This window comes from Brienomyrus brachyistius, chromosome 15, assembly GCF_023856365.1.
Source record: "Brienomyrus brachyistius isolate T26 chromosome 15, BBRACH_0.4, whole genome shotgun sequence".
NCBI classification, from domain to species: Eukaryota; Metazoa; Chordata; class Actinopteri; order Osteoglossiformes; family Mormyridae; genus Brienomyrus; species Brienomyrus brachyistius.
In genome coordinates, this window is record NC_064547.1 from 13,881,457 (window position 1) to 14,025,635 (window position 144,179).

The window sequence follows — 144,179 nt, forward strand, 5'->3', positions numbered from 1 at the left end:
GATGCACTGGACTCGAAGAACCTGTCACCAGCCTGTTTTTACTTTAGGGTAATTTGCATATTGTGCAACAGCACAGAAATTATTTGTACATCTGCTATGCTATCAGCAATAAATGTTAAATATTAAGCTTCTATGCAAATTTTTCGGGTGGTGAGTGGTCAATGATTTATATCCTCTATATAATTATGTGAGTCATTCATCACGATCAGACAGGCCAGTAATTTTATCAAATCTATGAAAGAAAGTCTGGAACATTTGACGGTTTTGTTCGAAGGCTTTGACCTTTGGAAGGTTGATCTTTACTGCTGCAAAAGAAACAATGAAATACCTGGGGTGTTTCTGCCGAGTGACTGGTGGTATTGGAACTATGGCTGAACAGCTGCAGGACTTTGCTTAAGTTCTGGGGTGACAGCCACACTTTTACAGGTACCATACTACCGGTAGAAGTGTGCAGTACACTGTGCGCCAATTAGCCTTTATAGGAGGTAATTTTGTTCCATCAAAATCCATCCATCCATTTTCCAAACCACTTATCCTACTGGGTCGCGGGGGGTCCGGAGCCTATCCCGGAAGCAATGGGCACGAGGCAGGAAACAACCCAGGATGGGGGGCCAGCCCATCGCAGGGCTCCATCAAAATCAAGAGAATTTTTTTTTCATTGTAACGCACTTACAGGACCTGTTTGTCCTTACGCTTGCATATTACCTTATACAGACATCTCTGGGAAAATAAACCTGAATTTAAATATAAATGCAAAAAAAGAGAAAGGTATAGTACACAAGTGTTTTCCATTTTTATTTTGTCATGACATCAATTTTAAATTTACATATTATGGATATTGTTCTATTAAATCAGTGTATTATACAGTTATTTACGTTTAGAACATATCCAAAAAATAAAATACAATAAACCCAAATATAAACACCCACTTTCAGGAAGAAAATATATATTTATATATGTGTGTGTTATTGTGAGTGTGTGTGTGTGTGTTTGTGTGTGTGAGCAAACACTGCAACACAGAGCAGGAACAATACGAGGGAATTTTAGGTTTCGTTCGTCAAGTGATAGTACGGCTACAGAAACAAAAGCATAAAAACGCTAAAACGTAATTAAGACGAGATGAAAAAAACACTCAAGTGCAAATTTCTTTGGAGGCTGGAATAAAGATAAGAGGAAACACATAAATCAGCAAGGACACTTAACGAAACGAAACAAAAAAAACGAAAACGACAATTAAAACTAAATTAAGGTGGAAATCGAGTTCAAGTAAGAGGTCCCAGGCAATGGAGGATCATGGATCAAGCTGCAGCAGATTACTTCTTTCTCTGGAACACATTGGCCAACATGGCGCCCGAGGTGGTCAGCTGACCCATCTTGCTCAGGAATTTCGTCCTGGTGTCTTCACCTACGAGACTTGCTGCTATCGACGCTGAACTGAGAGGGGAAAAAAAAATCAAAAGTTACAAACTGGGCTGGACAATTCAACTCCAGTCCTGAAGTGCGTCCAGTGACGACCAGAGGTGCCTTGACAACTGTTGCTAGACAATCAGACTTTTTGGGTTATGATGCAAATGTGAAGACCCACTAAAGATGAATTCCTTCACCCCACAATCTAAGGAAATTATAACGTTATACACTACTATCGTTTTGCCGTTTTCAGGTTGGGGTCTAAATGTTTAGTGCGGCTTGGTAATAAATGAATGATGCATGAAGGCCAAGTTTTGTTCTGTTGTCATTTCTAAGTGACTTAATTGGAGACAATAAAAAGTCATTATTTAAAAAGGTAGCTTCCTCTTTCCCAGTGTTGCCCCAGGACTCTTCATTATTACTGCAATCCAAGTAAATCCTGGCCAATCCATTTACAAAATACCTAGACAAGTAGCTGTGTTTTTTTTTCCCAAAAAAAAGTGAAGTGCATATTCCAGACATCCAAACAAATGATTCATATAAGCTTGAGAGCATATGAACAAGAATCAAAGGTTCGTTCTTATGCGATTTACATCACAAGTACGTGAAACGTCTACTGACAAGATACAAGTACTTACACGGTAAACGCGTTAAAGTTGGGCCTCTTGCTAATACCGAGGCCTGACCAGTGTTGACTTGTTTTACGTTTCATTTTCTTTTTCCATACTTGGCTGCTTCCAAGCTCTTGCTGGAAGTAACGCCGGAGGGGCAGAGAGCTACACAGTGTCGCCGCCGGACCATCTTTCAGAAAAGGGCGCCCACACAAACCCCGATGACTCAAAATCTAGTCACAAATACGGATAAAACAATCTTTCCAGCATTCCCCGTTTAGGAATGTGGGCAGTGTGACAGAGATATTCGGCACCGTAAGGAACGGTAAAGCTACGTGCCATCGAATCTCAATTCTCAATGTTCGTACAGTGACCCGCGAATTTCATATATGAGGTTGTCATGGTGACGGGGAGCGCGTCACTCGGTCCTGTCCGCATTGTGAGCGAGCCAGCCTGGGGTAAGGGCTGTGGCGTGACAGACCGACTGGAGTAGCAGCGGTTTGCAAATCTGACGAAAGGAATCAAGCAACACGAGGTGGGGAAACAGGAAGGGGGCGGAAATGAGGGAGGGAAACAAAAGACAGCCATTTCAGCATCAGCTGGGGGGTGGGATAAAAACAAAACATCGAATCAAGTTGCTAGGGACAGACGTCATGGTCTGGGTCGTTTTCTTGGGCCAGAGAAAACAAACTTAATCTATTACAAATGTACATGTTATAATAAAGGCTCTTAATGAGCAGGATTATCACCTGACTTCCTTCTGTCCACAGCATGTTCATGTCCTGTGTTACGACCGGTTGCATCCTTTCCAAAAACTGCCAAACCCATAGGCCAACCTCAGGGACCGGCGGATAATTTAAGGCTTGTGGCCTGACGAGGTTTGCCGTAAAAAATACCAAATTTGCGCCAGTGGCTCTTAGTCATACTCTGCACACGTCACGGGTTGTGGGGACGACAGCCAGGACGGCCTCAGCAAGTGAACTTTGGGTTTCAAAGTTAATGAATGCGCAAAGGAGCTGGTTGTTGATGGAGAACACAAAAAAATATGTAAGGGAGGGAACTCACCCTTGTGGCTCCTGCACACTCTTGTTTTCCACCTTCTGCTCGCATTCTTTAATCATAGAGCTCAAAATAACCTGCGAGAAGAAATACACCAAAGATCAGGGGGTTTAAATAAAGTGGTTTGCCTGGGATCAGTCTCCTACTTATAGTTCCTCTTGGGATGGACCACGTGCACGCTAGCTGGCCTCGAGCAGCAGATCAGCAGCTTCTTAGTAGGCGTTAAAAAGGTAAAACAAACAAATAATAATAATAAAAAAACAATCACTGCTCTGGAAAATAAAATGTTATGTGCAACAAGAACGACAGAAATATACCAGCGTAAGAAACATCTTAACTGTAATTTGATCAAAATTGCATTATGACCGAAATCGGATCTCTTACGCTGTTTTATCGTGCTACAAAACATGAGATACTTCATAAATACACATTTAATACACTATCACTCACCTACCTGCTACACGGTATAACGGTGGTGATTAAGAACTGCATTTAACAGATTACACCTGTGCAGGAAGTCAGTTTTTAAGAGTAGTTTCCATGGAGTATGACAAAACACATGCAAGCGGCCACCTGCAAAGCAACCAACCTCGTGTTCGGGGGAGAGTTGCTCCATGTCGGATCTCAGACACCTCAGGCCGGGAATGAAGTGGTGAACCATCAGTTCGTCTGAAATGACTGGAGGCAGCAGCTAAAGGAAATTCCAAACTGGCTCTCTTGGCCTCACTTTCTTATTAGTATCAAAGCCCTGGAGGTGGACATTTCAGGTCCAGAAAGTAAAAATTCAGGCCAAGATTTTGTTCACCTGAAATGTCCACCTCTGCAAAGTCCCATGAATATGAAGACCACTCCTTTTCACTGGGCAAGATAAACCATTTCAAATGTGGGCAGGGGACGTATGCTTGCCCTGAAACTGGCTCTAGCTAATTTAAATCTCTTTAAAAGTGGCATGTGTGTGTGGAGGGGGGGGGTATTGCTTCCTTAAAAAGCTTGAGGAATGGAACACCCCCCCCCCCTTCCCCACGGTGGACCACACCAAAAGGCTGCCGTCAATGTGCAGCCAACCCCTCCCCCCCCTGCGGCTCCACGTCCTCTTCACACTCAGCTCTCCGAGCCTCTGTGACGTGGGACTTCCAGGAGGCCCCCCCAAAAAAATTCAAGAAAATAAATTAAAAAGTCATCAGAACGCAAACCTCACCCAGCTGCGTGGGGAGCAGCAGACTGCCATCGCAGGAGGTCACCGGAGGGGCACCCAGGGCTCTGATCTGCTGCGGGCAGCCCACACGGGCCCCGGTGCTGGGAACTGTGACCAGAGGCAGACTTTTCCGGCCTGGGAACAGGCTCTCCCTCATTATGGGGGAGCCACACTTAGTGGTCAGCTGTACGTTTTAGCGTCTGCCCTGCAACTTGGTGCACATAAATGCACAGCGTTTATTTTCTTTTTTCCCTCCTTCCTGTCAGGGAATGTTCATCCAATGGTAAATGGCACTGACAAGGGAGGAGGGATAAAAAAAAAGTGATGAAAAAAGAAAATCCTGCAGTTTTTTCAGCCAAAACACTCAAATTAAAAATATGCGCAACTTTGATGATACGCATATGGGTACAGGTGGTCTGGTGGTTTTAGTAGCACTGTGGCTCAAATGCTTCAAATTCCAGGAAGGTATACACTTTGACTAAAATAACGAAATGATAAACAAATATCAACCTGCACACAAAGTTCACTTGGATAAATAAAATTTTAAAAAGAAGAAAAAAAGAAAGAAAGAAAGAAGGGAAATATTTTCACTCAAAAACAAATAAAAGAGTCCATTTCTGTTGAGGCATGTAGTCTATGGTTTGGTATCATCAATGTTATGGTATGTTATACAGCCAAATGTCAGCACAGGACAGCCATAACGAGGACCACGAGGCAGGCGATCCATTGACCAGTGCCATACCAAAACACACACACACAAATGACGTATCCCGGACCGTGCTCACTTTGGAGTCTTCAGAATTTCACCTATTGTGTATGTATTATTATGCACTGTTAGATTGCGAGTTGATCTTTGTACTGGTTGCGGCTGAATGAGTGAGTATCCCAATGCACTTGGAGTGCAAGGCCAACAAAAACACAAGAAAGTGAAACATAAGAAAAAGGAAACTAAGAAAAAAACAAGCCGTACTTGCTATAATATTGTAAAATAGCTAGTCGTAAAACAGATTACTTTAAGTAGAATATATTTGCTTGATTTATCTAAGTACACATACAATCCATACGATACGCCTTCCATTATTTTTCTCTTATTTTAAATATGCTAGCAATACCGTTGTTGAGCCACCTCCCCAACCCTTGAATTCTTGACCCTTGGAGGATACAACAACAGGACAGGGCACTGTAGGCCTCAAAGAGCTGGGTGGCGATGTCCAATCGCTTCGCCTCCACCGTTTGCATGTTGTTGACCAAAGCCAACTTGTGCAAATGAGGAAGGACAACTGAGAAATAAAACAGAGGAGTGTCAGAGGGACCGGGGTGGCCACTATGCATGACTTCATAAATACAAGCAGCAGGTTCAAATCGCAGGACCGCAGCAACTCGCCAATGCGAATGTGATGCCACAATATTTCCGCAAGAAAATTCCCACCCCCTAGACTTATCGTCTTATCAATCCACAGACAAATTCTCTAGTATCTTCCATCACAAGTTTGGATCTAATCCCCTTAGATATCATCCCCTACTCCCAGGACTGGATTCGGGCCTAACGTTGTAATCTTAACCAAGAGACCCCGTTATGACATGACATTGAAACTGCATGATTCTAGGTGAAACTGCAGTTAAGGCACAAGATACGTGACCCTGAGGCTTATGCTTTGCAAAAGGAACTTTGCTAATAATCTGGCAATAGTTAATTATGCTGAATATTTGTTTTCACAGAGTGACTTTCCAAATCTCCGCTAACCCTGAGGGTTTAACAGAGTCTGTAGCAACAAAGAGATTGGAAATACTGAAGAAGTGAGAAACGTGAACAACATGGGCAGTTTTTGCTGGTAATTCAACTCAAAAGCATCAGTTATGAAAGATATACCGTGTCATAGAATAATAATGATAATAGGTAGATACTGCTGGAACGACAACAATGTATTTCCAGCTCTTTTATAGTTCCACCCCCTCCCCACTTAATCCCTACTCCTACCACACCACCCACCTACCAACTTTGTGTCACTGGTCTCAGTGTAATCATGTTCACTAGATCTGCGTGAGGCTGCCCTTCTCTTTGTGCTGCTTCAGTTTTGGAGAGATTTTTCTCAAAATTTGATAAGCCCCAGATCTTCACCCATATAATGTGTCTTAATAAGATCCATCAAGTATTTTTTTGAGTTATCACATTAAGGAGAAAGTGTCTGTTGCAGTGGTGGGCCAGTCCCAAAACCATATGTATTCTCCATACTATCACTTACAAGAATTGTGGATGTGAGGGTGAAAAATGGTTAGATAAAAGCAACGTCTGAAAGCTCAAACTGTAACCCAATGAAAACCCTGGAGCAAAATACAAAGAGAGAAGCTCTTACAGTCGTCCCTGAACCTCGGCTCCGCATTGGGTCCCACCCTGCCGAGTGTCCTGATGATCTCCATGTGCAGGGAATGCTGGTCTTGGTACTGGGGGTCTTCCAGAAAGGAAGCCAGCTGCATTTTGACCCTCTCAAGCAGCTACGGCAGGAAACACATGTAAACCCCTCCCCTTCAGATATATAGAAATGGTTGGACATGTAGAATTTGCTTCATGCTGAATAGTAGCCTTGGGTGAATTTAACGCACCTCTCTTTGAGTTACTGTCTCCATAATTGTCCCAAATGCAGGAATGGTTGCTATCCTTACAGAACTGAAATGAGAAAATCATATCATTTTCTACATGTCTACAAACATACTGTAAATATGTTAAGACATTTTTTTCTATTCATGCATAGCATTTACTGCAAGTTTCTCAAAGTAAGTAGCAGGCTAGGATAGATTACTTAAGGAATTAATGCCAGTAAACACCCCCAGGAGAAATGCTGAAGAAACAGGCTGTTGTTAAGATCCATGTCTGCGTTAACTCACAATTCGGGACCACTGCACAAGGCAATAAGGGCTGGTGCTACCCGCTTGTCAATTAAGGTCTCGCTCATGCCTCGAAGAATCAGCTGCAACCAGTCAAAATGCAAGAGAGATACGGGTAGGTAAACACAAAAAAAAACGCTCCGGGGGCAAAACGGGGCAGAGGTCCTTTGCATGGGGGAAGCAGCCACTGGGGGACAGAGAGAGCAGAGAGCGGACCATGGTAGCTAGTCGTACCCCAGAAAGGGTGGCCGACACCTCACTGCGTAGCTATTCAAGCAAGACAACTAGCAGAGACCTTACTCAGAAGGACTGCAACGAGACACGCATGTCGCACAATTAGCGCGTTCAGCTGGGGGGTCGCGGCAGTCTGTTGTACCCCGGGAAGGGTATCCAATGCCTAACCACGTGGCTGCTTGAACAAGATGGCTAGCAGAGATCTTTCTTAGAAGGACCATGATAAGACACGCATGTTGCACAGTTAGCGTGCTGAGTCACTCATCTTGGCTTTGCAAAACGGCAGCGTGTCTACACTGTTTTGCTTGGAAAAAATTAAACGGTAAACCACCAATCGTTTTCGTGAGAGTGAAACATCACTGAAAATTACTTTATAGTGACTTATAGAAATCTCACTCCGTAATGGAAACTGAAAAACCGAAAAGCCGATTGCCGATATTGTGAGTGTGACAATCCAAATGTGTAGCACGCTGGGACTACAACGTATTTTAAAGTACAGGTATTTTGCTCAGTTTCATTTGCATTAGTAGCTAATATTTATAAATGCCTCCATCATGGATCACGAGAAAGTGATTTATATAAGCCTCATATTCCCAGTGGAGATAAACTTTGAATGGTTATTTTTGTTTTTAGACCCTTGTACGTAAGCAGAAGTCTGAATTTGGTAGGCCATCGTCATCCAATTAAGTTCTTCGTGTCTGTCCCAAGAAGCAAAGTGATATACTTCCTGTGACACTGAGGTAGGGGCAGGACTGGACGAGTTAGGAAGTCAACTTACATTTCAGGGTCGCTGGAGAGTGTGATAAGTGCAGGCACGACTCTCTGAGCTACTAGGGTTTCGTTCACCCCCTTCACCAACAGCTGATTGGCCAGAGCAGGGTGACATCACACGCGATGCGTGGAAACAGCAAGCACAGCGTCGTGACGAGGCGCAGAGAGAGGAGGACAAAACAAACAATGATAAACGAGAAACGAACACACACAAACGAAAAAATATATAACTGAACGTGTAACAAGCGAAAGAGTGCACAAAAACAATAAGGCTAAGCAGATATCTAAAACAAAAGAGAAGATGATACCTTTGACATTGCACAGTAGGGGGCAGACAGCGGGGGGAGGGGCTAAAATATTGCTTGAACGAAAGTAGCAAGCAGGCGTTGCAGTTAAGGCGTGGGGTGGACATCATGATCATAAATCATAGCAGTGGCACTTCACTAAACCAGCAGTTCACAGCCCAGTTCAAAGGCCCCTAGATCCAGTTCACATTTTGTCCACAACCTTTAGACCTGAGCCAGACAATCAAGTCACTGACAGGGAAAAGCCGGTGTGTACGAGGTGAAACAGAGCAAAAACGTGGTCTGGATCCATTGGCCCGAGGATTGGAGACAGAACCACTGCACTAAACATGCTTTGCGGTTAAATGTACGTTTGACGAAGTACACGTTCTTGTCCATACTTGTCCTCCAGGTTTCATGTGTCACATTGACATTAAGACCTGACATCACACGTCAGGGACAGGGATAACCCCAGTGACACCATAATTCTTACATGCATTTTCGTGAATACTGCATAATACATAAATGCATTCCCAACGTCAACATTGATTCTTCGATACTACACGCTTAGTTATCCATCGTGCATTTCAGACGGACCGCCTTACCTCGAACATCCGAGCGGCGGTGCAGCGCACGAGCGCCGAGGTGTGGACCACGCCGTACCAGAGGACTGTCAGAAGCAGCTCGTGGAACGCCGGATTGGCACTGAAAACACAGAGGCATCTCAGGATCTCCCACAAAAACTTCAAAAAGCCCGGTCGCCAAGTACGCCCACAGCACATATGCGGTGTATAAACACGGGATCGGCAATTCTGGTTCTGCACACAGTAGCAAAGATCTTGTTCCAGCATGCCTACATCTATAGCACTTATTTATGACAATTCTGGTTTTTCTTGGATTCCACCCTCAGAGGAGTCTCTGATATCACTGGAGCTTACCCCAGCTCCACAAAAGATGCCTTCAAGCTCTCCAGAGTAGCATGTGACAATGACAAGGTGGTCATGACATCTTCCAAGAATCCAACCAGGAGCTTGCGGTCTTCTTCCTGTGGGAGGGAAGAAAAAGCAAACAGAACCAGATATTAAACAAATCTGAACCTGACTTGTATGTGAATTTAGAAACTGAATCGGCACCCTATTCACCTGATTGTAGCATGTCAGCACCCCTGTTGCATAGATTGGCACAGTTGCCTTGGTCAGAATCCCATTCCCGGTCGTTGTGTCTGCAAACAAATAAAGACCACCGTGAGTAAAATTTCTTGTGCCGATTACAGACGTGGACGTTCTGTCAATGAAAGAGAAGCAGAATGGAAACAATGGAAACAGCTTCAATGAACCGAACAGAAACTAATGCGAGACAATGGGTAAGGATCTACACACTTCATTGTCTTGTCATTCCTACCATACAAACATCAGTTCTACTCCGATTATGGCTTTACTAGGAATTACAGCATTAGAACCAGAAATCACAGCTTCTCCTTATTCTTTGAGACTAGACAAAGAATTTAGCTTCATTAGCACATTTGGAAATAGAAGGTTTTATAATTTTGATCGCTGATATGTCCTGATGACTGTGACGTGATAATTAAAGTACTCGAGATCTGCCCCCTGTCCTTGTAGTCGTTTGAGTACCATAGGACTCCGAGTGACAGGACACTCACCCACATTCTCCTCAGAAAGACGAAGGATCTCCTGAAACTGTGGCTTGACCTGAGGCAAGGAAGAGCACAGAACAGTCATCTAAAGCCTTTAGTTACTTACAGAAGGATGACCTGACATTTTACCCTGGGGGCTCCGCATACCTTGGTGTTGGTGAAAATCTTCCCAAATGTCCGACATAACCTCCAGAAGAACCTGGAAAACTCATGGACAGAGGTGCCCGATGTGATGTTTATCCGGCTGACGATGTCAATGAGCTGGGGTAGCCTGGGGGGACAGAGTGCTGGAGGTCAGACCCCCTCCTGTCATCAGAGACCATCGAGACAGCAAGCTATAGCCCGGAGAGCGTCTGATGAGGAACCAGGATGCTGGCCGCGATGACGAGTCACACGTTCAACACACGTGTCATTTTGTGATCCCCACAAATTAGTAATTATAACTAACTAAACATATACCACTTGCAGAGCTACACCTCCCAAAAAAAAGAGGCAATCCTTGACTAGCTAACTGCTAATGGGCCTGTCTGGGTCTTATATAAATATTACTGTTTATCGTACAGAAAGATACCCAGAAAATGTAGGGGGTGCATCAATATGACACAAGTATCGGTTTAGTCTCCGATGCAGTGCTGATGTACTCGTGACAAATGCACTGATTACTAAAACTGATACCACATGAGTACATATCATCGATATTGTTAACTAGCAAAATAAACAGGACCATAAAATGTCTGCGGTGTGGAACTATTTTGAAATCACTGCGGAAAAACCAGTGCACAGCGAACTGCAAACTGCGCTCTCCTAAACTATCAAAAGAAGGTATGAAATAAGTTCACGCAGCAAAAGAAATTTAATTAAGCATATAAAAAGTAAACACGCAGAGGGCGGAAGCCCTGCTGGGAGACTCACATTTGGTTGACCACCCAGAGGAGGCTGTCCCAGCCCGTGGTGCCCTCGTGGCCCAGTTGGTGGTCATAGAGCTGCAGGAGGATGGCCAGCTGCTCCCGGCTGCCGACGATGGTGGCCAGGTCCTGCAGCGGCGACGCTGGCCGGGGGAACCGAGTCACTGGAGGACAACCGCGAAAGTCGGAGGAGGGGGAGATGACCGGCCACAGAACTTCAGCTACCGAAAGTTTAGGCTACCTTCCAGAAACATCATCCAAAGCTGCAGATAATGTCCAACTACAGACACCACGGTACAAAAATCCCTTTCAAATCTGTCCATAAACCGAGAGGCCTAATTACAGGCCCCCCTCCGCAAACTCCCCAAGGGGCCGCCTTGAATCACAGGGCCAGATCAGACGCTGTGAACAATGAGGCGAGGAGGTTTCCCGTCAGACCCCAAAACATCATGGCTAAAGTTGGCGTGGGAAAAGACAAGGGTCTCCACTGACCCTCTATAGGAGGCGCTTCACCCTGCAGTCGGGCTCGGTCCGCAAAGGGGCCGTTCTGGAGCACGGCGGCGAACAGGGCTGGGATGAGGGACTGCAGGGCCGACAGGAATGTGTGGAGCCTGTGCTCGTCCAGCGTGTGCTCGCCATCCTGGGCCGAAAAACACACACACACACACACGTGTGCGCGCGTGATCGATGACATAGCTGCACATATATACAGAAGACTAAGGCCAAACCACCAAGACACAAACAGGTTCAGATTTAATAAGCAAACATAAAAAAAACACAAGGAAATAGTTCTGGTATTTACCAGATCTTTGCCACAATGTTAACAAAATGAACAATGACTGTAGCAAAGATGCTTTTAATGGTTTTAATTTAGCTACATTTTTTTAAACCACAGAGTTCATTACTGTGTAACAAAGGTCTGTAATGAATAACAATGACAGGGGGATGTCATAAGGAGGAATGGGGCATGACCCAATGAATGATGACCCGTAACCCATAGTTACGGGGGGTTATTTTCTGAAAAACATTTTGAAACTGATTCCAGAACAGATTCTAGCTAGCAGTCCTGCTCCCTGCCTCTAGATTGGGAACAGACCCAAGGAGCATCTAGACCCCGTTGGAATTCTATTATACCGCGGCGATGTTCCGGAGCATTCTGCACTTTGGTGGGACGGGCACCTTGAGCAGCTTTTCGATGCGGCTGAGCAGCGTGGGGATGAGCTGCGACTGCAGAGTCCCCAGCTCTGTGGCCCAGGCCGCGAAGGCCGGGATGAACACCTGGTGGGTGGCATTCACCACTCTCTCCGACGGGTCTCCCAGGGAGAGGAGCATGAGCTCCAAGCCCTGGCCAAGCCGAAGGGTGGAGGGGAAGTGAGAGAGGGACAGAGAGAGGGAGGGAGGGAGAGAGAGAAAGAGACAGACAGATAGGAGAGGGGGTGTTTAGTACGTGGCATTCAGGCCTTATAGTATACATGACCCAGGCTCTCCCTTTAAAAACACAGCAGAAAGGCAGTTTATCATGTATATTACATTAAACGTTTAATGAACATTTACGTTACATTAATCACATCTTTTTTGAGAAAACAGGGTCAGACAGTACCTGATGGAAAATGATAGTTAAGGGTCTTGTACAAGTGCCCAACAGTGAAATCAGTCTGCTGACCCAGGGATTTGAACCAGCGACCTTCTGATCACAGACACAGTGTGCTAACCCACTGAGCTACACTCTGCCCCATATTAACACAGCTGGCACCTTTAGCCAGGGTTCGTTTTTCTTGGTTATTGTATCAGAGCCTGGACTTCTTCCTGGTGTAGCCTCAGGCTGGGGCAGTGGGCCTCACCTGGGAATACTTATCCGGATCGTCGATGTATCCCATGATGATTCCCAGGCTCTTGACCACGGCCTCCCTCACCATGTCGGCCTTGTCCTCAGCCAGCATCTGCTGCAGCATGGACAGCACCAGGGAGCTGCGGATCTCCTTCTGAAAGAGCAGCAGGCGGGTTGAGGTCCTGCCCGTCCGAAAGCGGTCGGATGACCGGGTCACCCGACCAGAACTACTACCAGAACTACAAAAAAAAAACCTTAGAGAAGCATCTCCCTGAGAATAGGGAGAGCGAGAGGGGGGTCAGTTACAGAGAGGGAGGATAAAGCCAGGCGGAGAGCGGAGAGTCCGGGGAAAAACGGCCAGTGGGCTGGGCTCCGGACCTGAGCGGTTCTTACGGGCAGATAGGGGGCCAAAGCTCCGCAGGACTCCGCCACCAGCAGCCTGCGCTCCGGGTACTTGTGGTTGATCTGTGGGGCGAAGGACAGACACAACAGTGCATTCTCCGCCCGGAAGAAACCACACGTCTGCATTCCTTCTTGTTTTTGGGGGGCGTCCCTGGTCATGTGATCGCTGCCATCGGAATAGCGTAGTGTTACTATGTTCTAGCTGAAAGAATTCGATTTACTGCAAACTGCTATCAAAACATCTATGCCCCTACACAAGAAACACACGTTACTACACAAAACACACACTACTACACAAAAAGTACATGCTGCTACTACTACTACTACTACACACACACACAAACACACACAAAACTACGCAACACAGCTACTACACAAGAAACACATATTGCTTCACAAGAAACACACTCTACTACACACAAAACACGTATAAAAAAGTGAATGTCTCTATTATAATTCTATGAACATGTGACAGTAATACATTTTTTTTAAATTACAGTCATGTATAATCAGTGAAATGGAATTACATTTTGGGTCACTCAGTGTTGCAAGTTTGGCTGGTATAGCGAAGCATCCTGCATTGTTTAATCTGTACAAATCAAACTCATTTCCACAAAAGTCTCTACTTATCTTTAAAAGGTCTAGTGAGCGTTAACGTTACTCTACTGTTAGTCATGCGACTTGTGCATAAAACAATAACTGTCAACAAGTGGTGCTCACGCTACAACACTGCGCCCCCTGGCTGCAGGAGCGGCACTTAAGACTTACAGGAAATCTGTCCCCCCGGGTTCATAACCGTAAATATACCACGTCTGATTCACGTTCAGACAAAACACAAAAATACTACTTTAGAGAATTCCTGCCTTTTATATTTATTTTCCTAGTGAAAATCTTCATACCTCAAAAATAATTTTAGCAACTTGATTACAAAGATAACTTTTCATTGACATATGGATAATATTCAAACTTGCATTGGAATACAGCTGCTTTTTACTCTTTCTGACTATTTTAAAGGCACCTACAAAAATAAAGTCTGTCTACTGTTTTTATCGGTAATACTGGAGTAAATATTAAAGACAGAGAAATGCTTAGGAGAGCAACTGACCTGCTCCCAGCACTGCGGCAGCAGTTCTGCCTCCACCCGGGTCGGACCCACATGCCGTGCGAAGGCTACGCACCCTGTCAGGATCATCTGCCTATGGACACAGGGACGTGAGTCAGACAAGGCATCTGAAGATCGAGAGCTAACATATTTTACCCATACCCATAGTTTTACATAACATATTTTTAACATATTTTATATGTTAAATACTGTCAAGGTATAATATGTGTCTATGGCACAAAGGTGCTTTTCAGTGACTCAAGTAGTTTGGCTTGGACCCTACAGTGATTCCAGCTGCTTGGTTTAGAGCCTGCACCAACTTGGCACTGTGTCTAGCCACTGGAAGATTGTAATGACTCGGCAGTGACTCTAGCCATTTGGAGATTGTAATGACCTGGCAGTGCCTCTGCAGTTACTTGAGCAGCTTGGCTTGAAACTTGCAATGACTATGCCGTGAGGCGAGTCACTTGGCCTAGAGACTGTATTGACTCGACAGTGACTCTGCAGTTACTTAAGCTGCTCATCTTTGTAGACTGAAGTGACAGCAGTGACTTGCAGTGAGTCAAGTCGCTTGGTTGGGAGTCTGCAGTAACCTGGCTGTGACTTCACAGTCACTCACGCCGCTTAGAGCTGCAGGCACCCGGCAGTGACTCCCCCGTTTCGGCGGTAAAGCTATCAGGTGACGTGATCACACCTCTGGTCGTCGTCAGGCCTCTTGATGAGGTTGAAGAGGATATGCAGGAGCTGGTCACGCTCCTTGGGTTCCGGGTGAAGGCAGGCGGTACACAGAATGAGGGGAATCAGCTCCTGGGGGGAGGGAGAGAGTCAGGGGTCATAAACAGGAGGGGCCACACCTGCACCATCTTATTCTCTGAGGTGGGAAATAGCATACAAGGTGCACCTCTGCAGGGCAGAACTTCCACCAGAGACAGTTGGGCTGTTTATCTTAACATTTACCTTAATTACCCACAGTTCAAGTGAAACCATTTTCACGACTCATCGAACGTCATGGAGACGACACATACTGCCGTCTTACCAGGATGAACTAGAGGACTGGGCGAGCCTTGAGCCTTTTCTCCCCCCCCAGTAATAATGAACGCAGAATTTAAAAAAAAAAAAAAAAAAAAAGTAAAAATAACACAAAGGATTTTCTATGCAGGTCAACAGAAAGTCATATCAACTTCTGAGTTCTGACTAAGTGTTTAAGGGAAAGGCAAACATCTGCACACTCGATTTTTGATAAGGATAACGATGTTAGGGGTGGGGTGTCAAGTACTGTGGTGAGTACGTGTGCGAAAGCCCCAGCTCTCCCAAAGCTGTGAAAGCACACGCTCACTGTCCCTGCACCTGCCTTCCACATCTGCCCTATCAGGAACTGACTCCCCTCATAAAGATTAACGTGCCTTTGAAGAAGCCTCCCCTGCCTCAACTGTCTATGTAGCCCCACTCGTAGCTCCTTATCGGCTTTTTATTATATTTTTTATTTAGTCGGGGGGTAGGGGGGCGACCTCTCTCGCAGCCAGCTCTGCGCGTGCCACCACACGAGGCCCACCTGTGCCTGGAAGACAACTCCAAGACAACGGCGGTGATTAAACTGAGCCGCCAGGACCTCTTTGTTCCGCCGATCCCGCGGGGCGTCTGTCGCCCACAGGAGGATAATCCCAGGGGACTGATGCATTTCAAAGCGGCTGCTTCCGTACCGAAGTCCGCGCTTAAAACACACGGCCCTTTGTGGAGTGTGGCCCAGCTGCGAGAAGCCATTATGATGCCTCCTAACAATAACAATGACGACGATCGCTATGATAGGAACAAAAAATAAATATACAAAAACTCCAACAAATTAGAAAATGCAAAAAAATAAATAAAAATGCTATATAGGATGTGCACATACATCTGGGTGCTATTTAAATTTAAATATATTATTACTCATTATTACTATTATTATCTTCTATCTGCAATATCTGCATTATTGATGTGTGGGTGTGTACTTTGCAAGAGACTGCAAGAGTACTTTGCATTCCGTATTAAGAGATATTTTTTTTCTCCCGTATGACATTTTCTCCCAAATAAACCATTCAAATAACGGCTAAAGTGTGCAAAAACAATTAATGACAATACTCAGCAATTCACGATATCTTATTACACTCACAAAATATCAGATTACACACCAGCAAACGCTCATTCCGGTTACACAGCCTCCCCAACACTCGGATAGGATTTGCACAATTCTGCCTTATTCCTTCTGAGCGATAGATTGGTATCAGACGACAGGACTGATCAGGGCCAAAACAAACAGGGACATAGGGAAGCTCCTGTAGAGCAGTTGGTGTTTCGTAACCCGTCGCGTTTTTTTTGGCTGTGCCCTTCGAAGAGCTACAATTAGGGATCGGGTGCCCCCTGCCTGTGAACAATGTGGCTGTGTTGGGGCGCTTGTGGAGGCAGGGGAGGATTGCGCCGAAGCTCGTGTGATTTCTCTACGACTATCGTAAGAGTGAGTGGAGGCCGGAGTAGAAAAAAATAAACATGACCCCTCCAGCTGGGCGAAACAGGAAGAGCGACATCCCGTTTCGAACAGTCGGTGACCTTTGTCCAATCTCACTTCCCAGAATGTCTGAATGAAGCGTCTCTAAAGATTCTGCGGCGATAAACCTGCAGCAGCCTTAAACACGCAAATATGGGTGGCATGTTAGGCTGTGAGTGCCTGCGAAACATCACACCTGCCCTGTCGATGGTCAGGGAGACGAATCTATCCCTGGAAGCCAAGGACTGCTGCAATCTGAAGCTTCGCTTTGTTGCAGGTTATGTTACAATCAACTGATGTTTTACCACCAATCATTCTAGCCAGCTTACATGTCACATCAAGATGGGACATCACACTTTACATCTGACACACACACACACACACACACACACACACACACACACACACAAGCAGACAGACAATGGTCAGATACTAAAATTACTGCATTTTCTACTTTGCTGATGCAACGTCACCATACAGTGGATCGGCGCTCCTGTGAACTGCGTTAGTGTTACAGTGAATAACTACACCAAAAAAAAAAAAACAACACAGGAGTTTGTTCCGATGGATCCCAAAGCAGGCGCCGGGAGCCACAGAGACCCCAACCCATTCCACTGCACAGACTGCGGAAGCTTATCCACGCCAAGCCTGTTTTCCCAACGCCCTGGAGTTGTTCCAGGTCCTTCTAAACTGTCATTTAGGCTGCAAAAAAATAACTGTGATATGCAAATGTGTGCAGCTGCTGGGGGTGGCGCTGGTGCTATGTTCCCTTGTCGGGGGGGGGGGGGGGGGGGGGGGGGGGGGGGGGGACAGGGGCTCCTTCAACACGCCCACGCCCGGAGGCACTTAAAGGGGCAGGTGCATGTGTGAATTGTTACCCCCAGAATCGTTTTATGATTTCAACAATCAGTGGGAAAAAAAAACAACAAAAAAGGTATAAGTCGTCAGATGTACTCAGTAGGGTCTGTAATGTTACCGTTAGCTAAAATTTTATTATTATTAAAATTATTACAAGATAGAGGTAAGATTATGGTGCATTACTGCACCCGCCACACAAAAAACCACCTCAGGGATGAGAACCTGAGGGCAGCCAGGGGCAGGTGATACCTCAGCATCACACTAGTCTGAATGGACTTCCAGTGGTTGAAGTGCCAATCCTGCCACCAACCCTCAAATCCCCCAGTAAGTTGGAGGACCTCTTTGCAGAGCTGGATGTAGATTGAAATCATACCCAGGACGATGCAATTGCAGCTTAAGGGCCTTGCTCAAGGCACAATGGAGTAAGATCTTTCCTGGTAATCATGGGATTCGAACCAGCAACCTTCCAGTTGCTGGCACAGATCCCTATCCTCAGAGCCACCACATCATCCATAATTGCAAGATAAATTGAACAAAATCAAATTTAGCAGATGACGTAACTAAAAAGCTGGAATCTCCCAGATTCACAATGTAAAACATGTCATCTAAACATGTCATCCGAGCGACAAATCTGCCTTTTTCACATGCAGTGTGTATTTCACTGTTCTGCAAACCCCGTCTTGGGTCATTGAGCCCAGATCAGACCGTTTTCTTATGCTGCAGCACAGAATCACAGATCACATTCAGCTCCAGGTGCTGATCTCATATTGTATGAAACATGATCTCAGCCACTAGATTGGACACACTGTGCAAACTCGTATGATTACATGAAAAAATGGGGGAGGGGGGGGCAATGACGTGCTATATCTTTCCACTACAGACTATGAAAACCATAATTAAGTGACAGAAGTGATTTAAAAAGCTATATGATTTTACTCCATATGTTAGTTTACAATCTATGCAAGTTCATAGTTAAACTCCATTCAGTGTTGTACAAAATACACCCAGGGGGCACATTGTTATTCACACCTAGCTAGTACTGCGTACCTTTACCTTACTTCAAGGGTTGATGAGTTGTGTGTTCAGGGACGCCTTTCTGCACACTACTGCGGTACTGAGCTGTTGTTTTTACTACATGTGGCCTTTCTGTTAGTCTGGCATTTCTCCTCTCATTAACAATGTGTCTTTGCCTAAAGAACTGCCACTAACTGGGTGGTTTTGTTTATTGCCTTTTTCTTGATAATTCGGCAGCATGTAAGCGACGCTATTTTAGAGATTCTGGAAGCTTTGCGCCTGGCACCGACAATCGCACCACGTTCAAAATCGATTAGATCATGCATCTTAGCTGTTCTGATGCTTAAGTGTAACTGAAATACTTAACCCGGTCTCCATGCCATTTATATTCGGCTGCAGACATATAGTTTCCATTTGAAGGACAAAGCTCTTTGTATTAACAAGCAGGGGTACCTAATAAATTAAGCACAGAGTATTTGAGGATCGATGTATTTCTGTTTTTGTAAGTTTCAATGGCAGTTGTTAGTATTGGTAATAAAACACAAGCTTAAAGCACTCAGAAGCTGTTAAGCAGAGCCAAAGGGCTAAATCACAGATGGACAGGCTTCCCGCCGAGGGTGTCCACTGCCTCAGAACCCGTTGCATCCTGGGAGAGGCTCTAGTCCCCTCCCCCTCATCTTGTAGCCTTTTCTTCTTGAGCTCCAGGCTCGCCGTGACCTCACGCTGAACTTCTCACCTCACAAACTTCTACAGAGGCACCAGGTAAATGGCGGACCCTGAATGTTGAGCCGAGGCTTTGCGGCACCCTGAATAAGTGGGTTTGTACGTCTCATATACGAGCAAGACGGAATATGCAAAAATAAAAAAGCACCCTAATCATACTTGTAAAACAGAGAATAAAAATGATCTTATCCAATCCATTAAAACGTCCATCCATCCATTTTCCAAACCGCTTATCCTACTGGGTCGCGGTGGGTCCGGAGCCTATCCCGGAGGCAATGGGCACGAGGCAGGGAACAACCCAGGATGGGGGGCCAGCCCATCGCAGGGCACACTCACACACCATTCACTCACACATACACACCTATGGGCAATTTAGGAACTCCAAGTAGCCTCAGCATGTTTTTGGACTGTGGGGGGAAACCGGAGTCCATTAAAATGTAAACACAATTTTAAAAACATATCAAAACTCACTTTAATGACAGGGGGATAAAGGTGATTTACTGGTAAGAAAGATAAAAAATGTATTATAATACTGAAAGCTCTGTGAGTTCTTGCTCTGTCGTCCAGACACAAAGTCTGCAGCATCTTTTGTTTTGTTCGAAATCGGTCATCTCATGAAATCATGCAATTCGGTTCACTTAACACTCATCACTTCAGATTCAGTTTTACAGCTAAATATAATGATAAACACAAAAAAAACTTTTTTACTGAATAAATAAGAGTGTTTATTGTTTCAAACAACCAACGATTAACATACTTAATAATAATAATTAACCTATTAACTTTTGAATGTATAAATGGAGAGTCTTTTGAAGTATTAAATTATTCAGTAGTAGCAAGTGTTTATGAACCTGTATGTTTTTGTGACCCACTTGGAAAGAAGTTTTATGTGAATAGAGGCGGTTAAGATGTGGACTTTGGATCTCAAGTCGATCAGGGTTAATGAAACGAGTAGCAAAAGGGGAAGTCAGCCAGATGAGGGTAAGCAAACTGGGAAGACAAGGGAAGAGGGTGTGGAATTCACCTGGCACAGGTGCACAACCATTCTTGGGGGGGGGGGGCAGAGATGCATGCATAGAAAGAAGACCGACTGAACATGAAAGACGAGACACAGAGAAGGAGGGGGGGATTCGAGAATGGTTACATCAACGCAGGTTTACAGACGTGAATAGAGCAGACCAACATTGGAACAGAGACAATGGTGACAGTGTGTGTGTGTGTGTGTGTGTGTGTGTGTGTGTGTATGTGTGTGTGTGTGTGTGTGGGGGGAGAGCAAGGAGACAGGGGGACTTACCTCCCGCTTAGCTAGCAGCACATTGGGGACAATGTGGGGTAAGCAGCGGCCCAGCATGAGGGTGACGCTCTCAGCGCTGTCCGCAATGCGGGACACCTTGTTGGGGGGTGGGATTGGGGAGAGGGGGTGACACAATGACATCCCCGTAAGAATATGAATGATACCTGCCAGGGTCTGGATGCTGTCTGCCTATCAGGGTCTACTACCCTGTCGCACACGTCTGTATAAACACACCCCCATCATGACCCATTTGTTGGACTATCGCATTTCATTTAGTGCGTTTGGGAAATAAAAAATAAATCTAGAGTCAGGGCATACACATCATTTGAGTGGCAGAAATTGTCCCTCACTGAAATATAAGAGTTTCAAATATGGGCACTTTTCAAGTTTATAAGAAATAAAATCTTCTTAAAGCTCAGGGCACTGGGCCACTCCAGAGGCATGGCAGACAAGGTACGGTGCATTCTACATATTCTGGCTTAGATCCTGACTCAGCTGCTTGAGTCATCTGACCTGCAGAGGCCTACAGACCTGTGCTTTGTCAGTTTCACAGCTGGCTTCCTTGCATTGATATTGCATTGACGATCACTGGTTTGTTAGAACCCCGCAGGCTATTTCATTCAAAGGTTGCAGCTATACAACTGTGAGGAAGTCATCCTTAAGCTATCTCACCTCGGAGCCAAGACGACTATCGGCAGACATTGGGCAGAAGGACAAAAGTGCTTGGTGAAATGCAGCAGACAGCTTTCTGGAGACAAGGACAGATTAATGTTCAGTGTGCAAATTCGTGATGTGAAATTAGATATAACTGGTTACCAAAAAATTAGCACCTTATTACTTAAAGATCCCTCTGTATCCACCTGTCCTGACAAGACACTTGCCCATATTAATTCTTTTCTATTAAAAAATGTTTTTTTTTCCTTGAGCTTGTGGCGCCATCTAGTGGTAAGTATATTAAAACACACAGTTTAATATTACTGTATTTGCTTGAGCTACAACCAGTCTGTATTAACACCTAGACAAAGGGCAATGAACTACATCAAAATGCTAATTAACAAAAAAAACATTGCATGCAGAGAAAATCTATATAAATGACATTTTCATGATTCATATCCTCTCCTGCCATAAATCAGTTTTGAGACAAAATCATTCTCGTATTGTAGGGTGGAACCGGAAGGTAAATCTACAGGATACCGTGCGTCTGACATGTAAGCGAGGATGACTATCAAAGGGAGGTTTCACAGTCTCACCTGTTTGGCTGATCAAACTCGACAGGCGCCTTGCTTTGCGAGGTCTGACATTTTAATTTTGTGTGGGGTGAAGTCTGAGGCGTGGTCAGGTGGGTAGCTTGCGGACGGACGGCCGGCGCCTCCTGCAGGTCAGGGTCAGGGCTAATATCCCCAGCTGGGCCATCTGGCACGTCATCCTGATCCGTGGAGCGCCGGATGTCCAGGTACTGTCCGTTATCCTGGGGCCCGGGGTCGGGCAGCCGACCCGATTTTGCTGCCGTGACGAGCGGTGGGACGGAGATGCTCTCCTTCAGGAAGCGCATGTCACTGAAAAAGATGGCGTTTCGCCTTTGCTTACACCGGGGCATCAGAAGGCAGTTTGTGTAAAGGAGAAAGGATGCCTCTGGTGGGGTAACAGGAGTGCATCTGAGAGCCACAAAGGGAAATTCAGACACTCAGCCAACCCTCATCAGCCCTCACCAGCCCACGTTTCTTCTCCACAGATAGGGGCAGCCCATGGCTTAGTAGGTTAGGCCTCGGTGCCTGTGATCGGTAGGTTGCCGGTTCAAATCCCTTTCACAGCAGAACAGTCATGTCTTGCTTGGGCCGTATCACTTATGATTAAAAGGTACGCCTAGCTAGCGCCGGGCAAGACTCAGTTTATTATGTACACCTAGCTAAAACTGGGTAGGACCCACTTTATTAACCTCTGAAAAGACTCAAATGATGCTGGATAAACAGCCTAACCCAATACTCAGAGCCCAAGCTTTGTTCTCAACTGTTTCTTAAAGGAGCACAAGATCGTGAATAGAACCATTCTGAAATACTTAATAAAGCATCATTTAATGTCATACCTCTCCAACTTCTTGATTTTCTCTAGCAGGCTCTTCTTCTCACTGTTCAGGAGGCTGATCTGGTACTCCAGCTCTTGGACCACAGCCGCTTGCTGAAACGTGAAGCAAACAGTCGGTCACTTTCACTCAATAAGAGTCATGCAAAGCGTCACTACAGGGGGCAGTGGCGGTGACAAGTTTAATAAGGTTCCTTCGCTGTCGCCGTGGCTACCAACCTGTGGCCGCTTATCTTCATGTGACGGATACATCTCTTAATCTGCAGATAATAACATCTCAAGGGTTTTATGTGGATCTAAAACATGCAACCAATCCATCCAATTTATCCAGTGTTGGGGCCCAATTTCAAGAAGCACAGGGCACACTTGAGGGAATGGAGTGTATAAGGTACCAGCAGCGGGTGACACGCACGCACGCACACACACCTACTTGTGTGTCTTTGTGGGGACCGTCCATTCATTTCTGTGGGGAAAAATGCTAATGCTAACTAGGACAACTTTAACTGCTACTCAGCCCTAATCTTAACCATTAGCAACCAAACAAAATACATTTGGCATACTTGTCATTTTTAGCTTTTTTTGATTGCATTCACAGATTTTTTGAAAATCGGGTTTTCCCTTAAGATGGGTATTAACTACATTGGGGGGACATTTGGTCCCCACAAGGTAAGGTATACCTGGACCGACCACACACACACACACACACACACACACACGACAAATGTAACTTAGAGGCATCAATTTAACAAGCTGGGAGTCTGTTGACTGCAGAACCTGCAGGAAACCTAAACGCGGAGAACATGCAAAACGCTGGTGTGTGAGGCCACTGCACTGAGTGCTACCCACAATGCAGCTGTGCATGTGCCAAAGTGAAACAGGGCGGGTCGCTCGATGCTGACACACCTGCGGGAGCTCGGTGTTCATCGATGGCTGCGGCGTGCCTGGGCTGGACGGCAGCTCGCCGGCCTCAACACCCACACCGACGTCCACCGTATCCCGGGGCGATGGTGGGCTGGCACCACAGTTCCGGTAAAGGTGGAGGAGGTCAGGGGGTTTTGGGATGTTCAAGCCCACGTCATCCCATAGCTCAAAGTCCTGCGGAGGGCACACAACAACGAATCAACATGCTTCCCTATCAATAAGCAGCCTGGAGATTTACTGCTTAAAAAACAAAAAAGAAAGATTTCAGTACGTCATTAAAAAAAAATTACAAGTGGTTTTGATAAAACTTAATTTAGGTCTTACTAATGTATTAATATTTATGTACACATCAAAATATGAAAAATCTAAACATTTAATCCTTAAATTACACTTTCAAAATTCAATTATTTATTGGAAAAAGCACGTATAGCCTATCAAGGACACTTACTTATGTCTGCTTACTAGCAAAAATATATTGCAGTCATTCAGAAGTTACCTGATCATCATTTTCATCTGAGAATGTGATGGACGAAAGCTTGTAATTGTTTTTCAATAAATACTCGTTGACTAGAAAATTTAATGCTCTTTTCTCAAGAGGGCGGATGGGTTCCTGCAGGAAGAGGGGACGTTTAGCGTCAAGACACGAAAACATCGATACGCATGTGACACCTCCAAGATGGGCTGGGATTGCTATCCCTACCTGAATTTCAGGGCTGGATTTGAAGTTCTTCCTCTCCTGCATACGAACATCACTCTCTGTAAGAGAAAAAGAGCAGCCGTCGGTCGGCCTGCGCACTGCGCCACCGGCCCAAGGAGCTTGAGCGGCTCTCGAAGCAGAAAGACTTGAAGTAGTAAAAGTATAAAGTACGCCACCTGCTGCCTGAGTCAAGTTGGCCCGCAGAGCCTGTATGGTCTCCTTGGCTTTCCGTAGTTCAAACTCCAGGACTGGACAGGGAGTGGATTAAACACACACAGGCATCCAGCCAAGAAAAGGGAACAAAGAAATAAAATAAAAAAAGAAAACACAAAAAAGGGAATGACCATGAAAAACAAAACCGAACAAAAAATGATACACTCTCTAAGAAGCTGAATAAAAAACAAAGAAGGAAAAGAAAATAGAAACAAACAGAAGGGCATGCAAATTATGGTGGAGAAGCAGAATGGTGACCACTTTCCATACTTTTTCTGAGATCTTTGAGCTTTGCCTTTAACAAAAATACTCCTGCTGTCTGACCAGGGCTCTTAGCCTTAGCTTAAGCATTATAATGGAATGAGATTTTTATTTATGTTTGTTTTAAACCATTTTAGTAATATGTTACCTTTCAAATGAACAGCTGTTATTTAGATTTGTAGGTACACTGAGGACCAAACACTAATAAATGGGGAATCAGACAAGTTTCTTTCGACACACAAAATGGATCCATACACTTAGTGTGTCTGAACGAAAAATAAATTGAAATACACTGGAGGTTAAACAGGGCACAACTGCTCCAAATATGCCACGAATGTTACTTAATCTTCCACACTGTTTGTCAGGTTAAGATATGAGAGGACCATTCTACGTCGATACTAGTAAGGCCTGAAATAAGACTGAAAAGCGTAGGTTGTCTGTAAATCAGTCTAGTGCTTAAAAAAAGGCGGGAAAAAATCAGCAAAAAATTAAAACAGAATAAAATTTAAAACAGCTTTCAATGTGGAGGTAAACACAGAGAGCAGTCAAACTACAACTGGGCAAAACGGGACAGGATGTCACTGGGCTGAAGGTAACAGAGGTCCACAGAACCCCAAAGGTGGGTACAGCAGACAGGCATGGAGAACAGAGGACGCTTTGCATGACTGTGCACTGACGATCTGCGCCCCCTAATGGTCCACCAGGCGGGCTTTTGGGTTCCTCTCCCCTAAGCACATTACGAAGGCCAGGCCCACCTTGTCTGTCCCAACCTGGACCCATTCCTGTATATCTGGACCCATGTCTTTGCGGTTGTCAAAAACAAGAAGGAGGTAAGGGACCTTGTCTCAAGGTTAGCTTGGGCCAAGTAGCGGAAAAAGTTGTCGTTGAGGCCAGTCGTCATGGAAACGTACAAATCAATACACATATAAATGACGCAGATCAGGAATGCACAAAATGCAAATACAGATGCAACAAATGGAACAACTCAAAAAAAATAAAAAATTAAAAAAAAAGAAACTGAAAGACAGGTGGGATTCAGTAGAAGGGCTGCTAACTCGGATGGTAGCTGGTCCAGTATTGGAAAGAGAAAAGCTACGTTTAAATTCTTTAAAACCAGAAAGCCAGATCTCCCGGAGTCAGACAGCAGGGGTGGAAAAAGAGAGGACAGGATGCATCCCTCTTTCACACCCCCCCCACCCCAAAGAAAGGCCAAGTTCAAAAGGTATGGAGGCACCACACTGCTTTCAGCGACTAAAGCTGAACATCTACTGCATGGACCCCGAAGCCCCCTTAAACGGCACCCCAGACTTCTAATTTTACTGCCATGATTTGCCAATCTAGCTAACGGGACGCATATAGCATCGCTGTTTTCGGAACATGCCGTTATAAAGTACATGCCGAAATCTAATTCTGCTACGGGGTGAAAAATAAATAACGAAAATAACTGACAAAACAACCAAAGACACAGCAAGAACAATACACATTTCTACATGAAATATCATGGTAGTATTAATGCATTAATACGGTTAGAAATAAAGGGTCGTTTGGGTCAATTTTCATCAGAAATAAATGTGCTTTTTCAAAAATTGCTAAGACGAAAATCTATCACTATCATTAATAGTATTGATTTAAATTTTTTATTAGTTTGTGGGCAGCTCAGCAGTTCAGGGATCTCACATTGACATAGTTTATAAATTACAAATTATTGTACTGATAGTTCCTACTCGAACCCAAACAAACGCTTTGGAGTCTGCGAGTAGTCCCCGTGTGAAATTCTACATACCTGAGGTTTGGTCAGACTGCCGTTTATAAATTGCCCTTAATCTGTGTGTGCCCTATATGGATAGTAAATCCTGCCTTGTGCCCTATACTTCCTGGGGCAGACTCTAGGCTTGCCCTGACACCAAACTAGCCGTTCTAGAAACAGACAGGCCGTTGATAAAATATTAACGGCACTTCACTCCTATCTGAAGGCTTTCGCGAAACCTCCGAACAAACGCATCAGTCTGTAAAAAACACGCACAGGGCTAACGCCTGGATCTGTCCGTGGCTCGAGTCTCCATAAAGGACACTGTGACATGTGATATGCACCTCGAGAAGATGACCCGAGTAAAACCATGACATCTAACATCATCGAGCTTATTAGGAGGAAAAAAATAAGTAAACTACCAAGACTAAAAAGAAAAACATGTGACTAATTCTCATGATCCGCAAGAATTTAGAAAAGGTCCCCCTCCGCCCCGTCACTTGTGCTACATCGGTCTTTCAAATTCCTGACAAGGATCCATATAGGGCAGTAAATACTCTATGCTCCCCTGGCACATGCACGGACATAGTGATTGTGATGCTCACTTCTCCGAATCACTAAGTGATGCTTTTCCTGTTCCCACGTCCCCACCATCTCGCCTCTGCCGGCACTTCCTCCCACAAAGTTCCCTTTACCTGCCACACGCTCGTCCGATTCCCTGTTCCCGTCGTCAGAGTAGCGGGCAAAATCCAGGGAGTCCAGGGTGCTTATGCTTCCGGTTCGATCTGAAATGGAAACGAGTAATGAGTTTCCCCACAGCCACTGGTTGACTGGCACATTAAACAACGAGGTCACCACAATCACTCTGACTCTCACCTTTCTTTAAGCATTGTAGGTGACTTGGCTGTGGGGCCACCCTTTCAGGGGCCCCATGTGTGCGTGAGCATGGATAATGATAGCTTTGGTGTTGAGAAGGTCAGGGGCCTCATTCAGTAAAAATATTCAGGGGCCCAACTCTGCTTTTATGTGGCCCTGTTTGTCTCGTGCTCAAGTTTTCCTTTGCAGGAAATAAGGTCTGGACACATACCAAAGAGGGGCCAGGATTACTGAGGGATTCACTGCACAAAAGATGGTCTGTGATGGAGTGATAATCATCCTCCAGCATCTCCCATGCAGGTGGCAGGTGGAGATCCCTTCATGACAGCCATCCTACAACATCCACCTGCAAAAGCACCCACTGCTTCCCATTTCCATCTCCGTCGGCTGCTTCCCAGCATGAGGTTTAGGCCCAGCAAAGGGAGACAGTCCCGCCCCTTGATTGAGGTATTCATCTGTTCCGAACTGGGTTACCGGTGGCCTGCATGGTGCTGATTACCCCCGGAGCAGTGCATGGCGGCTTCCCAACAAGTTGTCGCATTACACATTAAACAAAGTCTGGATGCCAAAAGGTCCAAATGCCTAAAGCTTGATAAGTTGTGTACAGTATATGATCACTTCAAAATGAGGCTATGGATCTTGGGGGCGTGAATTTGATCACGTTTACTGGTGGAATGCATGGATAGTAGCATGAAAAATGGATGAACGTGCATCAGAACACAAAGAAGTAATCACTCTCAGAGGTGCTAATGGTGATGAAACGTTTTATGCAATAACCACTAACAATACCGTGCTAGGGGATGCATAGTGTTCCTCAAGAGCAACGCGTTCCACACATGGTGATACCGATGTTCCATTACGATGGTTTGACTGACAATATTCCGATTTTACGATGATGCGTTGGCAATGTAATTTCAGCGGTCACACTTTACAATTTGATCTGTTCCCAGGCTAGTGACATGTCGTATGATGGCAGGATCCATCCAGCCACGCATTCCAGTCTCTGTAGTGATCATGAACGTAAACATCTCATGCAGTGTTTAACAACGTGTCGCACGGTTTCTTCTATGTTTAACCAGATTTATTTACTTATTCAGTGACAGTAGCTATTTATTTACTTAGTTATCATATCATATTGACATTTGAAGTGTTTTCAACTTATGCTGGATTCATCATCATGTAACCCCATCGGAAGTCGGTGAGCATCTGAGTTATCCTCTGTGGCTCCACCTCTGAACGTGATTGGCCAAGAAATACAATGAGTGCTGTTAAAAATGACAGGAGGTCGGGGCACGTTAAAATAATATATGACACTATGTCCCACAGCAGAGTTGAGTCAGCATATTTCTGCAAAGTCAAGGGAGGCTGGTGCGAGTGATAACTCTCACTACCACCTTTGCATGATTCTAGCAAAGCTTGAAAGACGGAAAGTGGACTGATGAGTCATAACATCTGGCCTGACTGATGTTTTTCAGAAAAAGGGAAAGTGCGTGAAAAAATGCAAAGATGTATTTGACTTAGACAAAAAATAAATTGGACAAATACAAATCTTACAGCACATTACTTGGTCAAAAAAAAAGTGGCAGATTTAGTTACGCAAAAATATTCTGGGGGCAGAAAGAACAAAGATTGGTTCAGAAAGAGAACCAATCAGATTGTAGAGGAGGTGGGTCCAAGGAACTTGAGGGGCGGGACCACGACATTTGATTGGTTGATCCCATCTCCGCTAGTTGCTTGGATCAGAATGTTTTTATAACCTCATTTACAAATGAGCCTAAACTGAGTGCCTGTCATAATGAGTCTAAAATTTTATCTCAAAGTAATCCAAGACAATTGTTTATTTGATACTTAAATTCTTTTCCTGCAAATCAACAACAAACACCTAACTTGTCGGCAAATCCTGGGCTAAATTATGCTTTAGCTTGGTGTGACTGGCACCGGCTGAAGAATAATCTGGTGTGAAGGGCAGGAATCAGGATTCACCAAGGCGTGAGGGCAGCCGGCCCCGCCGCGCCCCCCGCTGCCGGCCCCGCCGCGCCCCCGCTGCCGGCCCCGCCGCGCCCCCGCTGCCTGACCCGCCGCGCCCCCCGCTGCCTGACCCGCCGCGCCCCCGCTGCCGGCCCCGCCGCGCCCCCCGCTGCCTGACCCGCCGCGCCCCCCGCTGCCGGCCCCGCCGCGCCCCCCGCTGCGCCCCCCGCTGCCGGCCCCGCCGCGCCCCCCGCTGCCGGGCCCGCCGCGCCCCCCGCTGCCTGACCCGCCGCGCCCCCCGCTGCCTGACCCGCCGCGCCCCCGCTGCCTGACCCGCCGCGCCCCCCGCTGCCGGCGGCTGTCCCAGAGAGGTCCGAGGAGCATCCCATCTGTCATTCCAGCAGGAAGTCAGACACAAGCGTGTCCTTGTCATCAATGGGATATGAGGATCAGCTCTGCAGCTCAGGTGCTTCTCCAGAGAAGGTCCATGCTTGGCAAGAGCCATGGAGTCATTTTCCCACATTCCCACATTTTTCTAATGCTCGCGATGCTCACCGCCAAATTTCACAGCCTGATTTGATATCTATAGCAAACTGGTTCTGAATCTGGTCCTCAGCCACACCCGGCCAGACTTTTGTCCTCGTCCACCACCTGCATGCCTGAGGCATAATTAGTCCAAAAGTAAAATCTGGTGTGTAGGTGGTGGAACAGGATATAAATGTCGCCCGGTTGAGCACCTCTGGGGCTTTGAAAGAGCTGAGGCTGAAACCCAACCGGCACTGTCAACTCGGAAGGCGGCGCGAGGTCTGGGGAGACACAGCGATGCTCTCTCTGCACCCTCATCGGCACGGCAGAACTGGCAGGCAGGCTGTTGTTTTTATGATTAACTGCACTAACTGAGGAAATAGCTAGAGCACAGACCTACCGTTGCTGTCATCAGCAGCAGAGATAACCTTGCCAAATCACCCGGTAAGAAAACTATATTTTATTCTGTTTTTAGTACACAATACATATTAATAATATTCAGATTTTTTTTTAACAATGGTAATAGTATTTCAATTCCATTAAAGTCCCCACAGTAGAGTGATCAATAGCTTCCATTTTAATTAACAGTTTTTTAAAATATTTAATAATTGGTAAAAACAACTATATTTCATCCTGCCAATATATGTTGGCTAACACACACTGTGTGTCTGGGAAAGAGAAATATGCCGGAAGATATTTTGGAATTACTCCATCTTCTGCTGAAGCAACATACTGAAATTCAGCATCCTGAATTTTAATCCACAGATGAGTCAATTAGGCCTAGTTTCAGCCGGGTGAAGAAGATCCATATTGGACTGGACATACGTCGACAGCTCTCTGGGCTGCATTTTGATTGGATTTCCTTCGCAGCATGCAAATGAGTATGCAAATGTGCCAGCTCTGCATCCTAACAGGTCAGCCCGTGAGAGGTGTGTCGCTTCAGGCTGCTGCTACGGCCTAAAGCTATGGGCTGACAGGGATATTGTAGCGGACAGTGGAAATACAGACGTTTAATCTGCTGTTATGGCCCTCGGGAGGTACGCTTACTTGAGGGATGATGCCAAGATTTGAACAGGAGAAAGACGACACCACACAGCCATTATTTCTGGCTCCTCAGGTTCTTCAGCAGCTCCCAAAGAAATATTAGAAGGCTCTTACTCGCAACCAATTCACATGATAATTATTTATAATTAATAACATTATTATCAGGTCCTTTTATTTTTATTTTGCACTGGTCTTGTCCAGAATTGAACTATAGTTCATCCTATCCCCCATGCTTGAAATACTGCAGAGAAATTAAAATTCAAATCGTGACTATTAATTGCTGCTATTAAAACACAGAAACCCAATTAGCCGTACACTCGTAAAATCCCAGGGAAATCATTTTCAGTCCAAGAAACAACATTCCAGCTACAAAACTATTAATTGTTTGCCTCAGATTGCATTTGCAATTTACCAGGATGGCAACCAGCCAGAACAGAAAAAAAATAAAATCAGAGAAAAGGGTCACATAAAGATTTTACTGTATGCCAAAGTATGATAAAAAATACTTTACATTCCTTGAAGGTATCACCAAGGTAAACTTGCGAAAAGGACTTTAATTCTGATGGAGAAATTACTGACTTGGCAGAAGTTTGCCATTTAACAAATTCTCTTGGAATTATTTTGTTCTGCCCTGTGCTTGTTTAATTATAAAGAATACTTTCCCTTAACCAGTTCTAAGACTTCTAAAGTTTTATTCTTCTTTGTTGGGATTAGTCCCAAGAGATTGCAGAAAATGGCTGGCGTCCGCATGCTAATTTCAAACCCTGTTACAGCTCACACCGGAAAAGGCCTCACTACGCGGTGGATTGACGAATGCTTGTCGTTTCCTTGGCAACCCCAGGTAGGCCAATCCGCAGCGTGATTCAGGCCTGCGTCTCCGATTACAGCACACAGGGCCTGTCATCATCGACCGGCAGGTGCCTGGGGGGGGGCAGCCATGGAGAACGTTCAACAGGGTGTCGCTAACTGCTCTCTCGCCCTCTGCTTTTGTGGCCAACAGTTTGGTAAGAATAAAATCCCTTAAGACCCCAGCTCTCCTGTGTGATTTGCTCTACTCATATTCCAGAGGCCGGCTTATTGGCTGCAAAATTTGCCACGCATTTTAACAAATAGTTCTCCGTTTCTCTGAGTTTTCCTAACACGTTTATTTAGCATTTCCCAAATTTAAAATAATTATTTAGTGGCCTGGAGTTCTGTTGTTTAAAACGGGCCAATACACATTAACAACCATAAAATACACAACCTGCACAATCTTCCTTGATCTTTACTTCATTAAACCCTTGAATTGCCACTTATTTTTTATTTTACCAGCTCCAAAGCGCTCCTGGCATATTTAAATCACTATCTGAAGCTGACACTCCCAACTCATCATGCCTCTTACTGTTCACCCTGCCAGGGGGGAGGGGGACTGAGCCCAGTGATGACAGGCTGAATTAAACAAGCAGACTCTGACACTGGGCTTCTTTAAAGCCAAATATCAAACCCTGATTATGAATAACCTCCTTTAAGGATTGATCTTGATTCCTTTCCATTCTGGGGTGGAAGCGACTGGTCAAACTTGTGAATTTCATAACATAGTATTTGCAAAACTGTCTGAATACTTTTTTTTCTTCTTACATTGTTTTAAGAATTTTTACAACAAAGATGATACTACAAAAACCGACAGGATAAACATTTCCTGGAGTGGGATGTTTTCTTTATCCTTTGGCTTGATGTGTTTTCTATGACAGTGGACCAAAATAGGCAAACTCAAACACACTGCCTCACTTTTATGACAATATCACTCAAAAATGAAACAATCAGAAGTGAAGCACCAAAAACACATATTAACTCTGCATCTAACCACTTCTTACAGCCAATGAACTGAGATCTCAATATGCTGTTAATATACAATGGGCTACTGTTATACATTAACTAGAAAATAAACACATTTTTTGATAAGGGGAGCACAAACAATTCAATTGTTTTTTCGACTAGGTGAAAATACAAATGTATATCATCTGAGATCGTGGTATACAGGGCAAAGATGATTTTATTTACTATCAAATCAAAGGTTTGAGTTGTCAACAATATTTTGGTTTTAGTTTGGCTTTTAACAGAAAGGAAACCATCTTCAAAGAAACTGGGCTGAGTAATTAAACATAAAGAGAAACCAGTAAACTGCAATCCTGTGAAGACACCGTCTCTGACGGCAAACTGAGGCCGACGTAAAGCAGTCGCCAGGCGGCCTTGTGACCCATAAAGCTTTATATTTTATCTGAGGCAGAGAATCTACGCTCCATTTCCTGGTGCTGGAGGAAAAGATTTTTGACTGTATGTTATGCTATATCATGTAGTGAAGGTCCTCTCAAAGTTGGCAGACAACGTTCTTACTATACGTTAATGGAACATTATTTCTGTGTAACAAAGGTTCTGTCAATGTCAGCACAGTAAAATGATGTTCAGGTAATGTTAATGCAGTTTGTGTTGACAAATATTGTTGTATAATAAAACATAATTTTATAAAAGAGCTATATGTGTCTACTGCCAATGAACCAACCGGCCTGCAAGCCATGACCTTTGATCTGTAAAGTGGCAGAGTTACTTGCTGCCCTACCACACCCTTTGTTCACTGTTATATTATTAGTCTTAGTTGCAGGTGGATAACGTCCTGGGAACATTAGGAAAACTATACACTTTGAAAGTTTCCATACCTTGACTGTAACATTAAGTATCTAGAACGAAAAACTGTCAGTGGGGACATACTTGCTAATTTAGTTAATGCTTTATTTTCTATTTTTTCTTCAATTCTACCTGAAATCTATAAGTGAAATAATGACGCATCCTGAAGGGACCGTAACAAGCAGGTATTCAAGGGAAAAAGACAGATGGAAGAGAGAGAAGCGAGAAAACAAACGAGAAGGGAGGCACTTTCAGCGACAGAGAGTATGGCTGCCTTTTTGCCCTCTGCAGCACTGCAGTAAATAATAACGTATAAGATGGTTATGTGTCATCAAACAGTCCCAGTGAGGCACGAACTCTAGAGCTGCTCCCATTGTAATATTTGCCCTGTTTCGTGGCGGCCGACCAACGCCACAGAGCTCAATACAATATCGTGCCTAAACAGGCACTTAATCAGCCAAAACATGCTGCTCCAGAACGTGTCAGGATGAAAAAACCCTTTGGCAGAGAGAGACAGGGGAGCCAGCGAGCCCGCCTTCCTCATCTGAAGAGGTGCTCCCCCTCCCCTTGGCTCAGACATATAGCATGCATGGAAAGCTACAAGCATGCTGAGAGGCATTGAGTTCATCTAGAAATCGTCAGAACACAAACCCAGATTTTCATTCATACAAAACTGAACTGCAGAAAACCAGGGCTGCTAACAGCTTTCTTCACCTAGAGCAGCACTTGATTTTTTTTACTGTTTAAATATGTGTGTTGTGTTACTGTAAACCTGCAATCTGATCTATCGATCCATCCCTCCATCTACCCATCCATCCATCCATCTATCTATCCATCATTAATGCATTTAATTTCACACCAATATTCACGACTGCATAAGCTGCTGGAAGATTAACGAGCGGACAGACCTTTGTTTACGTATTTACACTGTACTGAATAATTGCACACATGCGCGCGGACATCATAACACCAGAACCGAAGGGGCGTTTGCTGCTTTTGTCTTCTTGGCACTACGCCAGGTCCAGTCTGACGTCAAGCCAAGGTGTGCTCTCTCATGCCCAGTGTTAAACAAGCTGAATGTCATTTAAAAGCCAAGCACTTCGGCTGGCCAGGTCCTCCATTTAGAAGGTCAACTCGACTTCTACAGAGTCTACAGGAGCAGGACCCGATTCATCTTCGGATCCTTTATTTAATAAGAACACTGAGTGGAGAGGCAACCACGGAGAATGACCTACAAGTCCTGCATATCCAGACTAAAGGTTCTGCACACCTGGATCAAGAACAAGAAATGGTCTTTTTTTTTTTTTTTTGCGTTTTGAGCAGCATGCCAAAGGGGTTCATGGAGGGAGAGGCATTCATTCCATTTGTGTTGACAGATTTCGGACTTCTTCCTTTGTGCTGTGCTGTCAGTTCGCGACCATAATATAAAATGGTATTTCCCAATCTGGTCCTTGGGGACACTCAGACAGTTCATGCTTTCGGTTCCTTCCAGCTCCTGGTAGGGAGCAAAAATGTGGATTGTTTGGCAGGGATCTGGGAGGGAGCATAAATGTGGACCGTCCATGGGTCCCAGAGGACCAGGTTGGTAAACACTAGTATAGAGGTAATGTAAGGAAAAGTACCAATGACTAGAGGGAATAGAGAGTTTTTAGGATGGCAATATCAATTTAAGTCTTCATGTTCATGGACGTCTAAAACACGGCATAAGGATTCCATGAGTCCGAGAGAGCCGAGGACATCGGCCATCTCGGAAAAGCGGCCCCTGAAGTCTGTCACCCTTACTGTTGACCGCGGGTAGCCTTGAGATGAAAAGAACGTGGCTGACATCATAGAGGTGTCACGTTACAGCCACCGGTAAGTTTCACGCTGATCGGCTGGGCAGCAGCTGGAGGTACAAGCGTGATACGGGTGGCTGCCCCAACATGGCGTCCATGGAGGCCCTGCACCGTGCCGCGCGGACTCAAACGATCACAGGACTGGGGCCAGATCCTGCCATGATGGGGACCTGAGGTGTCCATGAAGCACTGGACAAATTTAAGTCCATTCATGCTCCTTGACTGGTCTGGTACTAAGATGTTCCCCGTTGGCCCAAACCACTCAGATGGAGAATTACCTGGTTATACCACAACCTAAACCAAACTTACTAGGATAATTAACGGCAAGTGGAAGCCTGAGGGCTCCCGCATATTTAACTATTTCATTATAAGAAACCTTTTGAAAGGAATCTTGGGACATGAGCCAAATGCACTGTATTACCCGTCACATGCCACATTGCATCACCTGTCACCGAATCCAGGGACTCTTATAAGCCAGTTTCAATGAACCTCCATCAGATGGTTCACCTTCTGACACTGGGCTGTACTGACAACTCTTCATTAATGCATGAAAACTCCAAGTTAAAACATACAAGACTATTCCATCCCAGCCTCTGCTGCTTAATGAGGTTTTAGGGCAGGTTGGCTGGGGAGATAAAGACAGGAAGTGTGGCGAAGTGACGGAAATGTGACCCGGGGCTTTGATATCTCATTTAAACTTCGCCAACTTTAAGAAACATCATAAGCACAGCACTTTCACTTTCATTTTCAGAGCGACTACATATGTCACATGATGGCCATGCAGTGGGTAGTACTGTTACCTCACATCTCCAAGTTTTGCATGTTTGTGGTGGTCCTCTAGAAAACTCCCACAGTTCAAGAAAATGCAAGATAAATGGCACTTCTAAATTGCCCATGGTTTGCGACTGTCTGCATTTATGTGTCTTACGATGGACTGGCACCCTGTACCCTATCCTGTAGTCCCCTTTGCTGCCTGGGTTAAGCTCCACACCAGCAACTTGCATGGATGGATGGATAAAGTACGAGTGTCTGGTTTACATCTAGATCATCTGTCTTTATGCAGAGACACAGGTCAACGTGGTTGACCGCAGGCAGCTGGTATGATCAATTTCCCCTTCCAGGTCTTAGGATACCATCTTATCCCTTGCAAACGTGAGTGGCTTACAGAAACATGGAAAACCGTCATTGTGTGCTAAAAGGACCAGAGTGAGAGCCAAACTCCTTCACGTGATTGGTTAGGCTGCTACGAACCATGCTAGGTGATTGTACCCGATTTGATATCTGAGATGTAAAACAGAGACGCTTTTTTCAGGCTCCAAATTTGCAACACTTCTCATTGTTAACACATCACTCATAACACCAGTTCCCCAGTTACATTCCTAATAATTTGAATATACAATTTCTTTCCATATTCAAAGTATGCCATAGGAACAGAATACTCATAGAATAACCTTATCTGATGACCTGTTTTCAAACAATGCTTTTCCAGTTAGAGCTATTGTAGTTTGGAGATGGCCCCTTGAAATATATAGCAGAGCAAGCACTGAACAAGGGTATGAAACCATGCCTATCAGTAAACTTATCTTTATACTTACAAGGTGAAGGATATTAGAGAGCATAGGGCTTTACCACAATACTACCTGAGTATCAATCTTATTTCAGTAGCATACATTTCTTCCAGATTGTTTTTGTGTAGCATCCATTGGCTAATAACGCACATCTGCAACGATTCTTTTCTGATTTTCTAAGTGTGTATTAAAATGTGACTTTCACACAGTGGGTACTGGCCTCAGGAGCAGCCATTTGGCAGTTTGAATTATGAGTTGCACACTTAAGCAAAGCATTTTGAGAGATGTCAGCTGTGCACAGTCTAATGTGGTGCTTATTTGAAGGGGGGGGGGGGCATACAGGGATGAGTGTTTGCTTAGAAACGAAATAAATGCAAACATGGGAAAAAATGAGTAAGGAGCAGTCACGATTATAGTCAATGGCAACAAGTGAACCGCCAACAGCCTTATTAATATTGTAAAGACTTACAAATATTATAATTGTTCGTATGATCATAACTGGTAATATTAGTTATATGCTATTTATGACTGGTCCGGGACTTGTGTATTATTGAGGAAAATTAAGTTTAACACCCACCCAGCACCTTGCTCCAGTATCACCTTTTTGGTGACCTGAAATAATAACCGCCGGCGGGAGGTGGCGCAGTGGTTAAGACTCAAAATCCTTAAAAACCGTTAGCAAACATCCAGCAACCGACAGGTGTAACCTGTTCAAGACGCATTGTGTAACGCCTGTCTAGTGAGATGAAACCCAAGCACTGCATGACAATATTAAGAAATTATAACCTACGGTGGAAATGCATGTTAATGCTGCACAACAATTACGTAACACTACGGAGTGCTTGTACCACCTTTGCAGTAACGGTATGATTGCCTATCCAAAAGTACATTTTTATGAAGGATCAGTTACAAATTCCCCGTTTCCATGTTAGTTCCCGCAGACACCAAGACAGCCCTTGGGTAAATGGTGACAGATCTGCCATCTGAAATCCAGATACTGGTGCTCCAACCCACCCACTACCTTCCAGATGAAAGGATCCAGCATAAATATAAATCGTTATTTTTTGTCAGCGCCCGGTACTTACTAAGCTGTCCGGCAGGACCGAGTACTGGCTCTTTGCAAGCCGGCGGAGTGCCACTCTGCCTTTCGAAGTTGCCAGGGTTGGAGAAGTAATCCCGCAGCCGAGGAAGCTCCCTGCCCGCTTCCAGCAGCTCCGTGTGCAGCTCCAGGGCCGTCAGGATGTACTGATCCCGCAGCAGCTGAGCCGCTATCGCATCCACAGACAGCCGAGTCTCCCCGCTCCCTCCCGCAGACACAGCCGCAGCAGCAGCACCCGGGACAGAAACACTTTCCACCCCGGGGCTCGTCCTACTGCTGGATAGCAGCGACGCCCCTGGCTCTGAATCCGTGTGCGGGGAAAGGGCTCCGATGCCCAGGCCCGGTGCGACATCGCCCGGGCTGCGTCGTTTGTCGGGCCCATCCGTCCTCCGCTCAGCCTCCTCATCGGAGTCACTGAGAAAAGGGTTTACGCTGCCCGCCGCCATCTTCCTACGTTGAGACACGGCAAGCCAGCCGCCTAGCCCGCTAATGGTATTTCCAAACGGCTTCCTGAACGGCTGACTACCTCCGCTAGTTCGGCGAGAAGGAGAGATCTGATTGGGCCAGGGCACAACTCCGCCTCTATGAAACGCCCACTGCCCCCATCATGGAGACATAGGATTGGATAAGGACAAGTCACAACTCAAGAAATGGGCGGGGTGAATTGACAGCTACTCTCTGAATGCCAACACGGGGAAAAAGACCGGGGATACTACCCTTATCAATTTTTAAATACCGTTATATGTAACAAACATTTTATTATCCTTATTGCACGTTAAAAAAATGTAAATATATATTTTTAAATAGAATGTTTATTTGCTACTCGTGAACTTGAATATATTTGTATATATTTCAAGAATTTGAATTGATATACAGGCACCTCCTGCTGTATACGATGTAAATAATAAAGTGCTCTCCATACATGCAGTTCAAGACTAAATTACCAAGCGAACGCATCGGATTTTGTACACAGTAGAACTACAATTCCCATGGTTCATTACAACTGCAGTTCAAAGGTCAAGGAATAGGGAAGTTGACAGTCAACATGCTATGAGTTATCAATCGTAGGATTAATCGTTTCTCAAAAAAACTGTATTTATTCAAATTGTATTTTAATTGCTTTTTGGATCATAGTCTTCTGACAGTTAGATGTGAATTAAGTACGCGGGCTTCGAAATTTCATTCATTCTTCAATGAGTATTGTTACAAGTGACAACCTACTGTCTTGTCTGGAGTTGCAGCTTAAGTTTGAAAGGAGGCACCGCACATCTCTGAACAGGTAAGCCTTTTATTCTTTTCATAGCAAGCCACACCATTGGACAGCCACTTTATTTTATACATGATACAACTTTCAGGAAATTGTCCTTATTGCATGTGCTAAAGACAGATTGCATTTATTGCCTTTGTGATTGGTGTTTTTGGTGTGATTTCTTTTTCGGTCATCGTGTTAACGATCTTATTTGTTCTTTTAATAAGATCAGAGACTTGCGCAGAGTGACAGTTGTGCTTTATCATGAGTTGTACCTATCTACACATATATGTACGTTTCTTTCCAGGAACTGTCGCTGCTATGAACGTGGGAGCGTTTTTCATTCTGGGGCTCGTTGTTCACGTCGTATTCTTCATCTCTATATTTGACATATACTTTACATCTCCTCTGGTCCATGGGATGACACCGCAACACGTTCCCCTTCCTCCTCCTGCCAAGCGCCTTGTCCTGTTTGTGGCGGACGGTCTAAAAGCAGACACCCTGTTTAAGACCGATGACACCAAAATAGACAAGGCACCTTTTATACGGTATTTGGACTCTTTGCTTTTTTGCTGTGTAATGACAGATAATTTCTAACCTGATTCATAATACTTTAATAGTTTCCCCTCTATCTGTACAGAAATCCCAGTAATTTTGTGATGTAATATTTTTATAATTCTTGTGGCTTTAAGTGCCTTTTATATGAATTTTGACTTCAGCTAAATAACTCACTGGAATATCTTTTGTTTTAAGTGAGTAATTGTACTGAGCTGGTACATATACCGGTCAGCAATGCAAACCAGTTCTACTGCCTAAAAACGTGTTTGAAGCCCAACTGTTAAGTAAATGTTGAAATATGCACTCTCGATGGCTGCTGTACAAGTTTTTGTTCTCAAGAAATAAACCCGCTTTTAGGTGAAGCTTAAACTGTAGGACAGATGACATCATGACTTTTGTGGCAAGAAGCTTGAAGCCTTTGCGTTGCTTTTGATAATCCTTCACATTCTGCTGCCCATTAAAACCCCAGAAGCATAATGGAGGAGAGCGGGAGCTGGGGTGTGTCCCACACCCGGGTCCCCACAGAGTCACGCCCGGGTCACGTGGCGCTGATTGCGGGGTTTTACGAAGATGTTAGCGCAGTCGCTAAAGGTTAGTAAAATGACTGACAGGAGAATTTTGTTTCCTTGGGTCGAATGAAATCCGTCCAGACTGGGTTAAATGCCTGTATCAGTTTTAAATTAAGACACCCGAGAGTGTAAGTAACACGTGGGAGGCAGATTCTTCAAACATGTACTGAACATGCCCCATGCGTTTTCAGATTCCAACAAAAAATGTCATACTTCCTCCTTCCTGTTTGGCACCCCTTTTTATCCAATCAGCATTCTCTAAACTGCAATGGTAAACATTATCGTAAGTCTCAATCAGCAAATTCTGGACAGCATTAAGATTCAAATAAGAAGATAACATAACTGCATACATTCGGCAATTTCTGATAGAAAAAAGTTACGGTAGTATAGTCAATGCGGAGGTGGAAAGTTACAAATCCAGACCAAGGTTTTGTTTCAACCAACCAGTTGAGCATAAATAGTCACATTTCACAGAGAACACATTTAACTGGTTGGTAGAAACAAAATCTTGGTCAAGATTTGTACTCTCTCAACGTGAACATTGCACCCCTGAGTCAATGATTCAATGAATTATGAAAAACAACTAGTAACCTTTTGACCTCGGATAAATTGCATAGTTACTTTATATTTATTTAGCATTTTTATCTAAAATGACATACAATTGAGAAGATGGAACCAGACAGTCCCTGAGCAATGTTGGGGCCTTGTTTAGGGGCTCAACAGTGAAATCACTCTACTAACCATGGGATCTGAACCAGCAACCTTCCGACTACAGGCAGTGTCCTAACCCAGTGACGCACAGACCAGCCCACAGCAGGAGATTCTTTTCCCGCACACTCTTGTCATGTCTGTTTTCCTCCAGGCTGGAAGGAGAACCCCGTAGAGTTTGACTCTGTGTTTAATGAAAGCCGACACACATGGTGCTGGGGAAGCCCAGACATCCTGCCCATGTTTGCTAAAGGTAAAGGCTTTTTAACAGATGTGGATTTTTTTTTTCTCTTGTTGTTCTTATTTATAACCTGTTGACAGCAGCGAGTGCATGTATGTCTCAGGTGCTAGTGGGGACCATGTCTACACGCACACATATTCCGCTGAGATGGAGGACTTTGCGTCCACAGATGCCTCGAAACTGGACACGTGGGTATTTGATGAAGTGAAGGTGCGTATCTTCGATAATCGACATCCCTTTAGTTTGCTATTGTGATTTTCATTGAAAGATCATTTGGAGCTGTCGTAAAAAGAGCTTTCATCTTCGCCCGAAGCATATGAACCTCCTGAACCAGGATATGACACAAATACTTAACCCCCTGTGCCCAGTGAGTGAGGGTCTCCTGTAAACTACATCGATTCTTTTTGCTGTAGGCATTTTTCAACTCTGCAAAAGCGAACGACACCTTGCTGTCTCAGTTACGAGAGGAACGCAGTGTTTTCTTCTTGCATTTGCTTGGAATAGACACGAACGGTCACGCCCATCGGCCGATGTCCAGGTTAGTGCTGCGATGGTGCACTTTTGTGTACGGCATGCGTGCTTTGCTTGTGACAATATCAGTTTGTTGCAGTGAGCCCCATTTAGATAGAGGGCTGTTGCATACTGACTCACCTTTTCTGTTGTTTTTAAATAGGGAATATGCCGAAAATATCAGAATTGTTGACGCCGGCGTTGCAGAGATAGTCTCTGTGATGGAAGACTTCTTTGGAAATGACAAAGGCACAGCTTATATTTTAACCTCTGACCACGGAATGACAAACTGGGGTGAGGTCGTCTTTATGTACTTATAGTCATTTAATTTGAACTGTTGTACACTCCTGAACATTCAAGGACAGAGCCCCCACAAGAGAACAGATGTTATTTCTCCCCCCGCCCCCCCCGTTAGGGATGGGCCGAGCCTCATTTTTTCAGTTCCAATCCTATTTCGATATACAACTGCCGATACCGATTCCAATACAAGAGCTGTTTTTACTCAAATATTAGAATGTGATATATATTATATATGATATATATATTATTAATATGATATATTTATATATTATTAATAGGGGCGGCATGGTGGTGCAGTGGTTAGCACTGTTGCCTCACACCTCTGGGACCCGGGTTCGAGTCTCCGCCTGGGTTACATGTGTGTGGAGTTTGCATGTTCTCCCCACGTTGTCGTTGGGTTTCCTCCGGGTACTCCGGTTTCCCCCCGCAGTCCAAAAACATGCTGAGGCTAATTGAAGTTACTAAATAGCCGTAGGTGTGCATGCGTGGGTGAATGGTGTGTGAGTGTGCCCTGAGATGGGCTGGCCCCCCATCCTGGGTTGTTCCCTGCCTCGTGCCCATTGCTTCCGGGATAGGCTCCGGACTCCCCGCGACCCAGTAGGATAAGCGGCTTGGAAAATGGATGGATGGATGGATGTTTTCTTAGTTACCATGAATATGCTATCTTTGTTTGCAAAATTAGGTTCTCATGGAGCTGGACACCCGTCTGAGACTCTCACCCCCTTGGTCGCCTGGGGGGCGGGGATTCGTACAGCTGAGAGGACAACCACTCAACATTTCAATGACCACTACCTGCAAGGTAACTTGTTGTTATGAAATTACAGACCAGCAGGTGGCGCTATGATTAAGGAATTGCCTGTTTAGGCTTTTCATTTATTTTGCAGACATCAGGGGTGTTGTTAGGTATATATTGGGGGGGGGTTAGCTTTTATTTTGTATTTTTTTATTATTATTTTGTTATTTGTTTATTTTTTGAGGGGGAGCGGTTTAGCTTTTATTAATTAGCTTTTATCATTAATTATTCATAAATTTTTATTAAGTCATGAATAGCCTAAGTCATGAATAGCTTTTTATATTACGTATTAATGTGCTATTGCCAGATTTGTTAGCTTGTTTCATAATGTATAATATTTAACTCAATCTGCTGCAATAAATATGTAAAACAAATCGTTTAAATAGTGTATACCATTTGCGTTGGATAAAGGTTAAATGAATAGGCTTATTAAAGGTAATAAGGCTGATAATTTGAGTAACTATGAGTCCCCTAGTATCTGTTATCCAGAAATTTTACTCTGGGGTAATCTAGATGCAAGCCTGGGTGGTAGTCATTTTACGTTATTGCGCCAATCCCGCTGCTTTTGTTGCTATGAATTCATGGCAGTGGAGTGTGATTAACAGCAGGTTAAACCAGCAAAACCCAACAGGTTTTGCAGGCCACTGCAAAACAGCCCACAGGTGAACAACTCAGCAGATTTTGTAGATTATTCTACATAGCTGGACTGACAGGCCATTTTGGTGCGAGGAAAAAATAGGAGAGGTTTGCATCTTATGTGACATGAATACTTTGCATTTCATAGATTGTCAGTCTTGTTTAATGATTTTTTATAAGTAATTTCTCAGTACTTTGCCTTTATTAGTAATGTGTTTAGAACTATGGTAATAATAACATGCAATTTGACTTTCTTTCAGAGTGGGGACTTGAATACTTAAGGAGGATAGATGTCAACCAGGTCAATCTAAGATTTTTCTTTAAAAATCTTATTTGTATAAGTATACACACACAATCGTTTCGATGGGCAAAACTCTAATCTGAACAATTTTTATAACTTTGAATTTCCCCTTGCGAGGACTGAATAAAACGGCCCCCACAATGTGAAAATAGCTGGATTTCATCACATTGTGGGGACCATATGTCACTACAATGTAATGTATGTCTAACACACATACACACCTACACTCACTCACTCACTCACTCACTCACTCAGTCACTCACTCACTCAGTCACAGACGTTATTATTATGTGTTCTACCATACTTCAAGGAAGTGTTAAAAATAGATGTAAGATTTCCAAAGTTTATTTTATCTCACAATGGTATAAATGAGGGGTATTCAGCCAGAGCTCTGTGACCCCCCTGGTAGTTTGTAGTCAAATCAAGTTTATTTATACAGCAGATTTTCATACGCAAAGGTCATTCAAAGTGCATCCCAGAAAATGAGACAAGAAATAAAATGCATGAAGTAAAATTCAACATAAGTAAATGCATATGAATAAATATTGAAAATAAAAGAACATATAACACTAAAGAACAAGATATTAAAAGTGAGAAAGTGTACAGCAATTGCAGAACGTCCACAGAAGCCTGAATGATGGCATTATGATTTGGTTTGTGCTACGATATTCTCTTGAATGTCATTGCCATAAATGCATTATTATAATTACATTATAATTATAATGTAATGCAAGAGGATTTCATTTTATGACACCTATGTACTTGGGCTCTGCAATTTCTGCAACATTGAAGTACTTCACTGAAAAAACCTGCAACTCTTCATCTGGATCAAATCACCATACAATCTGAACTCCTATCTGATCTGTCAGAGAAATGGATGTAAACTGCCCGGATATGCAGAATTTGTGCATTTGTGTAATATTTTGTGCTATCTTGTCTGTATTTTTTTTTATGGCACAATTAAATTGAAGCTAAAATGAATTTATCTTTGCAGTCAGAATATCAAACCATTGTCACTTATATACTTGCTATATTATTTGAGTAATTCATTACTATAGTGATTTTAAACTCACTACGATACCTTTTGCCTCTTTGCTTTCAGGCAGACATAGCTCCATTGATGTCTTCCCTAATTGGAGTGCCTATTCCTTTAAATTCTGTGGTAAGAAATTCACCAAAGAAGTGAAATATCGTGTAATAATCCTGAAAAATCTGTCAATAAGGAAGTGTTAATATAGTAATTATTTGATTGATAACAGTGATTCAAGCACTTAGTTAAAAATGTGCCTATTTGTCTTTCTAATGATTTTTATGGCTAATTTTCAGGGTGTTTTGCCGTTGGGTTACTTGGATAACAGTGGACTTTTTAAAGCAGAGAGCATGTATGCAAATTCCATTCAGATTATGGAGCAGTTCAAGGTATGGGCAATACTGTAACCTCTACGTGTGTTTGGAGTAAATGTTTTACGTGAAAATACAACACGCATTGCGATTGCCGATATACATGCACATTATTCCTATAGGTTAAGATGGCCCAGAAAAAGGAAACTACATTATCCATTCTGTTCACTCCATACCAGTAAGTTTTAAATGCAATTGTGTTGTGATAATTTTACTTGTGTTCTCCAAAATTTGTTTCCTTTAATTTTCCTCAGTAATTTTGACAGTTGCATTTCATAAATACAGTTAAAATAAATTGATTGTTTCTGATAGGGACCAATACGGAGGGGAGCACTTAAAAAGACAGGACTGTTTTCCTTGAATGGTTGATAAAACGTCTCTTTTTATACAGCCTTTCTTACTGTATTTGTATAGTACTTTTCCCGAAATAGTTACTCCAAGCATTATGAACGATATGAAAGATGGACATAATACTTCATAAAGTTAATTTTCTTCAAAGTCAGGTGAGGTGGTAGAGGGAACTCACTGCAGCACATATAGGCGATGACACCAAAAGCCTTCACTCAGGAAGCCAGCTAGCTGCCCAGCTCTCCCGCACCCCGTGTGAACGTCAAGAGACAAGCAAGAAAATGATCTTGTCAGTCCTCAGCTTTTTCGTTGATTTTCGTTTGTTTTCCTTTTCTTCTCACCTCTTTTGCCAGACAGCTGACTGAGTCCAAGCAGCTGGATTTTGTGCGACATGTCAGGTCCCTCATCCAGAAAAGAAAATACGATGACGCTGTACGTATCGTGACTCAAGTAGTGTAATACGTTACTTTTGACTTATTAATAATTACGCAATAACATATGAGAAGGAGTGCGGTTGTACTCAGTATATCACGGCTGTGATTATCTTTGGCACTCCGCTTGCGGCCTCGTGCCTATGGCCGAAACATAGTCCTGATAGATTGGTGTACAACCACATGATTGTGAGTATGCTATTGGTTTTATACACCAGTTCATCGAGTATAACTTATAAGGTAACAGTAATAAGATACAGCATGTTTTGTTTGTTTAAAAATTTATGGGCCTCCGCAAAAAAAAAAGAAAAAATAGTTCCTGAAATGGCAACGGAATTGGGATAGACTATCGCAGGAACAGGATGAGCACTGCCAGAGCTCCATAAAATGACCTCCAGCAGGCTACTGGTGTGAATGTCTCTGACAAAACAATCAGAAACAAACTTCAGGGGGGTGGCTTGAGGGCCCGACGTCCTCTAGTCGGCTCTGTGCTCACTATCCGTCATACCGGTATTGGCAGGTCCTCCATTTCACAGATGAGAGCAGGTTCACCCTGAGCACATGTGACAGACGTGAAAAGGGTCTGGAGAAGCCATGGAGAATGTTATGCTGCCTGTAACATTGTTCAGCATGACCGGTTTGGTGGTGGGTCAGCGATTAGTCTGGGGAGGCATATTCATGGAGGGACGCACAGACCTCTACAGGCTAGACAACGGCACCTTGACTGCCATTAGGTATCAGGATGAAAGCCATTTGGACCCATTGTCAGACTCTTCGCTGTCGCAGTGCGTCCAGGGTTCATTCCAGTACAAAACAATGTGGTGAGAGTATGCAGGCAGTTCCTGGAGGATGAAGGAATGGATACCATTGACTGGCCCCCAAGCTCGCCTGACCTATATCCAATAGAACACCTCTGGGACATCTTTCAGTCTACCCGACGCTGCCAGGTTGGACCTCAGACTGTCCAGGAGCTCAGTAATGCCCTGGTCCAGATCCGAGAGGAGATACCCCAGGATACGATCCGAAATCTCATTAGGACCATGCCCCAATGATGTCAGGCATGCATACAAGCATGTGGGGGCCATACAAACTACTGAGTAAGATTTTGAGTTGCTGCAATGAAATTTCGGCAAAATGGACTAATCTACTGCATCATCTTTTCACTTTGATTTTTCGGGTGTCTTTGAATTCAGCCCCTTATAGGTTGATAATTTTCATTTCCATCTAACACATTATCCAGTCCATATCACTACAGAAATCCAGAATGAGTTTTTTCCCATTGAGATCTGATGCGTTTTCAAAGTGTTCCTTTAATGTTTTTGAGCAGTGTACTTATTCTAATATTGCCAGTGCCAGCGATGACACAACTAGCCAGCTTATTAGCAGAATAACTTTGCATAGTAAATTAAAACCATGCTGCAGGTCTAGTAAATAAAATATTGTTGTATTCCAGTGGCGAAGAAATCATGAGGCAGACAGCAAAGTTCAGTTATTAGCAGGCTCTTCTATTGCGCGGTCCTTAAAAGGACAGCTGTTAAACAACAAGCGAGAATAAAGAATAAACTCTCACACACACATAGACGGAGAGCCTTTAAAGAGATAAAACTGGATACTGGCAGTAGGGACAGAGTGCAACGAGTCATAGTCTGAAAACTATTTTTCGGATCGGCAGCTTATAAAAACTTTAAAATCTGAAACAGATCAAAATAAATCCAACAAAATGCAATATGTATGAACCTTTACATTCCTGTCACTTCTGAGTACGTTCATTTTTGAAACTGGTGGATATGCGGGCAGGATCTCAAAAAGCATCAAAGCGAGAAGCAGCCCAGTACCAGCTCCGTGTTGGTGGAAATTAGGCAGATGTAACCCTACGATCACACTACGGGTGGCAAGAGCATCAAAGCAACCGGAACACTTTCATTCTGTATGGGAGGGCGCATTGATGGGCAGCGAGGGCAGTTCAAATCTAGTCAACTTTATGGTAATGAGCCACAGAGGTGGAAATTTCTGCTCCAGAAAGTACAAAGGTAGACCAGGATTTTTTTTCAACCAATCAGTTAAGCATGAAGAGTCACAGTTACAGAGTACTCAACTGGTTGGTTAAAAAAAAATCCTGGTCTGCATTTGTACTTTCTGGAGCGGAAATTTCCACCTCTGTGGCTCATTACCATAAAGTTGACTAGGTTTCAACTGCCCTCGCTGGCCATCAATGCGCCCTCCCATACAAGCCATGATGCGGTTTCGCAGCAACCAACTGGAATGTAGAGATGTTCTGCTACAGAGCGTGTAAACTTTTGTTTACAAGCATTTAAACTTTTGTTTCGCCCAAACAGTTCCCAAGCACTGTTGGGTTATAAACAAAAGTATAAACATATTATTTTTTTGTGGAAAAAAAGAAGGAAATCGCATACTACTTTTGGCACCATAGAATGCAAAATAATGCGAATTGTCGGTAACTTTAACGTTTACTTATTTACTTATCACCAGCTGCCCACAGTATTTCCAAGATGTGGTCTTGTACCGCAGATCGCTCTGTGCAAGGAGATGATCTCCCAGGCTCTGGATGGGCTAACGTACTACCACACCTACGACCGGGTCTTCCTGGGCAGCAGTGTGGTGTTTGGCTTTGTGGGCTGGACCTCCTACGTCGTCCTGGTCATCCTGAAGACCCACGCAGCCTTGCGAAGGCCTCGCCCCCTGAGCGACCTGGTGAGAAAGACCGCGCGCTGGATGCAGTGCGCTTGAAGTCATCTGCTGTTGTGTTCCTTTGACAGAAGAACGTCTCTCTGCAATGTGTGTAGTTTTATCAGTCTTTGCAGTGGTGCTTTGACTGCACTGTCTGCTTTGAAGGTATCTGGCAGTGTGGTTTGGAAGACATTTGCCTGTCTAGCCCTCGGGATTACCATGTTCCTGCTGATCCAAGCCAGTCCTTGGACTTACTACATATACTGCCTGCTTCCAGTGTACATCTGGTACTCAGTGTTCAAAGAGTGAGTAGGAAAAATATACTACAGCTATTACTATTACTCAACCCTGCTGTTCTTGTAGTAGCAACAGCAGTCGTAGTAATGAGTCGATTGATTTGTGAAACGTCAGCATGATTTTAAAGTATTTTACTTTTACATTATATTTTTGTGGTCCTCTGAAGCAAACCCACAGTCCTTGTCAATGTCAGGAGTTTTTAGAGTCCTGTTTCATCTCCTCCCCCTTTGATGTTTGTGCAGAAACAAATGTCCACTTTGGCAGCTTGAATGGGTTTGAAGAGCTGCAGTACTGACCTGAAATAAATACACAACCAATAACTAAATAAATAAAACATCATTATCAAGGAAAAAACAGCCAGATAGATGAAAAACAACTAGATGCTTAGAAGTCCCTGAAGAGTAGCCATTGATGATAAGGATGATGATGATGGCACAGGAAAAGAAGGAAAACACTTTTATGTGAGACAGTGGTTTGATGGTGGCGAATGTTGTTATATTAATGCACCCCCTCTGTCTTCAGATGGGGTCAGAAGCTGTATGGGGGAGGGTCCTTTGTTGCCATCATCTACCGATCTTCCAACTGTTTTCTCATCATCTGAGTTGTGGGCAGGCTTGGAGCCTTGCCTGGGCAGCACAGGGCACAAGACAGGGGTACAGCCTGGATGGCATGCCGGGCTGTACCCACTGAGCCACCATGCAGCCTGTTGTCCTTGTTCTTGTTACGTGAACATAGATGTCAGGCAGGTTGTATTTTGTTCAGCAGTTTTCCAACATACATGTTCTGAGGTCTATTTCCTGGACACTTAAATGTGAAAACATGCATTTGCACTGTATGCCTTAGAGCTGGGCAAAATGCTTTATCACAACATTTTTTTCACATAGGTCAATATCAACAATTTTCATTATATACTTTATTATTTCTTTACTTCAGTGATCAGTGCATTTTTGCTTAAAATTCCCTCAGAATTAGCAATGTTCCCTGTTGACAGTTTATCAAACTTTCTTATTTTTTATCGTTTAAATTTTATACGTCGATATATTTGTTTATATCGGCCAGCCCTAACACATATCCGTGACTGATGTGCTCTGCTCCAGGTTCAGGACGCTCGCTGACTTGATGAGCTCGCTTCCCTCACTGCCCTGGGCCAAATATATGGGCTATTTTGCGCTGGTGGCTTTCGGGATTGAGCTGTTGGTGAGCAATCGTAAATGTGCATATCTGTCGTAAATGTGCATATCTGTCGTAAATGTGCATATCTGTCTACTAGCATTAGCCTCATTCACATCTAGGATGGTGATCCATCGTTACTTGTCTTACTTTTCAGGTGGTTAGCTTTTTCTATCGGGTGGTGCTAACATTCGGACTGCTGCTGTTGTCAGGGTGGCCCATTGTATGCCGCTTACACACTCGAGCAAAGGTAAGCCTTTACCGATTGACGCATCAAGTCAAAGTCAAAGTAAACTTTATTGTCATCTCTGCTATATACTGTACAGGTACATAGAGAGACGAGATGACGTGGCTCCAGTTTTTTTCAGTGCAGACGAGAGAAAGACATGTAACAAATAATATATACTTGTTATATATATATAATATATAATGTAACATATGTACTTGTTACATACCCTGCCTCTGGTAAACTTTCCTAATACCCCTTTCTTTTTTGGCTGAAAAAAAGTAGCCCTGAGGTCACAACATTGCCAGCATTGTTTGTTTGTTTGTCCTCTAGGCCAAGTCACTGGGCTGGATGATGGGCTGCCTGTCATTGACAGCCTTCCCCCTGATGCCTGTGGTGGAAAGAGAACTGAATGTGGGGCTCGTGTAAGATCATCAGTGCTCAGACCCCCCCCACCCCCCAACCATCACACCTACTTAAGCATCCAGCCCCACTCAGTACCACCTAATCCCTCCCCTACAATTCTTCAGAGACTCTGTCCTGTTTATGGAGAACTTTCCTCCACTGAAACAAAGCGCCTGTCATTTTGATCACTGACGCGTGACTCTCCCCCCCCCTCCCCAGGGTTTGTGCTGCGGCCCTCATCCTGCTCACCTCCGCTTGCTTCCTTTGGCTGTCGTGGAGGCTCAGTCCACCACGCTGGGGGGGCAGTTTCCTCTACATCTCTCAGGTCATTTAGTATTGGCTGTTTATTGTTTCATATGTACTCCCCAGTATCTCACCCTCAAGCACCTGGAGTTTCAGTTCATTTTCTGGTGGGTGCTGCCTTTAAGATATAAAAGTAGCCCCCCAAGTAGGTTCTGTGAATGTATAATCTTAGAAACAGCCATAAAAATAGCTGTGGTGTTTGCTGATATGGTTGCAGATGGTCCACTTGGCCCTGTGCGCCTACGTTGTGTTCAGCACGCATTCCAGCCTCCGGCAGAAACAAGGTCTCCCGGTGATCAGCCAGGTGTTCAGCTGGGTCACGTTAGGTGGGAACCCTCATCTGCCCAGCCCTGCCCCCCCGCGCGTGTCCGTATGCGTGTATCTGCATGCGTGCATGACCGCTGTGCTTCTGTCTGATGAAAGCCGGCTCATGGTCCTATCTTTGTATGTCACTGAGATGTAATAGGTGAAGAACCACAGAACGAGCAAAGATGTATTGGTCAAGTTTGTGTCCCTGATTATTCAGAAAGTACTTTTTATTTCCGTTTAAGATTATGATCAGTGAAGCTGAGTTATTTAACACATTGCAGCAGTCGCTGTATTGCGGCCTATAAAACAGCATGCCCCTGACATGACAGGTATCTTTATTTTTAGAAGTTGTGGTTTGACATCTCTTGGAGAATAACCCTTTGTGCTAACTAAATTTTTGACACCCCTATTTAAAAGTACAGTCACAGGTCGCTGTAATTACGTACCTCTTGATAATTGCATTCAGTAGTTCAGTGTTCCTCACATGGAAGCCTTACTTTATTGCTTTAGTCCAGTGCCATGGATGCTTTTAACTCTTCCCCTCCTCCCTCCGACTCCTCATAGGCCGCTAACCAATCCAGCTCTGTCTTTCCAGCCTCCTCATTCGTGGTGCCCCTCCTAAGCTCCACCTGCATCTTCCAGCGGCTCCTCAGTATCTCCTTGTCCCTGGCGTCAACGTACCTCCTCCTCAGCACGGGGTGAGTTCCTGCTCCCTGTCACCCACATGTGACTGGGTGGCTCACCTACCACACTTCCAAACAATTACTTCAACCTGCACCCCAACTGTCATACATTCAAACTGATGTCTCTGAGATGGGGGTATCTCAGTTCAGCTGTGTGAGGGTCCTGAGCTAAGTGTGAATATAAGATCCCTCTGCCATGTGTTTAATTTGCAGTTGTAATTTCCCAAGGAACATCTTTGATGACTAGTGTTGGGCACACTGAATATTGCATATGCGTCTTGTAAATGCGTGAGGAGCTGCTGTTCACAGGTTATTTTGGGAGAAAAGGCTCATGGGAGCCTTCAGAGAAGTTCAGTACCAGAAGTGGCACTTGGTTTTTGTGGAACAAAAGCATACATTAGGTATATATAGTACTGTGCAAAAGGCTCCACCAATCAAAGAAAATGTTAAGGCTATGTATGTGGGTAGTAAGTGTATATTTGCTCAGAAGAAAATGCAATTTAACATTAGAACATATGTAAATTAATAGTAACATAAAGTAACAATAAATAAGAATTTATGCGCATTGATGTATAAGGGGAGCAAAGGCTAGCTGGTCTACTGTAGCACAAATTGCTGAAAAAAGTTAATGCTGGTTATGATACAATGGTGTCAGAACTCATAGTGCATCGCAGCTTGGAGCACATGGGGCTGCATAGCCAGAGACCGACCAGAGTATCTATTCTGACCCCTGCCCACAATGAGCATCAGAACTGGACCATGGAACAAAGGAAGAAGGTGGCCTGGTCTGATGAGTCATATTTTCTGTTACACCATGTGGACGACCAGGTGCGTGCGTATGGTTAACTTGGGGAAGAGATGGCACCAGGATGCACTATGAGAAGAAGGCAAGCTGGCGGAGTCAGTGTGATGCTCTTGGCAATGTTCTGCTGGGAAACCTTGGGCCCTGGCATTCATGTGGATGTTACTCTGACATGTACCACCTACCTAAGCATTGTTGGAAACCAAGTACACTCCATCATGGCGATGGTATTCCCTGATGCCAGTGGCCTCTTCTAGCAGGACAATGCACCCTGCCACACTACAAAAATTGTTCAGGAATGGTTTGAGGAACATGAAAAGGAGCTAAAGGTTTGACTTGGCCTCCAAATAACCCAGATCTCAATCTGATTAAGTATCTGTGGGATGTGCTGGACAAACAAGTCCAATCCATACTTAACAAACTTAATGGATCTGCTCCTAATGATTTCGTGCCCAATACCACAAGACCTTCAGAGGTCTTGTGGAGTCCATGCACGAGGCATGAGGGAGACCTACACAATATTAGGCAGGTGGTTTTAATGTTATGGCTGATTGGTGTATTTATATTTTAATCACCAGCACTTCAGAATGACCTTTAAGGTGAAACATGGTGGTGCAAGATGGTCATTGTCTGGTTTGATACTCCTAGTTGCCTTTTCCAGAACTTTTACTGGATGAAGGAAAATGAGAACCAAAATTGATTTCACTAAAGTACATAATTTTCAGTTAATATACATTTTCTGGAAACATTTATTACTGTGGTTTGGTCACAACAGATCTATCTTGGAGACTTCCCCTGATAGATTTGTTTTATTTTTTCTCTACTGACTGACCTCTGGGAAGTGGAACTACTATTAAATTTGTCTTTAAGCAACTTTTCGGGTGTATGTCCTTTTTATCAGACAGACAAGCTGTGTTAATAGTTCAGCAATTAAAGACTGATCTGATTCATTTGCATTCATTTGGATGACAATTAATAGTTTAATAACTGGTATAACTGCAGTTGGTGTACTTGTTAAAAATGTACGTTGTACACATTGTATTTTTTTTATTCTGTTGACAGGTTAATGATCACATTTATCTTGTTTTATTCTGAATTGCATTTTTTTTTAAAGATTTTACCTTTGCTGTGTATTTATTAAGCTACTATTAAGCTAGCATACAAAATCAGCATGCTGAGGCATTGAACAATGCCTTGATGTCAAGAATATTGAATCTCTGTATTGTACACAGCTAAAAGGATGAGTAAATGTCAGAGTGGAATGTTCAGGTCCAGAAAGTAAAAATCAAGACCAAGATTTTGTTTCAACCAACCAGTTGAGTTCTCTGTTACTGTTCCCCTTTAGATTCACCTAGTTGGTTGAAACTAAATCAAGGTCTGGATACTTACTTTCTGGACCTGAACTTTCCACTCTGGCAATTGATCATTTAGATTTGTGTCCCTCTTGCTTTGGGGCGGATTTAACTGATGATTGATTGATGCTGTTTCAACAGGCATGAGGCCTTCTTCCCGCCAGCGCTGTCCTCACTAATGTTGGTGTGGATTAACATGGAGCAGGAGGCCTTACGTGCACAGGGTGCCTCCCCAAAGCTGGAAGTAAGTGCACACTGCACTGTTATGCGGGTACCGTTTATTATTCCTGGCAGTTGTAGTAATTCATGCAGTCTTGGTTGCAGCTCTCCAGCATTGACTTTTCTGCCAATATTGATATAACCAAGATCCGGCAACTGAAGCTTGATGACATAAGAAGATCATACTTTTTTGTATCCTTTCTTGTTATGCAAAGAATCACAAAAAAAAGAATCACCGATATGACATCATGGCATAGGGTTGTCTTTTTATTGTTTTGGCCAAGAGGTCATTAATTTAAGAACGGTGAAATCTGCCCAGGTTTTGTCCCTTAACATTTTTGTAGGTATTTTTCATTATAACAGCATTTTTTGGAACAGGGAATATAGCCTCTATTAACAGGTAAAATTGAAGGTGAAATTTCTAGAATCGGACCCTGTGGAGTTGTACATATGATGATTAGCATTTTTGTAACCTGCGAACACTCCTTTGTATTTTTGCCATCCTAGTTTTGATCCAGCATCTGTGTACTGCTTTGTGACTGTGTTCAACCCCTTCGTTATGGGAGCCTTGATGATGTGGAAGGTATAGTGTGTATAAAGATGGCCACTATAAATCTGATTGGCCAATTTCTTTTGAATCTCCTCCACTTTTGTAAATGTAATCTTGCAGGAATATTTTACATTTTGATACAGAGTAAATCTTTTGGCAATATATGCTATGTTAATAGTTTATATCAGAAGCATTTTCACATTGAGATGCTGCTTCCTTTACTAAAATATTAGATGTAAATGCATTATTTATTTTTTGTTATTTGTGTGTTTTCAAATTGGCATTTATTTCCCTCCAGGTGTTGATACCGTTTATCATTGTCATGTGTACATTTGAGACAATCCAGGTCTCAACACAGCTCTCCTCTAGAAGGTATTCCAGTTCCTTTAAATTACTTATGCTTATTAAACCTTTAGAACACAATTATACAACTGAGGTTGAGGCCCCATAACTGTCTTCTTCCTCACAATATTATTCACAAATTAGATACTTGTCATTCAGACCTTGTTTTACAGTTGTGTTAATTGTGCTGTCTTTGATTTCCAGCCTGTTCCTAATCGTACTAGTTATCTCTGACTTGATGGCTTTGGTAAGTTCCAGAGGAAATTGCTGGATTTGATGTGGGCACTTGGTCTGTTAGAACTCATTGTGTTGAAAAATGCACTTATTTCGTTGTTGCAGCACTTCTTCTTTCTGGTTAAAGATTACGGGAGCTGGCTGGACATCGGCACCAGGTTAGTGGTCAGTGAAAATCTGTTACAGGCTACTTGTATCACTTCCCTCCCATGGTACCGAATTTTCCTTTGGCAAAATGTCATTCGCACTGTATATCCTGCAGACTTGTGACTAATGAGTACAATACAGTGTATTTCACATTAAGTTAAAGTTTTTAAAACTTTACTGTGTTTATAAAACTAAGCTTGCTGTGACACAGTTCTTTCTTGTCTCTATCTTTGCAGCATTAGCCATTACGTCATTGTGATGTCTATGACCATCTTCCTGATGTTACTGAACATTTTCTCGCGTGTCTTGACCTCCAAAAGAATCCACGTGGGCTGGGGGGTGAAAATGCACTCCACGTGAAGGTCTCAGAGCAAATTTGTGCAAGTGTTAGAAATGGGGCTATAGCTGCCTAAGGATGCTGTGCATTCATTACTGTGTGTTGGGTTTACTGGGATACGGAAATGCTCATTTTGGTTGGTTATTGTGACATGTAGAGCCACATCTTTTTTCTGGTTAATTTCACAGTTAATACTATACGAAACAGGAAGCAATGTTTGTGTTGTGCCTTTCATATTAAGTTTACACCTCATCAAACAAACATGAATAAGTATAAAGATCATGATTTTGTATGTTACAAGTTAAGTTGGTACATTTGATCCAGTGTCATACTGGAATCCAAAGTGTTTACTTTTAAACAGATTTCACGTAAGTATTACGGTATGTGTTTATAGTATGGACAATAGTCTACAGAGCATATTTTAAATTGTATTCCGGAAAAAATGTTATTCCTACCATGTTAGATACAAAACATGCTCTAATTCTTTACATTTTCATGGCAACTCCTCGACTAAGCGCTACTTTCAGTTTTAAGTAGGCCTAATAACTTTGATAAATGTTATATATAGATACGGCAGTGAATGTATTTGTTAATGAATAAATAAATTTAAAGAAGAAAAAAATACAAAAGATGACGCCTATGCAGGAAAGGCGTATTTAAATTATATGCGTGTTTGCGAGTTATTTTTTTTTCCTCGTCTCGTATCTTATCTTTGTCCAAAACGTATAGTAGTTACTATGAACCACACAAAATGAGTCTCTCAGTTTCATATGAAAGCACATGGCCTGTCGCGGTTTCCGTGCGTCTGACGGGGAACTTTCCACAGAAATGCTAGTCACTCTTGTGCTACTGCAAGCATTCTGCAATCAGATAGTGCTGCAGTAGACCTTGGTCTGTGCAGTCGGGGGGAGAAGGTAGGTCGTGTCATTTCTCTTTTTGTGAATTTATAACGATGTAACGGCGTCGTTAATTAAGCATACAAATATGTGTGGTTTTATTTGATTAACTGAAAACAGAGAAAGTTCATAAAAACAGAGCAGATTTCATTTTGGCATGCATGCTAATATATTATCAACATACATTATGGGAAAAATTTGTGAAATAGCCTGTCAGATCTGGCTCACATACAGTACGCAAATGTGCATAAACCTGTGGATGTCAAAGTGCATTTTCTTGAAAATGGTGCAGCAGAAATTGACCAGGTTTTTCCTGAAAATATCTGTGAACATTGTCTTTCAGTATAAAAGGTATAAAACTTGTTTATACCTTATGGGACAATTCTGAGAAATGGTCTATCAAACATGGCTCATAACACAAAATAATGGATTTCAAAATGCCTTGGAAATGGTACAGTAAAAGTTGAATGCATTTTGTCTGGAAATAATCTTCGACGTTGCCTTTCTGATGCTATATGACTTGTTTATACATTATGGGAAAGTAAGAAATTAATTGTATTTAAGTTATCCAAGGTTTCCCAGAAGGTCGGATACTCTGAACTGCTGTTCGGTGTAAATGCAGAGACAACAGTCAGAGCCCACCCCCCGACTCAGAGTCAAAGGGACTGTCACCCTGGTGAACTCCAACTCACTGGCATTGAACTGGGCGACTATAAGTAGACCTACCTCCACCTGGCGCCTCGCACCATGGGCAACTCCAGGGTGGAATCCAGCCCCTTTCCAAAGTTTGGTTCCAGAGCCTGAGCCCGAGTCAATATCTCTCTACCTCCCGCATGAGTTCAGGCAGGTGCTGAATTGCACTTAGTATGGCTGGTTACATAGGACCAATTCGCCTTTGGAGACCTTACCTGGGGCAACTGCTCCCAACAACATAGCTCTTAGGATCATAGGGGCACCCAGACCCACGATAAGTTGGTAATTCATGGAGGGTTATATTAAAATTATATAATGAGCCTGGCTGAACACAAATTCTGTGCAAATACACATCAAATGAAGTGTCAAATTTTACTGTTTGTGTATTGCAATTGCATTCTCCGTCACACCCTACCTATCTGCCCCTCCTGTTCCTGCCTAGTGTGGCTATAACAGGCTACCTTTGTATAATGCACTCCAGCTGCCTCTCGTTCTACTCCCCTGCTAGTCTTTGTATAATGGTATCTCCCAGTCCTGTGTTCCTCAGTCTTGTCATTGATGTTATTAGTCCTTTTAGTCTTGTTGTGCATCCCAGTGTTGAGCTCTACTGCGATTCCTTCGTTTTCCTGCCTTTGTGAGTGGAATAAATCCATCTTGCTTTGCCCTGATTCCTGCTCCCGTGTCCTTTGTCTCACACCCTCACAACATTCTCTCCACTGGATCTGATGTCTTATCAGTTCCTTGCCCAATTGTAGTAACTGCAAAAAAACCCTATGCTGGCTACTTGCACAACTGCTCAACATCTTGGACGTCTCCACTTATAATGCATTTGTCATCTGGATGGCACTGAATCAATATTGGAACAAAGGAAAGCTACAGAGATAGCCCTCTTCAAAAACTGGGCAAGGAATTGACAAGACGTCAAATCCAAAGTGCCATTTTGTGAAAATGGTTTAAGTTGAACAAATTTTGTCTGGAAATAGATCGGGACCTTGCCATTCAGAAAGTATAAAACTTGTTTATACCTTATGGGACAATTCTGAGAAATGACCTGTCATGCTTGGCTCATAGTACAAAATAACGAATTCCAAAGTACCATTTCTTGGAAATGGTACAGTAAAAGTTGAACGCATTTTGTGTGGAAATAACCCTGGAGGTTGCCTTTCTGATTCTATATGACTTGTTTATACATTATGGGAAAGTAAGAAATTAATTGTATTTAAGTACATATGAGTATTCAACCTGTCAGGGTAGTTTGCATACCACATCCACAAATTGCGAATTTAAAATGTCACTCCAGCCAGGTGTTCAAAGTTGGTGGATGTGATATCTCATGCAAAAAGGACACACAGATAGTCAAGCAACCTTTTCCGTTCACTAAGCACCACACACCGCTAACATGACAGGATCATGTTCTCCCAAACTCCTACATTGCTGCCCCTCTTACTGCACACAGTTAACCACTCTAAATTAACAAAGCCTATATTGCCATCTACAGGGCAATCCCTAGCATTACACTCCATTTACTAAGATCTTTTACTCAGATGAATTTGTAAGTTGGAAAAAATAACAGTAAATAATAATAAGAAAACAATAATAATAAAGCAATACAGAAGCTGTGAGCCATATGTAGTCAATATAGTTAAAACCAGTGTCCTATATAGCGTGGAAAGAGTATCTAACAGTGCATGTCTGACATCCTGTGACAACTAGTTGTGTGGTGACGGTATGGTCAAATTCTAGACACTGCTAGTAAACTTTGATTTCCTTTGAGGTGCTATTATTTGTAAAACACACAACAGAACAGCATACAGCAGGCAATGAAATCTAGCTTGATGGTTGTCTCTCAGTTCATATAAGTATTTCCTGACTACTCTGACACAACACTGCAAAATAAGCCATCCCCTATTATACAGTATAATAAAGCAATACAGCAAGATGCAAGATGATGTTTGAAGGATGTGGGTTTACCACAACAGTTACAGGCACATTAGCACTGCGCAGCAAGTTGTTTCTTTCCCTTTGTCTTAAGATCCGAACACATCTTTTTTATTTTTAGTATTATGCCATTTGTACAGCTGATGGAATTTACTGCAGTGACGATTTGTTGCTGTTAAACACACTTTTTTAGGTTCAACTTTACCATAACTGCAAAAAAAGCACAAGTACTCAGACAACAAATGCAGTCTGGCATCTAATCCAACAGGGCAAATCAGTGCAGAATTGCTAGAAAAAGCAGTACATTACAGAGCAGAGATGGCCAGTCTTATCCGCAAAGGTCCAGGACAAAAGTACTGGGACACCTGGCCATTACACCTACAGGAACGTTTATGACATCCCATTCTAAATCCATAGGCATCATTATGGAGATGGTCCCCCCTTTGCAGCTAAAACAGCTGTTGTTCTTTCACAAGGCTTTCCACAAGACTTTGGTGTGTGTCTGTGGGAATTTTTGCCTATTCATCCTGAAGAGGACTTGTGAGGTCAGGCACTGATGTTGGATTGGAAGGTTTGGCTTGGAGTCTCTGTTCCAGTTCATCCTAAAGGTGTTTGATTGGGTTGAGGTCAGGACTCTGTGCAGACCAATCAAGTTTTCCTCCACCAAACTCACCAAACTATGTCTTTATGGACCTTGCCTAGTCTTTATGGACCACACTGTTTTTATGTGGGGGTTAATGCCAGAGGAAATTTGCAGAACATTGGTGACTATGTGCCTCAGCACTCCGTAACCCTGCTCTGTTACTTTATGATGTCTGCCACTTTGTGGCAAGTTTAAGTCCAAATTTTTATTTTGTACGAGAGTAGATTTTAGAACCCACAACAAACAAGGGGGTCTGGGTGATAGCTGGCTGTTTACCCCGTTAAGCCACATGGTGGTCCGTGGAGCAGGGAAGCACACTAGGGGCTAAGGGGCTACAGAGGGGAGAACAGGATGGCAAGAGACGCCAAATGGGGACAGGACACATGGGACAGGGTCAGAAGGGCACTGATCCTGACAATTCTTCTATATCTGACAAATAGCCGCACAAAGTTTCATCCAATTCTACAGTAGAATTTAGGGGTTAGGCTGAGGACCAGCTTTGTCCCCACAGTTGACAGTGTGATAAATAATACCTTACAGTGTTTACCCTTCACCCTGCCTCCCTCAACGCTGTTCTTCTTTGCATTGTCTGCTCATTTGTTTGCACAAACTGTTTCTTTCGCACAATGAATATCTCCGGTTTGCATGTATATCATTGCATCTTGTCAATCTACCTCATATTCATTTTGCACAGAACCATCCACTACACTTACATTCATATTTATTATATTTATTATTATCAATTTAATTTATATATATTTAGTTTGCACCTAGTTAAAAATAACTGCATTTCACTTGCTCTGTACCTGTACTTAGCACACTGACAATAAAGTTTAATCTAATGTAATTATGGTCATTCAGATTTATTTACTGTAAAAAATATATGTTTATACCATTGAGTCGCAATGAAAGTCTCGTTATAACAAAAAACTGGGCAGATTTTATTTTATCATACTGGCAGCAATACGCTGCCATAGTTTTGGCCAATAACTGGAAGGATGAAACCAGATTATCTGAACTCTGCTTTCCCAGTCACGGGGCTCTATTTTGACGATCTAACGCAGTGTAAAGCACAATGCTGTACACCCCCAGTGTTGATGCTAAGAATAACAGATGTGGATTGGCTCTCAGAGAATCGTTTGCGCTTCACGTTTTCTAACTGGACTGCTAGACACTGTGATGAGAATTCTGACGTTTTGCTTCCTGGTTGTGTTGTTTAAGTTCACAGCATTTATTATTTGTTTAGATAAACATTACACATGCAGTGAATGAAGCTGGCTTAATGTCTTGGCGTGATGATTGAAGAAGAATACTGAAACAGCCTTGTTCAGATGACAAATGTTTAATTTAAAGGTTGATAGACTGGTCAGCAAAGCTGCCTCTAGCATGTGGAGTATGTTCATCTCTGTCATCGCATTTCTCTCTCCTCCGTGTTTCTGTTCAGTTCAGCCTGGTGTATTTTCATTTTCAATTCATCTTCCTCCTTTAGACATTTAAGCTTGTGTTCATGAAATTCTGTGGCTAGCTTTTTGTGTGTGGTCTTATTTTTTGGTATTATTATTTGTTTTTACTCTAGAGACAACTTCCCCCAGCAGATGTGGATGGTCGACTGTCCTGTGTCTCTTCAGACCTGTTACTTCCCTCTAAGTTCTTCATTTTCCCTGACAGAAAGTCATTTAACTTGCCAGGCTCTCCGATTTAACCCTCTCCCTTCAGGCCACTGCAAGGTTCTTTTTAAGGTTTATTTTCATATTTTTATGTACTACTAATAGTATGAGTAATTTTTTACTGTACTACTAATAGTATGAGTAATTGATGCTTGTTTTTCAATGTGTAATGTTACCTATCATGTTAACTTTGTTTTTTTATGTCTTCTTTGTAGGTGCCATGGAATGAAGATGTCTTTGGAAAACTTTGTAATGAATTCAACCAAAGCATTATCCGAGGAGCCTTACAGGATTGCTTTAGTGACTATATACACCATAGCGCTTTTAGGAGGCAGTGTGGGGATCTGTCTCATGATCAGTGTACTAAAATCCAACTTGCAAACCATTACCACCATAGCGGTCGCCAACCTATTAGTAGTGCATTCGATTTTCCTCCTTGTGGTGCCGTTCCGAATCTATTATTATGTGAGCGACACATGGGACTTGGGTCAGGGTTTCTGCAAGATGGTCAGTCTTTTGATTCATGGCCATTTTTACATCGCCTTCCTTTTCTACGCAATCGTTCTAGGGGTCCGTTATCATACCTTCTACGCAATGGTGGACGAGGTGCAGTTCTACAGGAAGCTGCATGTGGTGCTGGCCAGTCTCACTGTGTGGGCTATCGGAATACTCATAGGCTTCCCCATGATCAGTGTCATATTTGAGTCGAGCAGAAGTTTCACAGGAATAAAGTGCTTCAATTCTGACATGAAACTTAAGCAAAGCTCTAAATCTGCGGTAGTGAGATACTTAAGCAGTGTGCTCATCATCGGCACCGTCTTCGCTCTCACCTGCTGCCAGGGGCAGATTCTGTGGCGCATCTTTCGGCAATACGGAGCTGACACACACACTCGGCAGGAGTTTGGAGTGCAGAAAAGAAACCTGTGTTTCCTGCTGGTCATGATACTCTGCTTCCTCCCGTACCACTTGTTTCGCTTCTACTACATTAGCCACTCTGCTGGTTTTGAAAATACGAATGAAGTGTTGCTGGGCTTGACGGCACTCAGTTGTTTAGATACCTTGATTTTCCTAGGGAGGAACAGGTTATGTATATAGTCTGAATTTCCATAAGGGAAAACTGGGGTTTTGCGTTTTTGCTGGATGTTTTTCCCTACAGTTGACTGGGCCAATTCAAAATGGGAATGAGTCAGCACTGTCAAATATTCGAGAATGTGTATAAAATCAAAAAACAATTGTACATATTATTTAGCAGCAATATAATTAGTTGTGATTCATCCATTCTTTAGTAAGTTTGATGTCTATTCATCTTGAAGTTTACCCTTGCTGTTTTTTGTGAGCCAATAATAATCATTTTTTATTTTTGCTCATTCATAGTGTAGAGCGTTTGTGAGAGATTTAACCAAAATGGGTGAGGTGAACAAGAACTGAAGAAAATACTCTTTCACTGTATGGAAATATTTTTTGATTTCATACCCAACATGTCGGTGATCTATCAGCCCTGCTTTGTGTTTGTTGGCACAACTCGCGGCATCAAGTGTAAGAAAATGTGCTCATGGTTACTGTAAATTTGTACTGTGTGAGCTTAACCCAGATATTTACTGTTTGTTTATGCCTGTTCCCATTCTTTAGTTAATGTGCCTTCCTATAAATATTCTTTCCACATCTAATGGACAATCCACCAAGAGATTATAAAATATATGTATGATGCATTTTCCATTGCAGTCTTTTGATATTTAAGTTTCCAGTCTATCTTAAGAAGGAATGGGTAACAAATAATTCCAAAATATTCTAATTAATTTCCTCACTTGTAGATATATATTTTTTAATTGCCTATGATGTCATCCCCGTCAGCAAGCTCATCAAATAACATTAGAATGTCATTATCTAAATTGGCCAGTTCTATCATTTTTTTTTTAAAAAAAACCTTGTTCAGCTCTGTCATGACCTGCTCGTCGGCTCCTCATGTGTGCCACGCCCCCTGCTTACCCACGTGTGTTTCCCGGATCGTACCCAGCTGTGTCCGTTTACTTTCAATCAGTCCTGTGTATTTCAGTCCGTGTCTTACCTGAGTCCTTTGTCCGTCATTGATGTCAGTCAGTGTTTGATGTTTCCTGGACCGTGTCCTGAGAGTAAATCCCCGTTTGCCCCGAATTTCCCTGTCTTGCCTGCTTCCTTGACTGCCTGCCCGCACGATCGCCGCTCTGCCCGCGAGCGCCCGTGACAAGCTCATTCACTCAGTCTAAAGTTTACTGCCACTGCTTTTGCATAAGCTCTGCAAGCACACTCAGAGCCAGACGTAATCATTTTTGTTCCTGCTATTGGACTCCCTCATGGACAACACGGCACATTTGTGAGAACTTTAACAAAAATGAGGGAGGAGAAAAAGCAAGTAATCATTAATTTAATGCATCATTAAATAAATTCCAATTGGTGCGGATTGCTGTCCCCCCCCCAATTCTCTAGGCAGGTGCCAATGGCCCATGGAGCAAGTCTGTCTTCCGAACCCCTCAGGGTCTGTTCCAGTTTACTGTGATGCCCATAGAGTGTTACAGTGGTTGGGGAGAATGAAAGACTCCAACGCTTATGTGACAAGTTGGTTTTTGTCCATGTAGCTGTTCCCGTTTCAGGTGAAGTACAGGGTGGGGAAGCGGAACCCCATCGCCGACTTCTCTGTCTTGCCACCCTAGTGACGAGCCTTCAGAGGGGGGAGGAAATGTAAAAATTGGAGTCACTTTTTAATTTGGGTTGCCTGTGGTGTCTTAATGTGAATGTGTTTTGAACTATGTTTGTCTGGTGGTAATGGTGGCATATGAATAGTAGCACATTACATTTGCATGGACTACATTTCCCATCACCCCCTGCCAACACGCACTCACAAAACAGCAAATTTCGAACAGTGAGATACCCACTGCTTCAGCTTCATCCACCATCCATAGAACCACACAAACATGCACACCACTCTCACAAACTCACTGTTTGCTGCATTCTCTGAACCGGTATATAAGAGGAGGGAGCTAGAGTAAGGGGGTATTTTTTTTTACTTTGGTGGCCTGGACTCCTTGAATGCCAGTCTTGGTGAAGTTGGCTGAAGTGATTTTTTTGTGTATCTTTGCGTGGTTTGGCCTGCAACTGAGTAAAGCAGATAAAGCTACATGTTCTTTTTGGCACCGACGACTGGAGCTGCGCCTTGTTTCTACCCATCTGCACGTCTGGGTGTTCACATGCCCTTACTGAGGTGGGGGCTTGTCAAGCCCCCCGCCTCCTATTTCCATAGGACCGAACCCAGGACCTTCTTGCTGTGAGGCAGCATGCCCCTGTTGTGAAAATATAAATGCGATGCATAAATAAAATTGAACTGAATTGAATTTACTGGAATTGTTTTGTGTCTGTAAAACCAGGGGGGGTGTTCTGTGAAGCAGGATTTCTTGCTTAGCTGGACAACTTGTCAGAATTAAGGTAGTCTGGGCTAAATCTAAGTGAATGATAATGAAGCCCATTTAGCCCAGACTACCTTAAAGCCCACAAGTTATCCGGCTAAGTAAGAAATCCTGTTTTGTCGAACACCACCCAGATTTTCTGCCCAACACTGTCTTCACAGATGTTATTTTGGATTAACATGGAGCCGGAGGCCATGTATGCATGAGATGCCTCCTCAAAGCTGGAAATAAGCATGACTAGGATAGTTCTGCAGGGATCATTTATTACTCCTGACAATCGCAGTAATTCATGCAGTCTTGGCTGCAGCTCTGCAGAACTGACTTCTCTGCTAATATTGATATAACCAAGATCTGGCAATTGAAGCATGAAGAAGATCATGTTTTTGTGTCCTTACCTTTTGATTATACCAAGAATCACACAGAGCCACTAGATGTCACCATTTGACCCAAATAACAGTTTCTGAGTTTACATAATGCCACGTGCGTATTTTGATTCTTTCGGCCATAAACTTAACAGTGGTAAAATTTATGGGGGCAAGAAATATATGGAGTCAAACTGTGGCAGCATAGTGCTGCAAACAAATGTGTGTGCCGTGAATCACATATATACTGCAAACAAATGTGTGTGCCGTGAATCACATATATACTGCAAACAAATGTGTGTGCCGTGAATCACATATATACTGCAAACAAATGTGTGTGCCGTGAATCACATATATACTGCAAACAAATGTGTGTGCCGTGAATCACATACATATGTGGTGCTTACATTATTAAAATGTTAGATGTCAATGTGTTATTTTGCGTGTGTTCAAATAGGTATTTATTTCCCTCCAGATGTTGATATAGTTGTGTTAATTGTGCTGTGTGTTTGATATCCAGCCTGTTCCTAATCGTACTAGTTATCTCCGATTTGATAGCTTTGGTAAGTACGAGAGGAAATTGCTGGCTTTGATGTGAGCACTAGGTCTTTTACACCTCATTGCCAAGAAAAATGCACTTATTTCGTTGTTGCAGCATTTCTTCTTCCTGATTAAAGATTAAGGGAGCTGCCTGGATCTCGGCACCAGGTTAATGGTTGGTGAAAATCTGTTACAAGCTTCCTGTAGCGTCCCCTTTCTCTAGGATTTTTTTCTCCTGAAGTACAGAGTCTTCCTTTAGCAAAATATCCCTCACATTCTTTATCCTGCTGTATCCACTGAGTTTAATTTCTGAGTGGCAACCAAGAGGCTTCTGTCAATGCCACACCTAGAGCTTTGCGGGGTGGTCAGCAGTGCTCAACTGGCTCAGCTTCCAGAGAAAGGACTGACCAGTTCAGCACACAGTATTTTGGACCAACTCCACTACTACCATCCAACTCCTGTTATTTCCAGGTCTTTGTCAGTACTAGAATGGCAATAGAAATTCATGAGCTAACAGAGTGCTCTTCCTGGAGTTACGTTGATTTGGTATGAAACCCTGCCAATGATATCAACAGAGGGGTCTTCCTTTCTCTTTCAGAGCCCAGATGAGTAGCCTGTGAAGTCAAAAATTGACATTGAGATGGATACCACTGAACTCCATAAGACAGCCTTCTGAGGAATGGTGACTAATGGAGCAGCACCTATGTCAGTGGATGACCAACATTCCACTTGGCAGGAGCTCATGGATATCACTGCTCATAAACTCCATGGGCCAACCGCCCAAATGAGTCCCCCATCTTCAGATATCTATAAAGCAACTGAAGCTCACCTTGGAAGTCAGCTATACTCATCTTAGCACCTGAGTATGATGAGTCCGATGGGCTCAGAGCTGGCAGACTTAGGCAAGCAGAGGGTCTAGCACCAGCTGCAAAGCTTCAAGTTGTGGTGGATCAAAGATACTCTTCTGTAAAGCTACACTGCCAAGAATGTGCTTGCCTTCAACATCAGATATCTGTAGAGAACTCGGAGGTGTAGGCAAGGTTGTCGCTGCTGCCTGGCAGATGATAGCGCTGAGACTTTGTATATCACCAGAACCAGGGGCTTGCGGTCAACAAACACAACAGATGGTCGCCTCTCTACTATGCAGCATAAATGTCAGATGGCCAGGTACAGGCCGTAGAGCTTGCAATCGAAGGTACTGTATTTGTACTTGCTGTGGCATAGCTGTCGATTGAAGAATGCAAGTAACTGCCAGGCACCACCACCCACTGCTCCAAATGTATGTTCGATACATCCATTGTAAGGCCTACGGGAACATCCAGCATGGTTGCCTCAGTAAGAGTCTGTTTTGCATCCAGGAATGCCTTATCCTTTTCCTGGGACCACATGACGGGGTGCTTTGGGGATTGGCCTTGCAGTGCGTCATATAAAGGGTGCCTGATCACAGTTGTTTGAAGAACAAACCAAATGATAAAGATTCCCCATCCCCAGGAATTTCTGGAGTGCTTGAATTGTGCAGGGCCATGGAAAGTTAGTCATGGCAGACACCTTGAATGGCAGAAGAATCTTGCTATGCATGGTAATGTGGTCCTAGAAAATCTATCTCGACACCATGAACAGGGACTAGGCCAGATTGATGATCAGCTCAAACAGATCTCAGACGTAGTTGAGATGTTTGGCCCTGGAGGAGTATGTCATTGAGGTAGACAATAAGGAAGTCCAAACCACCAAGGATAATGTCCATCAGCCGTTAGAATGTCTGCACTGTGAGTCTGCACTGGAGACACATTACGTTGTCTCAAAGCACTTTCTATCATTCCCACCAAAGCCCCAGTGAGCAAGCCAGAGGTGACAGTGGCAATAAAAACTCCCTAGAAGTAAGAAACATTGGAAGGGACCAGACTCAAAGGGGGAGCCCATCCTCCAGGGGCCAGCAGAGGACATCAAATTAACAAGATGGAAAAATCCTAATGAACACAAGTCCAAATTTTAAGATTTGAGTATCAATGCAGGAAAGTGATGGTAGGCAGGTGCTAGTGCTGCTTCTGACAGCAGGATGAACAGTAGTAGAGCAGCAGGAGAGACATTACTGTCACACCCTGCCTTCCTGCCCTTCCCCTTTTCTTCCAAGTGTGGTGTGGCTCTAATGAGCCAGGCTGTTCTGTGTCAGTCCTACCTATTGTTCCTGCCCTTCTGTGATTCGCTTCAGCTGCCTCTTGTTGTGCTCCCAACAAGTCCTTTGTATTTAAGTGCTTCTGATTTTGTGCTCCCAAGTCCTGTCATTAAAGTCATCCCCTTGGTGTGCCTGATATCTTCCCTGTGTTAGCTTTTCCCATTTTGACCCTTCACAATCAGTTTTTGTTTTCCCTGCCCTAGTTTTGGTTTAATAAAGCCCCTTTTGTTTGATTCCCCACACCTGCCCTTGCCTTCTTCAATGCCTGAATGTGAGTTTCAGGCAGAAGGATGGGCAGGCCAGAAGGATGTCACAGTAACACCCTGTTACTTTATGCGCTTCACTAATAATTACTGTGATATCTAAATTCTTGCTTCCTTTGTATATGGCCACACACAACTTCCTCTAACAAAGCTAAATATGGCATGATGGTTTTGTGTGGGGTGGTATGGCGGTGCCGTGGTTAGCAATGTTGCCTCATGCCTCTGTCATCCTGCCATGGCTACACGTGTGGGGTTTGCATGTTCTCCCCTTGTTGTCGTGGGGTTTCCTCCAGGTATTCTGGTTTCCCCCCAAAGTCCAAAACAATGCAGAGGCTAATTGGAGTTACCAAATTACCCATAGGTGTATGTGTATGTGTATGTGTGTGTGTGTGTGTATGTGTGTGTGTGTGTGTGTGTGTGTGTGTGTGTGTGTGTGTGTGTGTGTGTGTGTGATGGGTTGGCACCCCATCCTTGTGCCTCTGGATCCCCTGCTACTACAGTATGCAGTACCTACCTGCCTTAAATCAGCCACGATCATCACAGTACCAAAGGAAAAGTACTGCGAACTGCTTCAATAGCTACTGCCCAGTTGTTCTCCCATTATCACCAAATATTTCAAGAGACTTATCCTCTCTCATATTACGTTTGCCATCCCTTGGCATACCTTGATCAATAGCAGTTTGCATATCGTGCAAAGAGATTGACAGAAGATGCAGTTATCACAGCTCTCCACACAGCCCTCACACAGGGACACCTATGTAAGAATGCTGTCTGTGGACTCAGCTTTTAATACAGTCATCCCCCACAAACTAGTTCAAAAGCTGAGTAATCTGGGCTGACAGTACACTGTGCATATCGTTACTGGACTTCCTGAGTAACAGACCCCAGAATGTCAGGTGTCACATCATCCACTCTCATCCTGAACACTGGTACACTCCAGGAATGTGTCCTCAGTCCCGTTTTCTACTACCTATTTAGGCATGACTGCTTCCCCATCCATGCTACCAACACTATAGAAAGGTCTGTTGATGACACCACCATAGTAGGACTAATAATGGACAATAATGAGAGGAGGGAGGAGGTTCAGTGTCTGGCAGGACGGTGCAGCCACAGTATCTTGGACTTAAACATTACAGAAACAAGAAATCCTCAGGAAATCAAAGCGCACAGAGCACTCTGCCCTTTGCATAGATGGGGAGGAGGTAGAGAGTGTCAAGTTTCTTGGTGTGCACATCTCAGATGACCTCACTTGGACACAAATGAGTTATTAGAGGCACAATGTCACGGTGGGCCTGCGGTCACAGTGGGCTACCATAGGGTTCAATTGTAGGACCACTATTGTTTCTAATTTACATTAATAATATTGACACCAATACATACAGTAAACTGGTTACATTTGCAGATGACACCAAGGTGGGTGGTGTAGCAGATACTGAACTAGCAGCACAGATTTTACAACAGGATGTTGATTTAATTAGTGACTGGGCTGATACCTGGCAGATGAAATTTAATGTAGATAAATGTAAGGTGATCCAGGCAGGGAGCAGAAATATAAAGTACAGATATTTTAGGTATCCATTTTCCAAACCACTTATCCTACTGGGTTGTGGGGGGTCCAGAGTCTATCCTGGAAGCAATGGGCATGAGGCAAGGAACAACCCAGGATGGGGGGCCAGCCCATCGCAGGGCACACTCACACACCATTCACACTTACGGGAAATTTAGCAACTCCAATTAGCCTCAGCATGTTTTTGGACTGTGGGGAAACCGAAGTACCTGGAGGAAACCCCATGACGACATGGGGAGAACATGCAAACTCCGCACACATGTGACCCAGGCGGAGACTCGAACCCGGGTCCCAGAGGTGTGAGGCAACAGTGCTAACCACTGCACCACCATGCCCCCCCCCCCTGGATTTGATATATTCCACTGAAATGAAATGTAGCTGATCATGAGAAAAGACCTCCGTGTGTATGTTGATGCTTCCATGACCCACTCTTGCCAGTGTATAGGGAAGCAATTAAAAAGGCCAATAGGAGGTTGGGTTACATCTCTAGATGTGTAGAGTTTATGTCAAGGGAGGAGATGCTAAGATTATACTATTCCTTGGTATGACCCCACCTAGAATATTGTGTGCAGGTTTGGTCACCTTACCTTAAAAAGGACATTGCAACTTTGGAAAGGGTTCAATGTAGGGCTACAAGAATGATTTAAGATATCACAGTTTAAATGGACTTCATATTCGTTCACTTACATTTTCCCAGACTACCTTAAATCTGACAAGTTACCCCGATAAGCCAGTAACCCCGCTTCGTAGTACAGGCCACTGGTCTTACAGCAATGTCTCATGAGGAGAGATAGCTGAACTGAATATGTTCAGCCTTGAGCAATAGAGCCTAAGAGGGGACATGATACAAGTATATAAGATTCTAACCGGTCTGGATTCTGTTCAACCAAATACTAAAACTTGTGGCCATAGGTGGAAATTAGCGGGAGAACGTTTTAAAATGGATTTGAAAAAGCACTTCTTTACACAGCGTGTAGTTAGAGTATGGAATAGTCTTCCTGTTAGTGTAGTACAAGTTAAAACCTCGGGTTCCTTTAAATCAGAGCTAGATAAGATTTTACCAACTCTGAACTATTAGTTAAGTTCTCCCCAAACGAGCCTAACATAATGAATGGCCTCCTCTTGTTTGTAAACGTCTTATGTTCGCTCACATTTCCCGTGAGGTGGGGAAGGCCCAACAGAGGGTTTACTTTCTAAGGAAGGTAAGGCACGCTCACCTCCCTTATCACCTGCGGATCAACTTACACTACCCTCTCTCAGAGACATTTATACCGGCTTAACTCAAAAGAAAGCAAGATGCATTTCAAAGGATCTCACCCACACTGGACATTATCTGTTCTCTACACTGTCCTCTGGAAAAAGATATGGAACATTTAAGACCAAACCTAACAGATTAAAAAGCAGCTTCTTTCCACAGGCAGTCAAATGCATAAGTCCTCCTTCAGACTGATATGTAATGATCCCCCACCCCAACAACTGGAAGCTTTTTAAATCCCTGTCACTCTTATTTTTCATGTGAACTCTGTTATCATTTTGTACCAATAGCTCAGTATACTACTTCTTTGTGTTATGTTATTTATGTTCATAGTTATTTTTAAATTTTTTATGTCATTTTCTAGGCTGAAAATTCTACAGCTGCTAAAAAGTTTTTTGTTGTTTTTTAAAAACAATGACAATAAAGATCTATTCTATTGTAGTAGTTCATGTACTGCTCTCTGTAATAATATAAATGTTTCAATTACCAGGTTAAAATAATCAACGTTTTTTTACATTAGGATAGATTCTCAAAATGAAATATTCAATATTGAAAGATATTTCAGTATCGATCTGTACCGACGAGTTGGAGCAGGGACCGTAGTTGCTAAATTATTTACCAAAAAGTGTCCCGCGTTTTCATAGTTCACCCTATACGGATGCCGGTATACACGTTCATCTAAAAAAAAAAAAAACAGAAATGTCTCTTTTCCGGTTGTGCTGCAGGGTAAAGTATACACGAGAGTGAGTTAGTCTGTTAATAAATAAACTTAACAGGAAAAGAGAAAAAAAACACTTGCGAAATAGCTCACGAAAAGATGACGCTGAGGAAGATAGGGTGTTTTTCTCCCTGTTTGAGCGTCTTTTCTGCCTTCGTTTAATTTCCATCCATCCATCTCGTCTTGTAATTTCGTTTTTGTCAGAAACATTTACCCTGTTTTATGAACTTCACAAAATTAGACTTTCAGTTTCATCTTGAAAGTCTCAGACACATGCGTGGTTTCTGTGCCTTTGCTTGAAGAGAAAGTTGCAAGCAAATTGGTAGATATACCCGTGTGACGAAATGCAATAGCCTACCTTAAACACGGAACAGCGGTACGGTGGGTTTTAGTCCACACAATCTGGGAAAAAGGTATGTTGCTATATTTCATCCTCACGATTTTATAGCGATGTAACTTTTGTGATGTTTTTTTGTATGCAAATATATGTATGGTTTTACTTAAATAACAGAGCAGATTTTAGATAAAGTAAACACCTGTTGGCCTGTTTTTTTTTTTCTTTTTAATCATTTTTTAATTTGGTAAACTTATAGACCATGACAATGGGGGATGCTAAATTGGTAGCTTATGAGTGAATTTTTTATTGGATGACATTTAAAATCAAGTTTAAATTACAACATCAACCTCCACCAGTTTTTTAAACTGGCCAGTTGATTGCTATCTGTTATCGTGAAATTCACCACTAAAAAAATAAAACTTATCAGCATTTTGAGATCACTTTGAAGTATCGAAAATAGAGAACATTTTGAAGTGCACTTTAGCCTTACAAAATCACGTAGTCTTGAAAGGGAACTAAATGTCAGCAGAAAATTTAATAATATTGTAGAGCCGGCGAGATGGAACCGAGCAGCAGAGCCCAGTAAGTGCGCTGAGCATGCCGGGAGCGCTTGTAAATAGCCCCTGTCTGTAATTGCTGTAAATGTTGATACTTGTGCTGTGTACCCTTACTTGTGTGTGTACTCCGTCCATACTTGATCCTCGCGTGTCTCAGCCATTGTGTTATTACCCTACCGTGTGTGAGCCTTATTGTTTATTGTGTTACCTCTTCGCGTTTATGTATTGTTTTTCCCTTTGTGTATTGCTACTTACTGCGGGGCTCTTTTGAGGACTGCTGGTGCGTTTGAGCAACTTCGTGAAAAACCGTTTCCGCTCGTCCATCGCCGTCGTTGCCATAATGCCTCGGTCGGCCAAGCGTCACAGTATCTAGTTTTGAGACCCTTTATGACATGACATGTTGCTATTATAATGATGATATATACTCTTATCAAAAATAAAATACTGGTGGCATGGTGGTGTAGTGGAGAGTACTGTTGCCTTACACCTCTGGGATCTGGGTTCAAATGTCTGCCAGGGCCCCATGCTTGTGGACTTTGCATGTTCTCGCCATGTCGTCGTGGGGTGTCCTCCAGGCAATACAGTTTCCCCCCACAGTCCAAAAACATGCTGAGGCTAATCTTAGTTACCTGTAGGCGTGAATTTCTCAGCGAATGGTGTGTGTGTGTGCCCTGCAACAGGTCAGTGTCCCCCCCCCCCCCATTTGAGAAATGGATGGATAATATATTCACAATGAGCTGATATCCCAGTGTCAGGACCAGAAAAATAATCTGATGGCTGAGGGTGGGGTGGCAATGGTAAAAGTTGTTGACTAGGAGTGGAGGGTTGGTGGGCCGATAATCCATAGTCATGCCCATAGTCAAATTGAAAAGCAAATCTTTTTATCATCTTTGGATGACTGTTGCTGCTGTTTAGTTGCAGTCTCAAAACTCCTTGCATCAGCATGTTCTTTTGGTTGACGGACAGATATTTTTATTGAATAATGTATTTATTGTGATGGATGATAACAGACTATCAGTCTGATAGGTAGCTCAGAGTATTTTACTTTGCTTTGGATTTCAGAGTACTGTGGGAGTAGAAGTACATCAAAGTTTACTATTTTATGCTTTCCAAATGATTTAGCCAATAAGCTGTCCGCAAATAACTTCTTTAGAGTTTGTTGTAATTGTATGTTTTCCTACTTGAAGTCAAATGAAAAAAATAACGTTTTGTTTATGGCTGGAACAAAGGTAGAGGGGATGTGATCATGAACTGAGGCCTTGACTGGAGTAATGGGAAACGCAAGTTATCATTTAATAACATGCTTCCATCCATCCATTTTCCATACCGCTTATCCTACTGGGTCGCCGGGGGTCCGGAGCCTTTCCCGGAATCAATGGGCACGAGGCAGGGAACAACCCAGGATGGGGGGCCAGCCCATCGCAGGGCACACTCACACACCATTCACTCACACATGCAAACCTACGGGCAATTTAGCAACTCCAGTTAGCCTCAGCATATTTTTGGACTGTGGGGGGAAACCGGAGTACCCGGAGGAAACCCCACGAGGACATGGGGAGAACATGCAAACTCCACACACATGTAACCCAGGCGGAGACTCGAACACGGGTCCCAGGGGTGTGAGGCAACAGTGCTAACCACCAGTGCTAACCATTTAATAACATTACTGCTTCAAATAAACTTTGGAATGAGGAACTTATTTGACGTTGGTTCTTCTTTATAGGTGCCCCGGAATGAAGGAAGTCTTTGGAGTAATGAATTCAACTAACAATTCAACTAAAGCATTATCCGAGGAGCCTTACAGGATTACTTTAGTGACTATATACACCATAGCGCTTTTAGGAGGCAGTGTGGGGATCTGTCTCTTGTTCAGTGTACTAAAATCCAACTTGCAAACCATTACCACCATAGCGGTCACCAACCTATTAGTAGTGCATTCGATTTTCCTCCTGACGGTGCCGTTCCGAATCTATTACTATGTGACTAACATATGGAACTTGCATCAGGGTTTCTGCAAGATGGTCAGCGGTATGATTCACGGCCATATGTACATTGCCTTCCTTTTCTACACGATCATCCTGGGGATCCGCTACCATACCTTCTGCTCAATGGGGGATGAGGTGCAGTTTTACAGGAAGCTGCATGTGGTGCTTGCAAGTCTTATTGTCTGGGCCTTGGGATTACTCATAGGCTTCCCCGTGATCGATCTGATGTATGGGTCAAACACGAACTCCGCAGAAAAAAAGTGCTTCAATTTTGGCAAGGAGTTGCAGGCAAGCACTGCAGCAGCAGTATTGAATTATCTAGGCAGTGTGGTCATCATCGCCACCATCTTCGCTCTCACCTGCTGCCAGGGGCAGATTCTGTGGCGCATCTTTCGGCAGTACGGAGCTGACACACACACTCGGCAGGAGTTTGGAGTGCAGAAAAAAAACCTGTGTTTCCTGCTGGTCATGATACTCTGCTTCCTCCCGTACCACTTGTTTCGCTTCTACTACATTAGCCACTCTGCTGATTTTGAAAATGAGAATGAAGTGTTGCTGGCCTTCACGGCACTCAGTTGCTTCGATTCACTGATTTTTCTGGAAAGGAACAGTTTATGTGCATAGTCTGAATTGATTATGTAAAGTGGCATTTTTTTAACTATCTGTGGGTCCCTGAGGACTGGGTTGAAAATCACTAATATAAGAGAAAACTGGTTGTTTTTTTTCTGGCTTTTTTATCCTTGTGGTTGACGTCATTAAATGGCTTAGTGTGTGTGTTTCCTTAGGCAGAATATGACATCTAGTGGTCATTTTATTTATCACACGTTCAGAATGGTTATTTATATGTAATGTTTAACTAATCATTTAATTTTTTCTGACAGTTCAATACTAATTTTCAGCTTAATATAATAGATGAAAAAATATATATTTGCAAAGTTAAACTGACCCCTTGCCGGAATACTATGCTTTAGTTCGGGCGATTTTTTTGACGCTGATAGATATTAAAATAACAAGGCACGCTGTGTATTATGATGTCTCAGGTGATACTTTGAATGGCAGACACGAATTTGCCACCTCATTTAGCCAAGTATTACAAAAAGATTGCATTTAACTTTCTAACAGAGGCACGTGTACGCCTAGTTGTTGGTGCCCATGATCAAATGATAATATGCAACTCCTAAAATAAGTAGGTCAGCAAACCGCATCAGCCCTTGCTGCACGGTGGATGACACGAGACAAGTATTCAGAAGCAATTCGGAAATGAAAGTGACGTGGCAGCTCGTGCAGTGGACTTTCCCATCCCCTCTCCCCTCCCAGCTACCGCACATAAAACGTGGAAGCCTAATTCGGAAATATTTGCATTTACTAAGCGCAAATCAATGTTCCAGATAGCGCTTTGATGTCGCGAAGTGCAAGTTGTATTTTTTATTTTAATGTCTGACAAAGTCGTAAATGATATAACTTGCCGAAATTATTTTAATGAGAGCTGCGATCGGTAAAACTCAAAGTGTTTAATGTGTGTTGATTTGCATAAGCATTCGTCTGCCATGTCATTAAAATTTCTCATCACCCGCTTGTCTCCCGCATGGGTTTATTTGGAGAGCGTGGAGGAGATAAGGGCCTGTGAGATAATGAATGCCTTCTTTCTGATTTCCATCCCTCTCCTACGGATACCATTTCCGTGTCTTGTGTCCTTCTCATCCGCGATGGGCAAATAGTAAAAAAATCTCATTTATGCTGCGAAATTCGGACAGTTGAAGTCTTTTTATTCCTCTGCCATTTGCTTACGCACACTCAGTTGTTTTACCAGAACTTGGCATTTTTAAAAATATATAAATAATCTTTCGAGGACATATATGTTTTGCGAAAATTTACTTTACTTGAACATTTGTTCAACACATTCTACAGTATTGTTATTTCCCAAGACAGTTTTTTCAAACTATGGGACATGTTCTCCAGTAAGTGTATTAAGTGACAAAGCATCCTTATAAGATTAGCATCCCAATGTAGGTCAGTCTTATCAAAAGCCATATTTATATCAAACGACATTTATTTTGTCAAGGTACTCAGATGTGCTGATAGGCTTTGAGAAAAAAAAGTCCCAAACTGGTGCTTAACACTGCTCCTGCTGCTCATTAATATGTCCATAGAAATGAGCGCAGGTCTAGCATGATATTGATTATCTTGATCGCAGTCGTGTGCCCGCTAGTTCAGATGGTAGGGGGGACATTATACTCTAACACCTGGAGGATGAGCCGGTGACCATGTTAATGCAAAACTACAAAAACACCTTCTGCAGTTCATTACCGATGTAATCTGTGTTACTTTGGGGTAGTTCTCTATGGACTGCCAGACATCGTACACTGACTGCTGTGCTCTCTCCTCCGTAACCCAACTGTTAGATGACTGTTAGGCATCTTGGACCCACACGGTGCAAACCTGGGAGGAGTTAGCTGTAGTATAGCTGCACTCGAGACTAGTACAACAGCTCACTGCTGCCCCGGCCGTTGCTGCACCTATCTAGGCCCCTAGGCTGTCATTCAGGAGATGGCTACACAGCAGCATTTTATCAAGCACTTTCCCTCTTATGGAGGAGATGGCACTGAATGAGCCTGCCAGTTTTATGCAGTGTCCATGTATTTTTGGGTGCTTCTAGTCTTATTTTTAACAATGACTTCTGGGTCAGTTTCCATGTGTCGTGACGCTGATCCTGCTACATGGGTGATATAACGTCACGTCACGCCCCTCATGTCACGACAGGAATTTTAACTGCTTGTACCCGTTTTCTTCATTAAGCATCATTGAGCTGTTGATTGAATTAATCATGTGATTAACATCATGTTAATCTGAATTCTTTGATTGAACTGTCATATCATTATCCAGTTGCTATTAATTTCAAGATGCAAATAATAAGTGCCATAGTGAAAAAAATAAGGCTTCTAAACATTTTTGATCTTGAGTATTAGTTTTTAAATTGTCTTTCCATTTATAGATTTTAAACAATCAAGTAAAAACCTGTTGAATTTATATTCGCTTAATTGCAGTTCATACAGATTGTCTGACATTCTTTACAACATAATTAAACATAGTCTCAGTCTTCGCAGCAATTTCATAATTCCATTATTGCCATTATACTTATAACTTTATGTCTTTTCACTCTCATGGTTTAATTTGTATTCTTTATTTTTACGGATATTACATTAGATGTGTGGGGCAGCATGGTGGTGCAGTGGTTAGCACTGTTGCCTCACACTTCTGGGACCTGGGTTTGAGTCTCCGCCTGGGTCACATGTGTGTGGAGTTTGCATGTTCTCCCCATGTCGTCGTGGGGTTTCCTCCGGGTACTCCGGTTTCCCCCTACAGTCCAAAAACATGGTGAGACTAATTGGACTTGCTAAATTGCCCGTAGGTGTGCATGTGTGAGTGAATGGTGTGTGAGTGTGCCCTGCGATGGGCTGACCCCCCATCCTGGGTCGTTCCTTCCCTCGTGCCCATTGCATAGGCTCTGGACCCCCCGCGGCCCAGTAGGGTAAGCAGTTTGAAAAATGGATGGATGGACATTAAATGTATTACAATATGTTGTGCATGTGTTTGGGAGGGGGGGGGGTTGTTGTGCATGTTTGATTTTACATTTTCGTAGTGTATACACGAAAGCGTTTTTGTCATCCTTCCTCTGAGCAGATTGCTGGAGCAGTCAAACCTTGCAAATCCATTTAAAATCGTTTATTTCTGGCGAACCATTTACAGCACTCAGTAGGTCATTTGTAGATCTGAATGATGTGCTTTTTGCCACACATCAAGTTAATCTGAATTTGCAGATTCTTCGGTGAGGCTGTAACAAAATGTCAACATGCAGGATGGTGGTTTATTTGCAGTTATTCTGTTTAATTCAGTTTAATATTAGTGACTGGTGATAATTCACAGGGCCCCGGCTGTTAACCTTGGCTGTCATTCAGAAGGCAGCACCAAATGAACAGTGGCTGATCACAGATTAAGCATGAGATCACAGATGAATGAATGCATCAACCTTGTTGCTGGTCAACCCCTTCCTGTTTTACTTCAACTTTTCCAAGCATTTAATCTTTTACTATGGACCTGATCTCATTACTGTTACGTGTCATCAAGTCGGGCTCGACTCCCGGTGACCGCAAGGCTGGCGTACTGCCTGGGTCCCGATGACATGTATGTTGTTGTCATGATACTGTAGCAGGTCTTATAAAATACTCATGTGTAAATTTGGTATTTTCTGCTTGATAATGCAGGTTTAATTTGTTTAAGAATCAATGCTTGTTTACCATGTGGTCCGTGATATTCTTGGAGATCTCTGTCGATCCAAAAGGTATCGGTAGTGTCTTCATGTCCTGCCCCTTCTTTGGCAGCTTTTGCATTCAACAAAGAAAATACTGAATAATTTGCACATTGTCCATTTGCACAACCTTTACCACTAAATCAGATATTTAACTGATACAGCAATGTGCAGTGCTACGATGGCGCTAGGCGACAAGAATTTTTCAGTTCCATTATAATCTTGTGGGGCCACCGTTGTATATGTGGTCCGTTGGTGACCGAAATGTTGTTATGCGGTGCATGACTGTATATTTTTTTATTTATATCTTATGTATTTATATCTACCCCATATTTACTATCTTATGTCTTGGTATGTCTTTTATTTTTATGTCATACATATGTATTTTTTATGTTTTTTTTTTTTTTTGCTCAATGACCAAAGATATTTCATCTCATTGTATGGTGCATGCGTCACGAAAATACTTTGACTTGACTTTGACTTTATTGTCTTACATGCACTCAATTTGATCAGTTCTACCAAATCATTTAAAATGTTTAAAATGAACGTTATATGTTATTTAGAGTTTTAAGACATTTTTTTTTTAATGCAAGTATTTTTTTGCAATATGAAATATATCAGTATGTTGCTTCAATTCATGACAATGGCCTGAGGAGGACATTTGAGGTCGAGAAAGTAAAGTTCCAGGCCAAGATTTTGCTTTAACCAACTACTTATGTCCTCTGTGACTGTGACTCTTTACACTGAACTGGTTGGTTGAAACAAAATCTTGGACTGGATTTTTACTTTCTGGAACAGAAATGTCAGCTTCTGCAGATGTCAAAAAAAAATCTGAGTTCAGGTTTTAACATGCCATACCACCATGTCATCTGTGATGTAAAACTTCATTTATATACATATATGTATGTGTGTATAGATAAACTGCAGACTAGATCTTCTCTTTTTCTCATTAATGAAGATTGAAGATAATTAATGGTAGTGATTTATGGGACTTCAGTCCTGCTTGTAGAAGCCTGTTACAGGCTGTCCTAGCAGTGTACTTCACACCTGCACTTAATGTTAACGGCCGTCTCTGGCATTTTGCCCTTTACCTGGCTGGTTTCTGGTCATTCCCAGTGTCTCCTGCTTCACCTTATTCTTGTGTACTGCTGTCTTAGAGATTTTGAGCCTGGAAGCAACCTGCTGCTCAGCCTAGCCTTCTGTCTGCAGAACCAGGATTAAACCAGAAAATGCAAACTAAAAAACTACATGGAGTGGTCTCTTAATGTTTTCCAGAGCTGTATGTAACCATCTGAAGAGGTCATGGGTTCAGGGCCATAGCCTTCAGGATTTTTTTTTCAATGGAAATCAAATTTATATGCAGGTAATGAGATGCATTATATGCAAGTCACACTGCTGAACTGTAGTCTAACTCTTATATCTAAATAATAGCACAAGATTGTTCACTGTGTTCTAACAGGAAGTTCAAAATGCCTGTATTTTCTCACCAGGGACATACCCGAAGACAAATAGCAGCTATATCTCTGAGCCAAACATCAATACTACCCTTCTGTATATGACCTAGGTCACAACAATATGTTAAACGGTTTTCCTTTAAACATTCACAAATTCAATCCCACCTGAAGTTCAGCTTATATTATAGTATACAAAATATTTCAGTTATTTTGTAGAAATATACATCCCTAAAATCATTATTTTGGTCCTTCAATTACAATCAGACACTCAATGCAGGGTTATAACTTGTTTGTTTTTATGTAGGATCAAGTGAACTTCAGGTTGTTATACGTACAAACCGTTAATTAAAATCAAGATGATGGAAATATCATTTAGGTTAATGAGGCACTTATATTCCCATAATTTTGTAGGGTGATCTCTGGAACTACTTCAGAAAAAAATCAGAGTGAAATACTGCAGTTGTGTAAACGACCACATTAAGCAAGTTAAGTGGGGGGAGGTGAAGTTATTTTGAGCTCTTGGGGACCCGTTTTGTCATCAGTAAGTACATTCCAGCAAAATCGATTGCATTCTGTTGTATTATATTATTTATATAAAAAGAGAGAATGGAAAATAATCTTAAGTAGAGTTTGCCGTAGGTCAAAACAAAGCATTTTGTTCTTTTTTTGTTTGCTCTATAGAGACCTTTTTTATACCAAAAATCAATTGCTGCAAACACAGTTTCAATTGCTGCAGTTAATACATTCCAAGTATGTAATATCTTTTTCTTGAACAGGGCAATGTATCTCCACCACATTTAGCTGTGTTTAATTCACCCATTCTCTCTCCACAATAGGCAAATACATTTCCCTTTTGTTCTTTCAGTAATAGATTTCTTTAATGCGGCTTATGTGTAATTTAACAAAAACGATCACACTTGTATGAATTAAAAAAACCATTTGGTTGGTGTATTCTGAACATTGCACTCTGAATACATGAATAGTAATATAATTACAATATGCAATAAAGGTTAACTAATTTTTCTGAAAATCTTCTTTTTGAAAGAGACATTCACCAGAAAAGGTTCTGAATGAGACATTCACACCTGTATTAATGCATAAAAGAAGGTTTATGAATTCTGTGTTTTATTCAAATGTATAGGCTTTGTTTGGGTACTCTGAGTCAGTCAGGATTTGTTTGTTTTTATATATTTTATGCAGTTTTGTTAAACTTTACATTGACAGAGCTTATGTCCCCACGCCCTCGCCGTGACAATGTTATTAACTTGAAATGGCAAAACGGACAATACAACTTTAGGACTCAGCCTTAATATGTGTGAATCTTTTTCGAAACTTGAAAAAGTTATGATCTTTCCATGAACGTTGCTTTGAGAGTCACAGAAGTCCATGTTGCACTCTGTAAATGCTTCTCTGAAGTTTGAACAACAGCAAACTTTAGGAAAGAAACAGTTTGCTGCAAAGACCTCCACTGCTGATTTGTATCCCGTCAGCCAGCGCTGCACAAGGAGATGGATGGCATGACAACCTGACAAACTGCAAAGCTATAACTAAGACATTTACCTTCACACATCGGTGGTATCTCATGTATATTATGCTATTTGCATGAAGCTTTATCCTGTTTGTTTCCATAGTCGATCAATTAATTTTTTTACCAGCCAAGATAATCGTAAAGACATCCTGCCAAGTGCTGATGACAGGCGATGAGTGTGAGTAATACTGAACTTCCTTTACACGGAATGTCATTAGTTCGACTAAGAATATTAACAGTTAAGTGGACTGGGAGATACTTGATTGGGAATTGGGATCTGACATTTTCATTGCCTGGAACACGTTCTTTTGACATAATCAGCACAGCACCCAGAACAAACATACCAGTGTCTTGTTTCAGGAGGTTGTGTTGAAGAAGGCGTGTTTCTGAAAGGGAAGAGAGAACGGATTATGTAAGTCTATGAGAAGGATTTGTCCGTGCTTGCAGTGAGCGTGGATTGAGCATGACGTGGGATGTATTTTTCACCCTCCTATAGGTGCAATAATAAAGTAGCTGCTTAAACCAGGTTCAACTGGAAACGCGTGATGTGGGGCAGGTGGTGCATTCAAGGGGTGCTTAATGAACAGGTTTGTATCGTGGCCTGGTGCTTATTTGTGTATAAACTATCGCTTTAACATTCCAGATACACACCTTATTTCCAGCACTCAGCTTCATGTGACAGGCCAGTATTAAGCACTGACAGGCTGACACTGTGCTCGGTAGGGTGGGAAGAATAATTGTTTCCTTTTTTTTTCCTTTGTGCTGGAAGAAAGGACACCGCTGTCCAGAATGCCAATGACAGTGAGAGTGTTTAAAGCGTCCTGCTTCTAGAGTAATCTGCCGCGATTGTGTAGCAGTTAGGGGGCATTGTCTCTTTTGCCAAGTTCTGTAGCCTTTTGTTCAGCCTGGCTTCTTTGCCTTGGCATTGCACATGATCCCGAATAGTGACATCTCACCATGCAATGAGTTGATTTTTATTTTCTGCCCATCCATCCATCCATCCATCCATCCATCCATCCATCCATCCATGGTTTGTTTTCAAAGTGGTCTGTCGTGCAGATATCTGTTTTGTAGTTTAATGTGTCAGTGGTCTCCTGTTGTCACCCCCAGCCCTACTCAAGACTGAGTGGTCATGCTAGAACTAACCAGCAGATGTCACCAAAATCCTGTGATACGTGAGTTTTTTTTTTTGCTATGATCCCATTAGAACATGATTTAAGAACAAACCTCGGAATACTTCCTGTTGCTTCCACTTATGTGCATCCTGTCCCTGTACCATCCTACTTTATGTACCGAAGACTTTCAAGCCTCCATAAATATGCATTTTTTAATGTTCCTTAAGATATCCCATGACCGTTCACAATTTCACTTAGATGCGGAGAGGTTTTTTTCCAATATTAAAGTTTTTTTAATAGTTAGAAGGATCTTAGTTGTAGAACACAAAAGCAACATAATTAATTATTATATCTTACATGTGGCCTAACTTAAATCTCAACAATTAATTTTAAACTTCTTGTCCTTGAATTCCCAGTGATATATCTGCAAATAAAATCCCCCAGCCTCAGGCTGTATGTAGGATTCATACAGTTTTTGTTTGCAAAAAAGGTTACATCTTTTCTCTTTATTTTGATTTGAGAAATCGCATGCTGGCAGTGTAAGTGCAGTTTATGCTTAATGCCATTATGTCAGGCCATGAACCAATTCACCATTTAGCAAGGAGCTTGAGGAGAAAGAGTGTTCCCCATAATATTTCTCACATGCATTTACCCATAATCCCCCAATCTGCAGCAGATCAGTTACATATTTTTTCTTTTTTATAGTCCCCAATTCCAGATGCTATTCAAGCCTAGATTAACTTACACTTCCTCCCATCACTTTATGGCCCCACATCAAGCAAGATTTAAGGATGAGAGAAAAACAACTAAACAAACAAATAAGAAACTGACCAACAATTTCAGCTATTTCTTGCACACGACACACCATCCTCCTTTGAGACTTTTTCCCCCGATCATGCACCAGACCAAAGCTGTGTGTTCTGCTCAAACTGGTCCTCAGCGGCAGCGACTTTCCCCATAATTTTGTGCACCGGAGAAAACATTTGTGAAATATGCTCAGTTAAAATTAAAGTGATTCAGTGCAGTGATCTTTCTCTACTAAATGTGTCACTTTTTTCAGTTGTTCCCTAATATCCTTTACAGTTTCAATATAAGATTAGTGTTTTCTATGCTGCCACAGTTTCAGTAACCTACTGAATTATTCACTGTGGCATAACCTTGAGATATCAAGTTAGAAAGACCTTGATTAAAACAGGAAGTCAAAGTTCCTTTAGTCTCCTTCAGAAGGCATATTTCTTTATATAGAAAGTTGAAGGATAATTATGAAATACACACAAACTTAGAATGAATAAGAGTGTGCAGTGCCTCCCTTATGCATGCAAGAAATGCTCCTCTAATTTATATATAAAATAATTATATTTTGGGCAAAAAGCTGCTTTGTGATGGTGAGGTAAATAAAGTCCAAGGGCATTTATTTGAATATGTGCTCAAAAGAGAAAAAAATGTGAGAAATGTGATGCATTGTGATGCAAATGATTCCAGACATACCAAGGTGTTGTGGACTCTGTTCGTTTAGGCAGAGAAGAAAAAGTAAAAGAAATGGCTGTGATACATGTGGCCCTTGGTTTTGATAGCAAGCTAACACCTCTGTTTCGATGTGCTATCAGTAACTCTCTGCTAAATTCCCATAGAAATCTGGTGCCGGTGTGCTTCTTCTCATAGTTTAAAGTATTATTCAGTCCCATAAGCGCAGAGGTCCGTGCCATAATCGAGCTCCCCAGTTTGTCCCAGAATCTTCCTCTTGGGTTAAATCTGGGGCTCCATGTTCTGATGTTCTGCTAAGCTCTTCTTATAGAAGTACTACAAACTTCCCTTGTCTTCTGTGTTTTTATGTCTGGAATAATCTTATTACACTGCAGATGAAGCCTGGTAGAAATATATAAATGTTTAAATGATCGTTGGACACATTCATAGCTTGCTAGGGTCTACTGGTTTATCTAACAGAGGAATCTGTTCTTCTGTATTCTTTACAGACGCGCCATCCATCTTTTCTGTAGATCCATCCATTTTCTACTTCCCCTCTTTGCCTGAGCTTTGGGGTGAGATCCAGCTTTTCAGTTCCATTAGTTTGCGGGAGTTTCCACAGTGTCCATTGAAACTGTTGATGTCGTCCAGCCGAAACTTCATCACCAAAGTCAAATTGTGATAATATTTTAATCACTTGGGGTTTTGAAACTGCAGTCAGAAAATCCATTAAAACACCTGAAAATAGTTAATTGAAATGATACAGCGCAGGCAGTGATAATATTCCTTACATTTGTTTATAAAAAAAAAATCACAATGGTAAATTACAGATTACATCAGATATATTTCATCTGCGAAATTGCTGCAGACGATTGGAAATGCGGCGGCACTCTCCGGGCGCTTTTTGAAAAGTTCTCGATACACCAGCGTTAACTTCCTGTAACACCCCACCCCCACTCACCGAAGATTGAAAGGGGTGGTCCGTCGCCTTAGCAAGCTCGGAATGACATAAGGCCGCATGGCCATTGTTGTCCAGTTGTTCAGCTTAGTCACCTCCACAAAATCTCGAGTGCAAGGAAGGCGCTTTCGTTATATTCCAGCCACCGGTGGCCTTATGTATTTATTTTATTTATTTATTTTTTTAAGTGTTCACCCCAGAACTCTGATCAGCATCTTCGCTTTCATCAGCCTAATGCACCCATAACCCCCCTGCTTTTAATCTCGCGTGGCTTTCGCTCTCTTACATAATTTCATTTCCTTAATCGTTTTTAATAATGGTTCCTTCTTGGTGGCCTGTTGCAATGATCTTTTTAATATTGTAAATCTTCTGCTCTTGCCTTTCAGATGCCCTGCTGCACCCACCCTCCCCCCCCCCTTTTAAGACATGACAAGGGAGTTTGAGATCAACGCCCTTTGTCCAGTTGGACGTCTCGGCCTGTCTTGCGTGTACGGACAGGTGAGGTACGAACACTCATCAGAAAAGTAGTGGAACATCTTGTCCCACTAAAGGGTTTTTGTGTTATATAAACATGTATGTCTCTCACTGGCTTGATTAAATTGCAAGGTACAATGCAAAATTAATGGTTTTATTTTCAGTAAAAGAATACTTTAATCATGCAATTACAATAAGAGCCTTGTTAATATTCAGAACTTCTCCACAATCTTCCACTCAGGTGAATTAAGTCACTCAAGTAAACTCGACTGATCCGTCGCCCATTGTGCTGTGAAACTTCTCCACAATGCTTCTTTCAATTTCGTTTCTGTGCACCTTTGATGGGCACCATCCAGTTAAGCGGCCTCCATGATCACCCGTGCCGATATTTTGCCTTCAAAAATATGTACGTACGGAATTGTCTTCTCTCAAACTGTGAATTACCTCCCCTCATCAGCATAAACTATTAATGCTGATTTTCTGCTTTGGATGTGGTTATTTTCACATGCCTTGCTACAGCCGGGATTGTTGAATCTTTAATACCAGCCAGTGCTGTTGTTGATACCAAATGGATTCTCTGTGAAGTCTTCTCTGTGACTCCATAATCTCTATTTGGATACCACCAGATCATTATTTTTTTTCCCTTTTCCAGCCGATATATTCCATAAAATCTTCCATGGTAGGGTCTCACTGGCAATTAGTAATGCAGGTGTGATATAAGTAGAGACATTGAGCTTATGACCAGAAGGTTGCATGTTCTAGCCTAGTTGTCCTCATGGGAAGAATACTTAGCTTCACTTGCCTTGCAGGATATCAAACTAGTTGCAAGCAACTTTAATTATTTTTGATATAAGATTTTGATAATGCATAGAAATTCAAGATGTTAAATGCACACATTGTTGTCCAGTGAGACTTAAGCACACAACATCTGGCAACCCAACAGTAGCAGTGCTTTATACAACTGGCATTCAACTGTTCAATTTAACTGGCATTTAGCTGATAAATATTAATATTATTCAGATTTTTACAGTATTTGTGCCAATTGCCATTTTAAATAAACCTCAAATTATGACAATTTAAACAATTGGATGCACAGATGCAATATTGTGTTTGTTAACTATGAACATTTTTAACTGTTTACTGTCTTCCCCAGCTTAGTCAAGACACACCCCAGGCCTCTGAATACAGGATTGCTGGTATAAATGAATTCCACAGCTAGTCTGTGAATAATGAACAATACCTCAGTGATGTGCGATTAATTATTAGGGAATGTTTTCACAACAAGCACTAAATATGTGAAAGATGTCTGATGGACGCCACTCAGGCCTTTGGTACTTTTAAGGACAAGTGAAGGAATTCTATGCTCTGAAGTAATAGAAGTGCATATTACCTAATTTTGTAAATACATTATTCACTTTTCATTTAGGGCACAATACATTTTCCTGTCCATTTTGTTATAGTGAAGCATATATTGAGCATAGCAATTGTTTCTGAATTTAAATTTTGATAGTACACTCCATTATTATTTGAATATCATCCATCCATCCATCCATCCATCCATCCATCCATCCATCCATCCATCCATCCATCCGTTTTACATATGACTTATCCAGTCAGGTCTGAGCTTTCCCCAGGAGGCAGTGGGACACCCTGCACTGGATGTTGCCATATTGTTTATATTGTTGATTTGTCTCACAGACTTGGAAAAAGTTTTATGAAGTATTCAGAGAAGTGTCTTGTCTCTTCACGTCAGTACGACGGTGTCTCCTTTCATGGATTTCAATGTCTGTAAACTATACACTCAGCAGAATTATAAATGTAATAAAACTTGGATTCCGTTATACAAAAAAAAAAAAAAAAGACTTAGACTTGACAAAATCATGCACCGCAACAGCCATTTGTGATGAGGTCTGACTTGAGATAAAATTGCTGATGGCATTTTTTAAATCTCCAATAGTGATGCTGCGTTTTGCTGTAGCACTCTATTCACCGACCAGCCATATTGTACAATAACATTTGCAAAGTTCATTTGGTCACGAAGCTACAGTGCGCACTCTTTTGACCTTTATAAAAATACGCACTGTCAGTCTTGGGCTAACAGACTCTGATAGCCTTGGTCAATTCTGTTGCTCTGATGTGTACTCAAAGGGTCCCCCAGCTCTTTAAAATCTCTCCTTAGACGGGAGGTTTCCAGTTTCCAGCCGAGGGTCTCAAATTAAAATACGTAGTGAGGGCGGCCGGTGTCTGCGACAGCGATTTGTTGGGCCGGGTAGAAAATTACACGACGTCTGTCACCACGGCCTCCGTATGGAACTGCAGCGATTCTGGGTGATGCTGCACTTAAGAAGAAATTAATGGCAGGTACAGGGAATCTGAAAATGATAAAGAAAAACAGAATATAAACGAAAGTCAAATGAACAGCACTCACCCCTGCCCCCGTTAGCTCACTTCCTATGGAATTTTATGTTTATATTTCAATTCAGATTTGGTGTTTAAACATTGGGTTGGGGGGGATACGACTTCATTAAGACATTTTTGCTTAGAGGAGCATGTAGAAATATTTGTTAAGCAACATTTCAGCCTGACTGCCGGTCGGTTTTAACAGAATGGTAATTTCAGGGGAAAAAAGGCAGCACAAAGGGAATAGGTTAAAGGTTGATGCAGGTTAAAATGATTTGCATAACTGTTCCGCCAGTTAAATTACAGCTTGTTGTGGCGCCGGGCGCAGTCCCCTCCTCATTTGGGTTTAAATTATGGGCAGACGCCCGCAATAGCAGGGGCTTCCTGCATTTTGGAGGCCGGCTCCCAGGCTTCATCGCGGCGAGCTGTCCAATGGGATTAGCGTAAGCCTCCGCAGCCTGCCTGCCGGCAGCTGATCAGAAATTCATATCCCTGGATGTTAGATTGCTCTCTTCATTCTGTCCTTGTGACTGCCGGGATTGTTGTCATGGTGTTGGGCGAGGAAAAAAAAAGAGAGAGAGAGAGAGAGAGAGAGAAAAATGAATTTTGCAGTCCAAATTTCACTGTCCAGCACATAATCAGAAAAGAAGGTGGATGAATGGTAATTCGGCCTGTCAAAAATTAAAAATTGCTGTGCCAGGGCCGTGCATTCATTGGGGATGCCTTGGTCAGGGCAGCAGGAAAATATATTGTAATGTCTGCAGTGGCTGAATTGCTCTCACTCTATCATTTCATTTCTTCTTCATCCTCACTGATAAAGTGCAATTCTGCAAATTTTCTTTCCATTTTTTTATGCAGAAAGGTAATGACTCCCAGACTCTCCTCTGTGATCTGAGGTAAGGTTCTAGAAGCTTGGGAGTCGCCACCAAATCTCAAGGATATCTGGGAGATCGTTTCAAGGGCACGTTGAATTAATCACAGGGGGCTTGGCAGGCAGGAGGTCATCAGGCGGCCTCTGAGCATCATTCTGGGTCACGCGTTTCAAGGCGACGCCGGCGAGGGTCCCCTACTGTAATATCTCCTTTCCGGCTTGCCTGTCCGAGTCCGAAAGGATGCACACGCTCACGCACACACTCACACACATGCACACGCAAACACACACAGACACAGACACACACACACACAGTGAATAAGGCGGTTGAAAGGAAGGATTCTCTCTGGTAAATATATCCAAGCCTTTGCTGTGTTTCCTCTTTAATGTCCTGTCACGTCTCTGATTATGCTCCGTCGCGAGATGCATGCCACATCTTTGTTTTTCTCGTTTCGTCATCAAAACATCCATCATTTTTTCTCAGCCATCACAAAAGCCATCTTGGCGGGGTGCAGTCAGTTATCAGGGATGTTCTTTGTGTTTTAAACTGGTTTTTACCGGTTAAGGTGAATTTTTGTAATGTCATGCTTGGCCTGTTTTATCACAAAGGGGATGATTACCCTGTAAAGATGCCTTGTTATACACCTCAGGCTAATCCGGGCTGGCTAATTCTCCCTTTTTTGAGCAGTTAACATGTTCGGGGGGTGGGGGGGGGGGGCATTTTGACATTCAGGGTGTGCAGACTTAATAGTCGCAACCTCAGGTTTCTTCTCCTTGGGTCGTCCATCATCTTTAATCATGCAAAGGGAATTTCCCGATCAACGCCTCCTATTGGAGGGAAAGAGATTTACATAATATGAGTGACGCAGAGGAAATGTTCATCAAGCGATGTAGCCTGCAAATATGGGGAACAGGAACGTGGTAGAAAAGGAATGATTTTTTTTAATTGTCATTCTCAGCTTGTCTCTTAATGGCTGTCCTGTCTTAATAACCTAGTCACTTTTCAGTCATACAGGCATTTTCTGCATTTCCCTTGGTCTAAGATTTTTGGTTTTTGACGACGTATCTTATCACGCTAATATAATTCAAATAGCTAAAAGAGAAAAATGATTCACGTACGACTGTTTTCCTTTTGCACAATGGTGGAGATTCTAATGCTATGTGCATGCTGAATGATACAAAGGATTGTCATGAATATTGTATGAGAAAGGGGAATGATATCTGGAATTGCTATTCAGTGTTCTCCGTAAAAAAAAAAAAAAACTGTGTATTGTCAGTGCACAATTATTTTACTGAAATCAGCACGTGGGATTTCTGAAATGTGTTTCCATTGTTTTATTTTGATAGCTCTTGAGAAATACTTTCATTTCCTAAAATTGTTTCTGCTGGAGATGTTGCAGGCATTTTAGCAACAGAGAATAGTGTGCTTCCATCTGCCAGTGTCTTTTCAGGGCTTCAAGTGGGTGTCGATATTACACTGAATTAATTTTATGTATACGCAGACTGTTCATATAGGGGTGGAAAAATATCCAATATTTTGCAAATAGGCAAAGTTATATGACCAGGGTTCCTTTTCTGAGGAGCCCACAAGGCAAAATTATACAAACCTTTCAAATATGTAAATATTTTCCTGACTCCACATCTTCCTTAATAACATCTGCTTTTGTTTTTGATAGGACACAACCATACGAGGTTGTCTTTTTTTTATCCTTTTTGAAGCCCATTTGGAAATATTTTAACTGAAAACACATGGCAGAAAAATATAGGAATCCAACATAACAGTTAATTGTGGACAACTGCTCATATCAAATTTGGCAAAATAATGTATTTGCTCTGAAATTACATTATGGGCTACATATGTGAAGCATGTAAAGACATTTGTTCATGTGTGTAACATGTGTATGTAAACAAAAACATACATGATTCAGGAAGGAATCCGTACTAAATTCACTTAGTAAAAAAATCTGTAATGTAATTAACATGAATGGTATGTTCTAGTATACTTTGAAATTGGTTTCTAAGGTCAATGATTTCTGTTGGGTTTTTTTCCCTACTAGGAAAATTGTCAGTATTTTTTTTTTAACGTAACTTGTGTTTGGTCACCAGCTGTACACTGTAATTTAAAACGCAAAGGTAGAAGAAAAAATGAAAAACACGTTTCTTCTTCTGCGGGCAGCTGACGCGAAGCTAATGAAACCAGGGTGTGGGACTTCGCCGTGCACTTTCGTACACTTTAATAACAGCATGGTGTGCGTTTTGGCTAACACCCCCCACCCCCACCCCCCTACACACATACCCGTGTCTTGCACACACCCCCTATACTCAGTTTACACCCAGCCCTGGGGTCTCCCCATGTGCGATTGTGGAAACTCAAAACGGGAACGTAGCCATGCGGAGTTAAATGCCGAAAATGCTGCAGATGACCGCTGATTATTGAAAACCCTCCTGTGATCCCGGCAAATGTTTCCGGTGCCTTCCCTAACACGCCTTTGAATGTTATTTTCATTCCAAGACACTTTTACACTTTACGTTTTTTTTTTTCAGTAGCTAACCCTTTCATTTCTATTGAATCGTGACTGAAATACATCATGAAATCACATTACGTCTTAATATAAGAAAATGTGACAGCAGTGTGCTTTTTATATATTATTCCATTACATCAGGGCAGAAACCCCATAGGTTCATTAGCTGGCTATTGTAGTGCTCTCACTCTCCATTGTCAGCCACTGTTTATGGTCATAAACATAAACCTTTTTGCCATTTTCGATAGTACTTTTTTAATTCCATAGTTTTATAGCATAGGTATTATATGTGGATTTATGAAAAAATATGCTAGTGCTTGGTCAACACTGTGTAATTTCTACATATGCAGGGAGGATCAAATGTGTAATAATGCGTTCAATATAGGGCACAAGGTAGGGGTACATTTATACCTTCTGCTACCTGGCATAGACTGTAGCCTCCCTGGTGACTGTCTAGGATAAGTGGTTGGAAGATGGATAGATGCTTGAAATGCACACAGTATACACTGATGCTTATGAAGCGTAAGGTTGATTGACTTATTTCTTCATACCTCCAATAGGTGTCAGTATTTCCTTTATCATATGGGTCATTCCGCATATATTCTTCCCAAGAAATTAGTTAGGATGAGCATTGGAATTATTATGTACAATCCAGGAACATTATTATAAAAGAACATATTGTAGGCAGAATGTTTTTAGGTGCATTTACAGAGAGTTGAAGTGACAACCTGACGTGCTGCTTAAAAAATGTGCATTATTGTCGAATGCATTTCTGACTTCATAGCATAAATATTCATTGCACTGAACGTCCACCAAGTTCAGTCACCCCTCTCCACAGTAAGGGCTAAGAATGAAAGCAAGGCAGTCAGAAAATTATCCTTTCTGCGGCCAATCTGCTTATTGCATTATATCAGCAAAATATCAAGAAGCCGCAAAATAATTAAAATTTTCCAAGAAAAAAAATACTCAAAAAGATAACATTTGATTACAATCATTCAGCACGCACTCTGCACTACGAAATCCATTCCTAATTTTATGAGTTTTAGCTGTAACAAGACTGACCCCTCACTTTGATATATAATATTCTTAATATCCAGATTAAAAATTCTTTAATCTGTTCTGCGACATGTGAAATTATTTTTTGCAATCAAGTGAAATGTCCTGATTCGAGGCTGATCACTGTTTAGTTTCTGAATCCTGAGCCACACAGATGCCCCGCTTTCATGATCGACATGCAATTAGGGAGTGAAATGCAAGAAAAGGGTCCCTTTATATGGTCATAGCACTTACTGAAGCTGGGAGATTAAACGAGGACCATATTAGAATGGATTTAAAGCGAACATGCTGGGACAAAAGATTTGAAAAGTCCTCAACATGCAGTGTATTAATACAAATACACATGTCACCATTTGCATAATAAAATATATTACAATGTATGGATGATGAATGCAGTTACTTAGACTCCTGGAATGGCCATATTGCTCTAGGTACAGTTTTTAGGAAGACTGGAGAAAAAAAATGTCAATCCTCCAGTCTCATTTATTTTTCTGTTTTTTGCTTGTTTCAAGAGCTGAACATGTGATTCTGGGTTGTCTTATTTTGAAAGCAGGCAGCTTGTTCTAGGACCGGAAGAGGTGTTTTTGCAGGCCTCTCTGGGTGTGTTTGTAATTGTGTTTGTAACTGTGTTTGTAACTGTGTGCTTGTAACTATCTTGCCGACGTGCGGTTAACACAAGCAAACGCAGCACAAAAAAATTAAAGCTCATTTAACAAAATGTTTCACATAGGAACACGTGCGCTGAAACATAGTTGCTTTTCAAAGGATCATTTTAAATATCATTATTATTTATCTATAGTAGTTTTTCTGTATACATATATACAGGTGTTTTACTAAAGAAATAAACAACCTCTCTGAATGGCCGCGCAGCAGTAATCTTCTGGGAATTAGAGTCAATAAGTTTCAGATTTAGAAGTCTTATTCTATATATGTGTGTGTGTATGTATGTATATATAAACATATATAAACATATATATATATAAACATATATATATATATATATATATATATATATATATATATACAAACATGCATACATGCATACATATTCTATATATAAACACACATAAATATAAAACAATCACTATATATGAGAGAGAGGGAGAGAGCTTACACATACAGAATGTTTTCTTTCATGGGGAATGCAAACATGCCATGTTATGTATATGAAGCTGTTGTCCCTCTGTTAGCAGTGCTGCTAGTTAGTTACAAAAGTGAAGTCAAAATCTATTGCAGCCCCCTGCTTCTGAGGAATCAAGCAAATAAGGTCAATAGGGCTATTATGCTGATGCAGGTAATAGTAGACATGCCTGGCATTGTGTTTCTTTAAGTAAACTGATAAGAAGTACCTTGATGTCGTACATAGCAAATTGGAACTGAAGATTGCTTTCTTGCAGACTTTATCTTAAAGCAGTAAAACAAGTAGCTACGACTACAACTACGGCTATTGATTTTGTAATTTCAGCAAATTAAGAACAAGACAGGAAACCTATTAAACCTTCTTGTGATTGCCACCGGTACGTTTTTTGGTGATGTTGGGGTTGACATTTAAATTAGACCCCTGGCCTTGTTAAGACCACTGACTGCATCTCAGAAAGAACATTCTTATTTATTCAGGTGAATTAAAGCAATATATTTTCACTGATACTGGGATATTGCTCACTGTGAGCAAAAAAATAATTCATCATACATGATATATATCCTGGTTGTATGTTTCTCCATTGAAATGTAATAAATGACACATTCTTTTTTGCCTGCCTCAAAATTTGGTAATAAAGGAACGAAAGCCAGCTGTACAGCAATAATATCTGTCGCAATATTAAGAGTAATGATAAAATAAGCATTTCTATAACAAGGATTAGTAGGTTGTATGATTAAATTATGTTTTGTAATATGGAGTAAAATAAAGCCAATATGCGATTACATGGGGGCTGAAAAGCCTAAGACATTTTAGGATTATTCGTACTAATTTACTAAATGAAATAAAACATTAAATAAAACAACCAAGAATCATTTTCCCTTATTTCCTGTGCTCTTTTAAAAATTTACAAAGGCAAACAAATGACAATAATGGTCCACTGAAATAAGTTTAAGGGCATCGTCATTAAAAAATACATATATTCTCCAATAAGGTACATTACCAAAAACATATTTGTAAGGAATTGCTTGCATTGTACAATCTACAGTTCTGTAAAAATACATTTTTCTTCGTAAATATTTGTAGCTAATATTTGTAACCATTTGATTTTTTTGTTCCGATGGGATTCTATATCAACCATCATATTTGTGACTTATTTATAAAGAGTTATACTCAAACACATACACTACAACATAAGAAATCACACAACATAACAAAACAGCAGAACAAATAGTGAAAAGAAGGCAATATTTCGTGTAAAATTGTCCTGCTACACCAAATTTCTACAAAGACTTGATGTGGAAATGGCTTTAATGTAACACCAAGCAATACCGCAGTTTATCTGTAGAAGTGGAAATGAATTATTATTTTATGCATAGAAGTGCAATTCTGAATTGCAGGTTTAATGTGAGCATGGTGCATTTTGTAGAGAGGCATTTAATGTGTGGGAAAATCTCAAGCTAATTCATTGATAGCCCCTTGGAAATTACGGCTGCTAATTGTTAGGTAATTAACACGGTTCTGCAATTATGTTGGCCTTAGGGGGTGATTAATGTTTCAACATGTCATATTAGCAGAAAATTGGCCCCAAAAGCTTGTCCTTTACGAAGGATTTAGTGACAGATGGCCAATTGTCAACAGCTGAAATGTTTTGTTTTCCTGCAGTGCAGAATGTGCCAGGAGAATTCCTTTCTGAATCAGCGTAATTAATGAAATGCTAATACACCGTAATTATTTACGTTACATGCTGAATGGAGACATCAAGTGTCTCTGTTAAGATCCCTCTTTCATTCAAAAATTGCTTGGCATAAAAGGTTCTTTTTTTTTAGCTGAATCTTGCCTTTATTACAACATTAGTGCATTTAATAAAAATCCATATTTTTTTAGCCTTTAAGAAATTATCAAATGATTTCATCCAGTGTATACTGTTACACGCATTCTTTAAACTAGCTTGTTTTCTTTTTTTTTTTAAATAAAGTGTCTGAATCATAAAATGATGGCAAAAGACTGAGTGACAGATGCACATTGTGGCTGGACCTTCATTTCAGATCCTCTGCCTTCAATATACCCGCATTGTTAATATTAATGCCAACAGGTTCGCAGAATCAAATGGGTAATATTGCCTTACCTTTGGTAAATATATTTAGCTTTTATTTATTATGCCTTTGATTGTTGGCTTCCTTTGTTCTTTTAAAGGTCAGCAATGACTGAAAACAGTTAAGAAGCCTGAGTCTTTTTGTAGTTTCCTATTTCCTTTTTTCCAGCCATGGAACTTGTCAATATATTTATGAAACCCTTCTGTGGCCTGTTTCTACCAAAGCCTGGTCTGACATTGATCAGATAGGAAGTGAACTGGATTCGGCAGTATCCCCAACATTAACACCTCCAGCTAATCGACATGACAGAATTCTGACCTGACCTAGAAAGTCTGATAGCTTCTTGATTGACAAAGCCACCGTGTTTTAAGGTCACTGGAAATATGAAGTGGAAATGTATGGTGTTGGTGTAATTTACATTTTTTTTAAGGCAGCTATGATGAAAACACAAAGGAATCTATTTCTGTCTCTAATCGTGTATTAAAAGTATATGTCTTTATGCTGCAAACACATCTAAAACAGTAACATAAATAATAATAACAGAAATCAAGAATTATCATCAAACACATACTGTATTTATAAAGCAAGTGAAAATGCTATATCAAGGTAAATATTTTTTATATATATTGTGGGCACAGTTAGATTCATTTGCTATGGTACTTTAATTTGTTGAAGCTGAAATATTACAAAAATATGTAAACGGCAATGTCAGAAAGCACAGATGACACTAATTATTGTAGACTGTAAATGATATTTTATCTGAAGTGTTTCAGTTTAATTTCGGAACATTTTGCCTTATAACATTTTTAATTATTATAATTAGGTTTGTTTCTTACACACCAGTATAATTTAACTAAAATCTTTGTGTGACAACTTTATTAATCCCACAATTAAAGTACAAACACACTGCTTTGAATACTGATATTATCAAATCGCTCCTATTGCTGATTTTAATAGAATCAGTTTTACTGTCACATTTTAGATGTTCTCCATTCAAACACCTGCATGGACTATTCAGCCTTTTGAGGAAAGTGGAGGCCTTGGCACCTTCTGTGTAGAAGCACAAAACCCAGAAATCAAGGGGAAAAAAACGAGTTCATTCTACTCTAAGCTTCAACTAAAGCTTGAAGCAGTCATTTGGATTTTGTTGATTTGTACGTATATTCATTTAAATTCATGTATTTAGCCTTACTTGTGTTGAAATGGTTTTGAAAACTCCGTTTCCTGTCACAAGGAATCACAATGTGAAGGGAAATATTAGTGTCTTCCAAGAAACAGCTTGAAGCAAACACACTTGTCGGTTAATGTAACTTTGAAGACTCATTTGATAATGGCAATGAAAAGAAAAAAAAAAACACTGTTTCTGTACAAACTGAAGACTGCAACCCACTCCCTTTTGTTTACAAGTGCAGTGCTTTGCTTTTGCTCTGACAATCTGTTAAAGTGATGAATTACTACATGCAGCACGGAGAGCGAGAGGTCGCTGTGTATTTAAATGCCCAAACAAAGTAAGTGCTGGAAAATGCTGTAACTTCTCCCATTTGTAGATCGTCAGCTGTAAAATCATGCTGCGGCCATTTTGTCTGAGAAGATGTGTTATCTTAATTTGGCTGTGAATTTAGCAGATTAAAAAAAAAAAAAAAACAGCCCACTGACCTGCAGTGGGTTTTAAAAGGGTGGAAAAGCAGACCACAGGCTTCTCGGGGTGAAACCAGCAGTTTCTGTTCTTACACAATGTGTCAAACTCATAACTCCAAACAGATAGCCAGCAATGTAGCATCTGTAGCCTTTATCTCATTGCCCTTGTTTAAAATGCCAAGAAAAAGTTTATAAAAAGATATATAACACTATATGAAAAGGCAACTGGGTTCTTACAATGTTGATGTATTTAGGGTAGTATGGTAGAATTGCTGTAAAATCCAAGTAGAATGACTGTAAAGAATGTGTTATTTAGAATGTGTTTTTTACATTAAGAGATTTTTACTACTAATGTCTAGCTTTACTAACGTTCTATCTTTATTTGTAGCTGGCTATTGACCAGCACTTTGATATAATGAGTTACAAAGTCATTTTTAAATTATTTTGTAAAATTAATTTGTTGTTTTTTAAGCAAGATTTGCAAACTGGAATAGAAGATGTCCCCCTTGGAATGTTAAAATCACCAAGTTATTAAAATATGGCAGAGATTAAAGGGAACATTCCCCTTGATGTCAAAAGATTGCAGATGGGTCACAATAGTTGATACATTTTAATCAGACAAAAAAAATGAAGAAAATAATTTATGGATTAATGCAAGTTATTATTGTGAGGTTTGTTCGGAAGTCTCATATTTTGGCTGTCTAAGAAGCTTTAAATATGGCTGTTTATATAGTCAAAAGCATGAGGATGTTTTCGGTAATGTTACGCCCTGCATTATGATGTAGTAATGACCTTCATAAATGGCTGTATTTAAACAGGATAGCCAGGAAAAATGAGGCCTATCAGTTTAATCTCTGTGCTACAGGATACAGTAATGATGCCTTTGGCCTTCAGCCACTCTGCCTGTACCATGGTGCACCGTAGCATTTCGGTGCCGCATTTGTATTGAGGAGATTTCATCCAGCCCCATTCGCCTATAAGGTGCAATTTATGCCTCAGCTTTTTTTATTTCCCCCCCCGCATCTTTCCTTCACCCTCGTGGTTCGCAAACTACATGGACGGGCAAGGAAAAAAAAAGAAAAAGATGGAGTGCGTTATTTCTGTCCTTGCTGCCGGCTTACTGGGGGTCTCTCTCTCGCCCTGCCGGTGCTTTCGAGGCTCCGTTCTGCAGGGACACAGCGGGAAGCGGCAGATGAGCAGAAAACGGGGTCAATAATCTACCTGAGCAGCTTCACGACGGGAGACGGGGATGAAGCATCTCGCCAAAATTATTACAATAAGCACTCATGCAGAGCGGATGCATGTCAAAATGGGGAGGGAAGGGAGCAGGCATTTACGCCACCCCTATTTTCTGGACAGAAGATGCCTCTGTAAAAATAAGTCACAGGTACCCTCCTCAGCAGGGAATCTTATTAATCATTTTACAAGTGACACTGGTTTTTGGTCCCTCCCCAGCAATACCACAGAAATAATCGGTCTGTGAGTATCAAAATACAGATTACCTTTCAGAACTATATAATCTATGCAGATTAAAACAATGTTTTATTCAACACATGATTCTTTACTGCTATTGGGTCAAATTGTTTCATGTTGCAAGTTGTATTTCAAAAGTGTACTGGGCTATGAATGATACATTTGCTGCTATTAACTGCTATTTGATTGCATTAAGTGGAAAAAAGATGCAAAATGGTCTGGTTTCAGGACTATATGTACACCTCGAAGTGGATATCTGGAGCACTAAGCAATTAATAATGTCAATCTTCCTCATAAAACATTTTTAAACACCTTTGAAGCTCAGCTGAGGCATCACAAAACTCCAGTTCTCATGTCTGAAGACTGGTTTTCACTATTTGGCTTCTTCCTGCCTGTTTGTTCAGGCAAATTTCGCGATGACATATCAGTATCGTAACTTTCGGAGGAAATCTATAGGATCAATATGTTTGTAGGCTAACTGCTATTGGGATTGCTTACATGCTGAGCCGCGTGTTATATCACGAGTCAAGTGCATTGAGCCACTGGCAGTCGCAGTCTAGCCTGTAGTAGCTGTTTCGTGCTTCTATTTTCGATCAGCGAGATGTGAGGTGACCATTTTCAATGGCCTTTACCCATAATGGGGGGAGAGGCTTGTGTCACAATTTCTTTTTTTGCGACGTACCTTCCGCTAATTGTGTGATTGAATAACGCACAAGGCATGCTTTTATTCTTACAGATTTAGGTACCTGACTGACTGTTATTCTCAGTCCAATTTGTTATCAGCGGTTGACTGTAAAAATTGGTTGGCTTAGGTGGTGGAAGGGGTCTAGCAAAAGCTGTAATGGGAATAAAACGGAAATGAAAACGGCAGCAGTTAAATTATACTTAATTCATCTCAGTAACACACTAATATAAATAAAACTTGTGCAAAGAAAAAAAATTTATTTAAATGTCATGGAGATATCTAAGGTTTTCTAGCTATTGTAGTCATGGACCTAAGATATTACTGTGGGTGATTATTACTGTGTCTAGCAGAGTATTTGTAAATGGGAACCCCAGTTTTGTCTAAACACTAAAAACAACTAAACAAACATAAGTACTGATTACTCCAGCTGTGGCTGTAGCGCATAGCGGTTGTATCAGCATATAAACCCAGCTTTGTGGCAATGTTTTCCCCTTTCAGCACATGGGAAACACAGCAGGCTTTGCTTTTGCACCTCTGGGACTTAGGTCATTCGTACAGGATTACGTGGGCGCCTCGCATGAACGTACCTGCGTCAGTTTGAGCCACATCCACTAACCCGTGAGGTGATTACGATCCGATAAACAGGTCAGCGATGAGTTCAGCCGCGACCCTTACCGTTTCTGCTGGCAGACACTTCAGCGGCTAAGCTTCAGCTATTGATTGGCCGATCTGTGACATCCCCGATGCCGTGTCACCCAAGTGAAAGAAGACTCCAAATTGACCAGTAATAAAGTGTTGGAAGTTGTAGTTGCTACCTTGGGGGATTTGTCCCCTTCTCCTTTGACCATCAATCCTCCCTGAAGGTTCAGTGTAGTGCTAAATTAACCAAAAGCATAGCTGGACAACTGTCCCTGCTCTTGACACCTCTTGCTTCCACTTATTTAAATTTCGACAAAACTCCAGACTCTGGAATTTACAATTAAATGGATTCGTAAGTCTTAAATAGCACACACACTCAGTCGGTAGTTTACTTGGTGCACCTGCTTGTTAAAGCAACCATTCCTCTGCTCCAAACTCCAAAATAATTTAGCTGAAACTGAATTTATGCAGCATGTAGATTGGGTCAAAAGGTTCAGTTTCTGTTCCACTAAACATTAGAATGGGTAAGATGCTGGATCTAAGCTGTTTTGAACACGATGTGATTGTGGATGCCATAAGTGGTGGTTCCGGCATTTCAGAAATAGCCGCCCTCCTGGGATTTTCACGCGCTAGTGTCTAGAGTTTACAGGCAATGGTATAATGAACAAAAAACATCCAGTCAATGGCATTTCTGTGGGCGAAAACACCTTGTTAATGAGAGAGGTTAGAGGAGAATGGCCCGACTCGTCAAAGCTAACAGGAAGGCCACAAGTGCAAAAATAATAGCTCAGTACAACAGTGGTGTGCAAAATGGTGTCTCTGAACACACAATTCATCTACCCTTGAAGCAGTTCTGGAGGCAATAGGGGGCTTTACCCAGTATAAGCTACTGTCTATAGCTATATCCCTAAGCTATGTCCCTAATAAAGCGGCCATTGAGTGTGTTTGTATTAAATTAACACAAAACAAGTTTCAGCAATTGTTAAACAGTATATGCAAACATAATAACATAATGAATGCAATACAAAATTAATATAAAGAAATAGGAAAGTTATTATTGGTTTAAAGTTTGTTTGAAATCTGTCATTTGAAATGTCATCTGAAAGCTGTCATTTATGATGCACTATGGATACCTTCATAATGCATTGTAATGACCAGTATAAGAATTAAGGATACTTTGTACTGCATTACAGTAAAATCCACTTATAACGGACTTCAAGGGACCTGGCAAAACAGTTTGTTATATCCAAAGTTCGTTATATCCAGAGTTGCTGTATGCCCAGAACCTAACTACAGGACCTCATTGACTCATGCTACACCCCAGCAGACACACTTGTGCTATAGATTATTATATTGTACATGTAGTAATCCAACTTTACCTGAGCAGATGCGTGACTATTAATAATCCATATCTGTGCTGGATATCACCGGCACGCCACGCACCTTATAGGCGGAGCCTGCATGTCCGTTATAGTGAACAAAACTACAGCTAAAAGCGGCCCTGGGGACCAAATTGTTTGTCCGTTATAAGCGAAATTCTGTTATATGTGAGTCCGCTATATCCGATGGTTTTCTGTATGTTCTTTAAGGCGCACGGCCTGGACCTGCGGTCCTCGTTCATTATAGACGATATTCCGTTGTAAGTGATCCCATTTTAACGGGATTTTACTGTATAAAGTGATCTGCAGTGCATTATAGATTATTGATCCATCCATCCATCCCTTTTCTGTAACTGCCTGTCCTGTGCAGTGAGCTTGGGGCCTGTCCCAGGAAGTTTGGGAGCACCGTGGTCAGGATGTCAGGAATTCTGTATGCATGTAAATAATATAAACAATTCCATTATGACAAAAATGTTTTTCCACTTAAAAGCTGTTAAAAGTTTAGATCACAGAACTGCCATAGCAAGCAGGAAAGAATGAACAGTAAAATGATGACGTGTATCTAAGGTTCTCAATTAGTTATAAAATATTTTTTTATTCTTGATTTTTAAAGATTTTTTTATGGTCTGTAGAGGAGGAAAGTGATTTTATTTAGATTCAGCTGTGTCGGTTTAATGAATAATCAGTGAAGGAGCCGGATGGATTTGGTGAGATGATGGCTCAGTTTCTGCTCATTGATTTTGCATTATTGCTAAAGACATACCGTGGCCCTACTCAACACTGGGGGCCTGTGGGGAAAAGCTGTGCTGGGGCCTGCTGATGTATTAAAGTGATGCTTGAAAATCAATTGCTTTGTCTTGCATAAAATGCTTGCCGCAGATGTGCACTGCTCTCTTGCTGTTCAATTGGCTGATTAGTTCAGTTAAATCTTAAGGCAAGGGAATTAAAAATTATATATATATACACATCCTGAGACCGGAATTGACAAGATTGACAAGAAAGAGCAGCAACCGAACAAACAAGGAAGCAAACATAAAAAGGATCTGCATAAACAAAACATTTAAAAAAGAATATATTTTTTGTTATGACGTGCACAAATTTTTCAATGTGTAACCTGTATGAATATTGGCATTGGTTGATTGTTAATGATTGATTAGCTGTCAAGCGACTTGTTACAGTATAATTTTGCTCAACATGATTTTTTTTATTTTATTTTATGCACTTAGCTCCCAACTAATGCACTGTACGATGGTAACGTTTGTGTTTCTTTGTAAACATACTAATTATATTATTCTATTAACTGCAATGTTAGTTTGTATACCTTTGAAGCTCTCTAGTGGTATTGAGATTTCTAGCATGATGTGACTGAAATCTTCAGCGGCTGTACAGAGTAACATATGGAACTAAATGGCACAGACAAAAAAGACTCAGATGACGGGTAAATGAAACACATTCAATAAACTGTCTCGGTGGATTATCGATTCATCATTTGCATAACTTTGAAGTATTTATACTGTGGCAATTACAATAATTAACATCAGTCTGATGTCAACTGCACGATGCCACAAGGCACGGTAATTACGCCTGTGCTAATTAGAGTTTGATTAAGCTTTTTAGAGAACAGTTACGTTATTTAGCTGATCGTACATATAAGCCTCACAGATACTCCACTCTCATATTAATCCAACAGTCTCTAGTGCCCATTGTGTCCTGTTGTTTTGTGTGTGAGGGACATACATAAAGTGACAGGCTTCGCAATGGGACAGGGGCAATTTTCCATCTGATCCCTTCTGAAGCCTCATCGTTGTGACGGCCCCAAATTAAAGACTGCAATTAAAGCCCTGTCTGAACAGACTGTTACCATTTGGACTGGCAGTTGGGTTGTGACACTGATCTTACTAAGATAAATGGCAGGAATTTGTAGCCAAATACATTAGAGATCATTGTTTCTCATGGTCTATTAATGTTTGCTGTTTACTGGACCACAATAGAATGTCACACTGTAGCATATTTTGTACAGTATATGTATGACGACACCATACAGTCTTTATTTGAGTTTATAGTCTTGTGAACAAATGACAATTAAAAATAATGGTAACATATTACTTAAGGCCATGTCTTTAGTAATTTCTAAGCACATTCATGACAAATAATAATATATCCATAAAGCATTATAAATATGGCTATAAATATTTATCAAAAGGCATGTGAATTTTGCATTATGAATGCTTTATAAAGCTCTCATCTATAATGCAGTATAGATGCCTTTATAATGCATTATAATGGTCAGTTTAAGCATTAAGGATGCTTTGTACTGCATTATACCGGTATCTATAGTGCATTATAGATTAGAGCTTCATGAGGCAATCATAATGCTTAATAATCATGTCTATAACATGCCTTTTTCTATATATTTATAACCATGTTTATAATGCTTTATGAATACATTATAATGCATTATGAATGTGCTTATAAATGACTAAAAACATGGCCTTAAGTGTTCCCAAAATAATTAATCATAAGCAAATGTTTTTAAATGTTGGTATCTATTACATACTCATAATGGACCTATACTACTTGTGTTTTATGTTTTTGCATTTCCTAGATTATAGCTTATATGCTGCTTGTTAAATAAAGCTACCCTCTGAATGCAAAAGAATTTTGTAAATTGATGACATGGACAGTTAACAGGGGGTGGCATGGTGCTGCAGGGGTTCAAGTTTCTGCCAGAGTTCCACATGTGTGGAGTCTGCATGTTCTCCTCATGTCGTCATGGGGTTTCCTCCAGGTACTCCACTTCCCCCCCATCCCCAAGCCAAAAACATGCTAGGGCTATTTGGAGTTACCAACTTGTCCGTAGGTGTTCATGTGTGGGTGAATGGTGTGTGAGTGTGCCCTGCAATGGGTCAGTGCCCTATCCTGGGTTGTTCCCAATCTTGCTCCCATAGCCACCCCGATAGGGTCCAACCCCCACCCCCCCCCCCCCCCCAACTCTGAAAAGGATAAGTCGTTTCAGAAAATGGGATGGATGGATAGATGGATGGATGGTTGGATGGATGGATGGATGGATGGGCAATTAACATGGACAATTATTCTTGCCCATTTGTTAGAATGTACAAATAACACTTGCATTGTATTACCCAACTTTAAAGTCATTCTTCTACTTAAATACTTAAGTTGATGCATTTAGGAATTTAACATTTATGAAATAATGTTAATGTAAAGCAGAATTTTTTTAATGTCTATGAACCTCTTTCAAAATAGGTTACAAAAAAAAACCAGCCATAGTCAGCAAAATCCCACATTGCTTGGCCAGTTGCAGACACTTGAATTATGAATGTAGTGTAATGTCTGAGAAACCCAGTTACATACCTGTACCGCAACATTTACACACCTAAATAACGTGCTGCATGTATGCTGTGAATCAGCCATCCCAATATCACAAAGTGCCAGACAGCCTGACTGTTAATGGCTTAAGAAATGTCTAAACAAACAGCAAAGGCTCCTCACGCTATGGTTCTGAGTTCAGAATAAATGTGCCAGTTCCTTGCTACTTGTTTCTAGATGAAGCCTGGCACCAACACACCCACCCCGGTAAAGTGACGTCATTCATTAATCACTGGTCAACCTTTCACCAAGTGACACACCAGGCCACTTCTGTACAAAACATGGCTTTGGGCTAAAAAATCTGAGCAACAATATCCTATTATTATTATTATTATTATTATTATTATTACTACATGTATACACATGCACATTGGGATCATTTTTCTGTCTCTTTCACTTTCATTACTGCAGTGTGTTTTGTCGTCCATGTTTTCCCAGTACGCCTACAAGTGTTCAACAACATAATTTCAAATCTGTTACTGCTTAAGTTGATGATGCAAGTGAACGATTCTGCCTCATTATGCATAAGGACGCTTCGGCACGGCTGACGTTAGTGCGTAATTTCCCTGCACCTGCCGGCATGACGCAGCACGTCTTTCCCTGGCCGTCTTCAGACAACTGCCCCAGCTGCTGTTTCTGCACAATGTTTTAATCATGATGACGGCTTGTTTGTAATTATAAACACTGTGAAGTAAGTAAATCAAAGCACTTGAAAGAATTTGAGCCTATGGGTATCCTTTGTACCCTTGAAAATTACCCGTAACATCAAAAGCCAGGCCTGCGTTTGAGGTGTCTGCATTGCTCTGCATAACCCTTTAGGGTCTTTTGGCTTGAGGACCAAGGTCAATATTTGTTGTTTGCCCACACCGTCAAAAGAAGTCTCTATTAAAAGAGAAGAAAGGATTATAACCACTGCTTGTACACCTCCACTCAAAAGAAGAAGGGTGTAAAAATGTAATAAAATGACAGCTTTCTCTCTTAAAGGTATGAACTATTTAGCAGGGATGCTTTACATATTCTGTATGTAACAAGTTTTACTGTTGTAAAAAACTAGGTCTTGAGGGACTGGCCACTGACAACTTACCTGAACTTTTACTGGCATTTGTTATATTGCTATTAAGTATCCATCCATCCATCCATCCATCCATTTAACAGCTTATAATCATGGGGCATTTCCTGTAAAACAAAACAAAATAAAATGCCTCATTTCTTATTGGGACATAATCTAAATCAACCAGGCATCACTGAAAAGGTGTAGGGGACAGTGGTGGGGCACAGGTTGATGTTTACCTGGCTAACAACCGTCTCTGATCAAGGCCCTTTGATCAGGCTTCCTCCCAGCCACACTTTTGCGGTAAATGACACGGGTGCCCATCCCTTACCAGGAAAGGGAGTTACAGCTCATAGCTTGGTGATGATCGTTTTATGGTGATTATCCAGGTATAGACCCATCAACTAAGTTGAATGTAAGTCAGACACGTTTCATTTTCTGGTGACTTTTTGGATACATACTATGCAATTTTCACTGGAACCATCATTTCAGTATCCAGTTTATCCTCTAGTTCAGGGGTGTCAAACTCCAGTCCTGGGGGGCAGGAGTCCTGCGCATTTTTGGGTTTCCCCTCAGTTATCACACCTGATTCAACTCCTTGTGCTAATTACCACACGGCACTGGAGCCGAATCATTTGTGACGGAACAGGGCAAGATCTAAGCTACACAGGGTTGCGCCCCCCCCAGGACTGGAGTTTGACACCCCTGCTCTAGTTGCAGTGGTATATAGACATGCCCGAATAGAGCAAGATTTGTGAACACGTTTGGAGGTTGATCTCCCCGTTATATTTATTTACTGATTAAGGTCATAATAGCATTACAAAGTTACAATTGTGCAATTAAACGTGTACAGAGAAAATGTGAATGGAGTATTTGAGAATCCAAATAGCACCATTACAAAATCATAAAGCCCCTAAGTACAGAAAAATTATGATTTGAGCCTGAAAGGAGACGTTTTCCTTCTGAGGAAAATAGAAGTTGGCTGATAAACTGCAATTGACAACTGATTCTGTAATGTACTGAGACAGCGGCTGATGACGCTGTGCCGTGAGCTACATGTTTGGAACACAAAGCCGTTCCAAAACTGATCCATTACTTTATTCTGGAAGAATATGCCAGTTCATATGCCACATGATACTCTGATGTTAACAAACGTGAACATTCGTGATACTAAGCAGCATGCGGTAGAGAGAGATGAATTCTAGGAGTTTAAGATGAAAAATTATTTTTAAGGTGCAGTTTGTTGTCATAGTGGTATGTTTATTCAGGAAATGGGAAGAGCAAAGTGGCATGAAGAAATAGACAGGGTCAGGGGTGGTGTAAACGGGGTGGGGGGCGGGGGGGTTAGGACGATTCCAAGGGCACCTGAGTGTTTGTGTGTGTGGATTATGATTATATTACATTTTAAGGGACCAAATGTCATATAAACCTCTTATTCTGACATTGTGGGGACCATTTTTCAGGTCCCCCCAAAGATGTATAAATGCATCAAAAAACTAAAAATGGTAAAAGTGTTGTATGGGGTTAAAATGGTTGGGATTAGAGTTTTCCCCATAGAAATTAATTTAGAGCCCTCACAAAGATATAATTACAAACCTGTACGTGTGTGTGTGTTTGTGGGGGGGAAGTAGGGAGAAAGAGGAAAGAAAATAGCAAACAAGTTTATGAATTCTCCAGGCTAATTTTCATTCATAGACATGCCACACACACCTCAGTAACATGGGTAAAACGCAGGCGCTCAAAAAGTGAAACGTGCTTGATAGTTATGGAGAATTTTTATTTATTTTGCACTAAAATGTACGAGGATCAAACGCTTATCACATTTCTGAGTCACCACATAGCCTGGAGCTCTGAGGCATAAATTTGGAACAAATCTTGTTGCTCATACAAGGTATTATTTTAATTTTTATGTTCAAAGGGCCGTGTGCGTGGCTGTGTGATACCACAACATGACACGCCTTCAATCTAACCTTATTTTTGATCAAAAAATATATAATTCACCACCTGCTCCTTATTTTCTCTCAAATCAGTTTTGTTTCAAAAACAAAAAAGCAATTTCTTTAGTTTATAATCCTTGCTAAGAATGAACCATCATTTTTAATCTTTAGATGCATTTTAAATCCAGGCTGTAATGTCTTAACTCTTTGACAAGGTCAAATATCTTAGCAAATTAAGCCGAAGCTTTATTTTATATGAAAGAATCACATGATTAATGCCAAAGAATTAATCACACACTATTCAGATCTCCTAGATTGGGGTTGTGGTGAGGATTACTCTAATAGGTCCTGGCCTACATTTTGATATACGTATGCCGTTAGTTCGGTAAAGTGCTATAAAGAATTTAACTCTTGGAGCTGAATGTAACTTAACCAGTCGAAAATGAAGTCGAGGTACAATCAAAAGCAGTTAACGTCAATGCATTCCATTCGATGGATGAAATAATTTAAAGACATTTTTGCTGTTTTCAAAAGAAATAAGTACAGCAGATCAAGGTTTTGTTCTGAGTGCTTAAGTTGATTGAATGATATATATTTTTCAGTTTTAGGGTTGATTTAAAAATATTTTAATGACATTGTGACACTTCTTGCTTGCATGGAACATAATCCGACAGTATGTTTTGCCAAATAACTATTCATGAATCTTTTAAAAGTGCTGGAAACTCTTTTAACAACATCTAAAGAATTTGGGACACATTCCAATATTAAGTTAATAAATTCACATTACAGTATTGCCAAAGGGTTGAATACAAGAACTTTTTATGGGGTTCTATTTTAGTTGTTGGATAGGTGGTTTGTGTAGCCTGTGACAAATAAAATTGACTATTTATACAGAATCGCACTTTCTCATTTAGACTGCAGATTCTGTGGTGGTGTAAGACGGAGAAGGACTTCAGTAGAAGCTTTCTTCTGATTCTGTGACAGGTAAGACCCCTGATATAACACCAAGACAGGTAGACATCTTCCCTGTACGGTAGTTTCTGTTTGCTACCACAGTTTATAGAGAGTAAATAATAATTTCACACCTCGCTTTTCCATATTTATGATTGCTCTGGAGAGCATTTTTTATTTATGTTGACTGCTTTTTAAAAAGTGGACAGGACTTTTCTTCCCCATGTGTCAAAACAAACTGTGTTGTATAATTTATGTGATTTATGATGTATCACAGAACTTGGCTGATAAAAAAAAAAGTTTTCACTATCCTTATGATGAACAATAAATTCATTATATACAGAAATCTGTTCGTTGGACTTAATGGCTACTTACTGATTAATGATACTGATTTGCTGACTGTGAAATTTCTTATTTAATTGTTTAGTATAGATAATTTCTGGCTTTATACATGATTACTAAGGGATTTACTAAGGGATATATATGTATGCATTTAAAAGTATGCATGTTACATTCACAAGTGCTTGGCGTGATTAATGTTGCATAAGGTCGATGTTCTACTATGTGTTGAACTAAACATGTATGCCTCTATATTGACACTTACACAGAAGAATGTCCTTTTCTATGGACCAGATTCAACCATCTGTGTTTTTACAGGATTTCAGCAATAAACAAGCCAGTGTTAGCATGCTGAATTCTGGACCCCCATAAACATACAAATGATTGTTTTTGAGAAATCCTCTCAAAGTACATCAATCTGATTGTGGATCAGCATGCAGGGCAGCTGCGGTAAAATTGTGTAATATTTATGTATAATAAAGCAAGTTAATTTGAACAATTTTGTATCTAATATGAATAGTATGTCAATGCTTAATATTGTAGCATATATAGCAACTGTAAAAATGTGAAATGTTATGTAACTAATCTATCAACTTGAATACAAATAAATTGAGCAAGGCACAGGAAGGCCTGTTATTCCCATTTCCATGTTCCAGAAACACCTCATAACAATGACTACACTTTATTAATATCAGCTTCCATCCAGTGCTACTACAAGCCAAGATGTTCCGTAGCTGAGTCACTGATCCCTGGGTTGTAATTTACCTTGTTTCTTTACCCTTGTGCTTTACTCCATAATATGTAGAACTAATGATGTTATTCATTAACTTCAAACCATTTGTGAAAATACATCACCATGCAAACAGCTATTTCTCTGCTGGGAATTGGCTCCGACTTGGACTTCCTCTCCTTGTGAAACATTCCGAAGATGTGGTTACATTTGTTTGCGTTTTCATTTGATCTCATGCCATAAATGCAATATTCCCCTCTTCATTTTCTTTTTTTTTTGTTAATTTCACGGCACGTCGTTTTGTTTAATCATTTTAAGAGACTCGTTTGAACTATTTTAAGACGGCCTAAAGAAACTGCGTTTCTCGTGATGTTGGTGAGACTGCCCGTCAGTAACCCTGTGGCAGGCAGGTCCTGTCTGTCTGCCAAGGAAGCCTTGACTGAACACTTCACTACTACATGAATAATAAATCATGTTATTGCCGGAATACTGCAGTGTATGCTTAACTTTCTCAAAAGTAAACCTGATATGATGCGGTTTGGTTGGTTTAATATATTCCCTCATTGTTTATAGGACTGTATCTGTTTCTGATGTAAATGGACTTGGCAAACTAATTTATTCAGAAAGCTGCCCAGGTTACATTAGATTTTAATTTAGGTAAAGGATAGGTCCCATACTGGATGATGGTTTAAGAGAAATCCATCACTCCTTAAAAGACAGTAACTAGCGGCAATATTAAAGTAATAAGAAAACAAACTATTCTTTATTTAATATAATACTATCTAAAAATGAATTCATCGAAATCGATTTATTTGTAACATTTGTTAATATGTTAGCTGCATTTAACACATGCATTTGTGTTTTTGTAAAAAGTAGTATCAGCAAAGTAGTATTTTGCGGATACTATAGTTAATTCCTTCTATAAAAAGGGTTTTCTCACATGGAAAAGGTTAAGGAGGAATTTAGAACGTATAACCTGTTTACCCAGAATGAGAGACGCTTTCTCTAATGGTACTCTTGTTGTGTTAATGAGATTAAATGAGCAGTGCGCATAAAAAAGCTTGCAATATTATGTGGACGGGATCATTCCCGTCAAATATGAAAACACAAAGATTGCTGGAATCTTTAATTGAATTTACACATAGTGAAATTACTTAGCAAATTAATTATAAAATGCACAATTAAAAAAAGTTTAAATGAGGAATGGACCCAATTAAAATGACTTGCATTACAAAACAATTTGTGGGATATAGATAATAAAAGTCTATTAAAGTTTAGTAGTAGTGTGATAAGTAAAGTTCATTAAAAAGCAAGACAATGAAACTGTTATTTTCAAAATCTCCACAATTATGCTGCTCACTGGTTCGTTATTGAAGTTCCCGTTGAGCTCCGTGCTTCGGACATGTCGGTCGAGTGCATGTGGAGAAGCAGCTTAAGAACCGGTTATCTTACACCTACAATCACAAGACGCCGGAAAGGTCAATCTTCTGTTGAGATGCAAACATTTCCAATCAGCAGATCTAAAGGTCATCGGTCTTCTCTATTATGTGGTCAGCAACAGCAGAAGGACTATTTGGTTCACTTACACCTCCCGTCTGAAGATGGGTAACTGGATGTAACAGGTACAAAGTGAACTGGCTAGCCTCTAAGGATCCATCACATTAATGGTCAGCCTTCTACCAGCTCTACGTGCTTAGGGTGTATAGGAAAGACAAGACATTTGGACGACCAGGCAAACTATTTAATTTCAAGTGTGAATAGAGGGGATACTGTAATCGGGCAGTTTATTTTAGAAAAGCAGGCACACTTCAACGTATAAATCACATGTAGTAGTCATAGCCAACAAGCAACTAAGAGGCTTAATCCACTCCAAAGAGGTTTTAAGTACCCAATCGTCTTTGCTGGATCTCCTACTGTCTGAGCTTTGATTGATCAGGGCAGGGGTAGGTAACCGTGATCCTGCAATGTCGGTATCCATGAACCACACCTGATCTCAGGCAGATAGTACCTCATTAGGTAGGATAGAAAACAGAAAACCTGCTGGATACCGGCACTCCAGGATCAGTGTTGCCTACCCCTGGATTAGGGGTCCATAACCTAGCTGGGGTCTAGCGGTCCCCAGGAGCAAGCAGCGAGGTCCCTGCTGCTCATACATGTGGCACTTGATTTCTCTGTGTGGTTGCCAGCAATTCACTACACGGAAAGACAGCGTGATCGCCGCAGGGTCGCAAAGGGAGCGCATGTCATTCCTGTAGTCGGGTGGGGGAGGGTCTAGTGGAGAGACGAGTACTGGATTGGGTGGCGATCTTTGGGACAAACAAAGAAAACCCTGCAGCTTGCTCCACTTATGCATTTCTGATATGTGCATGCATACAGAAATACAATCTCGGTATGCAACAGCCAGGTCAAAGGTGAAAGGTCAAATAAGGTGACAAGGGCCTTTTATGAAAATTGATCTCTTCGAATTTCCTCAAATAGCAGGAAGAAGGGACATCCTGTAAATAATATAAATAAAAATGGACAAAAACTTAATAAAAAATAAACCTTCCAATGACAGTCTCTGTGCGTAGTTTGTCAAGGTTTACCGTTGAGTATATGGATGTTGGGTGAAGGTGCATTAGTGTTCAGCAGGTGTATTCTGAACAGTCGATATCTGAAAGTACAGCCATATACTTAAGAAAATCAAAGACAGGCCACATTTTTTATGTGTCACCCGACAGCTTGATCTAGCATATGTTACAAAGCTTACAGTTTTAACCTTTGCCCATTTATTCAGCTGGATATACTGAAGTAATTAAGGTTAATTACCTCACTGAAATGAACAGTGCAGTCCATTCTTTTCATTATAAGACCAAGCGCTTAAATGTCATATTTAACATTTAAATATTTCATTTAAGATTTCCTGTAACCAGATGTCAATAATTAAATAAAAGGTCACTTTTACATGACCTTTGTTCGTAGCTTGGTACAATGAACATAAAAGTTTTTATGTTTGTGATGTGCTATTTGCCCCAGTTGTACATCGCTTTGGACAGCAGCGTTTGCTGAATAAATAAAAGTGAATGTAAAAGTAGATGTTTATGCAAGTATTTTTTCTTTTTTTATCTTGTGGAAATGATGTCACATTTTATTGTTTGTTTTTTTTTTTGTGAGGACATCTGGCTTCTTCGAAAGCTGAGTCTTGGGGAAACTGAGAATCACTTTCATGGTTCCGAAGTGACTGTTGCTTTCTTTGCGGTCCACACGCTGTCCGTCGGTACAAATGCTCCGCATTTCTGCCCAGCGAGCCCATAATCACGGAAAACGCTTTCCTTTAATACCGACGCGCTGGCTTTTCCATTATTTGTGAAGCAGTGCACCGATGCACCTCAATTTCAAAAGACGCAGTTTCACACGGGACTCGTTCTCCCTGTCTCTCCTTTAGCGACTCACATGGAAAAGTCGCTCCATTGAACGGGTCTCCGTGGTTAATCACTGCTTATCGGAGTGCCGCCCCAGTCCCAGACCTCGCAGGGCGACTACCAATAGCAAACATCTAAGGTCATTTAAATTGACTGCATATTTCTTCACGCTTGAATGTATATTGCATTTCACATCTATAGCCAAATGTGTATGTGACGCCTTTTGTGTGCGAACCGTGTGTCAGTGACCCAGGTTACTGCAATCTGTTCAAAACAGGCCTGAATCGTACTGGCAAGTTATTACGTCTTGTGATCAGTTCAGAATTAAAGATTTTTTTTTTTTATTATTATTACCTGGAGAAGAAACACATTAGCTGAGAAAAAGCCTGATTTCCATCGTAGGTAGTTCCGAAATAAATATTTGGTTATTTTTCAGGCCTGTAGTGATGGCTGGCATCTTTTTTAATCAGGAACCACCAATAACCGTGTAGCTTTTGGCCAAAAGTCTTGGTCTTTTGTCTTAACTCACAAACAGGTTGATTTTTTTTCAGTTTTCTTTGTAATGATATTTAAATAATCCTAGTTGGTACGTCTTCACTGTATTTGGGTCTAGTTCGCAATTTGCTGTGAAAATTTCAAGCAGGATAACCAACCTATTTAAATCCGCTCCGCAAGAATCGATATCTGTATTGACATATATTACATGTAACGGCCTTCTTTTGGAGGTACAAGTTGAGTATGGTATTCTTGTTGCTATATAGTAAGGGGTTAAATCCTCTCAGTCTTCCCCAACGTATTTTCATAATAAGTTTTCAAATCGCGAACCCAGATGGGAAATAACACTACCATGGTCCAATGTACTGACAGACAGAGAAACAGATTCAACCAACTTTATATACCCAACTACTTTCGAGTTACCATTCGTCCTGGAGTGAAAATGTCCATGACAATGGTACAGCACTTAACTCCTGCACACAAACAACTGGGAAACAGGCAGCCTTCCTTAGAAAATACAGCCTAGTGCTCTGAGGCAGTGATGGGATATGACGGCTGATGTTGCATCCACACCTCTGTCCTGGGAACTTGTGAAATTTCCTGTGCAGTTTATAACTTTGAAACCCCTTAATGACATGTTTCTCAAGAATATAATAACAGCTTCCACTGAGCTGACTTTGTGTCTTACTTCTTTAGGCCTTCTTTAGGCCTTCTTTAGGCCTTCTTGAAATACAAATTTTTTTCATCTAAAATGTGTTGTTTAATCAGTTGAAATAAGACAAAAAAAACATTTGCTCTTACAAGACCATTTCCTGTCAGCACCCTTAACTTTCGAATAGAATCAGCTAAAAGACAGCGGAGTGAACCTCGAAAAGTGACTATTTGCTTCTTAAATTCAAATGTACACATATCTGACCCAATACTAGTCTTTGAAATGAAGCGAAAAGGCAGCCGATTCAGATTCAATGGACCAAGTCTTAAATTAAGGCAAGTAAAAAAAGGTTTTCTTTGCTTAACTCTGAAAGAAATATGTAGTTGTTTAAAAAAAATAGGTGGCATACATATTAAAAGACACAGACATTGACTAAAACATGATACTTTCAATTTCAGGAAATGGTATAATAAAAGTCTTATTAAACTACTCTTATTAGGTAAATATAATTAAACTGTTAATATAACAATTGAATGTTAAATAATAAAACAATGCCATGGTTATTTATTGCATTGGTATTACATAAAGGCTACATATGGCTATCTGATACATTTTCAATTTCTCCCTCTCAAATTTTCCCAGTTGTTTCTAATCATCTGCGGTCGGTTGTCTCCAGCACACACTACAATGTGTCAGGAATCGTCACGCAGGCAGTGACGGTCCTGTCAAGCGCTAGATACGTGATACATTGCAAGTCACATTGCATCTTCCAGGAGAGAGAGCCGCCAATGGCCTGCCGCACGTCTCACTTTTAAATTTAATCCGTGGCAGGTGTCAGGCTGGAGGTCCACCACAAGGCAGGGCAAAGGTGCTGGACGAGACAGATTACTCAGACAGCAGAACTTTAGTAGATCAAAGTGACAAGCCTCCATTGAATAAAGTAAACTGAAACAAAGGAAAAATTAACTCAAATTCCTTCAAAACTACCCACACCACTTCGGGCCCCCTTCACACCCAGCTAACCCTATAAACACACTAATGAAGCAGTTAGTCTAAGCAGGACTGAATGGTCTTCATTAACTAGATTACCTGTAGGACTGTGATTTAGGATCGATCACCATGCAGAAAAGCCCACCAAAACCAGCCCCGTTCCATTGCTTCTGCTGGCTCACAAATATACACTTTTATATACAGGAAACTGAACCCGTTTCATTCTTGTGTTTACTGCTCTTGAAATCTGAGTGTAGAAGTTACTCCACGTTTTCTTTTGTGCAGAAATATTGCCAGTAATGTGAATAGCATAGAGTTCATGTACAGAACATTTTGTTATCCTCAGCATGATGAATTCAATGTTCCCATAATGAAAATAAAAGAGGTTTTGATGGAAGCTTATAAACATAAACCAGCACCCCCCCCCCCCACCCCCAACCCACGCAAAGATATACATATGAAAATGGAAACAGGGATTTTATGTGAAATTTATGGCCTGTGAATGAGGTGAAAGACTTCTCAGTGCCCTATTCTTCATGTAAATGGTGCTGTTCCAATCAAGATATAATGACATGGTTTTGTGGGTAATCTGACATGTTAATGTCATATATATCAGCTGGTCATTCACTGAAGGACGTGGTATCACTGCCACCGCCTAACATAAGGTAGTAAATAGGATATTATGAATCCTGGCAATGACATATTTACTATGCGAAGTTAAAGACATCTCATGCCTTGTTAGCTGAAATTAATATGCATCCAAATACAAATATCTTGAGTTTCTTCTCAGAAGGTGGCATTCCACCTTTCATGATGAGTCTTAGTGTATTGAACTGTAAATATAAAACACTATTTGCTGATCTAATTATTTATTAAAAACATTATATGTCCATTAGATATAAATTTACTTCATTAGTAAATTTATGCATTTATTCATTTAGAGCAACATTTAATTTCTGCTTGATGCATATGCATTTTGTCCGTAGCCTATTGCATGCTCAAATTATTAAATGCACTAAATAGAAATATATTAGGGGCGCCCGCTGCTGTTTATGATTCGGATTTGTTCCCTCTCGTTTTCATAGCTTTAGCGACATTGTGGTATATTCTCAACACTGCCTCTAAATGAATGTCAGCTTGTTTTGCCTTGGCTGTGCTCGATCGATACTTCATTAGACTGAATTGTCTTGTGTCCGTGCAACTTTGATGCTGCGGCTTAATTACCTCCAGTAATATTCAGAGGCTGCGGGGGCAGTGATCAGCTGTGTTTTGTCCAATGAAAATCTGTCTGCTGCCTAAAGGTTGGGCTTCAGGCTATTGGGAACGATCTGGATCTATGTTGGATGTGGGGAGGTTTTTTTTTCTAGAGAGAGGGGATGGAGTTGGAGCTTTTTCAAGTCAACTAGCTAGATTATTCACTCACGATGCAGGACAAAAGAAGTCGAATTCACATTTTTAAATGTCACCAGGCTTGGGGTTTGATTCTGTGGCTGTTCGTACCGAGTGGCGTCGCAAGCTAATTTTCCATTTGTCGGAAATGGTTTCAAAAGTAGGCGAAAAAGGGGTAAATAAATTTTATTTCCAACGCAGTTTGGCAGATTTGGATAATTTGGAATTAATGGCTATCAAGGTAATATTCATCTGAGGCAGGGAACGGGGAGAGTGCAGTCAAATGGCAATCATGACAAATGACATCTTCTGTCTGGGAGTCACGTCTCCTCACTGGGCAGATTTGTCATCTTCGCTTCTGACATTTTTCATCCCAGCATCAAATCCCAATGACAGTCTGATATTTTCTAATTCTCTTTACCCAACAGCAGGCCAAAATGATGCCTTCTGGATCTGTTCTCTCATTCTGCCAGGTTTTCATCATTGGACTAAAAACATAACACACACACACACACACACACATATATATATTTATGTAATGACTGTCTTTTCCATTGATATATGAAAAATTGTGACAATTATCTATCTACTAATTGACTAGTTGACAAGGGATAGCTGATGTGAGGATTAATCTTTTTGTATTTTATTTAATAGTTAACATAGGCAATAACCTTTATGCTGTACCAAGTCAGTGTTAAGTACTGGTCAGATAAATTTCAGTTTAAAAAGCTTTATTTTGTCCTCCTGGTGCAGCCAGCAGCTTCGTATCCTTTCTTTTGGGCTGTAAGACTCTGGGCAAAGCCGACGTGTGTGTTTAAGGATGTCGTTGCGGTGTGTGAGCCAGATTGTCATTTAAACTGAGTGATTCATCACAGGGATTGTGAAGTTTGTTATTTTGTGTAATAAATGCTCTGTACGAGTGGCCCAGTTAGCATCGCTGCTTCGGGATCCCCTGCCCTTCCTGGTGACAGGATACACATCACAACAAGCATCTGTGATCATTTCAATTCAGCATGGCTAGCCGATGGAGCTGCCGGAGTCGAGGACTTACTCTGAAAACAGGAAGTGGGGCGTAATGACACAAAAGTCAAGAATGGGGTTTGCCCGCCCCCCCCACATCCATCCGTGCTAAGGGCCTCAGCTTTATTGACTATGACAGGAACAGCCCTGACCCATTGCAGTTTAGTACAGAGATCTAACCCCCTTGCTGAATCAATGGCCTCAGCGGACCACCGCTCATGTAATGAAAGCTTGTTTTTGGGAAGTAGGACCCAGAGCAGCTTCTGTCCCACTGTAACCGCGCTTCCCTACACACGTCAGCTCCAGAGGATTTGTGGTGGGGGGGGCGTAGGGGGACCTAAGCTTGGCCACCGAGGTGAGACGCTGTAATAGATTTCTCTCTTGACACCGGCGAGTTAGCTTCACCCATGGGGGGGTTGGAATTTGCTGAGGTCACGGGCCACATCAGGAGAGTGTGCAGCCCTGTCCTTTGTCCATTAAATCCTAGGAGTTCAAATACATGCAAGACAATTAGCAATTCCTTTTCCAGCTGGCAGGAAACATGTCAGGTGATATTATGCGCGCATCCGGGATGGTGTTCGCACTTGGAGATGCAGCCAATAAAGGACACTCACAAATCTGATATATTATGAATGACTAACGACAAAATTCCATGTTTCAGTCCTTTCTGTTCTTCAACTAGGATGTATTAGGTGCGAACCAACATCATAGGAAAATAGAACATCTCGGAATGTGTTTTCTTGGTTGTTCTCTTTTTTAAAATATAACGGTTTAGGTTTCTCACAGTTTGATTTTCCATTATGGTAGATGGACACCTGAGGTATTATTTATCTCTGTGGTCCTTTTGGTCTTTTCACTCTTTGTCTTTTTCAAACTTGGGTTTTGTATGAATGGACGTGTCTGCTGAGTGTAAAGAACCAGATACACATGACAGAACACCGGAAACTGGCCCGAGACTCTTCCAATCCATTTTCAGCACAAAGCATTTGTTTCCAGCACAGGCAGCTGTAACCGCTCTTGTTTTCATATTATCTTACTCATCTTGGAAAGAAATGATTGATTTCCATGGCTTGGCGATGACTTGCACTTGGAAAGTCAGGACGGCATCACCTCACATCCGTAAGTTCTGAGACTAATGCACCCCTAGTTCCCATCCCTGTTAGGCTTTAAATTCTCTTTTCCGAATTTGCTTACCCGGCCGTTTGTAGCTGCATATCCGATAGTTACCACAAGGAGTGCTCTTGGGCCCATTGTTACCCGTACTTGGGAGAAAGGAATGAGAAGTCCGAGGGTTTATCTTGCTTTTGCTGAAGGTAGGGGGGAAGGTGGAAATGTGGATGAGGGTAGGGGGCGTGCAGACACCTATCTAAGCTCAGCAGCACTTTAGGGAAAGGAAACAGATTGACTGCTTTTGACTTTCCCCAATACTGTCCCGTACAGTCTTATTTATTAATGTGCATTATTACTCTGACTGTGTCAGGAGAAGAGACAAACAGAGGGAGCCTGATTTTATTTTATTTTTTTCCCCCCTAAAATTAGCCTGCCTAGCCAGCGAAATATAACATGGAATTATTCAGGGCAAAATACAATTTTCTGTCATCTCTGGCATATACTGATAACAAAGCTATAAGCTAATATGTTTTGATTAGTTTGTCACTCATTTATCATGTGACCTTTCCTGGCATCGTTAATACTGCTGTGGGACACAACTGAGATGCCGAGATGAGAGGGGGAAGCCAAATTGCTTTTATAAGTACTAGTGGTCAGCTATAGCAATTTATGCTCTCATTCAATATAGCAGTGGCTGCAGGAGAGGAATTGTTATTAAAATTTGAAATTACTGTCTAGGACCTGCCACCTAGAATTTGCAACTTTCAGCGGTGATACGAGTGCCATGGGAGTTAAATGAATTTCTCTTTGAATTATGGTATTAATAAAAAGCAACATGGTCGTCCATGGATGTGCCACATGTGAGGGGAAATTTTGTTGGCACTGTTTAAGCGATGTTTATTTTCTCACAGTCCCTTTTTTTTTATCAAATCAGGCTGCAAGTTGATCACATGTGAGTCTTTTTTGAAGTGAATATTTAAGGCAGGCATGTGTAAAAGCATTTGAATTTCATTGCAGCAAGAATTAGATGAAACACACAGGCTGTAAAAATTAAACAAAATAAGAAACACATAGGTTTAATACAATTCATTCATCATACTGAAGCACTTGCATAATACACTTACCTTAGGATTTTATGTCGCCTAAGTAATTAACAGTGAATTTCAACATAAGCCATAAACGTTAAACAATACCCTTGGTAACAATGTTGTAAAATCACAAATATCTGGTGTAATTATAATTGTATAAACTATTCACTTGGATGGAAGGGATAAATGGATAGATGGATTTCTGTTAATTTACAAAGACAGGAAGTCAGGGATACAAAAGATTGACTTTCACAGTTGACAAAATAAAATTCTTCCCTTAAAATTCTGGATATTTAACTAGTGGGATTAATTGCATTATGAACAACACGAGTTCATTTTCAAATGTAATGTTTGTCGCAATGCAATTTTATAATACAAATTATTTTCAAAATGTAAGTACAATTCAAGTGTTCTTTTTGTACTTAAAATAATGCAATAAAAAAAAATCAATATAGAAATATGGTTCTGGATAAACATCCATTAATCCTATATTTCATATTTTGTTTAATATTACATTCAGCTAATTTATCTACCATACTTAGCTTGGTTATTTAAACACTTTAAATATCCAACAGAATTCTTTTCATAAGGATATTGGAGCAGATGCATTCATTTTCATGTTCTGACACATGATGTGGCTTCATTCTCCCATAGGTTTAGAAGGGAGGACAAAAACATGACTTTGATGAGATGCCTGATGCCACACATTTGATATGTTCATTCAAGAACGTTCATTTAGACGATTATTGCTTCAAATCAATGAGAAACATTCAGATCCCATGAGTTTACATGTAAATACATCAATCTCCACAAACAAAGCCGGGACCTCAGACATATCCCCTCGGTGTCAAAGCCTGCTAGCAATCAGCCGGGGGTTACCATGGTTACAGTATCAGGAACCATGCCTTCCCATGGCTGTCCAAGGCTTTGCTGGTGTCACTTTTGCAACTATGAATTTTATATACTGGTCAGAAAATAAATGAACAGTGACTCAAGCGATGATGACAGCTAGTGCTGAAAAGTCCTCGAAATTTCAAGAAATATGCTCCTTTTAGGCATGATTTTTATTTTCTCAAAATGAAAAGAAACAGAAATCGGGATAAGTGCTGTTTCAAATACCCCCCAATGCATTTTAAGTTGACAACAGAAGTATTATTTTAATGCTTTTAATTACTAGCCTTTAAAGTGAAATTTATTTAGTTTTTATACAGGATGCCACATTTTGTAATAATCCTCTTGACACATGAATTCGGACATTTACTGATCCACTGCAAAAATGAGTGAAAATTTCAAATGCAAATACAAAAAAAATGCATTTAAGTTAAATCTCAGAACAAATAACATTCTTATTCACAAAAAGTTATACAGATATTGTATAAATTATTGTATAAACTAAAATGATGAAATTGAATATAATTAATAATTATGTCTAATTATGTTTGCATGTTTAAGGTTTATTATATGTATATTTATAATTACTTATAATAATTACAGTACTACTATATATTAGTGATCAGCTTATTTTTTTTTATTTCAAATCTATGTTTATTGTATAATATATATATATTTTTTGCAAATCTAAGGAACAAAAACACTTTACTAAGAGAGCTGAACATGTGTTCAAAGAATTATTTCTTTATTTCACTCACTAATGTGAGATTAGTCCTTGTAGCTACAACAATCTCTCATGTAAGTTGGATTGAAATCGTGAACACAAGCAATTTAGCATATGACACGATGTTTTCCCTTATTGTTTCTGACATGCTCACATCTTGCATTGAGAGTGTGTCTTGAAGTTAGACTGGCTTCCTAGCCTCTTTCATTTATACGCTTCTTCGTGACTGGATATGATGTCGTCCCCTTTATTCACAATTCTGCACGAAACAGAGCTGGAGAAATTATAAATCAAAGATGCAAAAAGAGGTGGCGTCTTAAGCAAGACAATTAATATTTAATGTCACAATATCAGGCATCAGTTACTAAGATAAATTGGTTTAGGTATTTCCTTCAAATTATTTAAATTATATCTGCTAAATTCCCTCTCTTTACTAAAACCAAGAAAAATAAATTGTAGGAAGAAAGAAAATGAAAAGTTACCAAAATATGTGTAAATTTGAAATTAAGAATATTAATAGTATTAATACTGAAAATGTCACACGTTTTGCTATAATAGTGAGGCAACAGCACAGCCAGTCTATGGCTTCCATCATGATCTAGAATCGAGGTTTTTGCTTAATTTTGATTTAATAATCTAAATTGTGTATTGATTGGACAGCATTTTTTGACCCTGGAGCTAATGGGGAAAGATGGGTGTTTAATCATAAATGTTTTATCTAAGGCCATATAGGAGCTGTCACTTATTCTCTCGCTGGCACGCTTTTATGACAGGGCACTATTATCTGTCCTCTTACGTTTTACCCTTTTGTGACCTTTTGCGTGCCCACATGTGTCCGGGTTATATATCTTATTGCCGTGGTGCAACCTTAGCCATTAGCTAGTCCCTACACCACTTCGGTAGGACATCAACCCCACCATTTCTGCACTTCATTCATTCTGCTGCTTCTTAACGATCCTGGGGCCTGGCCTTAAATCCTTTCTTTATTGTAGGCCGAACTGACAACAGGCAACCGTGTCTTTCATCTCCTTGATGTACTTTCGCACAGCTTTTGGCTTTTGTTCGTATTGATATAAACATTACCATATACTGGCGACTTGGGACCAAAGACAATTGACTAACAGACGCAAAGTTTAAGTACAGTAAGATGTAGAAATGAAGTCGCCATGTAGACCACAGCTTGGTGGCGAGCAGGGAGCCGAAAGAGCAAGTGAAGACAGGTCAGCACAGAAGCAAATTTATGGCAGAAGTTTCCTCTAGAAGAAGAGGACAACAGCACATGACTTTGGGATTTTCGCTGACTGTTAGGCCTGCCTACACTTCCCTTTATCCTTCTGTTTTGCTTTCATTTTTTTGCCTCTTTGGCGCCTACCTTCTTTTTAAGTTTCAACAAAAGTGGAATTAATGTTGGAAAAGGGCACCATTTATGAGAGACTTAAGCTCTGGTTGGGAAGCGCGAGTTAAATAGACTGGCCTTGAATAAAGAATCTCAATTAAACAGAAAAAGTACAAAGTAACAAATACCACACTCATTACGAATGAATGTTCCGTAGGTTGTGGAAGAATTTCAAAGTTGGCTATATTGTAAAGGCGAAATGGTTGCTGACCCTTATTGTGCGGCCTCTAATGGCAGGGTCATTTGCTTTGGAGCTTGGTGTGATCCCAGAGTCAAGCTTTTGTACAAAAAAAAGGACCATTCAGGGTTCATTTTTCCGTAATGCTCTTCAAAGCCATCAGCTACATCTTTGATGTTCCCTCTTAAGTTAAGCAGTTGAGAAAAAGGGACAAAATGAGAATAATTATTGAGAATCCTGCTGTTTTCATGTTTCATTTCATAAAGTTCCAGAATCGTTAGTTAAGTAATACACACAATAATTACAGTATTCGCTGTTGCGGTTGTTTTTGCTGGTGTTGAATAACATTTAGACAAAATACCTTTTTGTTTGTTTTTTCCTTTTTCCACAGTGTAAATATCTCAGTTTTTAGATGTATATTTATGTTCATTAAATGACTATAGTATTTAGGGCAGTTTTTGCTTATTTGCTTTAAGATGAATTGAAAACATTTTATTGAAGGATATTGAAATATCTGCAAATACATTTGTAGGATTTTATTTTTGATAAGGCATATTGAAATGAAAAATGATAAATAATGATTTCTTGTTTTTTTAGCCTTGTAAATATCCATATACTATTAGGCAGACAATTATGTGGAAGCACAAATTAGACCAATTAGTCAGAAAAAAAATGGTACAGGGACACAAATATACAGTGTTTATAAATGTATCTGTTTGTCTATCTTTGAATGAGCGTAATAGATAAAACATGCATAACATTATAATCAATAGAGCTATATTTTCACACATTGCCTCTGTGTCACATTGTAATAAGTGACTCTTCTCAATTATTGAAATATCTTAACCATTTTGTTAAATTTCATTGCCATTTACCACACCGACATGATCTCATCTGCAACACCAGGATTAAATTGTCATTCAACAGTATTTTTCAGTGGTATTAAAATACAGCCTTCATGTATTTTTGTAATATATTTCAGAATCACACACTCCATACTCCATACAAACTCCAACACCATACAGAAATGTTTCAATAAATAGAAACAGAGGTGCTGTTTTAAATTATGTCCAAATTCTGCAAACAGATATGTCTGTGCCTTTATATATATATATATATATATATATATATATATATATATATATATATATATATATATATATATATATATATATATGCACTATTTTTTTGTGCACCTCTGCACTGTACGCAGCACACGGGAGCTAACACTGGTGCTGTAAGTCATAAGAGACATCACCTTCCCGTCCTTTTACAAAATGCCTGAGAGGGCCTCGTTTAGGGTGGCTAATGTGCTGATTTATGCAGTAAACCAATGGTCAATGTCTGCAAGGTCGCCGTTCCCCTGAACAGCGGCAGAAGCCCCTGCAATCGGCCGCGGATGCTGTGCGACTGGAAGAGACACACCAATAGGAGGCACAGGAAGACCATAGAATTATGCTACCCCTGCCTGTATGTTTTTGCTCTTAAACAGGGGGCTCAGCACTGATGTGTAATGAATAGAAAGTGAGCTGTATGCATGGTGGTTTTATTAATAATGTCAGCTGTAAAAAATACAATTGTCATTGTTTTAACTAGTCCACACATCTATAGTATAAATCTGTTCTTTCTTTCTTTCTTTCTTTCTTTCTTTCTTTCTTTCTTTCTTTTGTGTGCATATTCGTTTACTGAATTTTCTTTCTTGTTCTTGTGTTTTTATGTACATGGATTCATGCCCTTATGACTGAGAATATTCAATGCTGACAAACAGCTTCACTGAATAAAATGATGTTACAATGTGAGTGTATCTGGATTGCCTTTGGGCAGGCTGGTATTTCCGTGGCAAAATTACCATGTCAAGTCACCACAAGGATCACCCCTTGCACGGATGAAGCGAAGTATCTCTGGCTCCTCTTATTACTTGAAAGAGCTCCTTAACTGTGCAATACATTGGGTGCCTGAAATTTTTGCAGATGGAGTCTTCCTCCGTTGGGGTCAGTAGAAGTGTTAGACTTTATCTTCAACGCAGTCCGAGGAGCTGATGCGTCCTTGGAGTGCGTGGCCTTTGTGCATGTGCATGTATGATTAAAATGCTGCTGATTTGCATTCGGATGTTTCTACATCACAAAGCGTGCATCTGAACAAAGAGGGGCAGCCTATGAAATGTGTAAAGACACAGTTAATTATATTGGCTGCTGCTCTGGTCACCTCAGCGGCTTAATTTATGACGGAGGGGAGAGAGGGGAATACGTTTGGGAGGAAGGGAATGCGAGCCCAGAGACATGGGGCGAGAGAAATGAAGTCAGAAGTCATTGGAGAAGTCAAGGACCTTTCAAATGATTGAGCGAGATTATCAATAAAACCACTCGCCCGGGCCAGATGAGCAGCCAGGCTCATTTGAAAATTGCTTCTATCGTTATAATTAATGCTTGCAGGTGTTGGCTGAATTTGTGAGGAAATCACTGGTATTGGTGCTCAAAAGTGTCCAGTTTTATTAAAACTGGCAAAAAATGCATCAAACTGCAGAGGATTCTATGTATAGATTGGACTTTGTATTAATACTGGATTAACATCTATTGTGGAATAAAAGAGAAGTCATACAAATAATAGGACATTTAACCAAATTCCCGTATTAAATTAAAATTATTTTTAATGTATAGGTCTCCAATTAAGGTTGTTATTACCATTGAAAATATTTACAGCAGTAATGCACTGCATTTAAAACATAAATCATCTGCAAATATATTTTTTGAAAAATCACGAAAGACTCTTGAGACTTATTTTAAATGATTTATTTCATAATATAATAGAGTTGGGTTAAGATACGGAGCGCTATATGATCAAAGGGACTTAAACAACAGACAAGACTGAAAGATCCACATCTTACTGAACTCAGACCAACATTGTGGGCGCTTAAATGAATAGTGGAATACCATCCACATGAAGGATGGCGCATCGATATACACACATCAAAACCTTAACATAATTACTATAGACAAAAGCAATAAAGACACACGCCTGAGAGGTATTGTCAGGCAGCACGATGGCCACCTAAGGGCCCATCATGTCAACAACCGGGCAGTCCATAAACAAAGCAACTGCTGAATCGTCACTGGATGAAGGTTCCTTATCTTGGAAAGTTCCTCCTGTACAGAGAAGAGAGCTTTGCTGGTGACGGGGGGGGCACTTGAAGGGTGACACTCGGGCCCTTTGTAAACGCTCATGAGGTACGCTCGGGGTGTTAGGGCCAGTGTGGAATCTTAATGTCGCCGACTTTGTCACGTGCAGAGATGAGCTGCCCGGTATGAGCTCTGGATATGTTGTTTTTAGACACTTGGGGTAAGAAGGATATAGGGAGTCCTTCAAGTATGCTCCTAAAACAAGAGCGAGGGGACATTGTCTTTAAGTGGCGGTAAAGAGCGGCAGAGACATAATGGCAGACAGCAGCCCTTTGCAGCAGGGGTTCAAGGCCCCTGTAATGTTTGCTTTTATGACACCATGGGGCTTTGGGATCAGAAGGTGTTCGCCCCCTGCTGGTGCAAAGCTCACTTAGAGTACATGCTAAAATGCTAACATTTCCATTGTTTCTTTATTTACTTCTTAATTTTTACTATTACATTGCCTAAGGAGGAACATTTGGGGAAACGATTTTAATCATTCACTATTTCACCAACGCTGCCACCTAAACATCTTCTAAACGTCTTTCAACTTCACCCATGGACTGGACACATCAGTGCATACTATGACTCAACCCAAGCAGCCCCCCCCCCCCCCCCCCCCACCAAGTTCCCCAACCGCAGATACAAGTATCAGATTATCCCTACCCGTTGTTTGCCTGGATGCTCTTCACAATTGTTCAGAGATGAACTATTACATAAAAATGCACAAGCCACGTGACCTGCAACGTACATCCACTTTACACTCCGATTTTCGTGCCTCTTTTGTTTCCTTGGTTTTCCCCTCTTTGCCTTTTCCCTCTGTAAGCATCTGCCAAGTGATTCCCAGGGAGAATGCAGTAAGAAATCAAGGTCAAAAGGAGAACCCCTCCCCCAACTTTTGTTATCTCCCATTTTCATTTCAAATTATCGTCTTGCCTTGCTAGTCTGTTGGTAGCAACCCTTTAAATGAATCAAATGTAAATTATTCAACAGGCGAGATGTTTACTTCCTCCTTTAACCCCATGCTATGATAGAAAAATGTAGAATATTTATTGCAATTTCAAACCTTTGTGATAATACTAAGTGAGGCCATATAAATCAAAGGCTCATATTCATTTTGATGTTAATATTAATCACTATAAATGTATTGAATGCGGTACATTTTATATTTTTAAAATGTGAATAAAACAAAGAAAGTAAGCAACTTATATTTTTCTTGTTTAATTTCCCCCAAGGGCGGCATGGTGGTGCAGTTGTTAGCACTGTTGCCTCACACCTCTGGGACCCGGGTTCGAGTCTCCGCCTGGGTCACATGTGTGTGGAGTTTGCATGTTCTCCCCATGTCGTCGTGGGGTTTCCTCTGGGTACTCCGGTTTTCCCCCGCAATCCAAAAACATGCTGAGGCTAATTGGACTAAATTGCCTGTAGGAATGCATGTGAGAGTGAATGGTATGTGAGTGTGCCCTGCGATGGGCTGGCCCCCCATCCTGGGTTGTTCCCTGCCTTGTGCCCATTGCATCTGGGATAGGCTCTGGACCCCCCACGACCCAGTAGGATAAGCGGTTTGGAAAATGGATGGATGGAATTTCCCCCAAAATCCCTGTTTATTGGGCAACAGGTGCTGAATATTTTCAGTATTGCCTGCTATTTTTGTGCCTAACTGACAATTGTTTGTAAAATCTCAGATTTTAATCCTGTATAAACAGTAAGCATTTTATCACATATATTCCTCTTATTTATCCATATCTGGATTTACTTTTCCAGGTTGTACTAATTATTATATAGATACTGTATACAATAAATACTGTGCTTACTATAGGGCACTGTCAATGCAATGCTGGTTTATATCACAAAGATAAAAATCAATTAACTTGTTTTTAGTTAAACAAAAGAATACCAAGATCCTCTTTGGTTTGTACTCCACCTGAAAAAAAAAATTGGATATATTTATAGATATCTTTATTTATTTCCTAATGATCTATAAACTTTGTATCAATGATGCAATAAATCTCATTTTCTTTCATTTGAAGGATATAGCTTAATGTCATCAGGATTAGGACTTAAATTATTTCATGTGTGATGGGACGATGATTAAAAACGGAAAATATAGCTATATGACGCCTGTTAAAGAATCACCTTTTTGGACTCCTTTGAAACAAAAGACCAGTTTTGAAGTACGGCAGGCAATTTAGGAGACATCAAATTAGTGTGACCCTGACTTACCTTAATAACATCCTCCCTGACCCTAAAACCACTTATCAATTCATATAGCGAACAGCTATAATTCCACCTTATTCCTGTCTCCACTGTGAATGCTACTATTATCTTACACAATACAGGCCAGCCAAGAACTTAGGGGGACTAGTGTCTCCCTGTCAAGGTGTAAAGTCATTGCCTTCCCCTTGTGCTTATGAAGATCCGTAATCAATGTAGAGAAGATCATACAGGCCGCTGATGTTAATCAGTCTCCATTTTAAATTGCATTTCTCTTTCTCCATTTGATTGTCCTGCTACCCATCTTTTATGGGGATTCTGGCTGGAGATTTCAGACATGCTCCTCAGACTTTACTCCGTCTTCCAGGTTTAACACACTAAAAGTAAAATGTTTAGTGTATGAATTCATTTTTTCCTGCAATCCTCTATTGAATACGAGACTGGAAGATGGATGGATGGAACTTATTTCCATTTTTTCCATTAAACCAAAGCTAGAGCAAAAGTCCACAAACTGATTGGCTTAGAAGATGCATTTATTAATTGAGTCTTTAAGTCAAAGTGTCTTTTACAGGTTATCAGTTTTCCCTCCACCCACTTGTATACATTTGGAGTACAACAGCATAGCCAATTCTCAGACATGAACCAGCAACATTTTGTTTTACAGTGAGTCTACAGTAAGAATGCAAACATCTTTTTGTTCTTTGCTGCTGTTTTTGCTCTGTTTAGTGATTATATTTAGTAATATTAAGGTGTTAGAAGTCCTGTGTTCTTTTAATGTCTTTTTATTCATGCAGCAATTCCCTTTCGAAAAACCCCGTGCTATATAAAATTTGACTGGCTTACTGACTTGTGCCCTGAGAATATTCCGGCATATATAAAACAGTGTTAACGATCTGTTAGTGTGGGAGGGAAACTGGAGGAGTTGGAGCCTGCTGTGATCTCCAATGCCCGCAGGATCTTTCCGGTGCCGTTCCATCTTTGCCTCTTAATGACTTAATTTATCTAATTACTTGTTCAGTTGAAGACAATTAAGATATTCCCAAGGTTTTACACCACCGACGATTTAAAAGATAGACTTAATGTGTGGTTCAATCTCGACGAAGCAGCCTCGCAGCGACCTAACGACAAGGGGAAGTTTGGTTTAAACTGTGCAGATAATCAGTGGTGGCCGTGAGCAGTGCTGGAGTGGGAGCACGCCAGCCCACCGGGAATCGATAGGGACACCAGTGACCCGTCAGACACTCATACATCCCTCCTCTTTTCTGCTCTTAGTTAATACATAATTAACTTTATTCACTTGTCCATATTTGTACTTGTTCTTTATATACATTTCTATCAGATTCTTTTCAGTACAGTGGTTATTTTTACATTATAGGCTCTGCTATCCAGAAACTCAGCTAATAGCTATGCTGTATAAATGGCATGCCCCTGTACAATTTCACATCTGACTACACTGAGCTCCTACCATAAAATAACTACCAGAGTATTTACACCAATGATTCATTCTGTGGCATATGTCTGTAAAAGCATATATGTTTAAAATCTCACATAATGGAATGCACTGCTAGATGGAGCCTCTGTAGAGGGTAACCCCCATTTTTCTCTCCTGAAATAGCTTAGATTTTTTGCACTGTTATACATCCTAAGTACCAGTATGTGTTTTTGTGTGTGGAAAATATCATGCACTACTTGTTGACAAGAAATGGTCGATTGCTTCAGTTGGTTAAGGCTCAAATTCTGTGTAATGCTGGCCTTTAAAAATGTTATGCGATACTGCACACAAATATTACGATTTTACTGCTAAAAGCTAATTTGTACTGGATATTTGATGTGTGGGGACCAGATTGGAATTAACAATTGTACCGGGACGTAACTCAATTAAGATTTCCTACCACACACGACGCATGCATGTTATTAGATAGTTTTATTCAGATGGACAGAGCTGCAGACATACTACTTGCTTGATTACTGTCAGAGTTGTAGTACAGCAACAGATTCTGGCAGGTGATTTTATTGAAGCATAAAAAATCAGACGGAACAAACGATGTTTATACATGCAGCTACGCGTGCAATGGCTCGAGACGCAGACAAGCGTGTCCTTTGCTAATAAAAGAACATCATTTCGTATCGTCGTAAAAATCCAGGCCCCTCACCTGAAGCACGGACAATTTTGCCAAAGGCGGGACAACGCTAATCAGCTGTTAATGTGCCTAATTAGTCTTTAAAACATGCCTGCCCATGTGACATGCATTTGCTCACATCTGTTAGACATGTGTGTTTCTCACATGTTCGGTTTAATTTCTCTGCAGGACTGTGATGCCCATTCTTACGTGCGTAAGATGAAGATTTCAAAAGCTCCCTCTTACTTACCAGCCAGTGTAATTACTTTGGCCCACAGATGTTAGCCGTGGCATTGTGCGTAATGAAATAATGCCTACAATTTTGTCTCAGTTACAGCATGCTGTTGCTTTTGACTGGAAGTGTGCACAGGATGGGGGATTCTAATATTCAAAAAGCTGAATCTCAAGCATTCTGGACTGTGTTGTTTTTGTTTTGTATAATTTAGAAAAAGCATTATCTCCATGATGGACCATACAGGGTTTCTCTTTGTTTCCTCTGTGTCCTGGAATTGGCTCCAAGCTCATCATAGCCCTGCTCTGGATACCAGGATCTGTGGAATATTGATGCATGGATGGAATGGATAGAATATTCTCTCTTTATATGAGCTTATTTATTGTTCTTGAGCAATATCTGGCCAGGCATAATTCTCCACTGAATGCCCCCCCCCCCCCCCCCCCCCCCCGCTCAATGTTGACCGGAGGTAGGGGAGCCTACAAGTAGAGGAACCCAAGAGGAGGATGGTAGTTCTGTGGCCATCATTAATGGCTCGGGATTCATGCAGAACCTCGCCACAGTCCACACATCTTCCCCAGTTTTGCTCAGATGAGCTTTTCGGATGAGCCAAATCCTAGCGTCCCGGGAGTTTTGTTGTGCCCCCCCCACAGCATGCCAGTGCCGAGGGTCAGACATTCCTCACGCTCAGGCAAGCCACTCGGCTCGGGAACAGCGCGGGAATAGATGATGGAGTGTCAGATGCAGTTGGAGGTCTTCCTCTTTCTTATCCCTTTTCTCTTTCTTTCTGAAGTGTTTTGATAAAACAACCTCAGTACAAATCCTATTACAACACTTTGCGTAACATTTCCGTGAACTGCAAATTGATTGGTCAATTTCTGCCTTTTATCCCTTTACTTAAACAATGCATTGACATATCAAATAAATAACAATCATGCAGATTTCAAATACAATCATGCACAGGCAATTTGCTTCACTGTCTGCTTTCATTTTCCCCTGTTTATTCATTTATATAATGCAAGTCGCTTTTTACACACATAAATAATAGCACCATTGAAACTAGTATTGTTGCAAGAAGACATGTAACACATACTAATTAATTACCTGCATATGTTGCAGCCCTAGTGCTTATTTCCTTTAAAATATTGCATTATGACGACAGACTAGCATTGTTAAGAAACTAATTACCATGGGAGCAACTTGGGTTTGAGACCGCATATATTAACACCCATTAGTAGAATAATATCGCTGCTGGTACCCAGACAGTGGGATGTATTTCGACTGTTTCTCAGTATGTGTAAAAGTGATGTCTTATCATGAGTCACTTTAAGCAGCTGCTCGATTACAACATGAGTAGAATATACCGCTTCGTATTTTCCTGACTTCGAGCATTGATTGGAATATCTCCCATGTAATAGCGCTGACAGGGATCCTACCAAGGAAATGGAGATCTTGAAGGGGCCTCTCTGTAGCAACAATCCACTCTGCAAAAAATGCCAATATTTTAATCCGGAGAGTAAATCATCTCCATCAGTCCGATTGCATATCTTAATGCGAACAGGCAAGCTTTGTTTTTATGTTTTATTTTTCCAGCATTTGATTTATGAGGATAATTTTATCAGTTGATATGGCATGAACACAAAGGGGGGAGTGCGGGGTTGGTGGGGTGGGGTGTCTTCCTAAGGCTGTTCATGGGTCTTTTCCTTTAGGGGCTGCTTTTTAAGGAATGTGTTCATCAGTGACATGGTTGTATTCACTGCTGCCTTTGTCAATACTGAGATCTGTTATCGTAGCCACTAAATTGGCTTAATTGTGCTCATTATTGGGGAACTTTCATAGTTGTATTGAATTGCTGTCTAACCGTTGTACTTTCCTTTACAGTTCCATTGTTTAACTGTAGATGGCTGCTGGTCAGGGCGGCATGGTGGTGCAGTGGTTAGCACTGTTGTCTCACACCTCTGAGACTTGAGTTCAAGTCTCTGCCAGGGTTCCATGTGTGTTTGCATGATCTCCCTGTGTTGTCATGGGGTTTTCTCTGGGTATTCTGCCCCCCCCCCCCTTTCCAACACAGTCCAAAAACATGCTGGGGCTGGTTGGAGTTGCCAGACAGCCTGTACTGTAGGTGTGAATATGCCCTGTGATGGTTTGGCACCCCGTCCTGGGTTGTTCCCTGGCTTGTGCCCACAGGCTTCAGCCCCCTGTTCACCTGAACAGGACAAGCAGCTTTGGGAAATGAATGGATGGATATAGGTATTTATCCATAATGGTGCTGATTATTACCCAAAACCACTGCATGCCTAACTTGTTAAGTTATATTTTATCATCAGTGTTGTTACAGCAGTGTCTTGGTAATATACCTTGATGCACATTATTATCATCTTAAAATATCTGAAATGATAATATTCATATTAATATGTACATATAAGTATCCCCCAAACCAATATTTGATAACTGGTTGCAAGAAAGATAGTTGGACATACAAATATAATTTGTAGCTAAAAACTATGAGGAAGCCATCATATGAGAGCATAGCTATCACTGAGCCGCTCGGTTAGTACGCTTCAAAGCCAGGCCCTCCTATCATCTGTTGTTCCTGGAGGAAAACAATGTGTTTTACAGCTGATACCAACAAAGTGACACCGTTATCTCCGAGGTGATTGCAGAATGCCACAGGAATGCTGTGTTTAATTGAAGCCCGGAAATCCAGAACACCTCCATGTTATTTTCTGCATCAGGCTTAATCTTCTGATTTTCGGTGTATTCCAGAATTTCATCAGAACCGAAAAAAAGAGAGAAAAAGCAGGAAAGTAATCCCAGTCGTGATCTCTGGTTTAAAGCAGTTGTTCAGATGACATCAGACTTCACGTCTTTAAATGGAGAACATTGCTGCTGTACTGTATCAATTACAAATTTCACCTGAACTTGAGGAGACCCCGTAAAAGCAAAGCTCCGTGGAAGAATTAACCTGCATCCTGTAACTTCCCAAGTCATAAAAGATCTTTATAATGAGCTGAAAAATGTTACATTTATTATAGTAATGTAGAATTCAGAAAATATCGTAATTCTAATTTATTTACATATTCCATGTTCTTCATATATAAGATTAATAAATGCTTCTTTTTTTGCTTTTTTGCTAGTTTATATAAATCACCAATATACTTAATTACCAAGTATTTCAGCTGTTTTATTACCATGTATACCATACATATATAATTGTTTGCATGATGACATTACTGTGTCATGCGCTTTATCATGGGACTTACTGGCCGTGCCTATAACGTTTTCCCCATGTCCCACAGACTCATATCTCCATTTTCCCCAATACACCTTGCAATGAAAAAGGTTCACAAAAAAACAGGATGTGGGTTAGCTGTGCAGAACTACTTTCATCAGATAGCTTCAGGTTTCAGTTTGCTCCCTGATCTCAGCGTGTAGTTAATATGTTCTTCTTAGCCGTGTAGATTTTCTCCAGGTACTTTGATTTCCACGCACATTCTGAAGACGCACTGTTATGGTGGGTTGGCAGCCAAATGTCCTGTAGTGAGCGGACACGTTTCTGTACCATGCAATGGACTTGCGTCCCATCTGGGATATATTCCTTCTTAAGCTTTTTGTTTTGTAGGACAGGCTCAAAATAACTGCACTTCACACCAAATAGGCAGTTGCTAAGATAGAATGAAATAACAGACACCTCACCTTCCTTCATTTTTATGGTCATCAGCATCTTTGGTCAGTGGATCTCTTGGTTTTACTCCAATGTGTGTTTAAGACTTAAGTTTAGATGAGGTTAAGTTAGACATAACCTTGAGAAACCAAGCTAATTTTACATCCAGGTAATGTGCTCAGTTCTCCAAGTCTTAAAAGAAGGAAACACATTTAGCATTCTGACCTTTAAGCCATATTAGCGAGAGGTCAAGGTCATTTTAGTCTGAAAATATAATATTATTCACCCAAGCCTGTAAATGCAGCAACTTTTGTGGCAACAGAGAATTGAATGGCTGACCTTTAAAAGGTCAAAGATAAGGTTTTTTTTTCTTACTGGCTGAGGTATCTTTCTGTTAAATCACTCATGTGAGATCAGGGAATACTATTACTAGTATTAGAAGAGACATTCATCAGATTTCTAGATTGTTAATTTAATGTTTTGAATCTGGTATTTAGTATTGGTAGTGTCTAAGGTAGAAATTATAGGTAAATGAGGATGTGCTTCAAAACAATTAATTTATTGAGATTTAAAGTAGCCTTGCATTATAAAATATATTATGGTCTCTATTTTTAAGGCAGAGCAAGTCTAGCTACTTATGTTTCATGTGCGTGAAATTAATACATTAATATTCCTTGGCTGCTGTTTGATTTGTTCCCCATAATATTTTCTCAGAACTGTTCAAAAATTTTAATATGTAGAGAATCCCGCAGCGTGAATTTAAGTCAGAATGTCAAGTTCTTTCCTGCAACTTTGACGGAAAACAAAACTCTGTTCCTCTTTGATCAGTGTCTGTGGTTGGTTATATTTGTCATTAGCATGCACGCCTTTATGTTTTTCAAGTTTAAACATGCAAATGTAATGCTGGCCTCCGACGATTTCTAATCATTTAAGTCTGTTTTCATTAAAGTCCAATTTGTGTGTGATGTAGTGTTCTTCTTCCAAAAGGCAACATTTAAATTTTAATTGTTGCTTTTGCGAGAGAGGACCCATGAGTTTCTCTCATTTTTTATGCAACGTTCAGTTACTTTCAAAGATGCACCATTATCGTTTAGAATGCCACTAATTACTGCAAAGGTTAAGGAAAAATGCAGACATTTATATCGTCTCACCTTTCCCTTGGTCTCTATTTCTGTAGGTTAGATACTTGATAACCACAAAACAACATGCAGGGAGTGATTAATTTTCTTTTAACTTGCTGTTATCTGATATTCCCATTTTCTAGTTTGTTTGTGAGATACACTCCAAAAGAAATAGGCCCAAGATTGTTCTTTTAATTATATAACTGAGCCTGTTAAGACTAGGACGAAATTATTTTGAATGCCATTAGGCTTGATGGCTTGGTTCATTGAAGCCATTATGTATGCAATTGAATCATGTTTGCTCAAGCAAAGATGGAATATAATGCAATTTAAATAAAATGCACAGAAAAAAACGGATGTTATGGTGACGACCGAGACAGTAAATAATTGAGTTTAAAGCAACAAGCATTCGAAGTTGATTAATGCTAAAGTAGTCAGCTGGAAATACCACATAGAGGAGTGATATCACTACCAGAAGAATGAAATCATCTTTCTCAAGCTTTCAATTAATATTTTTTTGGAAGAATTAAAAAAATGTTCATTATATAAACATGTATACAATATGAATTATTATATGCAATGATAATGCATCTGATAGCATTCTGATTTCCACCAAAATCCAGGGGAAAGGTTGGAAAGGGTATCACTAAATATATCACAGTGTCATAACCATAACTTGGTAATGAAAGGATAATTAGCACATGTTGACTAGTTTACCTTAATAAGTTAGCTGACCCTCTTGTGAAATTTTATGGTTTCCAACAGCGTACCAGTGATTTGTGTCTCTTACAGTGTCATATGCAACATTTGCATTTGGGTCTTTAAAGCTGAGTCAGAGGGAGTAAATCTGAGATACAATACAATTGGAAAAGTTGCTCCACTGCCGCCCAGATCAGGGAAAATAATTAGTGTGTTATATTAATTGCTTTAAATCCTGATTACTGTGATTGACTAACATAGTTAATAACAGAATTGCACTAAAAACAACGAATTAATTGTAAAATTCTGACTTTATATTCTTACTGCATATGTACCTATTTAAATGCAGTTGATCACCTTATTCAGATGAAACTGCATCAAACAAGGACCTTACCAAATACGGACTGACATATCAGAATTATATACGATTTATGTGTAAATGTGCATAAGAATATTAGCTCAATAAATATGAAGTTTAAGAAAGAAATATGTCCAGTTATGCTGTAGATTTGATTCCTACAGCAGACAAATGCTGACGCAGTTTCATTTTCATGGAAAATAAATCTGTTTATTTGCTTCTGCTTTTGCTGATATCCTTTATCATTTGTGTTTAGTATTCACATTTAAGCCTGAATCCATAATTTCTTTTATCCTACTCTGTCACTTCTAAACTGTGTGAATCATACATTGATGCTCCTGAGTATTCATATCGATCATTTTGTGCCGTGATTTCATACCGGTCCACTGTGTTCTGTTATTCACGCCTTGCAAGGACAGTGCTTGTAAAGCGCTTTTAGCTTTTCCTATTTCTATGCTTATAATACACTTCAAGCTATAGTGCCTTTGAAACCAACAGCAGTAATCTGTTTTTTTTTTTTTTTTGTTAAACGTTTTTAGGTGTGTCTGGTATTGTTTATTGTTATACTTCAGCTTCGGTAAATATTATTTCCTTATTGGACCAGAGATTTCACATGGGTGTTGATTATACTTATGTAACTGTGCAGGATGTTCCTGCAGCCTAATATTAGTTCTATATTAATACGTTTTACTCTTTTATTAAACATGTTAATATAAAATCCCGTGTGACATTTTACTCATAAGTAAGCAGTCATTCTTATCACCATAATTTTCCTTGGTTTTCAAAATGCAAGAGCCTGTCTGTTGATGGTTTCCATGGTAACTTAATGGACGTGCCGCTTTCAGTGAGTAGCCTGCCCAAATGTTCTATCCTTATAGGCACTATCTTTTTAAGAGCACATTGAAACATTATTAAATGCTAATTGAAATAATTTTCTTCTGAAAAATTAACCATGGCTAGTTTATTGTGTTATTATATTTTGTTCATGGAATAAGCTGGATAAACCTTTGGCGAGGTGTGTGGTTATCCGAAAATAATCGACGGGAACTTGGTGTAATGTAGGGTTACCATATCTGGTGAGATGAAAAAGAGGGATCAGAGATCCCAGGGATCAGAATATTTTCACTTTCACCAACCAATCAGGTAGCTTGTCTCTCATGAATGTTATTGAGTTTTTGCATTCTTTGGCCAATCAGGTAGCACTTCTGAATATTAAGGAGATTCTCCTAAGCTCCCTGTCAAATGAAAATTTACATCCAAGGAAACCCGGACATATGGTAACCTTACAATTCACTCTTGTTTTACAATCTGCACACAATTGACACAAATTTCAACAAAAGTCACAAAACACTGAGCTAAAGTTTGTTAAACTTCAAGCAAATGACATGATTCACCGTTCAGACGAAAACAAAAATTAAACGGCAAACAATGGTTTCCAGAAGCTGACGTCACTCATGAGCAGCGTGAAGTGTAGGGACGTACATACCGTTTAATTTGTGCATTAAAGTGCATTAAACTTGTGCACAAGCTTAATAAATGGTTTGTGATAAAACTGAAATGCTGTTGTATATTGAAAAACGGTTCCTTTTCCTTCACCTGGTAATCCACTATAACTTGCAAAACTGGGTCGTTCAGTTCGCAGTTCTAAACCCAAACCACAGACACTTGAAAAACCACCCAGATGCCCGGATGGGGCCCAGAAAGAGGAAGAGTCTAGGGAATCCCAGATCTATGGTAACCCAAGGGTAATGTGACCTGACTCCTTGCCTGTAGCTACGCTGCAATAGTTCTAGGAGGCTCACAAGCTGAATTCTCCCCTTTGCATTACAGCATCAACTATCTAGAGATCCAGATTATTACAAAGCATCATCTGTCTTTCACCATTGTGCTTGTTCTTCTTCTGCATCAGAAGCACTCAGGACCAGCGGCGCTGTGGCTTAGTAGAGATAACCTGTCCACTGTCAAAGCTGGCATCTCCTCATGTCATCTGTACTTAATGTCTGCCAACACATGAACAAAAATACTCCCAAAAACCAGTGGAGGGCACAGTCAGTGGTGAGTCAGGCGACTCTTCTGTCTGCTGGTGGTCGGGGCTGGCACCGTTTGCCATTGAGAAGAATCGCTTGGGGCCTGGCGAAGCCCTCGTGCAATCAGCCTCAACACAGCCATGGAGAATCAAAGTTCTCAAGCAGAACAGAAGCCCCGAGAGGATTAACTGCCCCTCAAAGACTTTTCCTGGAATTGAGCCTATTGTCTCACCGTCATTTAAATAACAATGTGCTATGTAAGCTGACATTTTTTTTCTCTCCAGTTATACATTATCAGACAGACCATGAAAGTACAGTAGTTTGTAACATGGTCTGTGCATATGAAAAGCTACTCTGGCAAGAAGGACGCAACTGATAAGAGCGTGCCAAGTGTAGACAAAGCTGCCGGCATGACGTTCTTCTTCATCCCGTTCCAGAAGATGCTTCCCCTTTTGTGTTTACGCTGACATTTAAAACGTGAAAACTACTCAAGTTGCAATTTAATAATGTGATCTGATGAATACAAGCTATTCGTATTATTGATGTGTTAATTAATTAGTTAAGGGTATCGCTTTCCATTTGAATAATTCCGACCTCACGAGCACCCCACCCTCTTTTAAATGCATATTGATCTATTGATCCTACGGGTGTTGCTTAAAACCCCTGCATCCCCTGAGAGTTTATCCCACCTATTCCGCCAGCACTAATTGGAACACAAAGATTCAATGGGTTTGCATAACAGCTGGTTTTTTGCAAGCTGGAGGATGAAGACCTGCCCCCCCCCCCCCCCCCCTAGCTCACTCTGGGGCTCCTTCCATTTTGTTTCAGTTTCTTTCTTTGCATCTTGTCCCAGGAGTCTGTTTTATCCATCGACAACTGCTTTGCAACATGCTTTCTCTTGGAATTGCAGGTTGGACTCAGGTGTTAAATCGGGGATGAAATGCGTCAGCCGAAGCGCATTCAGGAAGACACCTTCTTGTACGCTGCGAAACTTTCTTTAGTGTTGATTCTGCTGATTCCCTCAGCTTAGTCAGTTGCACGGCTGTTTATTCCTTGAGAGGCCACATCCTTTGTTTCGGACTTTTGAAGCCCAAGGTGCATTAATGGAACGATTGTTCCCACAAATTTGTAGGAGGAGTAATGTTGACGTGGCACTTCTCTTTTTTTGGAAAAATGTTTTGCCAGTAGGTATATCTAATATAGTGTTAGATTCTGTGTGCAATAATAGTTTGCAAAGACAAAAATAAATAAAAGGTCAATGAATTCGGAGGTGTGGATCGGCTGCATTCCAGGTCAAACTTCAGAAATATCATTAACTTTTTCATCTGCAAAAGGTCTCTTTCATTACCGTGTTGCTAGGCTCCACATCCCTAATTGTGCACTATGACTACCCATTTCTAATTCTTTGCTATAAAAAATAAAATAGCATAAGTCTGATTAAAAGTGTCCAGCAACATTCATAATTGTCACAGCATGGGGGGAAGAAGGACTTGAGGGTGGGCGTTTGGCGAAAAAAGGGTTTTATTTAACTGAACGGGAGCAGGGAAACAAATGAGACCGTGAGGGGTCAAAACAAGGAGGCGAATATGGGGAGGACACAGGAAAACAGGAGGAGCGACGTCAATGACTGGATTGGTGATGAGGAGACAAACAGGTGCTTAAATGCAAAGACTAAGGAGGGGTAACAAGCAACATGCATGGCTCATCAGGGCCATGTTAGGGAGGAGACTGGAGGGCCAGGTGGACATAACAGGCAGGACGTAACAGTAGACTGCCTTCCCGGAGCGTGCCCTTTGGGCATGGAGAACGAGCAGTCTCAGTCTGACTCGGAATAAAACACAATCCAGAGAAAAATCAATAAGATTTAATAAGATCAGGAACAATCACTTACAATAGTACATCAATCACACAAAGTAATAGCTGAAGGATTTGATGGGGTCTTGAACTGCTTGAGAGATTCATAACCAGAACTCGTTAATGGTTTGCTCATTTGCATTTTATCAATCTGGCACCAGCTGACAAACAGAAGAGGCAATTAGTTAATGTGTTTGCTTAAACTCATCAGAGTTTGCAATTAGGGGGAACACAGATAATGGGGAACAATTTATCAGTTAACAAGTAATCAGTACCGAAAATCTCCGGCTTGTAGGCTCTTCATAGCTTTCATACTGCGTAGGGAAAAAAGGGGGATTTATAATTAGGACAGGCAGCCCTGCAAGCAATGTGATGCAAATATTATGAAACTGAATGAAGTAATTAGACATTCAATTTCGTACGTAATTAATCTTGCATAGAAATGTTAATTATAAAGCTGTAGTGATAACATTTACTTTGTTTAGGTTGTCGACATTTCTGGAGAGTAATATTCTCAGGAAATTCAGTGACACAAATCACACACAACAAAAGGTGCCTTCCACGAATGCATTGGAATATCAGACCTTTAATGGACTGTTTTTTTTTTCCATGAAGGCAAATATTTCTTTTCATAAATTTCTTGTTGATGATGCGTGCCAATGATGGAAAAGTCAGAATATGGTAGCCAGGAAAGAAAGAAATGCTTTGACGTTTTTTTAGTAGTGCAAGGTTTTTGGACCTAAACAAAGGTCTTTCAATGTCAAGTCAAGGTCAGATGCTCATCAACCTTTAATTTTTGCACAATTCATTTTGGTTGTGCTGTATATCATTTTGGAAGGGTTTACACCCATTGCACCCCTCCCAGAAAGAAACCAACATATGTGTATTAAAATGAAAAGGGTGAACACAAAGCTATACACAAAAAAATATTCATAAATGCCTTGTTTTTCATATTAAACGCATAATTCATTGCTGGCCTGTTTTTTATCATTGAGGCTTTTAGATCAAAACTTTACATTCATGTATTCAACCCCCCACATGCTAAATAATAAAGGTCCTTGAGAATCTAGGCATAGGCACAAGGCAAGGAATTGAATTATGTTCTTAATCAATGGTTCATATATATATATATATATATATATATATATATATATATACACACACACACACACACACACACACACACAGACACACACAATATAATGCATGTAATTTAGACAGTTGCTTGAAAAACACATTCTAGAAGAGATGAGATGTTAACCTTCTGGAAGGAAGGAATGAAATCAAATAAAGAAATGGTATGAAAGTTGATATGGCGAGGCCTCTATGCTGCTAATAATGTGCTGCTCAGTGCTGAAGAGTGGTTCTCTATTGGAAGGGTGGCGTGCGAAATTGAAAAGGAAATCTACAGAAATGCAAGGGGGAGTGAATGAATTAAACAAATAAAGGCACGACTTACAGTGATTTAAAGAATTCTGCCTTCAATGGCTGGGTGATAAAATATGTCTGCAGGGTAAAGTATGCTAGGGGCTCCAGTGACATGGGGAGGATAAAGAAATAATTAAAGGAAGCCAGGGAAGAAAGCATATTGAAAATACTCCTGGGCAGCATCTTGGAAATGGCCTGCCTCTTGTGGATAAGAGACCTACTGAGAATCAAGCTTGTTCTTCCTCTTTGTGCTCAGAGAACTTTGTAGTGGTAATAAAACACATTTACACTTCGCTTTTTTAGCGGAAATTAGTGTCCAAAAACCAAGCGTGCAGATTATATGTAGCAGAATGGAAGTCGACTTTTCGCGGCTACAATGTCCCCCATCAGGATGCCACTATAAGACTGGCATAGGGTAACCCACCTTGACTTCCAGTGCAGGGACATTCATGTGGACCTGGGCCACACCGTGTGATGGAATTCGCTTTCGGTCGACTGGAGGGTAAACGGCAGCGGCAGAGGCAAACGTTTGTGTGGGCAGCGGTGAATAGTGTTTTGGCAGATACTGATACATCAGAAATCGAAGTAGCGCACTCATTTCAGTCAAGTATCAAAGGGGAATGAACTATGCTAGGGTCTCCTCCAGTATCACTTTCGATAATCTAAAGTTTCAAGCCTGCTGTGAAAAATTACTCCCCAGATGTTCTTGAACAGTTTTAATCAGCAGTACTTGTTACTCGTTTAGGTTTTAATTGAAGTTATTTATCTGTGTGTCGTGTATTGTTTGCCGTACCATTTTATCATGCCAGTCGCACTAGTAGCACTCTGTGTGTCAGTATCTGTTACACTGTGTTCAGTCATCTGTTTAATCATTTATGTGGAGCACTAACTAGAGTTAATGTCTACTGATGTGCACATACAGAACCTTCTGGTTAAATTCAGATGTGTGAGATGTCAGAAATGAGACTTATAAAGTTCAGTGAGATTTTTTAGGCCGGTTTCC

The 144,179-nt window shown here is 41.1% G+C and overlaps 4 protein-coding genes across 22 annotated transcripts; 3 read left to right on the forward strand and 1 right to left on the reverse strand.

Annotated features, from left to right (window-relative positions):
• Positions 1–769: 769 nt before the first annotated feature.
• Positions 770–38,785, reverse strand: relch (RAB11 binding and LisH domain, coiled-coil and HEAT repeat containing). Of its 9 annotated transcripts, none has more exons than XM_048977154.1 (29): positions 38,226–38,784; positions 27,359–27,448; positions 24,619–24,690; positions 24,446–24,501; positions 24,242–24,355; positions 23,728–23,919; positions 22,829–22,920; positions 21,996–22,301; positions 21,418–21,493; positions 20,746–20,841; positions 15,030–15,142; positions 14,339–14,429; positions 13,225–13,296; positions 12,845–12,985; positions 12,183–12,347; positions 11,496–11,643; positions 11,011–11,167; positions 10,246–10,369; positions 10,105–10,153; positions 9,587–9,666; positions 9,383–9,489; positions 9,050–9,149; positions 7,156–7,238; positions 6,874–6,937; positions 6,627–6,765; positions 5,436–5,552; positions 3,667–3,755; positions 3,084–3,154; positions 770–1,434 (listed from the first exon to the last, which is right to left on the reverse strand). In XM_048977154.1, the coding sequence occupies exons 1-29, from the start codon at positions 38,683–38,685 to the stop codon at positions 1,314–1,316; spliced, it is 3,585 nt and encodes a 1,194-aa protein (XP_048833111.1). In that variant the 5' UTR covers positions 38,686–38,784; the 3' UTR covers positions 770–1,313. The 9 variants fall into 9 exon arrangements, 8 of the variants coding, with proteins under 8 accessions (XP_048833111.1, XP_048833109.1, XP_048833110.1 ...); XM_048977152.1 differs by having other exon boundaries at positions 13,210–13,296; XM_048977153.1 differs by lacking the exon at positions 7,156–7,238 and adding an exon at positions 8,168–8,250 and having other exon boundaries at positions 38,226–38,783.
• Positions 38,786–39,212: 427 nt separating this feature from the next.
• Positions 39,213–66,529, forward strand: pign (phosphatidylinositol glycan anchor biosynthesis, class N). Of its 5 annotated transcripts, none has more exons than XM_048977159.1 (29): positions 39,219–39,518; positions 39,796–40,036; positions 40,516–40,637; positions 41,478–41,576; positions 41,668–41,774; positions 41,978–42,102; positions 42,238–42,368; positions 43,057–43,173; positions 44,064–44,104; positions 45,207–45,266; positions 45,431–45,523; positions 45,628–45,683; positions 46,207–46,285; positions 48,814–48,996; positions 49,138–49,277; positions 50,367–50,466; positions 50,597–50,689; positions 50,999–51,090; positions 51,290–51,395; positions 51,591–51,699; positions 52,278–52,380; positions 54,661–54,763; positions 54,832–54,930; positions 55,083–55,138; positions 55,246–55,321; positions 55,587–55,660; positions 55,835–55,877; positions 55,970–56,022; positions 56,248–58,605. In XM_048977159.1, the coding sequence occupies exons 2-29, from the start codon at positions 39,810–39,812 to the stop codon at positions 56,369–56,371; spliced, it is 2,811 nt and encodes a 936-aa protein (XP_048833116.1). In that variant the 5' UTR covers positions 39,219–39,518; positions 39,796–39,809; the 3' UTR covers positions 56,372–58,605. The 5 variants fall into 5 exon arrangements, 4 of the variants coding, with proteins under 4 accessions (XP_048833116.1, XP_048833120.1, XP_048833118.1 ...); XM_048977161.1 differs by having other exon boundaries at positions 39,223–39,518; positions 54,844–54,930; XM_048977162.1 differs by lacking the exon at positions 39,219–39,518 and having other exon boundaries at positions 39,905–40,036; positions 40,404–40,637.
• On the forward strand, positions 57,181–65,554 carry LOC125709098 (probable G-protein coupled receptor 141). Of its 3 annotated transcripts, none has more exons than XM_048977176.1 (3): positions 57,181–57,262; positions 62,095–62,257; positions 62,401–65,554. In XM_048977176.1, the coding sequence occupies exon 3, from the start codon at positions 62,411–62,413 to the stop codon at positions 63,278–63,280; it is 870 nt and encodes a 289-aa protein (XP_048833133.1). In that variant the 5' UTR covers positions 57,181–57,262; positions 62,095–62,257; positions 62,401–62,410; the 3' UTR covers positions 63,281–65,554. The 3 variants fall into 3 exon arrangements, with proteins under 3 accessions (XP_048833133.1, XP_048833134.1, XP_048833136.1); XM_048977177.1 differs by having other exon boundaries at positions 62,095–62,245; XM_048977179.1 differs by lacking the exon at positions 62,095–62,257 and having other exon boundaries at positions 57,218–57,262.
• A 6,045-nt stretch (positions 66,530–72,574) lies between the features above and the next one.
• LOC125709097 (probable G-protein coupled receptor 141) lies at positions 72,575–111,313 on the forward strand. 5 transcript variants are annotated; one of them, XM_048977175.1, is made up of 6 exons: positions 72,575–72,913; positions 75,118–83,254; positions 83,778–83,842; positions 86,591–86,707; positions 109,865–109,934; positions 110,559–111,312. In XM_048977175.1, exon 2 carries the CDS (start codon positions 75,128–75,130, stop codon positions 76,001–76,003), a length of 876 nt encoding a protein of 291 aa, XP_048833132.1. In that variant the 5' UTR covers positions 72,575–72,913; positions 75,118–75,127; the 3' UTR covers positions 76,004–83,254; positions 83,778–83,842; positions 86,591–86,707; positions 109,865–109,934; positions 110,559–111,312. The 5 variants fall into 5 exon arrangements, with proteins under 5 accessions (XP_048833132.1, XP_048833131.1, XP_048833130.1 ...); XM_048977174.1 differs by having other exon boundaries at positions 86,591–86,702; XM_048977173.1 differs by having other exon boundaries at positions 75,118–83,079; positions 83,164–83,254; positions 86,591–86,702; positions 109,865–111,312.
• Positions 111,314–144,179: the final 32,866 nt, after the last annotated feature.

Bases quoted from the DNA above. Each gene is read 5' to 3' on its own strand.
- LOC125709097 (XM_048977172.1), top strand. From the start codon at position 75,128: ATGAAGGAAGTCTTTGGAGTAATGAATTCAACTAACAATTCAACTAAA.
- LOC125709098 (XM_048977176.1), top strand. From the start codon at position 62,411: ATGAAGATGTCTTTGGAAAACTTTGTAATGAATTCAACCAAAGCATTA.
- relch (XM_048977152.1), bottom strand. From the start codon at position 38,685: ATGGCGGCGGGCAGCGTAAACCCTTTTCTCAGTGACTCCGATGAGGAG. The intron at 10,370-11,010 runs GTGAGTCTCCCA...CTGTCCCCCCAG, and splicing joins CTCTGGGTGGTCAACCAAAT to GCTACCCCAGCTCATTGACA. The intron at 10,154-10,245 runs GTATGCGGAGCC...TCCTTGCCTCAG, and splicing joins AGATTTTCACCAACACCAAG to GTCAAGCCACAGTTTCAGGA.
- pign (XM_048977159.1), top strand. From the start codon at position 39,810: ATGAACGTGGGAGCGTTTTTCATTCTGGGGCTCGTTGTTCACGTCGTA. The intron at 45,267-45,430 runs GTAAGAAATTCA...GCTAATTTTCAG, and splicing joins CTATTCCTTTAAATTCTGTG to GGTGTTTTGCCGTTGGGTTA. The intron at 54,931-55,082 runs GTATCCTTTCTT...ACATTTTTGTAG, and splicing joins TAAGAAGATCATACTTTTTT to GTATTTTTCATTATAACAGC.